The sequence below is a fragment of the Mobula birostris genome, chromosome 5 (assembly GCF_030028105.1).
Source record: "Mobula birostris isolate sMobBir1 chromosome 5, sMobBir1.hap1, whole genome shotgun sequence".
Lineage (NCBI taxonomy): Eukaryota > Metazoa > Chordata > Chondrichthyes > Myliobatiformes > Myliobatidae > Mobula > Mobula birostris.
Window position 1 is genome coordinate 198,874,618 of NC_092374.1, and position 121,896 is coordinate 198,996,513.

At 45.3% G+C, this 121,896-nt stretch overlaps 1 protein-coding gene across 1 annotated transcript; it reads right to left on the reverse strand.

Moving 5' to 3' along the window:
• Positions 1–27,515: 27,515 nt before the first annotated feature.
• Positions 27,516–105,299, reverse strand: LOC140198465 (butyrophilin subfamily 1 member A1-like). Its single transcript, XM_072259549.1, has 7 exons — positions 105,200–105,299; positions 67,175–67,522; positions 33,515–33,613; positions 32,909–33,431; positions 29,269–29,354; positions 28,082–28,182; positions 27,516–27,665 (listed from the first exon to the last, which is right to left on the reverse strand). The coding sequence occupies exons 1-7, from the start codon at positions 105,297–105,299 to the stop codon at positions 27,516–27,518; spliced, it is 1,407 nt and encodes a 468-aa protein (XP_072115650.1).
• Positions 105,300–121,896: the final 16,597 nt, after the last annotated feature.

A 121,896-nucleotide genomic window follows, 5' to 3' on the forward strand; every position in this document is an offset into this window, starting at 1 on the left:
CCTGACTTGTCCAGGATTCCAGCGGAGTACCACGACCTGGGACACATGTTTAGTAAACAACGCGCCCTTTCCCTGCCTCCACACGGACCACACGATTCTGCTATCGACCTTCTCCCAGGAGCTCCTCTGCTCACCAGTCGGCTGTATAACTTATCCCGGCCAGAGAGGGAAGCAATGGAGGGTTACATCAGTGAATCTCTCGCGGCGGACATCATCCGACCCTCATCCTCCCCGGTGGGCGCAGGGTTCTTCTTCGTGGGGAAGAAAGATGGTTCCCTACGTCCCTGCATCGACTACCGAGGCCTAAATCATATAACCATAAAGAACAAGTACCCAATGCCTCTGATAAGTTCTGCGTTCCAACCTCTTCACGGAGCCACCATCTTCTCGAAGCTGGACCTACGAAGCGCCACCATCTGGTCCGAATAAGGGAGGGGGACGAGTGGGAGACGGCGTTCAATACCCCTTTAGGCCACTTCGAGTACTTGGTCATGCCTTTTGGCCTCACCAATGCCCCTGCAGTCTTTCAAGCCTTGATTAACGATGTACTAAGAGACTTTATTAACCGTTTTGTGTTTGTCTATCTGGATGACATCCTAATCTTTTCCAGCAGTCCCCAGCAACACGTTCTTCATGTCCGTCAAGTCCTGCAGAGTCTGGGGGAGAATAAGTTATTCGTAAATGGGGAAAGTGCGAATTCCACGTCCCCTCGGTCCCCTGCCTGGACTGTTGGGCGTTGTTTTTTGGCCGGCTCAGGTTTACCCTTACGTACCGTCCAGGATCCAAGAACGGGACGCCGGACGCGCTGTCCCGCCAGCATGACTCCAGGGATGACACCTCCGGTCCCGAGACTATCCTCCCACCTTCCTGCGTGGTTGCCACCCTCACTTGGGAGATTGAGGCTAAAGTAAAGGAAGCCCAGCGGGACGACCCCGACCCGGGCGATGGACCCGGCGATCACGTGTACGTGTCCGCCTCCGTCAGGTCCCAGGTTCTCCAATGGGGGCACACATCCCGGTTCGCCTGCCACCCCGGGAGTGATCGGACCGTGGTTCTCCTGAGGAAGCACTTTGGTGGCCGTCCATGGAGGGGGACGCCCGTTCTTACGTCTCAACTTGTTCCATCTGTGCCCGAGGAAAAGTCTCTCATCGACCACCTGCGGGGCTACTTCGTCCTCTACCTGTCCCTGGTCGCCCCTGGTCACACATCGCCTTAGACTTCGTCACCGGTCTACCCCCTTCCCGCGGAAACACCACAGTCCTCACTGTGGTAGACCGATTCTCTAAGGCAGTGCACTTTGTGGCCCTCCCTAAACTTCCTTCCTCTCAGGAAACCGCAGATCTTCTCGTCCGCCACGTCTTCCGCCTCCACGGAATCCCCGCGGACATCGTCTCCGATCGAGGTCCCCAGTTTGTCTCGCAAGTATGGAAGGCCTTCTGCCAAGCCTTGGGCGCATCAGTCAGCCTGTCATCCGGCTTCCACCCCCAGACGAACGGGCAGACGCAACGGGCAAACCAAGACCTGGAGGCGACGCTTCGTTGCGTAACGGCAAACAACCCATCGCCCTGGAGCGACCACCTCCCGTGGGTTGAGTACGCCCACAACTCTCTGGTGAGCTCTGCTATTGGGAGGTCTCCGTTCGAGTGCTCCCTTGGGTACCAACCCCCGTTGTTTCCCGCGCAAGAAGAAAAGATTGCAGTACCGTCGGTTCAGGACCATATTAATCGGTGCCATAAGATTTGGGAGGAGACGCGCACGGTTCTACTCAAATCAATAAATCGAAATAAGAAGACAGCCGACCGACACCGCATCCCAGCGCCGGAGTACCAACCTGGGCATATGGTGTGGCTTGCCTCCAAGGACATCCCGCTCAAGAACGAACATAGAAAACTCGCCCCTCGCTTCCTGGGACCATTCAAGGTTGAAAGGGTAATCAGTCCTACAGTTGTCCGCCTAAAGCTGCCTAGATCCATGCGCATCCACCCAAACTTTCATTTGTCTCAGTTAAAACCAGTTTCCATCAGCCCGCTCTGTCCCCCTGCCGAGACTCCCCCACCTGCACGTATCATCGACAACCATCCGGCATACACCGTCCGACGACTACTAGATGTGCGCCGTTGGGGCAGGGGTCTCCAATATCTGGTGGACTGGGAAGGGTACGCTCCAGAACAGCGTTCCTGGGTCCCCCGCTCCTTCATCCTAGACCCTACCCTCATCCAGGATTTTCATTGGGACCATCCGGACTGGCCGGGGGGATCGCCTGGAGGCTCCCATTGGGGGGGGGGGGGTGTACTGCCATGGTCCCGTCTGGCAATCCCCCACCTTGCCATTTGCCTCAAGAATTGGGCCTCAATCACCTCATTTAGATTCCAATCATTCCCAGGTATCACTAACTACACGGATCTGCTTCCCAGCAAACGGCAGGATAAAAACCCTGTGACCACAGCAAGAAGTCTTGTGAGCGTAAATCTTGTTTCCTATTCCTGACAATTGTTAGTTCTAAGCTTCGCATCGTCTCCTGGATATCAGCTCCCCGTTCGCGGAGGTGCTACGCCTAACGACTCTGCCTCAGCATCTGTGTCCTGCACTTGGGTTCGTCCCCAGCCACGTCCTTGCAACATGGTGAGGGATTTCAGTTTGGTTCGGTAAATGTACATTCTCAAAATGATGTATTTTATCTCAATGTGGTATTTACAGATACAGTACTATAGTTGTAAACTGATATGGATCAGTTACAAGCATACGATGGCTTGACTCTTCAGGAGTGTTGTTTTCAACAAACTGGCCTCTCAAAGTATCTGTACATCACAGGATATTCTGCAACCTTCTTGGGAATGAGTTACTCTGATCATAGCACAGAGCTGACGATTGTTTGTGTGATTTCAACGTATAATCTCCCCTGATACTCAGAGTAACACCCAGTTATAGTCATAGGCTGTGAGTATGTTTCTGATATTCTCATCACTACATTTCTTTTGGGATTTATTCACAGCCAACTGATGTTTTATCTTTGACTAGCAGAAATATTTTCTCCACTGCTACCCCAGTAAATCCATTCGGAATCTTAAACTCCTGTATCTGATCCTGCCTGACATCATATCGAGATAACCTGTCCAGTCTCTCCTGTAAGTTCTATCCTCTCAGTTATGGTATAATTTTCATAAACATTCCTTATACTTTCTCCTGTGGTTCTCTGTCCCAGTTTCTCCGTGTGTTCAGTCGGAGCGATTTAAGCAGGAATTTTCAGTAGCTTGCATTAATTTGGCTCAAATTCCTGTTGTTGGGGCTCAGCCAATTAAGATGTGTTCTACTTATTTCAGGAGGAAGCTCTTCGGAAGAGGAGGTAGGACGTTGTCTTTACTGAAACTCTGGCAACACACACAAAGTGCTGAAGGAACTCAGCAGGCCAGTCAGCATCTATGGGAATGAGTACAGTTGATGTTTCAGGCTGAAATTCTTCCTGCCAAAGTGTTTCAGCCCAAAACCTTGACTGTACTCTTTCCAATAGATGCTGCCTGGCCTGCTGAGTTCCTCCAGCATTTTGTGTGTGCTCTTCAGATTTCCAGCATGTGCAGATATTTTTCTTTTTTGTTTACTGAAACTCTGTATGGATTTATAAAATAGTTTGATTATCGCTGACTCTCAGTTTATAACTAGCTGTATAATATTTACAGGATTAGTGATGATGTCCGGACATTGTCAGTGATAGATGGTGCCCTACTGGTTGAAAAATTTTATCATCCCTATGTGTTCGACATCACGTTGGGAAAACCGTTTGATGGCATTAAGCGAGGTAAAACATTCAGATTAGTTTGTCCTTATTTGTGTAACACAATTAAGTTATAATTAGACACAAAATTTGGCTGTAATAATAGGCTGAATGGGAAATTATATTTATTCTGGCATCAACCCCACCTGCTGGAAAGCAGCACTGTCACATGGTCAGCTGGAGTCGTCAGAACCCCGAACACACTCGCACAGGGGCAAAACACAAGCAAGTCACGGGACTGTTAGTTTACTACATCCGGATCCCATTTGCACTGGACAAATACACCAATGCATAAGTTTGAATCCAAAAACAGTATCTCTGAAAGTAATATTCAATTAATGACATTAAAAGGGTATCACTGTGGTGACGGGGATTAGCAGAAAAATACACCAGTCCTTCTTGCCTGTCTGACCTGTCCATGACTGTAGACTCTGACTGACTCAGATCTGCTCCTCGCTGGACTTGCGAGCCTTATTGTTGTTATGAACATTGACATACCAACCACCATTAACCTCCTTCAAGAATTCACCGCGGGAGAATCACACACAGCATTACCGGCCTGGCAAATCTCCCCCACACACATATACAGGAAGGATTGGCAGACTGTAGTCAGAGCCTCAGCACTGCATGTTGTTAGTTCCCTCAGCAACATGGAAACCAATCTCTTGAGCAACTCACACACGTCACACATTGTCAACACACGCTGGGCATGCGAAGACACACTGTAACATACAAATCCTTCAATGCGCACACTCACCTTTAGTAGGTACACACCCTCATTGATATTTTCCCAATCAACACACACACACGGACACACACACGCACACACACACAAAAATACAGTTTCACATACCCAGATGAACCATCCGAGTGGGACTCAGTCACAAATTTCCAGTCAGACATGATTTCTGTCAGCTTTATCCAGTCTGTCTGTTCTGTGCCATGAATGGCCTTTTCACCAGACGTGACGTCAGCAGTTCACAGACAGGCTCCAGGGTGAGATTCCTCAGGAGGACATTCTGAAAAGGGGTTTGGCTGATGTTGAACCCACAGCCCAACTCATCCATCCGGACTGAGATGTCTTCTTGAACAAGTCCCATTTCCATGTGTTTGACCCATATCCATCCTACCATTTCCTATCAATGTACCTAAATTTATTTTTAAAAATATTTTGATATTTTAATTATGCCTGAGTCTACGGCTTCCTCTGGCAGCAAATTCCATATCTACCCATCTTCCTTACAGTGAGAAGTTTGCCTTGCAGATCTCTTATTAGTCATTCCCCACACACCTTCAGTCTATGCCCTCTGGTTTGGACTCCTCTATTCTGGGGAAAAAAGACCCTATGCCCCTCATGATTTTATATTCCTCGATAAGGGGTCACCCTTCAACATCCAGCATTCCAGCTAATAGCCCCAGCTTATTCAGCCCACTTTTTAACCCAAGCCCTCCAGTCCTGGGAACATCCTTCCGAAACTCCTTGTCCATAAGACCATAAAACATAGGAGCAGAAATAGGCCGCTCAGCCCATGGAGTCTTCTTCGAAATTCCAACATGGCTGATCCCAGGTCCCACTCAACCCCATACATCTGCCTTCTCGCCCTATCCATTGATGCCCTGACTGATCAAGAAGTGACCAACCTGTGCTTTAAATACCGCCACAGACTTGGCCTCCACTGCAGTATGCGGCAGAGCATTCCTCAAATTCACTACGCTCTGGCTAAAATAATTCCTCCTTACCTCTGTTTTAAAAGGTCCCCCTTCAATTTTGAGGCTGTGTCCTCTAGTTCTGGATACCCTCAGCACAGGAAGCAACCTCTCCGCACCCGTCTTATCTAGTCCTTTCAACATTTGGTACGTTCCAGCGAGGTCCCTCTCTATTCTTCTGAACCCCAGTGAATACAGGCCCAAAGTTGCCAAAAGCTCCTCCAATGTTAACCCTTTCATTCCCGGAATCATCCTTGTGAAACTCTTCTGGACTCTCTCCAATGACAACGCATCCTTTTTGAGATATGGGGCCCGAAACTGTTGACAATACTCCAAGTGCGGCCTGAATAGTGTCTTTTAAAAGCTCAGCATTATCTCCTTACCTTTATATTCTAGTCCCTGTCCAGTGCAATGACATGCTTGCCTTAGTTGTGGAACCCGAAATGCAAACGATACTCTCAAGTGTGGTCTGCAATCAATGTCAATTGCCGTGCTGAAGGTCATGTGGACAACGTCTACCAACCTGTGTGGTCAATCCTCTCTGTAGCCTCTTCAAAGAACACAAATTTATAAGACGAGCTTTCCCATGCACAGCACTGTTCCAACTGTCCCGAAATCGGTCTTTTGCCATTTGAAATGCTATTTGATCCCGTCTCTCAGAAACTTTCCCACCACTGATGTTAGACTCTGCAGCCTGGAGCTCCCTGGTATGACCTTCTTAACTGAAGGCTCAAACTGAGCTATCCTCCAGACCGCTGAGCCTAATGTCAGCGGTGGGTAGATTAATGGATGGGTTTCTGAGAGACAGGGTCAACATTCATTTGGAAAGGCAAGGGCTTACTAGGGATACGCAAGTTGGCATTTATGTCTCATGAATTTAAGTTTCTTAAAATGACAAATAAGATGGTGAAAATGCAGTAGACATTGACTTTAGTGAGGTATTTGACAAGATACTTCGTGTAAGGTTATTCCAGAGAGTTAGATCACATGGGATGTAGTATGATTTGACAAATTGGATACAAATTGGTCGGGAAAACTCTGCTCTTTATTGTGGAGGAAAATCCATTGGAAGATTCTGGTTGTCCATCCGCTGTAGTCCCCGGGGACTCTCTAGTTCTCTACTCCTCCCCCCAGTCTCTGTCAACCTGGATGTGCAAACGGCGAATGTGTGACTCGAGCTTTCTGAGGATCCGAAGAGTATGAGATGTACCATCTCTGAATTCACCTAGGGTTACCCATAGCCCTCTATTTTTCGAAGTTTCATGTACGTATCCAGGAGTCTCTTAAAAGACCCTTTCATATCTGCCTCCACCACCATCGCTGGCAGCCCATTCCACGCAATCACTACTCTCTGCGGAAAAAGCCTACCCCTGATATTTCCTCTGTACTTACTTCTAAGAACCTTAAAACTATGCCCGCTTGTGCTAGCCATTTCAGCCATGAGAAAAAGCCTTCCACACTATCCACAACACCCACAACCTTTGTGTCATCAGCAAATTTACTAACCCATCCCTCCACTTCCTCATCCAGGTCATTTATAAAAATCACCAAGAGTAGGGGTTCCAGAACAGATCCCTGAGGCAACTATTGGTCACCCACCTCCAGGCAGAATATGACCCATCTACAGCCATTCTTTGCCTTCTGTGGGCAAGCGAGTTCTGGATCCACAAAGCAATGCCCTCTTGGATCCCATGCCTCCTTACTTTCTCAATAAGCTTTGCACGGGGTACCTTATGAAATGCCTTGCTCAAATCCATATACACTACATCTACTGCTCTACCTTCATCAATGTGTTTAGTCACATCCTGAAAAAAAAAAACGATCAGGCTCGTCAGCCATGACCTGTCTTTGACAAAGCCATTCTGACTATTCCTAATCATATTATACCTCTCCAAATGTTCATAAATCCTGCCTCTCAGGGTCTTTTCAGTCAATTTACCAACCACTGAATTAAGACTCACTGATCTATAATTTCCTGGGCTATCTCTATTCCCTTTCTTGAATAAGGGAACAACATCCGCAAACTTCTAATCCTCCAGAACCTCTCCCGTCCCCATTGATGATGCCTAATCCTAATCGTTTCCCTGAGAATATCTGTGTAGCTTCCTGGTTACCCTCAGGCTCGCTCAGCTCGCTTTCGTCTAGGGGAAGCAGCCTTCGGCCCCGCCAGACTGGGTAATCAAGTTTGTGTGGATGCTGTGTAATATACCCATACCACCAATTAATAGACAGTACACCATATGCGATTAAATGATTACACTTTATAAGTATTTCTTGAAGTACGTAATTAATATACAATACAAAAGGAAAGTAAAAGGCGCCAAGCTTATCAGAGTTCAAACACTTTGTGTACAACCGTTGGAGTTCAATTAACGGGGTCACCCTTCCTCCAATCGCTGTCTTCCGAACTCCGCCGACCCTCGAATGGGACCACCCTCGGTGATCGACCAAACGCTCCACATGTCCTCATCTCCTCTCCTCGCCAAAAACCCTGGGCCTCCGACTCCTTCTCCGGGACCTTTCCGTCGCCCAGCTTATAGCATCTCTCGGGTCGCGTCTCCTCTCTCTGTCCCCATCGCACCTTCTGCCCAAAGCCCGCGAAAACAATAACTTACAGACACACAAGAAACAGCTACATCTATCCCAATTGGTTAGCAAATGAATACAATTCCCGTATCACCAATTATAACCCAAACAAGCTGCTATAGAGAACCACTGTCTCAGTAGTTAACAGTACAGAGAAACCTTCTTTATTAGCCTTAGCAAGTAACATAAAAGAAGATACCCCTTACTCTCTCCCTCCACCAAATTTAGTCATATCCTCATGACGTCTATATAACTCGCCAGCCCAAACCAGGTACCAACACAGCAACGTCGCTCCCCCAACAGTAGACCTTACGCCCTTTTCCACAGGCACTACATAGACCAGCCTATCCGGGAGTCTCCTAATCCTCTGAGACCTCTGTACCACCTCATCAACCCATCAGGCTCGAACACTGCTGGGGTATACTTCGGGTCTGCTTGCTGAATCCCCTCTCAATTTATCACTCATGCCCCCTGTCCCGTGTCCAGAGCCCCGCTTCTTTTCATTCAGGGTCGTGTTGTAACCCAATCTGCCCACAGATAGCCCTCCTCACTACCCCTGACTCAGTGGGAGAAGGGCCAAAAGTCTCTTCCTCAATCAAAAGGAAGTTGGCGAAAGGGGGCATGTAACACTCGTCCAGCACATCATCCTTTAAATCCGTATTCTTCCCCACATATTCGATTGGCAGCTGCTGTGTGATTTTCTCCAAACTGAAGCACTCAGCCTGGGCTGTCTCGGCAGCCTCCTGCAATCGAGGCGTCAGCTTCTTCTTGGACTCCTCCTGTTCGATTTCCATTTTTCCCTTTTCATTTAGGCCGTCACTGATCATCTTCAGGTCTCCTTCAAGCTTCAGCTCCCCTCTCTGTGCTCTCAGTTTTCTGCTGGTTTTCGTCAGACAGCTTCCTTAGTCTTCCCCAACGTGCAAGCCTTCCAATCTTTTCGGGATCAATATCTCCAGTTTCTGCTGATCCTTTCGAAGTTTGGTTATTGTTTCATCTCTCTGGATTAATTTATCAGTGAGTGACCGCAGTTTCGGCTCGGAATTCCGGTTCTCCGTGTCCAGGTTGACGAGCGTGGACTCTATGTCCTCAATGGTTGTCCCAAAAGTGCGGCACTTAGTCTCCAGCCTGCATTTCTGAGTGCTCAGTTCAGCGGTTCAAATCCCCTCCCTTCCCAGGGTCTCATTCCGATTGACGACCTGGGTTTCCAGCCCCAGGTCCTCCACCGCTGAACACAGAGCACGCACGAACGGCCTCCTTCTCCAGACCTGGCACTCGTCCAAAGAAAGTTTTAATGATTTAACTCTTTGTCGCCCGGGCCCCGGCACTCGCCTCGCGTCATAGTCCTCCAAGGCGAATCCAAACCCTAGGCGATCATCCACATACGCCAAAACTCCAAACAGCTCCACATCCCCCATGGTCTTCCCCATGCCGCGCTGGAAGGTTGCAGGGGCTCCGGATATGCCCTGTGTCATCTCTTCGGACCGGAAAAATCCTAGGGGACCTATAACGGCCGTCTTCTCCTTGTCGGCCTCACTCCTCGGATCTGGCAACATCCACTCCTCAGATCCAGCACATTAAACCACGTCGCACCACTCAGACAGACCATCGCGTCTTCAGCCCTCGGGACCGTAGACTGTCAATGACAGTGCGCCTGTTCAGAGTCCTATAATCCACACACACGCTGCCTACGTCTTCCACGGCTGCAGGGGCCAGTCGCCGCGACCTGTCTCTCACCGACGTGTCTTCAGCGGTCAACTCCCCTCCCTCGTGGTACTTAGGAGTGTTCACTAAGTGGGTGTCACCCTCCGATACTTACCCCGGCCGTACCAGCATCGGCTCTCTTTTAAATTCGGTACCGGCCCAGTGCTGCTACACACGTCCTCACAAACATCTCGAAATACTGGGTGCACACACAACGCCCCCAAACAGCTCTCACCCGCCTCCTCCTGGCAGGGCCCCATGTGCGTCCTCACCAACGGGGTGTTGGTCCCTCCAGAATCGAAACGCTGCCCGGAGTGTCCGGAGACATCAGCACTAATGATTCACGGCCCTCTGACACCCACATATTGGCCTCCGAGAACTCCAATTTCACCGACCAATAACCGTCGTCTAGATAACCACTAGCATTGGTACCCCAAATATCCAGTGCCCCGAATGTTGTCAAGGGTAAATGCTTCAGAAACCAGTCGTAAAACGAACTGTCCAGCAACTGAACTGTCGAGTATGGCTTTAGCATAGCTTCCGTTCCTCCTGAACGACCAACTAGAGCGCAGTCCCACTACGCCTTCAAGAGTAGGGTCTTTTCCTCTCGGGAGTTCCTTGGTACTTTGCTGGGAAAGTGTTCCCCCAAGAGACACCAGGCAGTTCCCCCACTGGATCTCCTCTAGGTTTCCTGACACCTCTCTAATCAGCTGAATGACTCCCCTGCACTGCAAATAATTTAGCTGTTTCTCTAGCCAAAATAAAAAAAGTACTCTGAAAGCTTTTCCCCATGCTCCCAGCTCACGTTTTGAAACTCCACCCCGAACTGCAGTTTGCCCCCAGTTGAACCAAACGCCTTTTCCCGCGCTTGCAGATAATTGTCAGCTGTCACTATGGCGTCATTGAACCTGACAGTTCTAGCAACGTCAGCAGCCTGCCTATTCAAACCTCCAACCATTCCTTTTCGCTTTCCCTCAGCCTAGCACTGCCAATCACCTAACAACTGAGAGGTCCGCTCCGCCCACGCCTTCGCCCCTCTGGGGTGGAAAATATTCCAAAATCCGGGCACAGCCTGCCATAGCTGGAACATTCTGCCCACTCTTCCCCTTCACTCCTGACAATATGGACAGCCCATGGCCCCACTTCACCTGGGGCCCCACTCGACACTAGCAGTCCCACCACCGTGATGTCAGCGCTACTTCTACCGAGAACAAAGACGGAGCCCGCCATTTTATCAGACCGACGCACCACACTGCCAACATCGCCGCCAGCTTCACCCAAACTCCAAACTCCAATTAACAACTCCTCCGGGGTAGGACTATCCGCCCCATTCAACCTGTTACTCACAGCAGTCCTGCAGCGGCACACAGTACTAACTGCAATCCCACAGCGACGCAGCAGCACTGATTTAAACAGTCCGATCACACAGCATTGAATAGAATCAAATCCAATCTCTGACGATGGCCCCCACAATGTAGCCTCCTGGCTAGCCTCAGGCTCGCTCAGCTCGCTTTCGTCTAGGGGAAGCAGCCTTCGGCCCAGCCAAACTGGGTAATCAAGTTTGTGTGGATGCTGCGTGATGTATCCCACACCACCAATTGCATACACCATATGCGATCAAATGATTACACTTTATAAGTATTTCTTGAACTACGTAAATAATATTCAATACAAAAGGAAAGTAAAAGGCGCCAAACTAATCGGAGTTCAAACACTTTGTGCACAACCGTTGGAACTCAATTAACAGGGTCACCCTTCCTCCAATCGCTGTCCTCCGAACTCCGCCGACCCTCGAATGGGACCACCCTCGGTGATCGACCAAACGCTCCACACGAGTCTGTCCTCATTTCCTCCCCTCGCCGAAAACCCTGAGCGTCCGACTCCCTCTCGGGGTCCGTTCCGTCGCCCCGCTTAGAGCAGCGGTCCCCAACCACCGGGCCGCAGAGCATGCGCTACCGGGCCGCGAGGAAACGATAAGATTTGGCGATATGAGTCAGCTGCACTTTTCCTCATTCCCGGTCACGCGCACTGTTGAGCTTGAACGCACGTGAGGTCATTACCCGCGCGTCATCCGTGTCAGCACGGGGAGGAGATCAACTCCTCGAGCTTGCAAATGACGGCAGGCTGAAAAGTATGTTTGACCTAATATCTCTGTCAGCATTCTGGATCAAAGTCAAGGCTCAATATCCTGAGATAGCCACGGAAGCACCGAAAACGTTGCTTCCATTTCCAACATATCTCTGCGATGAATGTAACAAAAACTAAATTGCGGATTAGTCTGGACATAAGGAACTCCGTTCGAGTATCGCTGTCCCCCATCACCCCTCGATAGGACCGTCTTGTTGCAGGAAAACAAGCCCAGGGCTCCCACTGATTCAGCGATATTGGTGCGTTGCAATGATTTTATAAGTTCATACGGGGAAAATATGCGCTGTGTTTAATATCCAAACGTTACTTAAAATGTTATGATGCTATTGACTTATATAACCATATAACAATTACAGCATGGAAATAGGCCATCTCTGCCCTTCTAGTCCATGCCGAACGCTACTCTCACCTCGTCCCACGGACCTGCACTCAGCCCATAACCCTCCATTTACTTTCCTGTCCATATACCTATTCAATTTTTCTTTAAATGATAATATCGAACCTGCTTCTGACACTTCTACTGGAAGTTTGTTCGACATTTAGCTCCCCTGTCCTCCCCTGATAATTGACTTATCGCTATATTCATGCGAGGAAAATGCGCTGTGTGTTTAATATTGAATTCGTTAGATAAAGCCTTTTAGAAACAAAATTGAGTGTATTAGCCACTTATCACCGATATTCCGGTCGTGATTAACACCCCCCTCCGAACAGAATCGCCAAACACGATTTGTGGAAAAATAATCGGCAGGTGAACGCATGCGCACTGGTGCCCGCGCAAGGCTTCATGGTCATTGTAGTCTTTCTCTGGGTAAACGCAACGTGTTTGACTGCTACTCTTGTCCGTTGGCAACCATCCCGCCCCCCACCCCCAGCCCCCCCGATCGGCCGGTCCGCCGGTCCGCAAGAATACTGTCAACATGAAACCGGTTCGCACTGCAAAAAAGGTTGGGGACCCCTGGCTTGGAGCATCTCTCGGGTCGCGTCTCCTCTCTCTGTCCCCATCGCACCTTCTACACAAAGCCCGCGAAAACAATAGCTTACAGACACAGAAGAAAGAATAACATCTATCCCAATTGGTTAGCAAATGAATACAATTGCCGCATCAGTAATTATAACCCAAACAAGCTGCTATGGGGAACCACTGTCTCAGCAGTTAACAGTACAGAGAGGCAACTTTATTGGCCTTAGCAAGTAACATAAAAGAAGAAACCCCTTACATCTGTTTCAAATTTATGCTTCAAACTTTCAGCTTGATAGCCTCATATTTCCCCTTACTCCAGTTAAACATTTTTATAACTTGTCTCTTCTTATCCCTCTCCAATGCAATGGTAAAGGAGATAGAATTGTGATCACTTTCTCCAAAATGCTCTCGCACTGAGAGATCTGACACCTGACCAGGGTCATTTCCCAAAACCAGATCAAGTACAGCCTTTCTTCTTGTAGGCTTATCTCAATATTGTGTCACGAAACCTTCTTGAACACACCTAACAAGCTCCACCTCATTTAAAGCCCTTGCTCTAGGGACATGCCAATCAATATTTGGGAAATTAAAATCTCCCACCACGAGAGTCCTGTTATTATTGTCCAGAATCTGTCTCACTGTCTACTCCTAGATGTCCCTGTTACTTTTGGGTGGTCTATAAAAAACACCCAGTAGAGTTATTGACCCCTTCCTTTTCCTAACGTCCACCCACAGAGACCCTGTAGACAATCCCTCCATGTCTCCCTCCTTTTCTGAAGCTGTGACAATATCTCTCATTAACAGTGCCACGCCCCCACCTCTTTTGCCTCCGTCCCTGTCCTTTCTGAAACATCTAAAACCTGGCACTCGAAGTAATCATTCTTGCCTCTGAGCTATCCAAGTCTCTGTTATGGCCACAACATTAAAGCTCCAAGTACCGATCCACGGTGTACACTCATCCGCTTTGCTCATAATACTCCTTGCATTGAATTAAACACATCTCAAACCATCGGTCTGAGTGCGTCCATTCTCTACCACCTGCCTATCCTCCCTCTCGCACATTCTCCAGGCTTTCTCTATTTGTGAGCCAACTGTCTCTTCCTCTGTCTCTTCAGTTTGGTTCCTACGCCTCAGCAATCCTAGTTTAAACTTTACCGAATAGCCTTACCAAACCTCCCCTCCAGGATAATGGTCCCCCTGGGATTCAAGTACAACCCATCCTTTTTGTACAGGTCACTCCTGCCCCAACAGAGGCCCCAATGGTCCAGAAATCTGAATCCCTGCCCCCTGCTCAAATCCCTCAGCCTCGCATTTATCCTCCACCTTATTCTATTTCTATACTCACTGTCACGTGGCACAGACAGTAATCCCGAGATTACGACCTTTGTGGTCCTGCTTCTCGACTTCCTTCCAAACTCCCTGTAGTCTGCTGTCAGGACCTCCTCCCTTTTGCTGCCTGTGTCGTTGGTACCTATATGTACCACGACCTCTGGCTGTTCTCCTTCCCACTTCAGGATAACGTGAACACGATCAGAAACATCCCGGACCCTGGCACTTGGGAGGCAAACTACCATCCGTGCTTCTTTCCTGCATCCACATAATTGTCTGTCTGACCCTCTAACTATGGAGGCCCCTTTTACTGCTGCCATTCACTTTCCTTTCCCTACCCTTCTGAGCCATAGGCCTAGACTCTGTGCCAGAGGCGCGGCCACTGTTGCTTCCCCCAGGTAGGCCGTCTCACCCAACAGTAGTCAAACAGGAGTACTTATTGTCAAGGGATACAGCCAAAGGGGTTCTCTCCAGCCCTTCCCTCCTGAATATTACATACTTATCTGTCTCCCCATGCCCCAGCGTGACTACCAACCAATAGCTCCTGCCTATCACCTCCTCACTCTCCCTGACCAGACGAAGGGTCATCGAGCTGCGTCTCCAGTTCCCTAACACGGTCCCTAAAGAGCTGCAGCTTGACGTACCTGGCGCAGATGTGGCCGCCCGGGAGGCTGGGAGTCTACCGGACTTCCCACATCTGATACCGAGCACAGAACACTGGCCTCACGCACATTTTTCCTTTCTGTTTTCTAAGCAGGCAACCTACTTCACCTCGACCCATTATCGCCTAAGCCTCGTTGAGCCAAAGCCTTCCTACTCGGTCTCCCTCTACTCTGACACCTGCTCTATAAGATGTCTGATTTAAAACTCTTCTTGCTGTTCTCACTGGCTGACGTCCACGCGCTTGCGCAGTCATGCCCTGAATAAACCGCTGAAGAAATAATTTTCTGCTTGAATGTGCATAGTATACGGAATAAGGGAGGTGAACCTGTAGTGCAGTTACAGATTGGCATGTATGATATTGTGGGCTTCAGTGAACTTTGGCTGAAAGAAGATTATAGCTGGGAGCTTAACCTCCAAGGATAAACATTGTATCAAACAGGCAGGTAGGCAGAGGGGGTAGGGTGGCTCTGTCGGTAAAAAACAAAATCAAACCATTCGAAAGAGGTGACATAGGATCAGAAGATGTTGAATTGCTAAGGAATTGCAAGGGTAAAAAGACACTGATGGGAGTTATATATAGATTTCCCCAAACAGAAGTAAAGATGTGTTCTACAGAGTACAGCGGAAGATAGAAAATGCATGTCAAAAAGGTAATGTTACGGAAGTCATGGGGGATTTCAATATGCAGATAAGTTGGTAAAATCAGGTTGGTGCCGGATTCCAAGAGGGGGACTTTCTAGCATGCACATGAGATGGCGTTTTAGAGCAGCTCACGGTTGAGCTCATGAAGGCAGTGGATCAGCTATTCTGTATTGGGTGGTGTGCAATGAAGTGGAGTTGATTAGAGAGCTCAATGTAAAGGAACCCTGAGGGGACAGTGCTCATAATATGATAGAATTCACCCTGCAATTTGAGAAAGAGAAGCATCAGATGCATCACTCTTACAGTGTAATAAAGGGAATTAAAGGGGCATGAGAGAGGAGCTGGCCAAAATTGATAGGAAACGAACACTCACATGGTGACAGCAGAACAGCAATGGCTGGAATTTCTTGGAGCAATTCGGAAGATGGAGGATATATACATCCCAAAGAGGAAGCAGTGTTCTAAAGGGAAGATGACAGAACTGTGGCTGACAAGAGAAGTCAAATCCAAAGAGAGAGCATATAATAATAAAAAATTAGAGTCAAATCAGAGGATTGGGAAGCTTTCAAAAACCAACAGAAGACAACTGGAAAAGGTATAAAAAAGGAAATGATGGAATACTAAGGTAAGTTAGCCAACAATATTAAAGAGGATACCAAAAGGTTCTCAGACATATGGTGTAAAAGAGAGGTGAGAGTTGATAGCGGACTGCTAGAATTTAATGCTGGAGAGGCTGTAATGGGGAACAAGGAAATGGCGGATGGACTAAATAAGTATTTTGAATCAATCTTCACTTTGGAAGACTGTAAGATATAGGAGCAGAAGTATTGGGCTCATCGAGTCTACTCTGCCATTCAATCATGGGCTGATCCAATTCTTCCAGTTATCCCCACTCCCCTGCTTTCACCCCATACCCTTTGATGACCTACCTAATCAAGAACCTATCTATCTCTGCCTTAAATACATCCAATGTCTTGTCTTCCACAGCCGTTTGTGGCAACAAATTCCATAGACTTACTAACCTCTTGTCACCCACCTGCAGCAATAGATATGAAATTGAGTAGAGTTTTTACAAAGTATAAATAAACAACAAAATTTATTAACCTCTACTCAAAAACATAGAAAAGCAAACAAACGACTAATTTAAACAGAAGACAGTGTTACGCGTCTTTAGTTATCAACCAGTCGAACTTAATGACAATTCTTAACAGATTTTGCTCAAACACAGTCTTAAAGTGGTCGTTCAAAGTGTCTTAAGTGATTTATGAAATAAGCGAGAGGAGTGACTTCCTGAATCAGCGATGATAAAAAGACAAAACTGTTGACGCAGATTCCAGCGGAGAAATGCCTTGTCTGAAGATGTCACAAAGAATAAGATTTCTCACAGTAACTGACCTTTCACTGGAGTTAGTCACCACACAACACCCAAGACCATGCAGGGGTTAGCCAAAAGTGTGTGCCACAATCACAGAAGGCCATTGATTTCTTGGGTTCTTACGAAGCTGCTAATTTTTCACTCTCACTCTCTCTCCTCTCACGATTACGTAAACACCAACCGTGACTCCAAACAAAAGAACTACGCAACAAACTACGGTCTCCCCTTTTATACCGGTTGGAACATGCCATCGTGTGACATATCATCACCCCACTATCACGACAATTACATCATACCAATATCACAGGACAATTACGTCATGCTTACAAGATACTCACGGAACAGGTAACACTCTGACTAAAGTAATTTCTTCGCATCTCAGTTCTAGAAAGACGTTTTTCAATCCTGAAGTCGTGCCCTCTTGTCCTAGGATCCCCTACCATGAGAATTAGAGAGGTAGTCGAAACCAGGTGAGAATAGCCGATGGGCCTCATACGCCGGTGAAATAGGGACATGGTTGTCAGCATGGAAAGTCAGCTCTGGTGGTCTGGGCATGGATGATCTACAGTGAGATACAACAGCCAGGTAAGTGGTTCTGTTACGCATCATGGAGAGCTGAAGGGCATGACAAGGCATAGTCATCCACTGCAATGAAGGAAGATCTCATTTTGTGATGACTACTTGTACTACTGAACTCAAACTTCCGAGGTCAAGAGGGAGTAACTTCCCCAATGCAATGTCTTTTCCACTTTAAAAGCTCTCCCGCGCAGATCTCCTGACATTTTCAGACACACCAGACAACTAACATTCCATAGGATATCATTTTATTTGATCTGAAGGGTCGAGAATTGATGTTTCCACAACAGCCCTGTCATCCGGTGCCATCCTTGTGACCTAGACTATTTTCCAACAGTTTTGAACATGGGCCAAACATAAACAACCTTAGATGGAAAGATTGGCTGGCATAGGAGCAGAATTAGGCCATTCAGCCCACTGAGCCTGCTCCGCATGCCATCATGACTGATTTATTCAACCTCTCAACATCTTCACCTGCTTCTCCCTTAACATGTCAAATTACTGGTTTCACAGTGGGAAAAGTGACAGTCATTGCATACCAGAGGGATAGGGAGAAGATACAGCCTGTGGCAGCAGCTACGATAACCGGGTCTGGCACCATAACCCTTGCACTCTGTTCAACCATGGGCAACTTGACCGTGAATGCCAGCCACAGCAGCAATTGCCAAATCACAGGATGTATTTAACAAAAAACAAAAACCTGCAGCACTCTAAACCATCCCATTATTACCTGGGAGGGTGTGATACTGAGGGAGGGAAATAATTTCTCCGCATCTCAGTTCTAAAAGGACGTCCTTCAATCTTGAAGTCGTGCCCTCTTGTCATAGAATCACCTACCATGGGAAATAAAGTTGCCATATCTCATCTGTTTAGGCCTTTTAACATTTGGAATGTTTCTGTGAGATCCCCACCGCCCCCCGCCATTCTCCTGAACTCCAGGGAATAAGGTCCAAGATCTGCCAGATGAGCCTCATACGGTAACCCTTTCATCCTGGAATTGTTCTCGTGAATCTTCTCTGAACCCTCCCTGATGTCAGTATATTCTTTCTAAAATAAGGAGCCCAAAACTGCACATAATACTCCAATTGTGGTCTCACGAGTGCCTTATAGAGCCTCAACATCACATCCCTGCTCTTATATCCTATACCTCTAGAAATGAATGCCAACTTTGCATTCGCCTTCTTCACAACTGACTCAACCTGGAGGTTAACCTTCAGTGTATCTTGCACAAGGACTCCTAAGTCCCGTTGCATCTGAGCATTTTGAATTCTCTCCTCATCTACATAATAGTCTGCCCTTTTATTTCTTCCACCAAAGTGCATGACCATACACTTTTCAACATTGTATTTCATTTGCTATTTCTTTGTCCACAACCCTAAACTGTTTGAGTCTCTCTGCAGGTTCCCCCACTCCTCCACCTATATTTGTACCATTGGCAAATTTACCCACAAATCCATTCATACTAAATCATTGACATACATCATAAAAAGCAGCGGTCCCAACACCGACATCTATGGAACTCCACTGGTAACCGGCAGCCAGCTAGAATAGGATCCGTTTATTCCCACTGTCTGTTTTTTTTGCCCACCAGCCAATGCTCCACCCACACTAGTAACTCCTCTGTAATTCCATGGGCACTTATCTTGCTAAGCAGCCTCATGTGCAGCACCTTGTCAAAGACCTGAAAATCCAAGTTCACCATGTCTACTGCATCTCCTTTGGCTACACTGCTTGTAATTTCCTCAAAGAAATGCAGTAGCTTAGTCAGGTAGGATTTTCCTTTCAGGAAACCATGCTGGCTATGGCCTATCTTATCATGTGCTTCCAGGTACTCAGCAATCTCGCTCTAACTATCGATTCCAACAACTTTGCAATCACTGATGTCAGGCTAATAGGTCTATAGTTTCCTTTCTGCTGCCTCCCACCCTTCTTAATAGCGGAGTAACATTTGCAATTTTCCAGTTATCCAGTACAATGCCAGAATCTATCGATTCTTGAAAGATCATCGTTACTGCCACCAGAATCTCCATAGCTACCTCCTTCAGAACCCGAGGGTGCATTCCATCAGGGCCCAGAGATGTATCCATCCTCAGACCTGAGCACCTTCTCAGTCATAATTTTCACTGCAACAAACTTTATTTCCCTGACACTCTTGAATATCTGGTATACTGTACTGTGAATGCTGATGCAAAATTCAGTTCCACTGATGCATTCAGTTCCACTGCCATCTCTGCATCTCTCATTGCAATATCTTCAGCGTCATTTTGCATTGGTCCTATACCTACCCTCGACTCTCTTTTTCCCTTTATATACTTAATAAATCTCTCAGTATCTTCTTTGGTATTAGTCGCCAGTTCCTTATTGTAATTCATCTTTTCCTTCCGAATGACCTTCTTCATTTCCTTCTGCAAGTTTTTAAAAGCTTGCCAATCCTCTATCTTCCCATTAGCTCCGGCTTCCTTGTATGACCTCTCTTTTACATAGAACATAGAATAGTACAGCACAGTACAGGCCCTTCGGCCCACAATGTTGTGCCAATCTTCAAACCCCGCCTCCCATATAAGCCCCCAACTTAAATTCCTCCATATACCTGTCCAGTAGTCTCCTAAACTTCACGAGTGTATCTGCCTCCACCACTGACTCAGGCAGTGCATTCCATGCACCAACCACTCTCTGAGTTAAAAAACCTTCCTCTAATATCCCCCTTGAACTTTCCACCCCTTACCTTAAAGCCATGTCTGCTTGTATTGAGCAATGGTGCCCTGGGGAAGAGGCGCTGGCTATCCACTCTATCTATTCCTCTTATTATCTTGTACACCTCTATCATGTCTCCTCTCACCCTCCTTCTCTCCAAAGAGTAAAGCCCTAGCCCCCTTAATCTCTGATCATAATGCATACTCTCTAAACCAGGCAGCATCCTGGTACATCTCCTCTGTACCCTTTCCAATGCTTCCACATCCTTCCTATAGTGAGGTGACCAGAACTGGATACAGTACTCCAAGTGCGGCCCAACCAGAGTTTTATAGAGCTGCATCATTACATCACGACTCTTAAACTCTGTCCCTCGACTTAGGAAAGCTAACACCCCATAAGCTTTCTTAACTACCCTATCCACCTGTGAGGCAACTTTCAGGGATCTATGGACATGTACCCCAGATCCCTCTGCTCCTCCACACTACCAAGTAGCCATTTACACTGTAATCTGCCTTGGAGTTTGTCCTTCCAAAGCGTACCACGTCACATTTCTCAAGGTTGAACTCCATTTGCCACTTCTCAGTCCACTTCTGCATCCTATCAATATTTCTCTGCAATCTTTGACAATCCTCTACACTCTCTACAACACCACCAACCTTTGTGTCGTCTGCAAGCTTGCCAACCCACCCTTCTACCCCCATATCCAGGTCGTTAATAAAAATCAGGAAAATAAGAGGTCCCAGAACAGATCCTTGTGGGATACCACCAGTCACAATCCTCCAATCTGAATGTACTCCCTCCACCACGACCCTTTGCCTTCTGCAGGCAAACCAATTCTGAATCCACCTGGCCAAACTTCCCTGAATCCCATGCCTTCTAACTTTCTGAATAAGCCTACCATGTGGAACCTTGTCAAATGCCTTACTAAAATCCATATAGATCACATCCAGTGCACTACCCTCATCTATATGCCTGGTCACCTCCTCAAAGAACTCTATCAGGCTTGTTAGACATGATCTTTTGCTTTTACTTTGCCTCTAATTTACTTGTCAGCCACATTAGTGCCCTTATTCCCTTTGAAAATTTCTTCTTATTTGGAATATATCAGTCTTGGACTTCCCTCATATTTTGCAGAAACTCCAGCCATTGCTGCTCTGCTGCCCTACCTGCAAATGTCCTTTTCCAGTCAACTTCGGTCAGTTCCCCTCTCATGCCATTGTAATTTCTTTTATTCCACTGAAATACTGTGTCATGATCCGGTCAGTGAAGTCTGCATTCCGGTTCACGGTCCGGTCCATCAATCCTTCTTCCGGGTTTTCCTGTTTTCTCCCTAGTTCTGTTGGCTGCTTTAATTGAGGAATTTGATTCTCATTTTGGTCTGGCACATCAATACCTCTGCAAACCAGGGATTGTTTGCTAGACGGTTCCCTTCCCTTCCCCTTCCTTCTGAAGCCTTCGCCTGTAACCTCGCCTGTATCGCCATCAGGTTCAACCGCTAAAGCAAGACCGGGGCCTTGCTGTGTATAGATAAGGAACAGTATGTCGTTGTTTGGAATTGTCTCTTCGTATCCTCACCTTCGCTAGGTAGGTCCGGCCGTTTGCTGCTACCTTTGACTTGGGAACTGTCTCTGTGTCCTCGCCTTTGCTAGGTAGGTCCGGCCGTTTGCCGCTAACTTGTGTTGGGAGCCGTTTCTTTGTGTCCTCGCCTCCACTAGGTAGGTCCGGCCGTTTGCCGCCACCTTGAGTTAGGAACTATCTCTGTGTACTCACCTTTGGTAGGTAGGTCCAGCAGTTTGCCGCTACCCTGGGTGGAAGTCTGTCTCTTCGTGTTCAGTGTTCTGTGTATAGAAAGAGCGTCGGCCCTTGGTCCTGTTCCTAAGGAGGGGGTCCTAGCTCTGAGTGTTGTGTATCAATTCTGGCCCTACGTCCTGCTCCCAAGGAGGGGACCTGGCTCTGTGTTCCATGTTCCTGAGTTACAAGTCCAAGGGTCCGAGGTTCCTGAGTTTCCAGTCCAAGGCTCCGAGGTTCCTAAGTTCCCAGTCCAAGGCTCCGAGTTTCCTGAGTTCCCAGTCCAAGGCTCCGAATTCTCAAGACAAAGTCAAGGCTTCGTGTTCTCGTCCTGTCCATGTGTCTCGTCCAGCCCAGGAGTACCTCGTCCAGCCCGGTACCGGAGTTCCCCGTCCTGTCCAGGAGTCCCTCGTCCTGTCCAAGTCGCAGTTTTGTGTTCTCGTCCTGTCCATGTGTCTTGTCCTGTGAAGGAGTTCTACATCCTGTCCTGTAGCCACGTCCCGTCCTTGCCAAGATCCTAGCCCCGAGTCCTAGCCTAGATCTGGGTTCCGAGCCCGAGTCAAGACCATGTTCTTGATACCCGTCCCGTCTCTGGCTCGGAGTCCTAGTCCAGGTTCCTAGTACCTTGTTCCTCGTCTGGCTCTCATGGTTCTTGCCCAAGCACTAGCCCAGGCCCTGCATCGTAGTCTCGTCCAAGGCCCTTTGTCAATATTCAGCGTCCATACTTCCCCACTTTCCTCGCTTTCTTGACACACCTAGTCCTGTTCCTTGCACTTCAGTGTCCGTGCCTTGCATTTGGGTCTGCCTCTCAGAGCCCCCTTATGACATACTGACACATTGGATAGTATTTTTTTCTCTCTTTTTTCAATGTGAACTCAATCATATTGTGATTACTGTTCCCTCAGGGTTCCGTAACCTTAAGCTCTCTTATCATCTCCAAATCATTGCACAACACCAAGTCCAGCACAGTTGATCCCCTAGTGCAGGGGTCCCCAACCTTTTTTGCAGTGCGGACCGGTTTCATCTTGACAGTATTCTTGCGGACCGGCGGACCGGCCGATCGGGGGGGCTGGGGGTGGGGGGCGGGATGGTTGCCAACGGACAAGAGTAGCAGTCAAACACGTTGCGTTTACCCAGAGAAAGACTACAATGACCATGAAGCCTTGCGCGGGCACCAGTGCGCATGCGTTCACCTGCCGATTATTTTTCCACAAATCGCGTTTGGCGATTCTGTTCGGAGGGGGGTGTTAATCACGACCGGAATATCGGTGATAAGTGGCTAATACACTCAATTTCGTTTCTAAAAGGCTTTATCTAACGAATTCAATATTAAACACACAGCGCATTTTCCTCGCATGAATATAGCGATAAGTCAATTATCAGGGGAGGACAGGGGAGCTAAATGTCGAACAAACTTCCAGTAGAAGTGTCAGAAGCAGGTTCGATATTATCATTTAAAGAAAAATTGAATAGGTATATGGACAGGAAGTAAATGGAGGGTTATGGGCTGAGTGCAGGTCGGTGGGACGAGGTGAGAGTAGCGTTCGGCATGGACTAGAAGGGCAGAGATGGCCTATTTCCGTGCTGTAATTGTTATATGGTGATATAATTCAATAGCATCATAACATTTTAAGTAACATTTGGATATTAAACACAGCGCATATTTTCCCCGTATGAACTTATAAAATCATTGCAACGCACCAATATCGCTGAATCAGTGGGAGCCCTGGGCTTGTTTTCCTGCAACAAGACGGTCCTATCGAGGGGCGATGGGGGACAGCGATACTCGAACGGAGTTCCTTATGTCCAGACTAATCCGCAATTTAGTTTTTGTTACATTCATCGCAGAGATATGTTGGAAATGGAAGCAACGTTTTCGGTGCTTCTGTGGCTATCTCAGGATATTGAGACTTGACTTTGATCCAGAATGCCGACAGAGATATTATGTCAAACATACTTTTCAGCCCGTCGTCATTTGCAAGCTCGAGGAGTTGATCTCCTCCCCGTGCTGACACGGATGACGCGCGGGTAATGACCTCACGTGCGTTCAAGCTCAACAGTGCGCGTGACCGGGAATGAGGAAAGGTGCAGCTGACTCATATCGCCAAATCATATCGTTCCCTCGCGGCCCGGTAGCGCATGCTCTGCGGCCCGGTGGTTGGGGACCGCTGCCCTAGTCCGCTCAACAACAAGCTTTTCTAAAAAGCCATCCCTTTGACACTCTACAAATTCTCTCTCTTGAGGTCCAGTACTGCCCTGGTTTTCCCAGGCAGCGTCTCTAGGAAAAGGGACAGTCGACGTTCCAGGCTGAGAGCCTTCCTCAGGACGAAGGGTCTCGGCCCGAAACGTCGACTGTATCTCTTCCTAGAGATGCTGACTGGCCTGCTACGTTCACCAGCAACTTTTATGTGTTTTGCTTGAAATTCCAGCATCTGCAGATTTCCTCGTGTCTGGTTTTCCCAATTCACTTTCATGTTAAAATCCGCAACGATTATCATGACATTGCCTTTCTGACATGCCTTTTCTACCTCCTGCTGTAACTTGTAATCCACATCCTGGATGCTGTTTGGAGGCCTATATACAACTGCCATTAGGGCCCTTTACCCTTGCCATTTCTTAACTCAACCCATAGAGACTCTACACCTTCCAATGCTATGTCATCTTTTTCTACTGATTTGATAGAGGTGCTGAAAGCCGCTTTCCACTCATCCCCTTCTCTTATGTGAATCAGATTGTCAGCTGGTGAGGGAGGGGTAGAGGGTGAAGAAAGACGGTGATCAGACAGCGCGTAGGAAGTTTGAAACATTCTTTCCCTGCACCATTCAGTCACTCGATCGTGAACTAGAATAGCCAGATTAATCAGGTCATCCAGCCTATCCTGCTCGTTTCAGACAGCAATCTGATGCTGGACCCCTGCGTTCAGTCCACGCTCAGAGGCAGTGATGGGAGATCTCTCATTCCACCTCATCTCTACTGCAAGGGTACGGAATTTAACTTTGTAGGCTCTCACTGTTCCTCTGCTTTCGCACATGTCCAAGAGTCGGTGGGCAGCCTCCTGACACCGTACTGGAAGATCAAAATCCCTCCTTAACTCCACCACAAAATATCGGAAAGACTGGCTGCGGGGTATCCTTGCTCCCATAAAGTGTTGAACAGGCTGAGTGGAGGTCCTTCAAGAAGATTGACCATCTACGCATGTTTTCGCGCATCATCACCAAAACGGCCAGGTTGGGCTTGTAATGTCAGCTCGCATTGGGTAATAAAATTCCGGCAACTATCAGGATCACATAATATTTGCCTGGTAGTGCCTATATGGTCGTGGGAGTCGGCCCTGGTCTGGGTGCGGGAGTGGGAACATTAGTAGCGGAGACTGTCGGTGCAACAGGAAAGGAGGACCTGCGAGAAGCTGGGAGTGGGATGAGGCGGTCGAAACTTGCTGTCATCCTGTTCAGATATGGAGCAAGTGCTGAGTGACAGACCCCGAAGTGGGCCGATAGTTCACAGACTTCAATGCGAACGTCTTAAAAGGAAAATAAAACAATAAACGCTCAGCAAAACAGGGGCGTTAACTAAAACTCTCAAATGGTAAATGAAGCCTACACTGCGGCTGAAAGGAACAACTAAATATGAAATGAAATCCGCTAGTCTTCAGTGTCAGTTGACTCGACAGTCCAATTTCTCATGAAAGGCCGAATGCAAACACGCAGCGAGGCGTTGCTGTGCTGTGACCGAGAATGGAGTTAAATACTATTACAATGAAATAATAATTAGCTGACACGCCGTGGATGTGACAGAGGGCGTAGGATACACTTGGTCAGGTCCCAGAGAGTTATTCAGCTTTCTATGTTTAAGCTGCCAGAACCTTGTTTTGTCACAGAAACATAGAAAACCTACAGCACAATACAGGCTCTTCGGCCCACAAAGTTGTGCCAAACATGTCCCCACTTTAGAAATTACTAGGCTTACCCATAGCCCTCTATTTTTCTAAGCTCTATATACCTATCCAAAAGTCGCTTAAAAGTCTCTATCGTATCCGGCCCCACCACCATTGCCGGCAGCCCATTCCATGCACTCACTGCTCTCTGAGTAAAAAACTTACCCCTGACATCTCCTCTGTACCTACTCCCCAGCACCGTAAACCTGTGCCCTCTTGTGGCAACAATTTCAACCCTGGGAATAAAACTCTGACTGTCCACACTATCAATGCCTCTCGTCATCTTATACACTGCCTCTCATCATCTTATAATCAGATTATACTTCTCCAAATGTTCATAAATCCTGCCTCTCAGGATCTTCTCCATCAACTTACCAATCACTGAAGACTCAGTGGTCTGTAATTTCCTGATATCTCTACTTGCTTTCTTGAATAAGGGAAAAACATCCGCAACCCTTCAATCCTCCGGAATCTCTCCCGTCCCCATTGATGATGCAAAGATCATTGTCAGAGGCTGAGCATTCTCCTCCCTCGCTTCCCACAGTAGCCTGGGATAGATCTCATCCGATCCGGGTGACTTATCCAACTTGGTGCTTTCCAAAACCTCCTGCATGTTCTCTGCCCTAATATCTACATGCTGAAGCTTTTCAGTCCACTGTAAGCGAACCCTACAATCGCCAAGATCCTTTTCTGTAGTGAATATTGAAGTAAAGTATTCATGAACTACCTCTGCTATCTCCTACGGTTCTATACACATTTTTTTTTACTGCCACAATTGATTGGTCCTATTCTCTTACGTCTTAGCCTCTTGCTCTTCACATACTTGCAGAATGCCTTGGGGATTTCCTTAAACCTGTCCACCAAGGCCTTCTCATGGTCTCTTCTGGCTCTCCTAATTTCATTCTTAATCTCCTTCCTGCTAGTTTTATAATCTTCTAGATCTCTATCATTACCTAGTTTTTGTAAACCTTTCATAAACTCTTCTTTTCTTCCTGACTAGATTTACAAAAGCGTTTGTGCACCACGGCTCCTGTACCCTACCATCCTTTCCCTGTCTCATTGGAACGGACCTATACAGAACCCCAGGCCAATATCCCCTGCACGTTTGCAACATTTCTTCCGTACGTTTCCCTGACAACATCGGTTTCCAAGTTCCTGCCTGATAGCCTCATATTTTGTATGATTGCCTCATACAGCAATTTTGCTTGTGAATATACATGTGTCATCTAATTATTATTTCATTGTGATAGTATTTAACTCCATTCGTTCGGTCGTACTGCTTGTCGAGATTTGGACACAGCACAGCAATGCTTCGCTGCCCGTCTGCTTTTGGCCTTGTCTGAGAAATTGGACCGTCGTGTTAACTGTCTCTGAAGGCTAGCGGTATTTCTTTTATATTGAGCTGTTCCTTTCAGCCGCAGTTTAGGCTTCGTTTCCCATTTGAGAGTATTAGTTAACGGCCCTGTTTGGCCAAGCGTTTCTTTTCCCTTCAACACTGTTCACATTAAAGTCTGTGAACTATCGACCCGCGTCAGTGTCTGCCACTCGGCACTTGGGCCATACCCAAACCGGGTGACAGCAAGTCTCAACAAGCACTGCGACGGAAGGAATGGAGTTAAATGCTATCACAATGAAATAACAATTAGCTGACACGAGCGTATTCACAAGCGCAATTGCCGCATCTGCTGCTCTGCCGAAACCATGGCTGTGACAGGAGATTGACGTAGGAGCTCCTGCTGCTGAACGGCTGATCCGGCGCTAAAAGCACACCTGGAGACGAGCCAGGGCTTCTCTGCCGTGCGCCCAGAAACAACATTCCCAGCAGACTGATCGGCTCCGTCGACAGGTAAGATCATTTAAGCCAGGGTTGGATGTCTGCTTGGCATCAGGGGATCTTCCCCTGAAAGTCGAGAGCCGGAAACTGGCACCGTGCTACGTGGGACCGTTTGTAGTGGAAAAGGCTGTCAAGAAGGTGTCCTATAGATTGCGTCTACCAGCATCGCTGAAGATCCACCCAGTATTCCATGTTTCCCAGCTCAATCTGGTTACTACCTCTCCCCTGGCCCCAGTCACCCCACCCCCCTCTCCTCCCCGACTGGTAGATGGCTCCTCTGTCTATACGGTGGGGTGCCTCCTGGCATCTTGCCGGGTAGGCGGTAAGGTTCAGTACCTTGTGGACTGGGAAATGCACGATCCAGAAGAACGTACTTGGATCCTGGTGAAGGACATCTTGGACAAGTCGCTGATCCGGGACTTCAACCGGACACAGGACTGCAGTGCCTCAGGGTTTGCGCCTAGCGAGGGGTGCCCTGTCATAACAACGGATTTGGTAGATCAGTAGATACGGCAATTGCACTTGTGAATGTGCACGTGTCAGCTACTCATTTTTTCCATTGTGATAGTATTTAACTCCATTCATTCCTTCGCAGTGCTTGTCGAGACTTGGACACAGCACAGCAATGCTTTGCTGCCTGTCTGCTTTCGGCCTTGGGCCATATCCGAACCAGATGACACTTCACCCAGGTCGTTTATAAAAATGACAAAGAGGAAGGGTCCCAGAACAGATCCCTGCAGGACACCACTGGTCCTCGACCTGCATGCAGAATATGAAACATCTACATCCACCCTTTGCCTTCTGTGGGCAAGCCAATTCTGGATCCACAAAGCAAGGTCTCCTTGAATCCCATGCCTCCTGACTTTCTGAAGGAGCCTCTCATGGGGAATCTTATCAAATGCCTCACTGAAATCCGTATACGCTACAATGCATCTACTGATCTACCTTCATCAATGTGGTTTGGTACATCCGCAAAGAATTCAGTCAGGCTCGTAAGGCACAACCTACCTTTGACAAAGCTATGCTGAATATCCCTAATTAGATTAGATCTCTCCAAGTGCTCATAAATCCTGCCTCTTAGGATCTTCTCTGACAACTTGCCCTTCACTGGTCTATAATTTCCTGGTTATCTCTACTTCCTTTCTTGAACAAAGGAACAACATTTGCAACCCTGCAATCCTGCGGTACTTCTTCCATCCCTATTGATGAGGGCAAAGATCATCCCAAGAGGCTCAGTAATCTCCTCACTAGCTTCCCACAGTAGCCTGGGTATATATCATCCTGTCCCAGTGAATTACTTAAGTTAATACTTTTCAATACTTTACTTAGGGCCTCTGCCCCTTCCCTCTTCAGTCCTGGCGAAGGGCTCCGACCCGAAAAGTTGACTCATCGTTTCCACGGATGCTGCCCGACCTGCTGAGTTCCTCCAGCGTGTTGTGAGTGTTGCTTTGACGCCAGCATCTGCTGATTATTTTGTGTTAATACTTTTCAAAAACTCCAGCACATCCTCTTTCGTAATATCTAGCCGATGCAAATTAGGAAATTTAGTGTATTGCAGTACCGCTCTTGACCAGAGGGCGGAGATGGCGAGCCGCCCAAAGGTTAGTTTCACGGCGAAGGATCGCCGCCTGCTGCTGGTAACCGGTACTGCAGCAGAAGAAGAAACAAAATGTAATTGCTGGGAACAGGCACAAGAATTTTTTGTGTCTGGAATGTGGGCATCGGCAACGGGAATAAAATTTACTGCTCATCGACTGTACTTGAGAAGCTGGAAACGAGCGACTTCAGTTTACAACATTTTGTAGTTTGCAAGCAGTTACAACGTTTTGTTTCTGCCTTACCACCACCCTTACAAAGCGTTCCACGCACATGCCACTCTCTGTGTAAAAATCTACCTCTGACAACCCCTATAATTTCCTCCAATCTCTTAATATTATGCCTCCTCCTTTTAGCTGTTGCTGCCCCAGAAAATACTTCCTATGGCTGACCACCCTCTGTGTGAAAATTCCTGTTAATTCTTTTCCTTCTCAGTTTATACCGATTAGTTCTTGATTTCCCAGATAAGGATAAAAAAAAACGGACTGGCTAATTAAAACTGTCACAAGAGTTCAAACCTTATCACCAACGACTCAGGATGTAACTTGAAATATCAAGTAAATCTAGCCTTAAAGTAAACACATCTCATAAGTGACGGTGACTAATCCATTTTTAGATTTTTTGTCAAAACCCCTCCAATTCCTCTGGCACGGTAGCCCAGCAGTTAGCTTAATGCTATTACAGGTAGCCCCCAGACAGGAAATTACAAGCTATGGGGATGGGAACATCTGCACAGCTGGGGAATAGAGGCTTGGGTCCATTTCTGGGCACCACACTTCAGGAAGACAGGATTTACTAGTGTGGGTCATGAATTAGAATCAGAATCAGGTTTATTATCACTGATTTATGTTGTGAAATTCGTTGCTTTGTGGCTTCAGGACAGTGCAGTAAATAATATTACTACATGATACATGGTGCAATCTAGTGAGGTAGTGTTGTTGGTCCGTTTAGAAATCTGATGGTAGAAAGAACAAGGTGTTCTTGAAACACTCAGTGTGTGGCTTCAGGGTCCTGTACCTCTCTCTGATGGGATCAGTGAGAAGAGGGTAGTCCTGGATGGGGAGGATCAAACAAACCCATTGTGGATTTTCCAGTCCTCTGGGACCAGGCCAGAATCAAGTGACACTTGAAAGATCATGACCAATGCACACACAATTCTTGAGGTAATTCAGCTGGCCAGGCAGAATCTGTGGAGGGAAACAGATTGTTCAGGGGAAGAGTTTCGCGGGGGAAATGTTGATTGTCCATCTCCCTCCATAGATGCTGCCTGAGTCCGCCCACACAATGAGAACCTGGACATCCCCTACCACCCAGCAGCTCATGTGTTACAATGAAAAACTTGCCTGCAGCAGCATCACAGACACAGAGAATGGCTGAAAACTTAAATTCTACATCAATTATACAAGGCAGTGAAGAAAGTGTGCTAGAAAGGATGAGGGGAGAGTGAACGGAGGTGTTTCACATCATGAACGGTTTAACAGGGGATAGTTTCCAGCAGAAGATAAGGAAGTAAGTGGTTTAATGGGAGGAAGATTTTGGAGGAGAAAGAAATGGTTTCTGCATCTACAGATCTCGGTCAGATGGAAATTCATTCAACGTAACTCTGTCGAGGGGATCTGATACAGGAATACTTGTGGAGTTGTGTGGAAAGAAAAAGGTGGTGGGGGAGAGGCTGGGGACCGTAAGTGAGTTACCCGCAACTTCCCGATTGGGTGGGAGATGGTTGTCTCTCACCACACTCCCGGACAGTATTCCTGTCTCAGCTGGAAATCCTCATTGTCACACTGTGATTCGTGGGACCTTCTTCTGAAGCCCATCTCCCCTCCTGGGGCAGAGTCCACCAACAGCAGCTCACCAGTCCTTGGTCCTCGGACAGTCTTTCAAGTTGTTCCTTGACGTAGCCCATCTTCCAAGAACCTTCCTCTCCCAGGGGTGAGGCATTTGGAGCTTCTGTTGGTGTTTCTGTAGCCTGAGAATTTACGAGATGGGGTTTCTTGCCCCCTACCCAACCATCCTCCTTTTGCAGCCGGGCTGGGGACTGTCTATGGTAGCTACCTGGGATCTTTCTGTGCATAAGTTGGCCTCAGGTGTAGGCTGCACTACGAGAGCACTTGGTCGACTGCTAAAGCTACCAGAGAAATGAAAGCCGGGCAGCATCACTAAATATCATCAGCAGCTAAAAACCCAGAAACCTGTAGGGTGGGCCTTAAATGCCAAGACATTGAACCCGAAGACTGCGTGGTACTGCGGATGTTTAAACGAAAGAACTGTTTGGAACCTCGATTTGAAGGGCCATTTCAGATTTTGTTGGGCACTAATGCAGTCATTAAAGTAAGAGACAAACTGTCATGGATTCACACCTCTCATTGTAAGATGGTGCCAAACCATGGCAGTTGGATTAGATCGTGTCCTTTCTCCACCACGAACTCTCAAGCTGCTGGGTGTGTACGGCTGTCCCGGCACATGTAGAAATGGATGTGTCCTTCACTGAAACAGAGATGAACTGTGACTTTAATTGGTCCAAGCCCTCAGCCCAGGGTATTTCTGGTACAATGATGACGGAACTGAGAAACATAGACCTTTCATCCCCTTATCGGATGGCCAGAATGTCACTGGAGATGGGGATGTAAATTTGGAAACAACCAGTTTTCAGACAATAACCCCACGGAAAAAAGGACAGTGTTGTCCCTGGAGAATGTAACACCTGTCTAGGGAGCCGGTAAAGCAGCACAGGAACTGATTAACATGACATCAGCACTGGGAAAAGTTAGTAAATTAAACTGCTTATGTATCGATCCAAGTCAATAAGCAATATCTAACTTGTCGGCAGAATTGGTGCTGGTCCAAACAGTGGCATCGCAAACCCAAACGGCTTTGGATTTTGCTTTATCCGAGAAAGGAACCACGTGTGCCCAGACTGGACAAGAATGTTGCAATGACATACGAGATGAATCAGGAGAACAGAACTCACTTCACAGTACACATCCTAGAGGCCACCAGGAAGATTAAAGAAATAGGAACCCAATTCCACAATTATAATCCCACAGGAAACTTGTGGGCTTTTTCTTTCCCACCCTCTCCACCTTCCCGACACCAACACTCCTCCCCACCTCCCTCCATTTATTCCAGTCTCCACTTTCCTGTCTGACCAGATTCCATCATCTTTGTCTCCACCACCTCTCACCTCCCGGCTTCTGACACATTTCCACACTCCACCCCTCCCTCATCCGGATCAGCTGTCAGCTTTTACTCCCCCTTCCTTCCACCTTTCTGTACCGATTCTTTGGCGCTGTGTGTTACCAATGGTCCCTGTCCCGTCCCCTAAGATTCACCCTGACCTCCCTCTTCCAGTCAGCACCACCACCACTTGTCCCAGTTATCCTGTCAGTCCCGGTGGACTTTAGCACCCGGGAGAGCCGGGGAGCTCAGGACCCGCCGCCCGCGGCTGCTGCTGAATCCGCAGTGTTTCTGTTCCATTGACGGATGCGGTGAACCAGTTAAAATTAATGGATCGATAATTCTCACATCGTGTTTATTTCACTCTCCGCACATTTATATTTACACTGACTTACTCCTGACGCCGGTCCCAGGACCGACCCGTTTACAGACCCGGAGCGGAACCGGAGCAGATTCTCAGCCATTGGTTTTTATATCCAGTCCAGAAGAAAGGATAAAGTTTCTCCGTGAATTTATACCCAGCGAAGGTGTGGAGATGGGACTTGGTCTCCGCGTTGTAAAATGAAACTGTCCCGGACTCGTAACTGAGATAAACACCCACCCTATCGGGGATGGGACCGGCAGGGAGACGGGACGCAGGGGAGGTGAGAACCCACATCTCGTCATCAAACCGCCTGATGATCCAGAATCCGGTCTCCGGTCTCGGTGTGACGCCTCCCTTCCTCTCCACAGACTCTGCGGCGATTCCCAGCCTCCACCACTGATTTCCCGTCACCTCCACCTCCCAGTAATGTCTCCCCGATGTGAATCCCTCCGATCCCAGCACACAAAACCAGTATGTGAACCTCTTCCCGGTGTCAGGGAGATTCCTCCGCGTCCCGGTCCATCTCACACTCTTCCGATCCTCAGATACCTTGAGCCACGGATTCGCCGTTTCCACATCCAGGGTGACAGAGACTGGGGGGAGAAGCAGAGAATTAGAGAGTCCCCGGGGATCGGGGGGAGACTCGGGCAGCGCGGCCCCGGGACCGTACCGGGGGAGAGGCCGCTGGTCCTCAGGCACAGTCGGGTAGCCGACAAAAACTTTCCTGGCATTTTACCAAACCAAAACGTATAGACAACCAGCATCTTCCCTAGATTTTTAACCGGGATAGTGAGCAGAGTTTTCACGATCAACACACCAAAATTCTGCAGGATCTCAGCGGGTCAAGCAGCATGTAGCATGTATGGAAGGAGACAGACAATCGATGTTTGAGTAAGAAAACCAGCATCAAGAATGGAAAGAAAGGGGAGAGAGCCAACGGAAACGGATGTGAGGAAGGGTGCAGCAACAACTGGATGCAGATGAGGACAGGGTGAGTGAAAACTGGAGGCATTTAAAGAGGAGGTCAGGGAGGCTGTTCGGCCGAATTCATTCATCCTGACCAACTTGCTTCAATGAGCTTGTCCCACTTGCCTGTATGTACCCATTATTCCTTTAAACTTCCTCTGGTAGCTTCCTAAGCTCCAGGGAAGGTCCCAGCCTCTCCTTGTAAAGCAAACCCTCCAGTCCTGGTAAAGTCCTTGTAAATATGTTATATTCCCTCTCAGTTCAATGACAGCATTCCTTTTGGAAGGTAACCAGAACTGTACACATTGCTCCAAATGTGGCCTTCCCAATGTCTTGTACACACGTCACGTGACGTCCCAGCTCCAGCACTCAGTATTCTGACTGATGAAGGCAATCACCTCCTAGTCTCTCTGTTCCTCTACACTCTCCAGGGACCCACTGATTCCTGTGTATATCCTGTCTTGGTTTGACTAACCAAAAGCCACATCTCTCTGAATTAAAATTCATCTGCCATTCACCAGCCCAGCTGATGAAGATCCCGTTGTAATATTGAATAAACCCACGGGCATGATGGTGACGTTCAGGGTTGTCATGGTAATGTTGCAGAGAGCGCAACGATTACACCTTGGGGCCTCCCAGAATTTGGGGTTCAGTTCTGGCGCCGTCTGTAAGGAGGGCCTCTGTTCACCCCACGACCGTAGGGGTTTTGTCCGGCTGCTGGTTAGTGGGTTAACTGGCCATTGCAAATTGTTCTGTGATTCAGCTAGTGTTAAATAGCTCGGTTGCTGGGCAATGTGACTTGCTGAGCTGACAGGGCCCATTTCACACTATATTTGAAAATTAATAATTATATAACTTGCTTCACAGTCCACTGCACCACTGATTTTAAACTCCTCCTCAAACATACTAAACATGTCACTTACATTCTCTGCAAATCATTCATATGAATGATGAAAAACAGTGGACCCAGCACCGATCCCTGCAGCACAACCGCTGGTCACAGGACTCCACCTAGCCAATTCTGTATCCAGTTGGCCAGACTGTAGTGTAGCCCATGTGATCCAACTCTCTGGAATAGTCCACCATGAAGTACCTTGTCAAATACCTTGTTAAAGTCCATGTAGACAATGCATACTGCACTTCCATCATCTCCAACCATGCAGACAGCCAAGCTGGGTATCCCCGATTAGTCCTCGCCTTTCCAAATGAATGTAGATCCTGTCTCTCAGAATCCCCTCCATGAGTGCACCCACAAGCAACATTAGGTTCAACGGTTTGTACTTCCCAGGCTTTTCCCGACAGCCTATCTTCAATAGTCACCTCCAGACTTCTGACCTTTTACCTGTAGCTATCAATGATACACGTACCTCCAATGGGCCCCCACAATTTCTTACTGAGCTTCCCGCAAGGTCCTGGGATACACTTGATCAGGACCTGGTGATTTATCGACCTTTCTGCATTTCAGGACCTGCAGCACATTTGCTTCTGTTATGTGGTAGAAAATGAGGTCGATCATCTTCTGTAACACGGGGGAATTGAGGGCCCTGTGGAACTGGCGCAGAAGAGTTGAGGCCTGGGACAGAGAAATGATGACAGGGAAAGTTTGGAAAGATACAGGACAAATGCAGGTAAATGTTGATCAGACAGAAATATACAAGGTTATGAGGAGCATAGATTGAACAGATGGTTAAAGTCTTCATCCCATAGGAGTGGGATCAAATACAATACAAATGCCTCAAGTGAGAGGAAGGAGTTTAAAGCTGAGTTTATTTGAACAGTGAGTGATTGAATTTGGAATCTGCTGCAAGAGGAGGTGATAGAATTAGATACAATCACTGTGTTTAAGAGACACTCAGACAGACACTTCAATAGACAAGGCACAGAAGGAGATTGACCTAATGCCAGCCAATACAATGAGTGTAGATGGATAAATGGGTCAGCAGGGAGGTGATGGCTCGAAGGGCCTGTTTCTGTGCTGTATGACGAAGACTCTGTGACTTTAAATGAACTGAGTGACTGACCCCACAGCCCTCCAGTGCAGAAAATTCCAAAGACAAACGACCTTTGTATCATATAACAATTACAGCACGGAAACAGGCCATCTCAGCCCTTCTAGTCTGTGCCGAACTCCTACTCTCACCTAGTCCCAACGACCTGCACTCGGTCCATAACCCTCCATTCCCTTCCTGTCCATATATCTATCCAATTTAACTTTAAACGTCAACATCAAACCTGCCTCAACCACTTCTGCTGGAAGCTCGTTCCACACAGCTACCACTCTCTGAGTAAAAAAGTTCTCCCTCATGTTACCCCTAAACTTTTGCCCTTCAACTCTCAACTCCTGCCCTATTGTTTGAATCTCCCCCACTCTCAATGGAAAAAAAACTATCCACGTCAACTCTATCAATCCCCCTCATAATTTTAAACACCTCTATCAAGTCCCCTCTCAACCTTCTACTCTCCAAAGAATAAAGACCCAATTTGTTCAACATTTCTCTGTAACTTAGGAGATGAAACCCGGGCAACATTGTAGTAAACCTACTCTGTACTCTCTCAATTTTATTGAAATTTTTCCTATAATTCGGTGACCAGAACTGCATACAATACTCCAAATCTGGCCTTACCAATGCCTTATACAATTTCAACATTACATCCCAACTCCTATACTCAATGCTCTGATTAATAAAGGCCAGCATACCAAAAGCTTTCTTCACCACCCTATCCACATGAGATTCCTCCTTCAAGGAACTATGCACCATTATTCCTAGATCCCTCTGTTCTACAGCATTCTTCAATGCCCTGCCATTTACCATGTATGTCCTATTTTGATTATTCCTACCAAGATGTAGCACCTCACATTTTTCAGCATTAAACTCCATCTGCCATCTTACAGCCTACTCTTCTAACTGGTCTAAATCTCTCTGCAAGCTTTGAAAACCTACTTCATTATCCACAACTCCACCTATCTCAGTACCATCTGCCTACTTACTAATCCAATTTACCACCCCATCATCCAGATCATTAATATATATGACAAACAACATTGGACCCAGTACAGATCCCTGAGGCACACCGCTACACACCGTCCTCCAATCTGACACACAGTTATCCAACACTACTCTCTGGCGTCTCCCATCCAGCCACTATTGAATCCATTTTACTACTTCAATATTAATGCCTAATGATTGAACCTTCCTAACTAACCTGCCACTTGGAACCTTGTCAAAGGCCTTACTGAAGTCCATACAGACAACATCCACTGCTTTACCTTCGTCAACTTTCTCAGTAACCTCATCAAAAAATTCAATAAGATTTGTCAAATATGACCTTCCACGCACAAATCCATGTTGACTGTTCCTAATCAGACCCTGTCTATCCAGATAATTATATATACCATCTCTAAGAATACTTTCCATCAATTTATCCACCACTGACGTCAAACTCACAGGCTGATAATTGCCAGGTTTACTCTTATAAACCTTTTTAAACAATGGAACCACATGAGCAATACGCCAATCCTCCGGCACCATCCCCGTTTCTAATGACATTCGAAATATTTCTGTCAGAGCCCCTGCTATTTCCACTCTAACTTCCCTCAAGGTCCTAGGGAATATTTTGTCCTGACCCGAGACTTATCCACATTTATATTCCTTAAAAGCTCCAGTACTTCCTCTTCTTTAATCGTCATACTTTCCATAACTACACTTCTTGTTTTCTTTACCTTACACAATTCAATATCCTTCTCCTTAGTGAATACCGAAGAAAAGAAATTATTCAAAATCTCCCCCATCTCTTTTGGCTCCGCACATAGCCATCCACTCTGATTCTCCAAGGGACCAATTTTATCCCTCGCTATCCTTTTGCTATTTATATAACTGTAGAAACCCTTTGGATTTATTTTCACCTTACTTGCTAAAGCTGCCTCGTATCTTCTTTTAGCTTTTCTATTTTCTTTCTTAAGATTCATCTTACATTCTTTATATTCCTTGAGCACCTCATTAACTCCAAGCTGCCTATATTTATTATAGATCCCTCTCTTTTTCCGAACCAAGTTTCCTATATCCCTTGAAAACCATGGCTCTCTCAAACTTTTAACCTTTCCTTTCAACCTAACAGGAACATAAAGATCCTGTGCCGTCAGAATTTCATCTTTAAATGACCTCCATTTCTCTATTACATCCTTCCCATAAAACAAATTGTCCCAATCCACTCCTTCTAAATCCCTTCGCATCTCCTCAAAGTTAACCTTTCTCCAATCAAAAATCTGAAACTGGGTCCAGTCATATCCTTCTCCATAATTATATTGAAACTATTGGTATTGTGATCACTGGACCTGAAGTGCTCCCCAACACATACCTCTGTCACCTGTCCTATCTCATTCCCTAACAGGAGATCCAACACTGCCCCTTCTCTAGTTGATACCTCTATGTATTGCTGCAGAAAACTATCTTGCACACATTTGACAAACTCCAAACCATCCAGCCCTTTTAAAGAATGGGCTTCCCAGTCTATGTGTGGAAAATTAAAATCTCCCACAATCACAACCTTGTGCTTACTACAAATATCTGCTATCTCCTTACAAATTTGCTCCTCCAATTCTCAGTCCCCATTAGGTGGTCTATAATACACTCCTATAAGCGTCACTACACCTTTCCTATTCCTCAATTCCACCTAAATAGCCTCCCTGGACGAGTCCACTAATCTATTCTGCCAGAGCACCACTGTTATATTTTTTACTGACAAGCAATGCAACACCTCCCCGTCTTGCCCCTCCTATTCTATCACACCTAAAGCAACGAAATCCTGGAATATTTAGTTGCCAATCACACTCCTCCTGAAACCATGTTTCACTAATAGCTACAACATCATATTTCCAGGTATCAATCCATGCTGTAAGCACATCTCCCTTTCTTACAATGCTCCTAGCATTAAAATAGACGCATTTAAGAAAATCTCCACCTCTTACTCTTTTTATTCTTAATGGAGAAAACAACTTTGTTATCTTTTTCTTCCTTGTCCCCTACATCTTTGGTCTGAGTGCTCCTGATCTCTGTCCCCTGCCTATCCTCCCTCGAACTAACCTCCTCTCTCCTAGTCTCTTTAATTTGATTCCCACCTCCAACCATTCTAGTTTAAAGTCACCTCAGTAGCCCTCGCAAATCTCCCCACCAGGATATTGGTCCCCCTAGGATTCAAGTGTAGCCCGTCCTTTTTGTACAGGTCACACCTGCGCCAAAAGAGGTCCCAATGATCCTAAAACTTGAAACCCTGCCCCCTGTTCCAATCCCTCAGCCACACATTTATCCTCCAGCTGATTGCATTCCTACTCTTACTGTCGCGTAGCACAGGCAGTAATCCCGAAATTCCTACCTTTGCGGTGCTTTTTCTCAACTCCCTTCCTAACTTCGTATATTCTCCTTTTAGGACCTCTCCCCTTTTCCTACCTATGTCATTGGTACCTATATGTACCATGACCTCTGGCTCCTCTCCCTCCCACTTCAGGATATCTTGGACACGATCAGAAACATCCCGGACCCTGGCACCTGGGAGGCAAACTACCATCCGGGTCTGTGGACTGCATTCACAGAATCACCTATCTGACCCCCTTGCTATCGAGTCCCCTGTTACTACTGCCCTCCTCTTCCTTTCCCTACCCTTCTGAGCTACAGGGCCGGACTCTGTGCCGGAGGCACGGCCACTGTTGCTTCCCCCAGGTAAGTTGTCCCCCCCAACAGTACTCAAAGAGGAGTACCTATTGTCGAGGTGCACAGTCACTGGGGTACTCTCTATTACCTGACTCTTCCTCTTCCCCTCCTAGCCGTGACCCACTTGTCTGCCTCCCGTGGCCCCAGTGTGACCACCTGCCTGTAACACCTCTATCAACTCCTCACTCTCCCTGACCAGACGAAGGTCATCGAGCTGCATCTCCAGTTCCCTAACGCAGACCCTTAGGAGCTGCATCTCAGCGCACCTGGCGCAGATGTGGACGTCCGGGAGGCTTGGAGACTCCAGGATCTCCCACGTCCGGCACCGAGAACAACAAGCTGCCCTCACACTCATACAACCCTCTCCTCAAATAACAACAAAAAATGAATACCAAACCCTCTTCGCCTTGACCGTTTCCGCCTAAGCCCGTTCAGCCGAAGCCCTTAAGCCTTCACTGTGCCCCGGCTCACTCTGCAGCCCGCAAACTACGCTGCCCACTATACACGGCTGTGTTCCTTTTAAATCTTCCACACTTCACGCCCCGACATCACACGCCTGCGCAGTGCCGCCTCTCTGAACGCCAATGGAAATAAAACCCGACAAATTTTAAAATGGCTTCCTCCGCACTCCCGCTCCGATTCTCAGACTTCCTTCTCCGAATCCCAGCCATTCCTGCTCTGCTGCCATCCCTGCCAGTGTCCTTTTCCAATGAATTCTGGCCAACTCCTCTCTCATGCCTCTGCAATTCCCTTTATTCCACTGTAATACTGATATATCAGAATTTTGCTTTTCCTTCTCAAATTTCAGTGTGAATTCAAACTTATTATGGTCACTTCCCTTCAAAGGGTTCTTTTACCTTAAGCTTTCTAACCTATTCCATTTCATCTCAGCCAGTCTAGAATAGCTGATCTCAGCCATTAGCTGCTCTGAAAAGCCATCTCTTAGGCATTGTAGAAATTCCCTCTCCTGGAATCCCACACCAACCTGATTTTCCCAATCTACCGGCATATTGAAACCCCCCCTTGTATCATTGCCCTTTTGGCATGCACCTTCTATCTCCTGTTGTAGCTTGCAGACCACTTACTACTGTTTGGGGTTTGTATACAACTCCCATCAAGGTCTTTTTACCCTTGCCATTCCAAAGCTCTGTCCACGATTATTCAACACCTTCTGATCTGATATCCCCTCCTTCTAATGATGTGATTTAATGTTTTTTTTTACCAACAGGGCCACGCTGCCCCTCCTGCCTTCTTGCCTGTCCTTTCCATACAATGTGCATGCTTGAACATTTAAGGTCACAGCCAAATTCTTCTTTCAGCCATGATTCAGTGATGCCTACAACATGATACTTGCCAATCTGTAACTGTACGACAAGTTCATTTACTTTATTCTGTAAACTGTGCACATTCAAATTTAACGCCTTCAGTCCTGTATTCAACCTTTTAGATTTTGCCCACCTTTTAATACACAACTCACCCTGTTAACCGCCATTTTCCCCTATCATCAGCCTCTCCTTGCCAGGAGTCTCACTGCACACTGCCTCTGTTTGTAAACCAACTACCTCATCCTCAGCACGATCACTCTGGTTCCCATTCCCCTGTCAAATTAGTTTAATATGCCACCCTCCAGGCATATGGCACGACTACTGTGACAAATGAGGAGACAAAGATGACCGCCAATGGCACAGAAATCTCTTCTCTCACTTCCCATAGTAACCTGTGGTATAGACTGTGGTCTTATCCATTCTAATACTTTACTAAACAACCAGCACATCCTCTTTCTGAATGTCGACATGTTCTAGCGTATCAGCCTGTTTTGTGCTCTTCTCGGGAAAATCATAGTCTCTCTCTCAGTAGTTAATACTGAAGCAAAGTCTTCATTAAAACATAGAAAACCTACAGCACAATGCAGGCCCTTCAGCCCACAAAGTTGTGCCGAACATATCCCTATCTTAGAAAAATAGAGGGTAATGGGTAAGCCTAGTAATTTCTAAGCTCCATGTACCTATCCAAAACTCTCTTAAAAGACCCTACCATATCCGCCCCCACCACCGTTGGCGACAGCCGATTCTACGCACTCAACACGGAGTAAAAAACTTACCCCTGATATCTCCTCTATACCTACTCCTCAGCACCTTAAACCTGTGTCCTCTTGTGGCAACCATTTCAGCCCTGGGAAAAAAGCCTCTGACTATCCACACGATCAATGCCTCTCATCATCTTATACACCTCTATCAGGTCACCTCTCATCCTCCATTGCTCCAAGGAGAAAAGGCCGAGTTCACTCAACCTATTCTCATAAGGCATGCTCCCCAATACAGGCAACAACCTTGTAAATCTCCTCTGCACCCTTTCTGTGGCTTCCACATCCTTCCTGTAGTGAGGCGACCAGAACTAAGCACAGTGCTCCAAGTGGGGTCTAACTAGGGTCCTATACAGCTGTAAAATCACCTCTCAGCTCCTAAATTCAATTCATGATTGATGAAGGTCAATATACCATCCGCTTTCTTAACCACAAAGTCAACCTGCGCAGCTGCTTTGAGTGTCCTATAGACTCGGACCCAAGATCCTTCTGATCCCCCATACTACCAAGAGTCTTAATATTAATACTATAATCTGCCATTCTATTTGACCTACCAAAATGAATCACTTCACAATTGTCTGTGTTGAACTCCATCTGCCACTTCTCAGCCCAGTTTGGCATCCTATCAATGTCCCGCTGTAACATCTGAGAGGTCCTTTCCAATGTCCTCTGACTCCAGGCGTAGACTTCTATCCTTGATCTGTCCTATCCTCTCTCTAGTTATCCTCCTGTTCTTCACGTATAGAAACATAGAAAATAGGTGCAGGAGTCAGCCATTCAGCCCTTCGAGCCTGCACCGCCATTCAGTATGATCATGGCTGATCATCCACCTCAGAACCCTGTACCTGCCTTCTCTACATACCCACTGATCCCTTTAGCCAGCGGTCCCCAACCACCGGGCCGCAAAGCATGCGCTTCCGCGCCGCGAGGAAACGATATGATTTGGTGATAGGAGTCAGCTGCACCTTTCCTCATTCCCTGTCACGGCCACTGTTAAACTTGAACACACGCGAGGTCGTTACCCACGCGTCGTCCATGTCAGCGCGGGAAGGAGAGCAACTCCTCGAGCTTGCAACTGACGGCGGGCTGAAAGGTATGTTTGACATAACATCTCTGCCGGCATTCTGGATCAAAGTCAAGGCTAAATATCCTGAGATAGCCACGAAAGCACTGAAAACGTTGCTTCCATTTCCAACATATCTCTGCAATGAATGCAGCAACAAAAACTAAATTGCGGAATAGACTAGACATAAGGAACCCCGTTCGAGTATCGCTGTCTCCCATCACCCCTCGATGTTGCAGGAAAACAAGCCCAGGGCTCCCACTGATTCAGCGATATTGGTGTGATGCAATGATTTTATATGTTCATACGGGGAAAATATGTACTGGGTGTTTAATATCCAAACGTTACTTAAAATGTAATGATGCTATTGACTTACTTATATAACCATATAACAATTACAGCATGCAACAGGCCGTCTCAGCCCTTCTAGTCCATGCTGAACGCTACTCTCACCTAGTCCCACCGACCTGCACTCAGCCCATAACCGTCCATTCCTTTCCTGTCCATGTACCTATAAAATTTTACCTTAAATGATAATATCAACCTGCTTCTGCCACTTCTACTGGAAATTCGTTCAACACTTACTTCAAGCTCCCTGATAATTAACTTATCACTATATACATGCGAGGAAAATATACGCTGTGTGTTTAATATTAAATTCGTTAGATAAACCCTTTCAGAAATGAAATTGAGTGTATTAGCCACTTATCACATATATTCCGGTCTTGATTAACACCCCACCACCGAAGAGAATCGCCAAAAAGGATTTGCAGGAGAGAAAAAAAGTCGGCTGGTCACGACGCGCATGCGCACTGGTGCCCGCGCAAGGCTTCATGGTTGTTGTAGTCTTTTTCTGGGTAAACGACGTATTTGACTGCCCGTCCGCAAGAATATTGTCAATATTAAACCGGTCTGCAGTGCAAAAATGTTGGGAACCCCTGCCTTTAGCCACAAGGGCCATATCTAACTCCCTCTTAAATATAGCCAATTCCACAGATTCACCACTCTCTGTGTGAAGAAGTTTTGCCTCATCTCTGTCCTCAAAGGCTTCCCCTTTATTCTTAAACTGTGACTCCTCGTTCTGGACTTCCCCAACATCGGGAACAATCTTCCTGCATCTAGCCTGTCCAATGCCTTTAGAATTGTATACGTTCCAATAAGATCCCCCCTCAATCTTCTAAATTCCAGCGAGTATAGGCCTAGTTGATCCAGTGTTTCATCATATGAAAGCCCTGCCATCCCAGGAATCAATCTAGTGAACCTTCTTTGTACTCCCTCTATGGCAAGGATGTCTTTCCTCAGATTAGGGGACCAAAACTGCACACAATACTCCAGGTGTGGTCTCACCAAGGCCTTGTACAACTGCAGTAGTACCTCCCTGCTCCTGTACTCGAATCCTCTTGCTATGAATGCCAGCATACCATTCGCCTTTTTCACTGCCTGCTGTACCTGCATGCCCACTTTAATAACTGGTTTATAATGACACCCAGGTCTCGTTGCACCTCCCCTTTTCCTAATCGGCTACCATTCAGATAAAAATCTGTTTTCCTGTTCTTGCCACCAAAGTGGATAACCTCACATTTATCCACATTAAATTGCATCTGCCATGAATTTGCCCACTCACCAAACCTATCCACGTCATCCTGCATCCTCTTAGCATTCTCCTCACAGCTAACACTGCGCCCAGCTTCGTGTCATCCGCAAACTTGAAGATGCTGCATTTAATTCCCTCGTCTAAGTCATTAATATATATTGTAAACAACTGGGGTCCCAGCACTGAGCCTTGCGGTACCCCACTAGTCACCGCCTGCCATTCTGAAAAGGTCCCGTCTGTTCCCACTCTTCGCTTCCTGTCTGCCAGTTCTCTTTCCACATCAATACCATACCCTCAATACCATGTGCTTTAAGTCTGCACAGTAATCTCCTGTGTTGGACCTTGTCAAAAGCCTTTTGAAAATCCAAATATACCACAATGCAAGAAGCATCAGGAACAAAGGTGATGAACTGAGAGCTTGGATACAAACATGATGTAGTGGCCATTACAGAGAGACTTGGCTGGCACCAGGGTAGGAATGGATTCTCAATATTCCTGGATTTCTGTGCTTTAAAAGGGATAGGGGGTAGAATGGGAGGAGGGGTGGCATTGCTGCTCAGGGATACAATTACAGCTACAGAAAGGGTGGGTAATGTAGCAGGATCCTCTTTTCAGTCAGTATGGATGGAAGTCAGGAACAGGAAGGGAGCAGTTACTCTATTGGGAGTATTCTATAGGCCCCCTGTTAGCAGCAGAGATACAGAGGAGCAGATTGGGAGGCAGATTTTGGAAAGGTGCAAAAGTAACAGGGTTGTTATCATGGGTGATTTTAACGTCCCTAATATTGATTGGCAACTGATTAGTTCCAAGGATTTAGATGGGGCAGAGTTTGTGAAGTGTCCAGGATGGATTCCCGTCACAGTATGTGGACAGGCTGACAGGGGGGAATGCCATACTAGATCTAGTATTAGGAAACAAACTGGGTCAGATCACAGATCTATCAGTGGGTGAGCATCTGGGGTACAGTGACCACCGCTCCCTGGCCTTTAGCATTAACATGGAAAAGGATAGAATCAGAGAGGACCTGAAAATTTTTAATTAGGTAAGGGCAAATTATGAGGCTATAAGGCTAGAACTTGCGGATGTGAATTGGGATGATATTTTTGCCGGGAAATGTACTATATACATGTGGTTGATGTTTAGAGATCTCGTACAGGAGGTTGAGGATAAATTAGTCCCGGTGAAGAAGATAAACATTGGTAGGGTGAAGGAACCATGGGTGATAAATGAGGTGGAAAATCTAGTCAGGTGGAAGAAGGCAGCATACATGAGATTTAGGAAGCAAGGATAAAGGAAGGTTAAAGGAAAACCCCAAGGCATTCTTCAATTATGTGAAGGAAAAAAGGATGACAGGAGTGAGGGTAGGACCGAATAGCGATAAAGTTCGGAAGATGTGCCTGGAGGCTGTGAGTGAAGTCCTCAGTGAATACTTCTCTTCGGTATTCACCAATGAGAGGGAACTTGATGATGGTGAGGACAATATGAGTGAGGTTGATGTTCTGGAGCATGTTGATATTAAGGGAGAGGAGGTGTTGGAGTTGTTAAAATACATTAAGATGGATAAGTCCCTGGGGCCTGAAGGAATATTCCCCTGGCTGCTCCACGAGGCGAGGGAAGAGATTGCTGAGCCTCTGGCTATGATCTTTATGTCCTCGTTGTCCACGGGAATGGTACCGGAGGATTGGATGGAGGCGAATGTTGTCCCCTTGTTCAAAAAAGGTCGTAGGGATAGTCCGGGTAATTATAGACCAGTGAGCCTTACGTCTGTAGTGGGAAAGCTGTTGGAAAAGATTCTTAGAGATAGGATCTATGGACATTTAGAGAATCATGGTCTGATCAGGGACAGTCAGCATGGCTTTGTGAAGGGCAGATCATGTCTAACAATCCTGATAAAGTTCTTTGCGGAGGTGACCAGGCATATAGATGAGGGTAGTGCAGTGGATGTGATCTATATGGATTTTAGTAAGGCATTTGACAAAGTTCCACATGGTAAGTTTATTCAGAAAGTCAGAAGGCATGGGATCCAAGGAAGTTTGGCCAGGTGGATTCAGAATTGGCTTGCCTGCAGAAGGCAGAGGGTGATGGTGGAGGGAGTACATTCAGATTGGAGGATTGTGACAGGTGGTGTCCCATAAGGATCTGTTCTGGGACACAGTTGAGCAGAAAATCCTGACCAAATTTACACGTCAGTTCATCTCACAGATAAAACTCATCTGCCAGAAGGCTGAAGCTGAGAATGTGGATCACAAAAAGAATTCAGCCTTGAGATCCACTGATGGTAAATGATTGTCACTGCAGAATTCAGCGAAATCCATGTTGAAGTTTGGACCTGCTGTTGGAAACTTGCTGACAGGATTTGGGAGGAAATAGTCACTCACTTATTTACACAACTACCTGAAAATATGGATGGTGAGCATTGGACGTCCTGCTGTTGATCACTGGCAAAGGAGGCTTTGCTGTCTGAGCCAGGATACCTGGGTTTAACCAAATCCACTATCACCTTACAACACACGCAAAATGCTGGTGGAACGCAGCAGGCCAGGCAACATCTATAGGAAGAGGTACAGTCGAGGTTTCGGGCGGAGACACTCCGTCAGCTTCGTGAGGAAGGGTCTCAGCCCGAAAAGTCGACTGTACCCCTTCCTATAGATGCTGCCTGGCCTGCTGCATTTCACCAGCATTTTGTGCATGTTGCTTGAATTTCCAGCATCTGTAGATTTCCTCGTGTTTGCGTTTGCAAAACCGCTATCATCTTCTCTGGGAGTGGACGGGTAGTGCAGAAATTCCTTCTCAGTGCAGGGAAAGATTACCAATCCCACCACCAATGGGAGAATTTCTCAAAGAGAATGAGCTGTAGAATAGGTACGAGCTATTGCTGCCACATGGAGCGTGTATCCAGAATGCTGGTGGAGGGTGCACCGACCACAGTACACCGAACTCTTGAACTAACTCCTATCCCTCGCTTTCTTCGTCAGGAAATGTCTTATGTCTGAGAGGGGAGGGAGAAGGAGGGGTGTAGATGCGGAGTTGTAGGGGGATGTAGACGGGGGTGAAGAGAGGGAGGGGTTATTAGAGAGGGACATGTTATTAGATGGAGGAAGAGATTATTAGAGAGAGGGACAGGTTATTGGAGAAGGGGACGGGTTAGAGAGGGAGTTGGTAGCGGGGTAGAGAGGGGATACGGGGGTAGAGAGGGGTGTGTAGGTGGTGGAGGGAGGTTTGAAGGGGGTTATAGGGGTGTGTAGGGGCGGAGGGGGATTGGATGGGGTGTAGAGGGTGGAGGGGGGTGCAGAGAGAGAGAGAATGGTACATAGGGATAGGGGTTCACAAAGCTGGGTACAGAGAGAGGGCAGCAGAGGAGGTGTGCGGGGGGTTTAGAGAGAGGAGGTTAGACGGGGTTAGTGAGAGGGGATTAGAGAGAGAGAGAGGTCAGAGAGAGAGAGTTAGAGACAGTGGGATTTAGATAGAAAGAAAAATGGTTAGAAAGGTGTTATGGGGGAGAGTGAGAGAGGGGGGAGTGGAGGTAGAAGAGGTGTAGATCTAAAGGGTAGACGGTGGATGGAGTAGTTAGGCGGGTAGAGAAGGAGTGGGTTGAGTATGGTGGGGATAGGGAGAGGTGGTTGAAAGGAAGTTAGAGTTATGGGTTAGAGAGAGGGGTTACAGAGAAGGGAAGTAGAGTAAGAGACATTGATAGCGGTGGGTAGAGGGGTGGAGGGAGCGCAAGGGGGAGGGAGGAAGTGCAGGGATAGAGGGGTGGGGAGAGTGCAGGAAGTAGGCGGATGGGGGAGGGGTTGGAAAGAAGTGTCGGGAAGTGGGGTTGGCAGGCGGAGGGGAGAGGGCGGGGGAAAGGGGAAAGTAAGAGGCGGCAGTGCGGGAGGGGAAGGGTCGTGAGAGGGGGAGGTGCAGGTGAGAGGGGGAATAGGGGAGGGCACAGGAGTAGGGAGGGAGAGAGTGGAAGGGGGAGGGAGAAGGTGAGTGGGGGAGGGAGAAGGTGAGTGGGGGAGGGAGAGAGCAAGAGGGTGGGAGGCCTTTATTCCCACTCTGTTTTATGCCGATCAGCCAATGCTCCACCCATGCTAGTAACTTCCCTGTAATTCCATGGGTTCTTATCTTGCTGAGCAGCCTCATGTGCGGCACCTTGTCAAAGGGCGTCTGACAATCCAAGTACAGCACATCTGCTGCATCTCCTTTGTCTACTGTGTTTGTAATTTTCTCAAAAAATTGCAGCAGGTTTGTCAGGTAGGATTTTCCTTTCAGGAAACCATGATGGATTTGACCTATCTTGTCAAGTGCCTTGAGGTACTCCATATTGTCATCCGTAGCAATCGATTCCAACAACTTCTCAACCATTGATGTCAGGTTATCAGGTCTATAGTTTCCTTTCTGCTGCCTCCCACCCTTCTTAAATAGCAGACTAACATTTGCAATTTTCCAGTCATCCAGTACAATGCCAGAATCTATCGATTCATGAAAGATCATTGTTAATGTCTCCGCAATCTCTCCAGCTGTCATATAGAGGTGGCTGGGAACAGACGCAAGTGTAAGACATAGACACTGAAGTACTAGGGGCAGGACTAGGATGCAGGGTGAGGGCAAAGACATGGACATGATAACAGGGAACCCGGAACAGGACTGGACAAGAGAACTAGGAGCCTGGGCTTGGACTGCGAGCCAGAGAATGGACAAGGACCCAGAACATGGGTCTTGTCTCTGGCTCGGATCCCAGAACTAGGCAAGGACGTGACTTGGCTGGCAGGCAGGGCGAGACTGGGGACCACAGACTTGAGGCGAGGCTGGGGACCACAGACTTGAGGCGAGGCTTCAGGCTAGGGGTCTTGAAGCTTGGTTTGGGGCGAGGCTCGAGGCTTGGGGTCTTGAAGCTCCTCCTGGGCAGGGCACGGATCACCTGGGCAGGGCACGGATCTCCACCCAACGGAGGCAAGGGACAGGAAGGGACAGAACCAACCGTAGGGTAACGGCAATACGGCCTGGCTTACCCGACAGAGGCAAGGGACAGGAAGGGACAGAACCAACCGTAGGGTAACGGCAAGACGGCCTGACTTACCCATCGGAGGCAAGGGACAGGAAGGGAGCCAGGTGCAGGGTGGCTCCAAGACAAGACTTCATGCGAGACAGGCGAGAGTTACCAGCAATACAAGGCAAGGCTTCAGGCAATGCAAGGCGAGACAAGAACTTCAGGCGAGGCGAGAGTACCGGCAAGACAAGGCAAGGCTTCAGGTGAGGGAACAGAATGCAGGGGAAGGGATACAAGGAGGAAGGACAAGAACAATCCAGCAGCCATGCCCTGGTCTCTGGAGCTATTTATGGAGCCAGCCCCAATGAGAATCAGCTGCCTCAATTAGTGTTCAACTGGAACAGAAACACGGTAGACAGGAAAACCTGTAGTAAAGGTCGATGGACCGGACTGTGAACTGGAATGCGGACTTCACGGACCAGACAATGACACCAGCTGCTTCCTCCAAATTTCGAGGGTTCATTTCATCAGGTCCAGGAGATTTATCCACCCTCAGACCATTAAGCTTCCTGAGCACCTACTCAGTCGTAATTTTCACTGCACAAACTTCTCTTCCCTGACACTCTTGAATGTCCGATATACTGCAATTGTCCTCCACTGTGAAGACTCAGAGAAAGGAAGGGGGTGAGAGGGGGGGTTGAGTGAGGGGGGTGGGGGGGTGAGGGGGAGAGAGCGGTATTGATCGGACCTTCAGGGACTGTCGGGCTGCAGAACACGTGTGCCGAAACAAGGTGAGTGTGGGCTGGGATCAGCAACACCTGACCCTGTAATATTACCAGCCCGTGTCAGAGTGGTGATTGATGTTCGGTGCAGAAATACAAACCCACTTCTAGGAATGTGCCACCATGTTCTCGAGGTTGGGGTGAAGCACCCAAAGCACAAGGGCTTGGAAAATTCCACCCAGAGCATTTCATTCACATGACAAGGATTGCTTCACACAGCAATGGCAGGGGGCGGGGGGGAGTGGGGGTGGTAGTGAGGAAATCAGCATCTCGGGGGAGGGTGGAATGCTGTGGGAGTGAAATGAAATTTTGACGTTTTTGGTGAAAATCCTGCATCAGCCTTTATGCAGCTTTTCAACCCAAAACATCCAGTCTCAATGCAGTTTTTGCCCAAAATGTCAAAAATACTTTCCCTCACAAACCGTCCCTCCCCTGACCAATTATGTTTAGCCCACCGTTCCCAGAGAAGTTTGATTGCTCCTATTCTAAAGTCTGTTGTATTTCATCAAGATTATTTCAAGGATCCTTGGTTGTAAAGTAGAAGGAATTAGTTTATTATTCTTAATTTATGAATTTCTAAACAGAGCTATGTCATGAAGGATTTAAATAATTAATCCCAACAGATATAAAGGTTGATTTTATTAAATAAAATGGCTATTTCTTGTAGTTTCTGAATATTTCAGTGTTGAAATCTTACCAGATTCCATGATGGATTTCTGAAGTTCCGGCTCTGAAAAGACAGACCAGTGTTATATTAGAACAACAACAAGTTTCTAGGACAATGATTTTGCTTCAGATGCTGGAGATCTGAAAGAACGGGGAACACTCAGAGGGTCAGGCAGCTGCAGGGAGGATCATCAAACTCATGGTTGACTGTCTCCCATCAGAGACAAAAAAATGTTGAAATGGTGGCAGATGTCAGACAGAAGAGCCAAGTGAGGAAATACACTGTGGGTCCATGTTAGGGTCAAGGTTTAAATGACAACACATAAACCATTACCAACATTTGGTGTCGGAAAACATGAACACAGTGAACATGGTTTTAAGTGGTTACACTGAGTATTGAATTTGAAATGCTGTGAGCTACCAGCTGTATTTAGAGCTCACAGTGACCTCTTCTACATTTGTGACAACTGATGTAGATTGGGGGACTGTCTTATTGAGCACCATTGCTCCATCCACGTCAAGCAGGATTTCCCTGTGCCAAGTCTTTTAATGCCAATCACCATTCCAACATATTGATCCTCTTCTCCTGGCACAAAGAGGCCACTCTCATGTTGGAGGAGCAATACCTGATATTCCATCTGGGTAGCTTCATACCTGATGGCATGAATATCAATTTCTCTTCCCTCCCCCTCTCTTTTTCCATTCCCCATTCTGACTCCCCTTTCACCCCTTCTCTTCTAACCTGCCTTTCACCTCCATGATGCCCTCCCTCTTCCATTTCCATACCCCATTTGGCTTCTCCTACCCTGCTTATCAGCTCACTACCTTCCCGATCTCGCATAGTCCACTCTCCTCCCCTACAAGATTCCTTCTGCTTCAGCCCTTTACCATCTATCACCTCCCACCTTCACACTTCAACTCCCTCCCTCATCCATCAATCTCTTCCCTCACCTGCCTTCACCTACCAACCTCTAATTTGTACTCCTTACCCACCACCCATCTTCTTGCTGGCTTCTTCACCCTTTCCTACGTGAGAATGCTGTTCTTGGACAACAGTTCAGCATTCAAACCATAGTTCCCTCCAGGCTCAAAAAGAAGCTCAGAGACCTTGACCATCAGCCTGCCTTGTGTAGCTGGATCCTGGACTTCCTGTCAGATCACTGGCAGTTGGTAAGAGTGGGCTCCCTCACCTCTGCCGTTCTGGCCCTCAATACAGGTGCCCCTCAGGGCTGTGTACTAAGCCCCCTCCTTTATTCTGTGTACCCATGACTATGTAGCTACCCACAGCTTCAATCTGATAATTAAATTTGCTGACGATAGATTAGCCTAATCTCAAATAATAATGATGCAGCCTACAGAGAGGAAGTTATCACCTTGACACAGTGGTGTCAAAAAAAAAAAAAAAACAACCTGTCCCTCAAAATCGCAAAAAACAGAGGACCTGGTTGTGGACTGCAGGAGGAATGGAGACAGGCTAACCCATATAGACATCAATGGATCTGGGGTTGAGAGGGTGAACAGCTTTAAAATCCTCAGCATAAACATCACCGAGGATCTCACGTGGTCTGTGCATACCGGCTGTGTGGTGACAGAGGCACAACAGCACCTCTGTCACCTCAGACGGTTGAGGAAGCTTGGTATGGCTCCACAGATCCCAAGAACTTTCTATAGGGGCATGATTGAGAGCATCCTGACTGGCTGCATCACTACCTGGTATGGGAACTGTACTTTCCTCAATCACAGTTCTCTGCAGAGGGGTGCAGACAGCCCAGCGCATCTGTAGATGTGAAGTTCCCAACATTCAGGATATTTACAAAGAAAGGTGTGTGAAAAGGGCCCGAAGGATCATTGGATACCCGAGGCACCCCAACCACAAATTATTCCAACTGCAACCAACTGGGAAAAGATACCGCAGCATAATAGCCAGGAACAACAGGCTCCAGGACAGCATTTTGCACTAGGCCATCAGACTGCTTAATTCACCCTGATGCAACTGTATTTTTAGGTTATATTGACTATTCTGTTGTACATAATTTTAATTCTAAATTACTATAATTGCACATTTGGATGGAGATGTAACGTAAAGATTTTTGCTCCTTATGTATATGAAGGTTGTAAGTAATGAAGTCAATTCAATTTCTTTCCAATCAACGGTCTTGGTCTGAAACATTGACTGTTTGTTTTTTTTTTCCACAGATGCTGAGTTCCTCCAGCATTTTTTGTGGTTTACTGCTGACAAGATGAAGTTCTGTTCTTCATCCTCTGGGAAGCCTCCTTAGAACATTTTAGGACACCGTGAGTGCAGAGCTTACAGTGGGATAGGTTACACAATGAAAATGCAGAGTTTTAAAATTTGGTTTGAGCTATTAAACAGAGTTGTCATACATACTGTGCCCAGCCTCATCACTGCAGAGGAGCCGAAATATGGGGAACCAAGATACAGGAAGTATAGGTGAATCAGTGACCAGTTGAACCTCTGACACTTCATCATGCAGACACAGGAGATGGAACATCGGGCAGTTTCCTTCCTTACTTCCCATCTCCATGGCTATAAATATTCTTTCCAGGCACAACGTTCACTGCTAGAATGCCAGAGCCTGCCAGGAAATGTGGATTTTACATAATCTCTCCAGAAAATGCTCTGCCTCTCCACAGAAATTTCAGAGGGAAACTGTGATAGTTTCCACTGGATTTCCAGGTGAATATTTCACAATATTGCAGAACCGTACCTTTTATGCATCTGTTTTGTTTCACATTCCAATAAATCAGGGTGAAGTTAGCAGCAATTACAACGCAAATGGTGATGACCAGAGGCAGGACCCAGCCATGAAGAGCAGGGAAGAGATTGTCTGTAGAATAAAGATCAGTGAATGAGACAATGAAAAAAATTTGCAATGCACCCCAGTGGAATTATTTCAGTAAAATTCCATTAGGCTGGAAATTCCACAACTGCCCAAGCAGCCTCCTCCTGTAACATCAATAGGTGTTTACTGGAAGAACCAGAAATGGCTGCAATGGACCGTTATAATGGAGGCTCTGAGACTTCATCACTGATGTTTAATTGTAGAGATATACAGCACAGAAACAGGCCCATCAGCCCAATTGGTCCATGATGACCAACATGCCCCGTCCAAACTGGTCCCATTTGCCAGTGTTTAGCCCAGATCCTTCTCAACCTTCCTTGTCCGTGTGCCTGACAAATTGTCTCTTCAAATTGTTTATTGTCATATGCACAAGTCCATGAAGCCATCAGCCAAAATAAGAAACACACTTGCAGCAACATCACAGGCTATATAGCGTCACAGAGGTAGCATACACAAGTAAAACATGGATTATACATAATTTTTACAAGAAAGAACGCAATCAGAATGAAGAAAAATGTCTGCTTTAGCGCAAAGTGATCAATGTGGTCATAGTGTTGTTATACTGAGCTACTCGCGGTTAGAGTTTTGCGAGTTAGTTCATGAACTGAACAGGTGAAGGAAAGTAGCTATTCCTGAGCCTGGTTGTGTGGGGACTTCAGGCTTCTTTAGCTTCTGCCTAATGGTCACTGCAAGGAGATGACATGGCTGAATGGTGAAAATCTTTGATGATGGATGTTGCCTTCTTGAGGCAGCACCTCCTGTAGATACTACCAATGATGGGGAGGGATTTGCCCCTGATGTATTGGGCTAAGTCCACTTTTCCCTGCAGCGTCTTACATTCACATGCATTCGGATTGCCAGACCAGATCATGATACAACCAGCCAGGATACTGATTATTGTTATTATTATTGTCAATTTGCTTGCGTCAACCTCCTCCTCTGGCAGCCCATTCCACATGCCAACTTTAGTTGAAAAATGAAGTTGCCGCTCATTTTCCTGTTAAATCTTTTCTTCCTCAACTTAAAACTATGCCCTCTACAACAGAACAGTTAGTGGAGAGCTTGTGGAGGCATGTGCTGATAAGACCTCAGGCAAAGTTCGGAATCAAAAGGTTGAGCATGGTGCGACTGGTGTCCTAAGCTGCATATGTTTCAGTGCAAGACGTATCGTTGAAAGGTGGATAATAGTGCTGAAGATGAGGTAGCTGGTTGACAAACAGAGGCAATGTGAAGTGAACAGAGGCTGTTGATAGGGCAAAATTGCAGTCAGCAAGGAAGTTGCAATGTAAATGTTGGGCAAAATCAAAAAGGGTGAACACAGGACTGAAGGTGTTGTATTTGAATGCGTGCAGTATACAGAATAAGGTAGATGAAATTGTAGCACAGTTACAGATAGGCAGGTATGATGTCTTAGGCATCATTGAATCATGGTTGAAAGAAGATTATAGTTGGGATCATAATGTCCGAGAGTACACATTGTATCGAAAGGACAGGCAGGAAAGCAGAGGGAGCAGCATTGCTCTGTTGGTAAAAAATGATATCAAGTCAGTCGAAAGAGGTGACATAGGGTCAGAAAGTGTTGAATCGTTGTTGATAGAGCTAAGGAAAAGCAAGGGTAAAAAGACCCTGCTGGGAGCTGTATGCAGACCTTCAATCAGTTGTAAGAATGTGTCATACAAATTATAATGGGAGATAGAGAATGCATGCCAAAAGGACAATATTACAATAGCCACAGGGGATTTCAACATGCAAGTAGATTGGGAAAATCAGGCTGGTGTTGGATTCCTGCAGGGGGGAATTTCTAGAATGCCTACAAGGTGGCTTTTCAAAGCAGTTCATTCAGCGCAATAGAGAATCAGGTGACACACACAAAACGCTGGTGAGAGACAGCAGGCCGGGCAGCATCAATAGGAAGAAGTACAGTCAACGTTTCGGGCCGAGACCCTTCGTCAGGACTAACTGAAGGAACAGAGAGTAAGAGATTTGAAAGTGGGAGGGGGAGGGGGAGATCCGAAATGATAGGAGAAGACAGGAGGGGGAGGGCTGAAGCTAAGAGCTGGAAGGTTTATTGGCAAAAGGAATACAGAGATGGAGAAGTAGGAGTGCCATGGGACGGGAGGCCTAGGGAGAAAGAAAGGGGGAGGGCCGAGAGAAAAATGGAGAACAGTCAAGGATGATAGTGAGAGAGACAGAGAGATAGTGAGAGAGAAATAGAGGGAATAGTAAATAAGGGATGGGGTAAGGAGGGGAAAAGAAGCATTAACAGAAGTTAGAGAAATTGATGTTCATACTATCACGTTGGAGGCTACCCAGACGGAATATAAGGTGTTGTTCCTCCAAACTGAGTGTGGCTTCATCTTGACAGTAAAGTAGGCCATGGATTGACATGTCAGAATGGGAATGGGACGTAGAATTAAAATGGGTGGCCGCTGGGAGATCCTGGTTTCTGTGGCGGGCAGAGCATAGGTGTTCAGGGAAACGGTCTCCCAGTCTGCATCGGGTCTCATCGGTATATAGAAGGCCACACTGGTGGATTGGGTGTTGTGTAATGAACCAGAATTGATTAGAGAGCTTAAGGTAAACGCACCATTAGAGGCAAGTGTTCATAATATGATCTAATACACCCAACATTTGAGAAGGAGAAGCTTAAGTCAGATGTGTTGGTACTACCGTAGAGCAAGGGAATTACAGAGGTATGAGAGAGGAGATGGCCAGAATTGATTGGAAGAGAGCACTGGCAGAGGTAACAGCAGTCAGCATTGCCTGGAATTTCTGGAAGCAATTCAGAAGGCACATGATATATACATTCCAAAGAGGAAGAAATTTATGCAGGTAGATTGGGAAAATCAGCCTGGTGCAGGATTCCTACAGGGGGAGTTTCTAGAATGGAAGACATTCTCGATCATGGAGGCATTAATAATCACTATTAATTAATTAATAATCACTAGATTCTGCAATGACTGGAAAATTGCAAATGTTACTCCACTCATTTCGAGAAGGGAGAGAGGCAGAAAAAAGAAAACTGTTGGCCAGTTAGTCTGACCTCAGTGGTTGGGAAGATGTTTGAGTCGATTTGTAAGGATGAGGGACCAATGACGTGAGTAGGAAGGGTGAGGAGGTCCTGAATTTAGGGAGCCAGTGAGTTTAGGGAGTTAGGAGCCAGGTTAAAGGACAGGACCTCCAGGATAGCAATCTCAGGATTGCTACCACTGCCACGTGCAGGCGGGTTTAGAAATAATAAGAAAGTGCAGATCAACACATGGCTGAAGACAGGGTGCAGAGGGAAGGCTTCAGATTTATAGATAATTGGGCAGTTTTCCAGGGAAGGTGGGACCTGTTCCGCCGGGACGGTCTACATCTGAACTTTCAGGTAGATTTGCTAGGGAGGCTCCAGTGGATTTAAACTATATATGGGAGGGAGGGGAGCCAGCGTGTAGGAACAGATATAGGGAGGAAGAAAGAAAAAGAAAATAGTAAAGATGTTTGTACCGTCAGGGATAAACAGAGAGTAAGAGGTGGAACATTTCTTAAATGCATTTATTTTAATGCTAGGAGCATTGTGAGAAAGGTGGAGGAGCTCAGAGCATGGATTTATACCTGGAAGTATGATGTAGTAGCTATTAGTGAAACATGGTTACAGGAGGGGTGTGATTGGCAATTAAAATTTCCTGGATTTAATTGCTTCAGGTGTGATAGAATCAGAGAGACCAGAGGGGGAGGTGTTACATCACTTGTCAGAGAAAATATTATAGCAGTGCTTCTGGCAGGATAGATTAGAGGGCTCCTCTAGGGAAGCTATTTGGGTGGAATTGAGGAATGGGAAAGGTGTAGTAACTCTTATGGGGAGCGTGAATTGGAGAAGCAAAGTTGTAAGGAGATAACAGATATTTGTAGTAAGCACAAGGTTGTGATTGTGGGAGATTTTAATTTTCCACACATAGACTGGGATGTCCATACTGTAAAAGGGCTGGATGGTTTGGAGTTTGTAAAATGTGTGCAGGGTAGTATTTTCCAGCAATACATAGAGGTACCAACTAGAGAACGGGCAATGTTGGATCTCCTGTTAGGGAATGATATAGGTCAGGTGACTGAGGTTTGTGTTGGGAAGCACTTCGGGTCCAGTGATCACAATGCTATTAGTTTGAAAACAATTTTGGAGAAGGATAGGTCTGGACCCAGGGTTGATGTTCTTGATTGGAGAAAGGCTAACACTGAGGGGATGAGAAAGGATTTAGAAGGAGTGGATTGGGACAATTTGTTTTATGGGAAGAACATAATAGATGTAGCCCCCCTGGCCACCCTCAGGGTCGCTCGGCTCGCTGTCGTCTAGGGAAACAGCCTTGGTCCCGCCAAACTGGGTAATTCGTTTGTGTGGATGCTGTGTGAGGTACCCACCCCGCCCAAATAACAGACATTACACCAGATGCAATTAAATGATTTACAGTTTATAGATATTACTGGAACTATATAATTAAAAGAGAATAAAATATAAAAGGAAAATAAAAGGCGCCACACTTATCAAAGTTCAATCTCTTCGTGCACAAAAACCGTTGGAGCTCAAGGACCTTCTTCACCCTACGACCCCCTCGGACCACCTCGACTGGCCGCCTGGGACCAACAACGGTGGTCGACCAGACGCTCCACACGAGCCCGAGTCCGTCTCTGTCTCCTCGTCGAACGTGCCGCTCGGGGTCCGACCCCGTTAGCGGACTCACAGCACCTGGTCCATCCTCTGTCTCGCTCTCCCGCCTTCTGCCCCAAAACCCCGCGCATACAGTATCTTCAAATACACCAAAACCATAACAACTATCCCAATTGGTTAATAGCACCCTCTTATCACCCTCTAAACCACAATAAGCTGCTAGCTCAAACTTCCTCAGCGTTAAAGCACAACAAAGCCGCATTCCCCAGATTAACATAACAAAAACGCCATTTTAATTAGCCTCCGCAGTAACATAAAAATCGAAACCCCCTTACACTCTCCCCCCACCAAATAAAGTCATGTCCTCATGACTTCTAAATAACTCGCCACCCAGTCCTACAGACACACAACACACACATACACAGATACACACAGTGACAGTGCTCCCCAAACAGTAGACCTTACTCCCGTCCCACGGGCGCTAAATAGGCCAACCTATCTGGGAGCTTCTTAACCCTCTGACACCTCCGTACCCCCTCACCTAAACCCACAAGGCTCAGACACTAGGGATACCTCGGGCCTGCTTGCCAACTCCTCTCTCACTCAGGCCACCACTACAGCTCGGAGCCCCCTGTCCCGTGTCCGGGGCCCCACCTCTCCTCCTTCCTGATCCTGCCGTAACTCAGACTGCCCACAGCTAGCCCTCCCCACTACACCTGACTCAGTGGGAGAAGGGCCAAAGGTCTCTTCCTCAATCACGGGGAAGTTAGCGAAAGACAGCATGTTCCACATGTGCAGCACATCATCCTTCGAATCCGTATTCTTCCTCATTCCTTCGATCGGTAGCTGCTGTTTGAGTTTCTCCAAACTGAAACATTTAGCTGGGGCTACCCCTTCAGCCTCCTGCAGTCGAGACGTCAGCTTCTTCGGGGACTCCTTCAACTCTCGCCACAGCCTCAGCAGTTCTGACTCAGGGTTCCTGGCCATCTCAAGCTGGGACGCAGTTACCCCACCAGCTTCTTCCACCCTGACCTGAAAAGCAGCAGTTAAAGGATGTTCAGCCTCCGGTTGTTTCTTCCTGAGGGCGTCTTCCAGGTCAACTTTCAGTTTTTCCACTTCATTTAAACTCGCGATAGTCATCTTCAGGTTCCTTTCAAGTGTCTGCCTCCCTTTTCCGAGATCTGTCCTCCATTTCTTTACCTCCTCGGGAGTGTAGTCAAACTCCCCTCCCTGGGCTCTCGGTTTTCTGTTGACCTTAGTCAGAACACTTCCTTGATCTTCCCCAACTTGTAAATCTTCCAATCTGTTCTGAATGGACGTCTTGAGTTTCTGCTGATCCCTTCGAAGGTGGGTCATTGTTTCTTCTCGCTGGATTAATTCGTCAGTATATGACCGCAGTGCGGTGCAAATCCCCTCTCTTCCCTGTGTCTCATTCAGATTGACGACCTGGGTTTCCACCCCCCGGTCCACCACCGTCTGTCCCAACACCAGGAAGTTCAACTGGCAAGTCGGGTCATTTTCCTCACATTGCACCAAACTCCTCCGGCCAAAAACTCCTCCACTTTTGACACTTCGCTTCGGTCGCCCGGGCTCAGCCATTCGCCTCGCCTCATAGTCCCCCCAGGCGAATCCAAGCTCTAGGCAGTCATCCACATACGTCAAAACTCCACACACCTTCACTTCCCCCATGGTTTTCCTCATCCCCCGTGGGAAGGATGCAAGGGCTCCGGATATGCCCTTGGGCACCTTTTCGGATCGGAAGAATCCTAGGGAACTAGTAAAGGCCATCTTCGGCTCAACAGCCGCACTCCTCAGGATCTGGCAACATCCACCCCTCAGATGCAGCATATTAAACCACGTCGCATCATCCACACACACGCTGCCTTCATCTTCCACGCCGCCAGGGTCCAGTTGCCGCGACCTCTCTCTCACTGAGGTGTCTTCAGCAGTCAACTCCCCTCCCTCGTGGTAGTTCGGAGCATCTACTAAGAGGGTCTCACCCTCAGCTACTTTCCCCAGGCCGTACCACCGCTGGGTCTCGTTTAAATTCAGTACCGGCTCAAGGCTGCTACACACGTCCTCAGAAGCAACTCGACACGCTGGGTGCCCATACAATGCCCCCATGAACTCCAGGGTCAGTAACCAATCATTGTCTTCTGGATAACTACTGCCACTAGTACCCAAAGTCTCCGGTGCCCTTGCAGTTGTCAAGGGTAAATGCTTCAGACACCGGTTGTAAAAGGAACGACAGTTGGACACAACAACTTGACCTGTGCCCCGGGGTGAAGGATGGCTTTAGAATCACTTCCCTCTATCCATAACGTCACCCTGGGGTGTGGTCTCTCTAAGCCTTCAGGAATAGGGTCTTTTCCTTGCGGAAGTTCAGTGGTACATTGCTAGGAACGTGCTTCCCCAGAGACCGCAGGCCATTCCCCCACTAAGTTTCCCGACACCTCTCTGATCAGCTGAACAACTGATCCCCCTGAAATGATCCCTCTGGCACTACAAGCAATTTAGCCGCCCTCCTTGCCAGAGAAGGCACACTGAAAACTTTCCCCCTCTCTTTCAAATAACTGACAGCTGACACTACGGTGTAAGTGAACCTGACAGCTCTAACACAGTCACCAGCCCACCTACTCAAACTTTCAACCAATCCCTGTCGCTCTCCCTCAACCAAGCACTGCCACTCATCTGACAACAGAGATCCGCTCCGCCCACGTCTCGCATGCCTCCGCCCCTCTTGGGGTGGACACTATCCCAAACGCCAGGCGGAGCCTGTCAGAGCTAGAACATTTATTCGCAGACTCTACCTCCAAATCAGACCACTCTTTCCCCTCTCTCCCAACTGCATGGACAGCCCCGAGTGCCACCTCTAACTCATCAATGCTAGTCTGAACTCGAACAAAGACCGCACCCACAACGCATACAGCAATCAACAGCAAATAACCCACAGAGACACACATTACAGATTTAAACAGGGCACCCACACAGCATACCAACAGACTCAATCCCGGACGAGCCCCCACAATGTAGCCCCCCTGGCCACCCTCAGGGTCGCTCGGCTCGCTGTTGTCTAGGGAAACAGCCTCGGCCCTGCCAAACTGGGTAATTCGTTTGTGTGGATGCTGTGTGAGGTACCCCACCCCGCCCAAATAACAGACATTACACCAGATGCAATTAAATGATTTACAGTTTATAGATATTACTGGAACTATATAATTAAAAGAGAATAAAATATAAAAGGAAAATAAAAGGCGCCACACTTATCAAAGTTCAATCTCTTCGTGCACAAAAACTGTTGGAGCTCAAGGACCTTATTTTTCACCCTGCGACCCCCTCGGACCACCTTGACCAGCCGCCTGGGACCAACAACGGTGGTCGACCAGATGCTCCACACGAGTCCGAGTCCATCTCCGTCTCCTCGCCGAACGTCCCGCTTGGGGTCCGACCCCGTTAGTGGACTCACAGCACCTGGTCCATCCTCTGTCTCGCTCTCCCGCCTTCTGCCCCAAAACCCCGCGCATACAGTATCTTCAAATACACCAAAACCATAACAACTATCCCAATTGGTTAATAGCACCCTCTTATCACCCTCTAAACCACAATCTGTTAGCTCAAACTTTCTCAGCGTTAAAGCACAACAAAGCCGCATTCCCCAGATTAACATAAAAAAAGCGCCATTTTAATTAGCCTCCGCAGTAACATAAAAATCGAAACCCCCTTACATAGAGAAATGAGGTCATTTAAAAGTGAAATTTTGAGAGTACAGAATATTTATGTTCCTGTTAGGATGAAAGGAAAGGTTAAAACTTTGAGAGAGCCATGGTTTTCAAGGGATATTGGAAACTTGGTTCGGAAAAAGAAAGATATCTACAATAAATATAGGCAGCATGGAGAATATGAGGTGCTCGACGAATATAAAGAATATAAAAAGAATCATTAGAAAGAAATTAGAAAAGCTAAAAGAAGATATGAGGTTGTTTTGGCAAGTAACGTGAAAATAAATCCCAAGCGTTTCTACAGTTATATTAATAGCAAAAGGATATTTGAGGGATAAAATTGGTACCTTAGAGAATCAGAGTGGACGGCTATGTGTGGAGCCAAAAGAGATGAGGGAGATTCTTAACGATTTCTTTTCTTCGGTATTCACTAAGGAGAACCATATTGAATTGGGTAAGATAAGACAAACAGGTAGAGAAGTTATGGAAACTATGATGATTAAAGAAGAGGAAGTACTGAAGCTTTCAAGGAATATAAAAGTGGATAAGTCTCCAGGTTCTGACAGGATATTCCCGCGGACCCTGATGGAAGTTAGTGTGGAATTAGCAGGGGCGCTGACAGAAATATTTCAAATGTCATTAAAAATGGGCATGGTACTTGAGGATTGGCATATTACTCATGTTGTTCCATTGCTTAAAAAGAGTTCTAAGAGTAAACCTAGCAATGATCGACCTGTGAGTTTGATGTCAGTGTTTGGTAAATTGATGGAAAGTATTCTTAGAGATGGTATGTATAATTATCTGGATCGACAGGGTCTGTTTAGGAACCTTCAACATGGATTTGTGCATGGAAGGTCATGTTTGACAAAACTTACTGAATTTTTTGAAGAGGTTACAAGGAAAGTTGACGAGGGTAAAGCGGTGGATGTTGTCTATATGGACTTCAGTAAGGCCTTTGACAAGGACCCACACGGAAGGTTGGTCAGGAAGGTTCAATTGTTAGGTATTAATATTGAAGTAGTAAAATGGATTCAGCAGTGGCTAGATGGGAGACGCCAGAGAGTGCTGGTGGATAACTGTTTGTCAGATTGGAGGTTGATGACTCAGGGATCTGCGTTGGGTCCAATGTTGTTTGTCATATACATTAAAAACCTGGATGATGGGGAGGTAAATTGGATGACTAAGTATGCAGATGATACTAAGATAGGTGGAGTTGTGGATAATGAAGTAGGTTTTCAAAGCTTGCAGAGAGATTTAGGCCAGTTGGAAGAGTGAGTGGGCTGAAAGATGGCAGATAGAGTTTAATGCTGATAAATGTAAGGTGTTACATTTTGGTAGGGCTAATCAAAATAGGACATACATGGTAAATGGCAGGGCATTGAAGAATGCAGTAGAACTGAGGGATCTAGGAATAATAGTGCATTGTTCTCTGAAGGTGGAATCCCATGTGGATAGGGTGGTGAAGAAAGCTTTTGGTATGCTGGCATTTTAAAATCAAGCATTGAGTATAGAAGTTGGGATGTCATGTTGAAATTGTACAAGGCATTGGTGAGGCCAAATTTGGAGTATTGTATACAGTTTTGGTCACCCAATTATAGGAAAGATGTCAACAACATAGAGAGAGTACAGAGAATATTTATGAGAATGTTACCTGGGTTTCATCACCTAAGTTACAGAGAGAGGTTGAACAAGTTGGGTCTTTAGTCTTTGGAACGTAGAAGGTTGAGGGGGGACTTGATAGAGGTATTTACAACTATGAGGGGGATAGACAGAGTTGACGTGGATAGGCTTTTTCTGTTGAGAGTGGGGTAGTTTCAAACAAGAGGACACGAGTTGAAAGTTAAAGGGCAAAAGTTTAGAGGTAACATGAGGGGGAACTTCTTTACTCAGAGAGTGGTAGCTGTGTGGAACGAGCTTCCAGCGTTATTGGTTGAGGCAGGTTCGATGTTGTCATTTGATGTTAAATTGGATAGATATATGGACAGGAAAGGAATGGAGGGTTATGGGCTGAGTGCAGGTCGGTGGGACTAGGTGAGAGTTCGGCACGGGCTAGAAGGGCCGAGATGGCCTGCTTCCGTGCTGTAATTGTTATGAGGTTTTAGGGTTATATGGTTATATGGAAGTCTTAGGGTGCTTGAAGGCACATGATAAAATAGGCCATAGTCAGCATGGTTTTCTCAAGGGAAAATCTTGCCTGACAAATCTGTTGGAATTCTTTAAAGAAATATCAAGCTGCATAGATAAAGGAGAATCCATTAACACTGTGTACTTGGATTTTCAAAGTAAATATGTAAAATTATAGGTCTCATCCGCAGGATGAGATTCTACATTGGAGAAAGGCCAATTTTCATGCCATCAGAAATGATCTGGCAAGTGTGGATTGGGACTGGCTGTTTACTGGCAAAGGTGTACTTTGTAAGATGAGGCTTTCAAAACCAAAGTTTGACAGTGCAAAGGGTGTACCTGTCTGTAGAATAAAAGGTAAGGATAACAGGTGTAGGGAACCTTAGATTTCAAAAGATACTGAGGCCCTGGTTAAGAAAGAAAATAAGGTGCATAGCAGGTATAGGCTGGTAGAAATAAATGAGATGCTCTTTCAGAACATGAAATGCAAGAGACACTTAAGAAAGAAATCAGGAAGGCTGAAGGAAGGCATAAAGTTGCTTTAGCAGACAAGGTGAAGTAGAATATGTTAAGTGCAACAGGACTACTAGGGTCAAAATTAGTCCTCTGGAAATCAGAATGGTAGGTAAACCATGCGTCAAATCAAAACAGATGGGGGAGATCTTAAATTCTTTGTATCTGTATTTACTCAGGAGACAGATACAGAGCCTACATCAGTGAGGCAATGCAGCTTCAACTTCATGGACCCTGTATAGATTACGGAGGAGGAGGTGTTTGCTAATCTGATGAAAATCAATGTGGATAAATCCCCAGGGCCTGACAAAGTGTTCTCTCAGACCCTACAGGAGGCGTGCAGAAATTGCTGGGACCCCAGCAGAGATATTTAAAATATCCTTCGCAACAGGCCAGGTACCAAGATTGGAGAAGAGACAATGCTGTTCCGTTGTTTAAGACAGGCTCTGAACATAAACCATGAAATTATAGGCCTGCAAGTCTGACATTAGTTGTGGGAAAGTTATTGGAAGGCATTGATAGGAACCAGATATATAAGTACGGTGCCTATATAAAGTATTCACCCCCCCCCCACCCCGCTTGGAAGTTTTCATATTTTGCTGTTTTAGAGTGTCGAATCACAGGTGATCTAATTCGACATTTTTTGACGCTGATTAACAGAAGACTGATTTGTGTCAAAGTGAAAACAAATCTCTACCAAATGATCTGTTTATTACAAATATACTTTACTATACAAATATGTACTTTTCTATGACTCTGTGACTAAGATTTGCGAAGAAACTGAAGAGTTGTGAACAAAGCCTGGTCCTTAATGCAAAGCAAACTCTCTTCTCTGATTCTGTCTACACATCTCACTGGGCTGGGAAAGTGGCCGATATAATCACATACTCCACACCCAGGCCATTCTCTCTTTCCCCCTCTCCCACTGAGTGAAAATACAAAGCTCCAAGAGCACAGAACACCAGACTTGAGGATAGTTTCTATGCCATGGTTATCAAACTCTTGAATGGACCTCTCACACTCCAAGATAAGAATGCTTGCACCACCATAAGACCATAAGATACAGGGGCAGAAGTGGGCTATTTGGCCAATCGAGTCTTCTCCGCCATTCAATCACAGCTGATTTAATTCTTCCAGTCATCCCCACTCCACTGCCTTCTACCCATACCCTTTGATGCCCTGGCTAATCAAGAACTGATCTAACTCTGCCTTAAATGCACCCAATGACATGGCCTCCACGACCACTTGCTGCAACAAATTCCACAGATTTACCACCGTCTGACTAAAGTAATTTCTCAGTTTCTGTTCTAAATGGACATCTTTTAATCGTAAAGTCGTGAACTCTTGTCCTAGGATCCCCTACCATGGGAAATAACTTTGCCATTTCTGATATGTTCAGGCATTTTATCATTGAGAATATTTGTATGAGATGGACCCTCATTCTCCTGAACTCCACGGAAACAGATCGAGAGCTGCCAAATGTTTCTCATACGGTAAACCTTACTTTTCTGGAAACATCCCATGAATCTTCTCTGAACCCTCTCCAAATCCAGTATATCCTTTCTGAAATAAGGAGCCCAAAACTGCACACAATAGTCCAAGTGTGGTCTCACGAGTGCCTTCTGGAGCCTCAATCTCACATCCCTGCTCTTATTTGCTATACATCTAGAAATGAATGCCAACATTGCATTTGCCTTCTTCACCACCGACTCAACCTGGAGGTTAACCGTTAGGGTATCCTGCTCGAGGACTCCCAAGTCCCTTTGCATCTCTGCATTTTGAATTCTCTCCCCATCTAAATAATAGTCCGCCTGTTTATTTTTTCCGCCAAAGTGCATGACTATACTCTTTCCAATATTGTATTTGCCACTTATTTGCCCATTCCCCAAAACTATCTAATTCTCTCTGCAGGCTCTCTGATTCTTCAGCACTACCTGCTCCTCCACCTACCTTTGTATCATTGTCAAATGCAGCTACAAATCCATTAGTCACATGGTCCAAATCATTATCATACATCATACGAAGCAGCGGTCCCAACACCGAGCCCTGTGGAACTCCACTGGTTTTCGGCAGCCAGCCAGGATTGGATCCCTTTATTTCCACTCTACGTTTTATGCCGATCAGCCAATGCTCCACCCATGCTAGTAACTCCCCTGTAATTCCATGGGCTCTTATCTTGCTAAGTAGCCTCATGTGCAGCACCTCCTCAAAGATCTTCTGAAAATCCAAGTACACAACACCTACTGCATCTCCTTTGTCTACCCTGCTTGTAAATCCCTCAAAAAATTGCAGTACCTTAGTCAGGCAAGATTTTCCTTTCAGGAAACCATGCTGGCTCTGGCCGATCTTGTCATGTGCCTCCAAGTATTCGGCAATCTCATCCCTAATAATCGATTCCAACAACTTCCCAACCACCAATGTCAGACTACCCCGTCTAACTCAAAGCAGCCCTGACACCTTAATGTGTAATTGTGTAGTGACTTGCACTGTAATTTCTCTGCAACAACAGCACGATATTCCACATTCTTTTCATTTTACTACCTGAATATACTTGTGTATGAAATGGTCTATCTGGGTGGCATGCAAAACAAAAGCTTCCCACTATACCTTGGTACAAATGGCAATAATACTCACTTCGAACATGCAGTTCAACTGCAGATTGTTTGAAGTCAGTTCTGTCTTCAACTGAACATGTATATTGCCCTTCATCGTCCGGTCTTACGTTCTTTATTCTGAGGGAAACATTTCCTTTGGTAATTTCATCTTTAAACAGTTCTGTCCTTCCTCTGTAATCCTGGTGTTGGGCGAGAAGGTTACCTTGTCCATGTCTGTACACGTGGACGGGTGAGCTGAGACCTGATTTCAGCCACTGCACTGCCATGTTGCTGGCAGAGGTTGGTGGGAGCAGCTCACAATCCAGTACAACATCTTCACCTGCAATTGCTACAACAGGCTCATTGGGTGCAAGTAGGATAAAATCACCTGGAGAGAAATAATTGATAATACAAGGAACCTATAATGAAAATTGATGAGGAACCTGTTACCTAATATACAGTTCAACTACAACACAACCCGGACTGTGAACTCAGAAGAAAATAATCTCAACAAGTATTACGATTTTGATCACATGCCATCAAACTGAAATGGGTAAACTGGTAGCGGGTTTGGAATTGGAATTGGTTTATTATTATCACATGTGCTGAGACACAGTGAGCTTGTCCTGCATACTGTGCATACAAATCATTCTTTCCTTTCTTTTTCAATCTTTTTATTAATATCAAAATGTTAAACATAACAAAATATTAATACAGAGCTATTGGGATTACTTTGTTAATAACTAGCATATGTAAATATAAACTCAGTTAACACAGATATTAAACCTCTCAAAATCTTACAGAATACAAATATAATACGAGTAAAAAAAGATACAAAGGTATAATGAAAAAGAAAAAAAAATACAAAAAATATACCCCAATGAGAAAAAAAACACTAAACAATACTAATCAACAAAACTATAAAAAAAAGACATGGGCTGTTGTGTTATATCAAGTAACACTATTAGTGTCAATAACTCCATTCCTCTCTCCATATATTTAAACATAATAGAATAGGTTTGGAGAGGGTCACCTTACATCATATGGAAGTGTTGAACAAATGGCCTCCAAATCTTTTGAAATTTAATGGAAGGATCATAAATGACACTTCTATTTTTTTTCTAAATTTAAACACCACATAGTTTAAGAGAACCATTGAAATGTAGTGGGAGGATTAATCTCTTTCCAATTCAATAATATAGATCTTCTAGGCACTAATGTAACATGCAACCATCGGACAAGCTGAAGAGGTCAAATGACTTTGTTCTATCATTGATAAACCAAAAATTGCAGTAATAGGGCCAGGTTGTAGATCAATATCCAGAACAGTTGAAATAATATAAAATACATCTTTCCAATATTTTTTCAAAAGAGGACATGATCAAAACATATGAGTTACAGAAGCTATCTCAGAGTGACACCTGTCACACACAGGATTTAAATGAGAATAATAATGAGCTGGTTTATCTTCAGACATATGAACACTCTGTACTGCTTTAAACTGTATCAGCAAATGTTTAGCACGTATAGAGGAAGAATTAACTAATTGAATTTTTTCCCCATTTCTCTGTAGGTAAAGAAAGCCCAAGTTCTCTTTCCCAATCATTCTTAAGGTAGTGGGTTTTAACACAAGTTTGTATATAATTTTACTATGGATTAGTTTGGGCATCCAACAGAGCACAGGGGTGGAACTAATTTCCTGCAACTACTCTACCGCAACCCACCCAACAAGCGTGAAGAAAGGGATGATTTAGGTCTGAGGGAGGATAACTGTGTGGGTGGCACTCAGCACTGAAATCTGTTTGTAAAATCCAGCCAGGCAGAAGCTGGACAGAAAACCGCAAACTATGAACAGCAAATTGACATGTGGAAAGATTTTTGCATTCCAAGTGCTCAAAGACCAACATCTGAGGGTTCAGGTAGCAACTTTATATTGAGGTTGTCCATTCATTAATTATTCTTTAATATAAGCTGTAAAACGCTGAGGATCCATCACTACTCCCAATCACACATCACTACTGCTATCTCGCCAAACAGAAATAAAACTGATGCAAACTGTTTGCCAGGTGATCCAGATCCTTGCATTCTTCCTTCTCCTGCACACACAGGTTGACGTTCCACTGGATACTTCCCATCTCTTCTACAGTCGTATCTTCCTGTCCCTGATCTTTCACCAGTTCAGTGATGGTAATTTAAGGGTGTGACTGCTTCCTGGAATATCATGTCAAACTTCCCCAATGTATTGAAGTGTTTGGAGCTTGTCATGCTGAGCCAAGCACTTCAACCAGAGAACACTTGCTGCAGGAATGCAGAAGGTTACAGTTTGATCAGTTTGGATCAAACTGTAGGCTTGAGGGGTGGGCTGGGAACTGTGGCTCCTAACTCATTTCTCAATAATGATTTCTCATTCGGGGTTCAGCAGATCCTTAGGTTCAGTGAGAGGTCACTAGGGATTCTGTGAGAGGTCATGATTAAAAAAAAACATCGTTTTCTGAACTTCACGTAATGCCCGACACTAGCGCTCACAGTGGTGGACAGTGACCAAGCAGCCCCGTTAGCAATCCAGTGTGGCACTGTGCAGTAAGGCTGTGTTTATCTGGCTGAGTCCATTCTCAGTTTTTGACGTGAGATGGGGAGACCATTGATAATTAGTGAGTGCACAGAGAAGTGGACGGTAGGCGTGATGTGTGTTTTCTAAGCATTGAATGAACTTGCCTAAATTGGGCTGTGATGTCAGTCTCTCCCTTCCTAATTACCTCCTCCGACTTCCCATTATGCACCGCCAACTGACTTATGGGAGCAAACAAGGTACCAGTGTCGTAGAAAATTGGAAGGAAATTTTCATTCTAAAGTCGGTCCGGTGTGGTGATTTTTGAAGAGGTGGTCTGAGATGGAAGAGGATACTTAGCCTAGGCCTATGCCTATGGTCATTTCTGATAAGGTTAATAATGCAGAATTACAATTTTCTGAGTCATTTCACTGCACTAGTGCAAGAATGGACACACGAGAGTCTGCGTTCACAATGAATGCTGCTTATCAATGGGGTTTCCATGGACTGGTGATCCACGTTGTCCGGATCAATTGTGCCTAGTCTGTGGCAAACAACTTACAAATGTAGCAATGGCTTCAGCAAAATTGAAAAGGCACTTATCTACAAATCACAGCCATTTGACATATAATTGTGCTGATTATTTTAAATAACTATTAGAAACGCAGAAAAAAAAACAGGTTAAAGCTTTTGAAAATAAAGTTACTGTCATTTAAAAGGTTCAGGAAGCAAGTTATTAAGTAGCTTTCAGATCAGTTCACTAGAGAATGTTTAAGAAACTGTGAGAAAACCTGAACTAAGAACACACCAATCTCCTGCTACATACAGAAATCTGGTGGGTTAGCTGAGGAAGAGTTCTCAACAGGGTGTTTGACCTGAAAGGTGAATTGCAGGTGTACTTTCCTGAAAATAGTAGGACAGATTTTGCTGAGTGCTTTGAAGCTAAAGAATGGTTGCAGAAACTAGCCTACTTAACAGACATTTTCCATATAACCATATATAACCATATAACAATTCCAGCACGGAAACAGTCCATCTTGGCCCTTCTAGTCTGTGCCGAACTCTTACTCTCACCTAGTCCCACTGACCTGCACTCACCCCATAACCCTCCATTCCCTTCCTGTCCATATATATCCAAATGTGTTGGCGCGTGGTCAAGTAGTTAAGGCGTTTGTCTAGTAATCTGAAGGTCACTAGTTTGAGCCTTGGCTGAGGCAGCGTGATGTGTCCTTGAGCAAGGCACTTAACTGCACATTGCTCTGCGACGACACCGGTGCCAAGCTGTATGGCACCTAATGCCCTTCCCTTGGGCAACATCGGTGGCGTGGAGAGGGGAGACTTGCAGCATGGGCAACTGCTGGTCTTCCATACAACCTTGCCCAGCCCTCACCCTGGAAACCTTCCAAGGCATAAATCCATGGTCTCATGAGTAACAGATGTCTATAAAGAAAGATCTATCCAATGTAACTTTAAATGACAAAATCGAAACTGTCTCAAACACTAATGCTGGAAGCTCGTTCCACACTGCTACCACTCTCTGAGTAAAGAAGTTTCCCCTCATGTTACCCCTAAATTTTTGCCCCTTAACTCTCAACTCATGTCCTCTTGTTTGAACCTCTCCCACTCTCAATGGAAAAAAGCCTATCCATGTCAACTCTATCTATCCCCCTCATAATTTTAAATACCTCTATCAAGTACCCCCTCGACCTTTTACGCTCCAAAGAATAAAGATATAGCTTGTTCAACCGTTCTCTGTAACTTAGGAGATGAAACCCTGGCAATATTCTGGTAAATCTCATCTGTACTCTCTCAATTTTATTGACACCTTTCCTCTAAGTTTGTGACCGGAACTGTACACAATATTCCAAATTTGGCCTTACCAATGCCTAATACAATTTCAACATTACATCCCAACTCCTATACTCAATGCTCTGATTTATAAAGGCCAGCATACCAAAAGCTTTCTTCACCACCCTATCCACATGAGATTCCACCTTCAGGGAACTATGCACCATTATTCCTAGATCCCGCTGTTCTACAGCATTCTCCAATGCCCTACCATTTACCATGTATGTCCTATTTTGATTAGTCCTACCAAGATGTAGCACTTCACATTTATCAGCATTAAAATCCATCTGCCATCTTTCAGCCCACTCTTCTAAGTGGGTTAAATCTCTCTGCAAGATTTTGGAAACCTTCTTCATTATCCGCAACTCCACCTATTATCTGCATACTTACTAATCCAATTTACCACCCCATCATCCAGATCATTAATATATATGACAAACAACATTGGACCCAGTACAGATCCCTGAGTTACACCACTAGACACCGTACTCCAAACTGATACACAGTTATCCACCACTACTCTCTGGCGTCTCCCATCCAGCCACTGCTGAATCCATTTTACTACTTCAATATTAATGCCTAAGGATTGAACCTTCCTAACTAACCTTCTGTGTGAAACCTTGTCAAAGGCCTTACTGAAGTCCATACAGACAACATCCACTGCTTTACCCTCGTGAACTTTCCTAGTAACCTCATCAAAAAATTCAATAAGATTCGTCAAACATGACATTCCACGCACAAATCCATGTTGACTGTCCCTAATCAGACCCTGTCTATTCAGATAATTATATATACCATCTCTAAGTACTTTCCATCAATTTACCCACCACTGACGTCAAACTTGCAGGCTGATAATTGCTAGGTTTACTCTTAGAACCCTTTTAAACAATAGAACAACATGAGCAATACGCCAATCTTCCAGCACCATCCCTGTTTCTAATGACATTTGAAATATTTCTGTCAGAGCCCCTGCTATTTCTACACTAACTTCCCTCAGGGTCCTAGGGAATATCCTGTCCAGACTCGGAGACTTATCCACTTTTATAATCGTTAAAAGCGCCAGTATTTCCTCTTCTTTTATCATCATACTTTCCATAACTACCCTTCTTGCTTCCTTTAGTGAATACCGAAGGAAAGAAGTTATTCAAAGTCTCCCCCCATCTTTTCTGGTTCCGCAAATAGCCGTCTACTCTGATACTCTCTGGGAGCAATTTTATTCCTCACTATCCTTTTGCTAATAATATAACTGTAGAAACCCTTTGGATTTATTTTCACTTTACTTGCCAAAGCAGCCTCATATCTTCATTTAGATTTTCTAATTTCTTTCTTAAGATTCTTTTTTACATTCCTTATGTTCTCCCGGCATCTCATTTACACAAAGCTGCCTATATTTATTATAGATCCCTCTTTTTCTGAACCAAGTTTCAAATATCCCTTGAAAACCATGGCTCTCTCAAACTTTTAACCTTTCCTTTCAACCTAACAGGAACATAAAGATCCTGTATCCTTAAAATTTCACCATTAAATGACCTTCTTTTCTCTGTTACATCCTTCCCATAAAACAAATTGTCCCAATCCAGTCCTTATTAAATCCTTTCGCACATCCTCAAAGTTAGCCTTTCTCCAATCAAAGATCTCAACCCTGGGTGCATTCTTTCTTTCCTATCTTTCTCCATAATTATACTGAAACTAATGGTATTGTGATCACTGGACCCGAAGTGCTCCCCAACACATACCTCCGTCACCTAACCTATCTCATTCCCTAACAGGAGATCCAACACTGCCCCTTCTCTAGTTGGTACCTCTATGTATTGCTGCAAAAAAAAAACTATCCTGCTCACATTTTCAAACTCCAAACCATCCAGCCCTTTTACAGTATGGGCTTCCCAGTCTGTGTGTGGAATATTAAAATCTCCCACAATCACAACCTTGTGCTTACTCCAAATATCTGCCATCTCCTTACAAATTTGCTCCTCCAATTCTCGTTCCCCATTAGGTGGTCTATAATACACCCCTATAAGTGTTACTATACCTTTCCCATTCCTGAATTCCACCCACATAGCCTCCCCAGCCATGTCCACTAATCTATCCTGCCAGAGCACCGCTGTTATATTTTCCCTGACAAGCAATGCGACACCTCCCCCTCTTGAGCCTCTGATTCCGTCACAGCTGAAGCAACGAAATCCAGGAATATTTAGTTGCCAATCACACTCCTCCTGAAATCATGTTTCACTAACAGCTACAACATTATATTTCCAGTATCAATCCATGCTCCAAGCTTATCCACCTTTCTTACAATGCTCCTAGCATTAAAATAGTTGCATTTAAGAAACTCCCCACCTCTTACTCTCTGTTTACCCTTAATGGAGCAAACAACTTTGTTAGCTTTTTCTGCCTTCTCCCCTACATCTTCGGTCTGAGTGCTCCTGACCTCTGTCCCCTGCCTATCCTCCCTCGCACTCTGTCTACTAGCTTTCCCTATTTGTGAACTAAACTCCTCTCTCCTAGTCTCTTCAATTTGAATCCCCCACCCCCAACAATTCCAGTTTAAATTCTCCTCAGTAGCCTTCACAAATCTCCCCAACAGGATACTGGTCCCCCTAGGATTCAAGTGCAACCCGTCCTTTTTGTACAGGTCACGCCTGTGCCAAAAGAGGTCCCAATGATCCAAAAACTTGAATCCCTGCCCCTTGCTCCAATCCCTCAGCCACGCATTTATCCTCCACCTCATTGCATTCCTACTCTCACTGTCGCGTGGCACAGGTAGTAATCCCAAGATTACTACCTTTGTGGTCCTTTTTCTCAACTCCCTTTATTCTCTTTTCAGGACCTCTTCCCTTTTTCTACCTATGTCATTGGTACCTATATGTACCACGACATCTGGCTCCCCTCCCTCCCACTTCAGGATATCTTGGACGCGATCAGAAACATCCTGGACCGTGGCACCAGGGAGGCAAACTACCATCCGGGTCTCCTGACTGCGTCCACAGAATCGCCTATCTGACCCCCTAACTATCGAGTCCCCTGTTAATACTGCCCTTCTCTTCCTTTCCTTACCCTTCTGAGCTAGAGGGCCGGACTCTGCCGGAGGCACGGCCACTGTTGCTTCCCCCATGTAAGGTGCCCTCCCACCAACAGTAATCAAACAAGGGGCACAGCCACAGGCGTAGTCTCTAGTAAGCTAAGCTTAACTATCTGTTTTCTTATTAAGAAAGCTCAGCTGAAAATTCATTCTCTACGCAAAAGAGCATTGACAATTATTTTTGGATTATTATATCCACAACTTACTGATCACACTAAGGTACTGTGAGCTGTAGATATAATGGTTATGCCGGGGGTCACTGAGACCTAAAAATTATTTTGTTGGTTCCTCCAGGGAGAAAGTTTGAGAAAGGCTGCTCTAAATATCTGCATGACAATTTTCCTCTGTGATTAATTGTTTGGAGATATACACCAGAATTAGGCAGATGCAAGTTCCTGATGACAAGTTACCAACACACTCTGGAATTTAGCAGGGATGGTTCCTCGCACCACAGCGCATCCCCACAGTCGAATGGCTTATGTGGGTGGTTTTACCGCTCCTCAAAGGCTGTTCTGAGGGCTTCCCTGACCTATGGGTGTTGGCATGATCATCTCCCATGTGTGCTCCTGTGGCTCAGAACAGCTCTAAAAGAGGACCTGCGGTCATCCATGGCTGTTGGTATAAGGGCATCTGTTATGAGTGCCAGGTAATTTTATTCCTAACACCACGTCTGCCTTGTCGACCATTCAACAGCATTCCACCCTCCTCAGTAAATTCAATTCCTTTCCACATATTCCTACCTCCCATCATGGTGAACTGCACTCTTGGATTCCTGTTGAACTACATTCCGCCTCATTTGTCTTTGTCCGCCATGACACACAGCAACATCCCCTTAGGCCCCCTAATGATGGCCCGTTCCATTTTTTTGGGAAGAGGAGGAGCCGAGCCACCTGCTGTTACTCGTCTCATAGAGCATAGAACCTGAGCTTGTGTCTTGTCCAAACTCCGGAGAGTGTCACAATGCCAGTTTTAATGAACTATTGGGGAGCTGTATGGTAATGTAATTAGTGGAAATATACATAATTCGTAACCACCGACACTGAGTTGGAGCTTCACTTTAAAAGGCTGGTCTGACTTAATTACATTAAGTTTTTCAACTATGCTTTGAGTTCAATATTTGGAGTACAATAAATGAATTGTTATGGCTTTTCTTAAACACAAAATGCCTTCACCATTTTTATTTGCGAAAACCTACAGTGTTCTCTAAAGGGAGAGTGCACTGAGGAAAAACTTTTGGATGGGAGGTCGAGCTCTTGGATGGGAGGTCAACATTCAAGTGCACAGAACCCAAAATGTGCAGATTTTACAGTGAAGGGCGTTTGAACAAGATGTTCCTGACTTGCTGTTCACTGCCTGTTTGTCATTCCTTTACAGATATCATATCATTTATACACCATGAATTTGGCGTGAATGATGACCCGCATCTCATGAAAATTGCTGGATGCAAACCAAATTTTGCTTTCTCAATTTACAAGATTGGTACATCAATTATTCTTGAGGATGTGGTGATGCTTTACTTCTTTGAACTGCCCCGTTACTTCTGGTGAATGTCTCCCACAGTGTTGCTATTCCGGCATTCAGACACTGCTGGGGAAGGGATTCCTATACAGGGTGTGTCAGATCCACCAAATGCAATGCTTGTAAAAGGGGAAAGGCCCAGCAAGGAACATAGGAATCTGGGACCACTGGAGTCATGATGAAAGGTCTCAGCCCGAGAGAGTGACTTATTATTCCTCTCCAAAGATGCTGTCAGAATTCCTCCAGCATTTTCTATGTCACTCTGGATTTCTATGTCTACATGTTCATTGGTTTTCCCGTGTGTTACATGGGAGTTGTAGCAGAAATGATTGTGGGAGTTTGATTAGATACACACCAAAAACTAAACTCAATGCTATTATGAATTTCATCCATCTCACAAACTAATACATATAAAAGTCAGCAGTTTATAGTTTCTAACCACACAAGAGCCACTTGAAAAATTTTTCCAATTACAGACATCTATATTCTCACTTTCAAGGATTGCCATGGGACATTCATTCATTGCAATTAAGTAGTGTGGACAATTTCATAAGTTATTAAATATAAAATGTTTTATCTTCTTATTCCACGTGTCTAAACTGAGATAAAGAAACATAATCAAACAAGATTTTTTGATAATTACCTTGGAGTGAGGTGACAATCCCGTTCAGTAACAGAAGGGTGCAGTGAATCACTCTCATCTCAGCAGAGGAGTTGGGTGGCTGAGAAACTGGGAGAGGCGGAGGGCTTGTGGGAAGACAGGGAGTGGTACTGGGTGGAGTGAAGGAGAGAGAGAGAGAGAGAGAGAGAGATTTGTCTTATCACCAAGTGTTGCAAACTAATCCCTCTAACATGAAGTCTAACAGGAGGCGGATCAAATGGCCTGCAGCTAAGATGACTTCACTGTGGAAGCAGTTTGATGAAGATGTTAACCAAATTCTGGAGGCAACGGCGAAGGGAGGGGTTGATAGGAAGCTGCAAGCCATGACAACAATTATTGTTAGTATCGCAGCTGAGGTTGATTGTAGGGGATTCGTAGCCCATTCTTTAGTTAGAGCCTTCAGCATTTTGGGCATCGAGGGAGAGAGGAAGAGGAGAGCCATCCGCAGCACCACCGTTGCAGCAGAGAGGGCCTCAAGATGGCTGTGGCTCAAAAGAGGGGAGCCATGGAGTCATAAGAATCTAGCCATCTGGACACAAGCTGGGGTCTGATCAGCCACGGCTAGGTCTCCTGGAGGAGGTTGTATGATGTTGAAAGACCCGAAACACCCGATGATTCTAGGAACATCACTGAAGATGTGTCCAGAAGCATCAATAGATGTATGTACACGACAGTGGGAAACGGTGAGCATCCCCTCCCCCACTCTCCTCAGCACCAATGTTCACCAACCGCACTCACAATAACCTGAGAAAAAATGCGCTTGGCCTCTCCATGCAAGGTGGGAACAAGTTACTGAGCAAAGGAGCATCAGGTTCAGCATGGAGGCCCCACCTCACTTTCGAAATGTAGGGAACATTTCTAACCAACAAACTTGTGTTAAGACAGTGAAATTATTGTTGAGACTTTAATAATAAGATCCGTAAAATGTATTTACATACTGCAGAACAGTATAATGTTCAGTAATATAAATATACAATCATCACAGTATCATATTAGTAAAAATATTGTTCCTGTATGGGTTTAACCCAGTTGTTCCAGAAGATTCCCCGGTGAAACTGCTGAGAAACTTCAACAACACTGACCATCGCTGGACAATCCAATGGGAATTGTAGCTGGGAAATGTCGGTGAGGTGCTGTCAGGAAGTTTGTGTTTCCTGTTTCCTCATGTATAAAGAGTTTAATTATCGTATTAGTTGCAAGAGCACAGGGTCATTTTATAACTAGTACATTTTATTTACTTTGATAGAATAACACAATGGAACATGATGAAAACAGGCCAATTGGTGCAAAAAATTTGTGTTAACACCAAACACCCACTGACACTAATCCTACCCTAATTCATTTTATTCTCCTCACATTCACATCAACTCCGTAAATGTTCCTCCAGTCATTACAGTACTTACAGCAAGCTACAAATCTGAGAGTTTATGGGATCTGTGAGGAAAGTAAGCATGCAGGACAATCCTGTACATTGACAGAGAAAATGTGTAACATCCACAAACAAGGCCAGAGGTCAGGATTAAAACTTGGTCATTTAAGCTGTGAACCAATAATACTATATAAGCCACTGTGTTGCTTTTGGTTTTGAGTTACACGAGTAATCTCCCCTGTTGTAACTAATTAAACTCCTGGATTTCCTTTGATCAACTGACAGATCCTATGAAAGCACCTCTGCTTTCTAAGACACCTCAAAATCCACCTCAAGAGGTGTAAGCGGAAGGTTTTGCCATGGCTCTCACAGTCCCCTGACCTAAACATTATCGAAGATCTGTGTATACACCTCAAAAGAGCAGTGCATGCAAGACGGCCCAGGATTCTCACAGGAGTAGAAGCCTTTTGCAAGGAAGACTGGGCGATCATCCCCCAAACAAGAATGGAAAGACTCTTAGCTGGCTACAGAAAGCATTTACAAGCTGTGATATTGCCAAAGGGGGTGTTACTAAGTACTGACCATGCAGGGTGCCTAAACTTTTGCTTGGCCCCTTTACCTTTTTTGTTATTTTGAAACTGTAAAAGATGGAAATAAAAAAAAAATTCTTTTTTAAAATATTAAAGGAATGTGCCATCTTTAACTTTATGCCTTTTGGAAATCAGGTCATCTTTTACTCGTTTAGCTATTCACAGTAACAGAAATTTTGACGTAGGGTGCCCAAACTTTTGCATACCACTGTACACAAGGAGAAATTCTCCCAAATTTTAAACAAATGGATAAAAAATTGGCTTACAGGAAGAAAGCAGAGGGAAGCGGTGGAAGGAAAGTATTCTGCCTGGAGGTCGGTGACCAGTGGAGCGCCGCAAGGATCTGTCCTGGCACCCCTACTCTTTGTGATTTTTATAAATGACCTGGCTGAAGAGGCAGAAGGATGGGTGAGTAAATTTGCCGATGACACGAAGATTGGAGGAGCTTTAGGTTGTCAAGTGTTACAAGAGGATATAGAGAGGATGCAGAGCTGGTCAGAAAAGTGGCAGATGGAGTTCAATCCGGATAAGTGTGAGGTGATGCATTTTGGAAGGACAAACTAGAAGGCTGAGAACAGGGTTAATGGTCAGTTACTTAAGAGTGTGGATGAACAGAGAGACCTTGGGGTTCAAATCCATACATCCCTCAAGGTCGATGCACAGGTTGGTAGGATAATTAAAAAGGCCTATGGGATGCTAGGCTTCATTAATAGGGGTATCAAGAGTAGAGAGTTCATGTTGCAACTCTATAAATCTCTGGTGACACCACACTTAGAGTACTGTGTTCAGTTCTGGTCACCTCATTATAGAAAGGATGTGGAAGCTATGGAGGGGGTGCAGAGGGGATTTACTGGGATGTTACCTGGATTGGAAAACAAGTCTTATGAGGCAAGGTAAGCGGAGCTGGGACTTTTCTCTTTGGAGCGTAAAAGGATGAGGGGGGACCTGATAGAGATCTACAAGATTATGAGAGGCATACATAGGGTGGATAGCCAGTACCTGTTTCCCAGTGTCTGTGGTTACAGGGTTTGTTAGTGAGGCTGGAAAACAGAAGTTTATTTGAAATGGCTCCTCACACAAGTTTGCTAATTACACCACTGGACGAATCACAGCGGGTGATGAGTCAGTGTATACAGGGAATCCGGTTGAGTGGATATATTATTAAAGTATATATATGTCACCAAATGCAAAACTGAGATTCATTTTCTTTCTGGGGCATATTCAATAAATCCGTCAGAGGCACATTAGCACAACGCTTTACAGTACAGTTGACCCACATGCAATGAGTTTGCATGTTCTCCCCATGACCGTGTGGGTTTCCTCTGGCTGCTCCTGTTTCCATCTACCGTCCAAAGATTAACTAGTTGATAGACCAATTGGTCATTGTAAATTGTACCATGATTTGGCTGGGATTAAATTGGGAGATTGCTGGGCAGCGTGGCTCAAAGGGCCAGAAGGGCCAATATAACCATATAACCATTACAGCACAGAAACAGGCGATCTCGGCCCTTCTTGTCCGTGCTGAACGCATTACTCTCACCTAGTCCCACTGACCTGCACTCAGCCCATAACCTCCATTCCTCTCCTGCCCATATACCTATCCATTTTTTCTTTGAATAACAATATCGAACCTGCCTCCACCACTTCTACTGGAAGCTCATTCCACACAGCCATCACTCTCTGAATAAAGAAATTCCCCCTCGTGTTACCCATAATCTTTTGCCCCCCAACCCTCAACTCATGTCCTCTTGTTTGAATTTCCTACACTCTCAATGGAAAAAAGCCTATCCACGTCAACTCTATCTATCCCCCTCATAATTTTAAATACCTCTAACAAATCCCCCCTCAACCTTCTACGTTCCAAAGAATGAAGACCTAACTTGTTCAATCTTTCTTTGCAACTGAGGTGCTGAAAGCCAGGTAACATTCTAGTATATCTTCTCTACACTCTCTCTATTTTGTTGACATCTTTCCTATAATTCGGTGACCAGAACTGTACACAATACTCCTAATTTGGCCTTACCAATGTCTTGTACAAATTCAACATGGCATCCCAACTCCTGTGCTCAATGCTCTGATTTATAAAGGCCGGCATACCAAAAGCTTTCTTCATCACCCTATCCACATGTGATTCCACCTTCAGGGAACTATGCACCATTATTCCTAGGTCTCTCTGTTCTACTGCATTCTTCAATGCCCTACCATTTACCATGTATGTCCTATTTTGATTAGTCCTACCAAAATGTAGCACCTCACACTTATCAGCATTAAATTCCATCTGCCATCTTTCACCCCACTCTTCTAACTGGCCTAAATCTCTCTGCAAGCTTTGAGAACCTTCTTCATTATCCACAACACCACCCATCTTAGTATTATCTGCATACTTACTAATCCAATTTACCACCCATCATCCAGATCATTAATGTATATGACAAACAACAATGGACCCAATACAGACCCCTGAGGCACACCACTAGTCACTGCCCTCCCACCTGACAAACAGTTATCCACCACTACTCTCTGGCATCTCCCATCCAGCCACTATTGAATCTATTTTACTAGTTCAATATGAATACCTAATGATTGAGCCTTCCTAACTAACCTTCCACGTGGAACCTTGTCAAAGTCCTTACTAAAGTACATATAGACAACATCCACTGCTCTACTCTCGTCAACTTTCCTAGTAACTGCTTCAAAAAATTCAGTAAGGTTTGTGAAACATGACCTTCCATGCACATATCCGTGTTGACTATTACTAATCAGACCCTGTCTATCCAGATAATTATATATACCATCTCTAACAATACTTTCCATTAATTTACCCACCACTGATGTCAAACTTACAGGCCGATAATTGCTAGGTTTACTCTTTCTTTACTCAGAGAGTGTTAGCTGTGTGGAACGAGCTTCCAGCAGAAGTGTTTGAGGCAGGTTCGATGTTGTCATTTAAAGATAAATTGGATAAATATATGGACAGGAAGGGAATGGAGGGTTATGGACCGAGTGCAGGTCGGTGGGACTAGGTGAGAGCAAGAGTTCAGCACGGACTAGAAGGGCCGATATGGCCTGTTTCCGTGTTGTAACTGTTATATGGTTATAACCCTTTTTAAACAATGGAACAACGTGAGCAAACCACCAATCGACCGGTACCATCCCCGTTTCTATTGACATTTGAAATATTTCTGTCAAAGCCCCCGCTATTTCTACACTAACTTCCAGCAAGGTCCAAGGGAATATCCTGTCAGAACCCAAAGACTTAACAAACTTTTATATTCCTTAAAAGCACCAGTACTTCCTCTTGTTTAATCATCATAGTTTCCATAAACTCCCTACTTGCTTTCCTTACCTTACACAATTCAATATACTTCTCCATAGTGAATACTGAAGAAAAGAAATTGTTCAAAATCTCTCCCATCTCCTTTGGCTCCACACATAGCTGTCCACTCTGATTCTCTAAGGGACAAATTTTATCCCCCACTATCCTTTTGCTATTAATATACTGTAGAAATCCTTTGGATTTATTTTCACGTTACTTGCCAGAGCAACCTCCTATCTTCTTTTAGCTTTTATAATTTCTGCCTTAATATTCTTTTTACATTCTTTATATTCCTCAAGCACCTCATTTACTCCATGCCACCTTTATTTACTGTAGATATCTCTCTTTTTCAGAACCAATTTTACAATATTCCTTCAAAACAATGGCTCTCTCAATATTTTAACCTTTCTTTTCAACCTAACAGGAACATAACGATTCTGTACCCTCAACATTTCACCTTTAAATGACCTCCATTGCTCTATTACATTTTTCCCCATAAAACAAATTGTCTCAATCCACTCTTTCTAAATCCTGTCACATCTCCTCAAAGTTAGCCTTTCTCCAATCAAAAATCTCAACCCTGGGTGCATTCTTTCTTTCCTATCTTTCTCCATAATTATACTGAAACTAATGGTATTGTGATCACTTGACCCGAAGTGCTCCACAACACGTACATCCGTCACCTAACCTACCTCATTCCCCAACAGGAGATCCAACACTGCCCCTTCTCTAGGTGGTACGTCTATGTGTTGCTACAAAAAACTATCCTGCTCACATTTTCAAACTCCAAACCATCCAGCCCTTTTACAGTATGGGCTTCCCAGTCTGTGTGTGGAATATTGAAATCTCCCACAATCACAATCTTGTGCTTACTACAAATATCTGCCATCTCCTTACAAATTTGCTCCTCCAATTCTCTCTCCCCATTAGGTGGTCTATAATACACCCCTATAAATGTTCCTATACCTTTCACATTCCTCAGTTCCACCCAAATAGCCTCCCTAGACGAGCCCTCTAATCTATGCTGCCAGGGCACCGTTGTAATATTTTCTCTGACAAGCAATGCTACACCTCCCTGTCTTGCTCCTCCGATTCTATCACTCCTGAAGCATTGAAATCCAGGAATATTTAGTTGCCAATCACACCCCTCCTGCAATTTCACTAATAGCTAAAACATGATATTTCCAGGTATCAATCCATGCTCTAAGCTCAGTCACGTTTCTTACAAAGCTCAGAGCATTAAAATAAATGCTTTTAAGAAATTCTCCACCTCTCACTCTGTTTATCACTAACGGTGCAGACAACTTTACTATGTTCTTCTTCCTTCTCCCCTACATCTGTTCCCACAATCTGGTGCCCCTCCTCCTTGTATCTAGTTTAAATGCACTGCAGCCTGTCTAGCAAAACTACCTGCAAGAATATTTGTCCCCCTCCAGTTCAGATGTAAACCATCCGGCCAGAACAGGTCCCATCTTCCCTGGAAAACTGCCCAATTATCTAAAAATCTGAAGCCCTTCCTCCTGCACCATGTCTTCAGCCACGTGTTGATCTTCTCTATCCTACTATTTCTAAACCCGCCTGCACGTAGCAGTGGTAGCAATCCTGAGATTGCTATCCTGGTGGCCCTGTCCTTTAACTTAGCACCTAACTCCATAAATCAGCTTTCAGGACCTCCTCACTCTTCCTACCCACGTCGTTGGTCCCTATATGGACCACGACATCTGGCTGCTCTCCCTCCCTCTTGAGAATACTGAGAACTCGATCCGAGATATTGCTGACCCTGGCACCAGGGAGGCAACAGACCATCCGGGATTCTCGATCCCTTCCACAGAGCCTCTTATCTGTCCCGCTAACTATCAAATCCCTTAGCACTACTGCTCTCCTATTTTCCCTCCTTCCCTGCTGAGCTGAGGGTCCAGTTTCAGTGCTAGAGACGCAAGCACTGCAACTTGTCCCTGGTAGGTCGTCCCCACCAACCGTATCCAGAATGATATACTTATTATTGGTGGGGACAGCCACAGGTGTGCTCTGCTCCTTCTGTCTATTTCCCTTCCCTCTCCTGACAGTCACCCAGCAACCTGTCTCTTGACTCTTAGGGGTGACTACCTCCTTGTAACTGCTGTCTCTTTCTGCCTCTGCCTCACGAATGATCCGAAGTTCATCCAGCTCCAGCTCCCTAACTCGGTTTGTCAGGTGCTACAGCTGGATGCACCTTTCAAAGGTGCAGTCATCAGGGACAATTGTGGTCGCCCTGACTTCCCACATACTGAAAACGGAGCATTCGACTGCACTAACTGCTGCGTCCATTACTTACTCCTAAGGTAGTTGAATTAAAAGAACTTAATCGGCCTTACCTCACTTGGAGTGAAGCTCGTCTTCAGCCTCAGCCTGCCGAAGCCTCTCCAGCCAAAGCCGTCCCACTCTGACTCAGTCCACCCCGACGATGTCCGCTTCGCTGGGCGAAACCGCTCTTATAGTGCGCTAGCTGACCGGCTGTCTTCTGCTCCTCCGCTCCCAATTGGTTGGCTGTTTTTAAAAAAACGAAAAAGCCCGCGAATCCTCTCCTGCTCAGCTCTGACAACGGCCGCTCCGCTAGACGAAGCATCTTTTGTAGTGCGCTAACTCCCCGGTTGTCTTCTGCTCCTCCGCTCCCAATTGGTTGGCCGTTTCAAAAAAAAAACGAAAAAGCCTGCGAATCCTCTCCTTCTCAGCTCTGACAACGGCCGCTTCTCTCTCTCTCTCCCCGTCTTGTGTTACGGCGGCTGGCACCCGGCTTAACGGTGCATTACCGTCACCTTCAGCTCCGGAGTGTGCAATAGACTTACATTCTAACTCCCTTCACCCAATATCTATCTGTCTCTCTCTCACTCACTCACACACACACACACACACACACACACACACACACACACCCTAAACTGAACTTTATCTTCCCATCTTTGGCCATCCTAGTATCCTATTCCTGCTTATCTATCATATCCTATAAAAAAAACTCTGTAGCCCTTAAGAAAGCTAAAAATACCCTGACCTGTGTTCTCTCACCCATGCCCAGCAACTCTTTTACTGTGAATTCCTGCACCCCCAATTCCCTGAGATGAATTCTCATCATCTCGCTCTGTATCCCATACTTCCTGCAACTCAGAACTACATGTTCTACTGACTCCTCTTCCTGATATTCCTCACACAATCCGGTCTGGTGTTTCCCTATCATTTTCAATGTTTTGTTTAGTGCACAGTGCCCCAACCTTAATCTAGTCCACACAGTTTCCTCCCTTCTGCATCCACTACCTACCCTAGTACCTGCAACACTTTTTTGAATTTGATATAAATGCCTCCCTTTCCCCTCCCTGTTCCATCTTTCTTGCCACATTTGGTTGATTTTTTCCCGGATTGCACACTTAACCTCTGCTTTACTGATACTAATGTGCATTTCTATATTTTCCTTCTTTAACGCCCTCTTTGCCAACTCATCCACCCTCTCATTCCCCTTCATCCCAACATGTGCCAGAACCCTTACAATTTTTACCTGACCTCACTGATTTGCAATTCTTGTGACTGACAGAAGGACTTCATAAAGTACATCTTGTCGACTGTTTGAGTGAGAAGACCTTAAACTTGCTAGAACTCAGGATGAATCTGAGCATATCAACGTTTTGATTTGTCTAGCTTTTTCCCAACAGGCGCTTCGCTAGACGAAACCTCTATTATAGTGCACTTAGCTGACCGGCTGTCTTATGCTCCTCCGCTCCCAATAGGTTGGCCATTTAAAAAGACTGAAAAAGCCCGCCAATCCTCTCTTTTTCAGCTCTGACAATTCCACTCCACTCAATAAAATTAAAATAATAATAATAATAATAGCCATGAAGAATCAACGAAAGACTGCACCAACTTGGGCGTTCAACCGGTGTGCAAAAGACAACAATTTGTGCAAGTTTTAAAAAAAAAATAGATAAGCGACCAATACTGAGAACTTGAGATGAAGATTCCTTGAAGGTGATCCCATTGGTTGTGGGGAACATTGAAAAGATGGGGCAAGTGAAGTTATCCACATTGGTTCAAGAACCCGATGGTTGCGTGGTAATAATTTACCCTGGACCTGGTGGTGTGAGTCCGGAGGCTTCTGTACCTTCTTCGCTGTGGAAGCAGCTAGAAGAGAGCAGGACCTGGGTGGTGGGGGTCCCTGATAATGGATGTTGCTTTCCTGCGACAATGCTTCATGTATATGTGCTCAATAGTAGGGAGGACTTATTGGGCTGTACCCACTGCTTTTTGAAGGATTTTCTACTTAAAGGCATTGGTGATTTCATACCAGGCTCTGATGCAGTCAGTCAATACCTACAGAAGTTTGTCGAAGTTTTAGATGTCATACAAATCTTTGCAAACTCCTGAGGAAGTAGAGACGCTGCCGTGCTTTCTTCATAATTGCACTTGCATGTTGTGCCCAGAACAGGTCCTTCAAAATAATAACACAGGAATTTAAAATTGCTGACCCTTTCCATTTCCTAGCTTCTGATGAGGACTGGCTCATGGACATCTGGTTTACTCCTCCTAAAGTCAAGAATCAGCTCTTTGGTCTGGCTGATATTGTGTGAGAGGTTTTTGTTCTGGTGCCACTCAGTCAGCTTGTTAATGTCCCTCTTATAGGCTGATACGTCATCACTTTTCATTCAACCTGTGACAGTGATGTCATCAGCAAACTTGAATGTGATATTGGAGCTGAACTTAGCCACGTAATTTATAGTGAGTAGAGTAGAGAGTTGAACACTCAGCATTGTGGTGCATCTGTGCTGATGGAGGTCACAAAGGAGATGTTGTTGCCAATCCAAACTGGCTGGTGTGTAATTGAGGATCCAATTGCACAAGGAGGATTGAGTCCAAGGTTTTAAAGTTTGTTTAGTTTTTAGGGGATGATTATGTTAAATGCTCAGCTGTAGTCAATAAAGAACATCCAGGTGTATGCTTCTTTGCTGTCCAGATATTCCACGGTTAAGCAGAAAGCCAATGAGATGGAATCTACTGTGGACCTGTTGGTCTGGTAGGCAAACTGGAGTGGATACAATTCACTTCTCAGGCAGGAGTTGATACGTTTCATCACCAACTTCCCAAAACACCTCTCCACTGTGGATGTAAGTGCAACTGCATGATAGACTTTGAGGCAAATTACTACGTTCTTCTTAGACTCTGGTCTAATTGAAGCCTACTTGAAGCAGACTGCCAAAATGAGAGGGTAAAGATCCCAGTGATTACTCCATCCAGTTTATCAGCACAGATCTTTAGCACTTGGCCAGGTAACCATCTGGGCGAAATGTTTTACATGGGTTCACCCTCCTGAAGGCTGTTTGCACGTTGGCCGCAGAGACTGGAATCACAGGATCATCGGGGGCTGTGGGAGTCTGTAGTGGTTCCTCCATGTTTTGATGGTCAAATCAAGCATAGAAGGCATTGAGCTCATTTGGAAGTGAATCCCTGTTGCCACCTATGTCACTTAATTTAACTTTATAAGAGGTGACAGTATTCAAGCCCTGCCACAACTGTCGAGCATCCTTCACTGATTGAAGTTTTGTCTGGAATTGCAACTTTGCTGGTGAGATGGCTTTCCAGACATTGTACTATACTTGGATCTCTTGCAGCTTTCTTGGTCACCAGACTTGAATGCCTCTGATTTGGTCCTTAGCAGATTGTGGATCTTATGGATCATCCAGGGCTTCTGGTTGGGAATACTTGAATCATTTTGTGGGGAGACCCTCGTCTACAACTGTTTTAAAGTCCATGACAACCATTGTGTATTCATTCAGATCCATAGGTGTGTCCACAAACACTGCCCAGTCCATCAATTCAAAGCAATCCTGTATCTGCTCCTTTACCTCCAATGGCCACCGCTTTGTTGTCCCAATGTCTGGAATTTTGCTCTTTACTCTCTCCCTGTATGTAGGTAGGAGAGGGACAGCCAAGTGATCAGATTTACCAGAATACGGTCTGGGCATGGAGTGGCTGGCACTCCTCATCTTAGTATAGCTGTGGTCTAGTCTGTTGGGGCCTCTGGTGCTACAGGTTATATGCTGATGATAATCAGGCAGGGTTTTCTTCAAACACGCCTGGATGAAGTCCCTGACTATGATTTGAAATTCATCGGGATAGGCTGTTTCTTGTTTGGAGACAGCATCATGCATTATCTCAAGTGATCACAGGATCACAGCGGGGGAGCAGTGAGAGAGAGTTTCACTGAACTCCCGTCGAAGGGAAGATTTAAACATCTTCAGGATAGGCATCTCTGGAAGAGACTTCGCAGAGTAGTAATCCAATCACAAACAAGAGACAATCTGGAGATGCTGGAAATACGAGAACCACATACCAGGCAGCATCTATGGGAAAGAGTACAGTGAACGTTTCGCGCCGAAACCCTTCGGCAGGATTTTGTGCATTTTTTTTAGCCACACAGCCAGTGTGTATATTCCAGGTGAGATCTTCAGTGATGTGTATACTGAGGAACTTGAAACTACTCTCCCTCTCAACTGCAGTCCCATTGATGTTGATCGGGGCGAGCCTGTCTCTGTTCCTCCTGTAATCCACAATCAGCTCTTTTGTTTCTTTGGACATCGAGGGAGAGTGGTGCTCTTCAGAATCAGGTTTATTATCACTGTCTGATATGGTAGGAAACTTGTTGATTTGCAGTACAGTGCAAAGACGTAAAATACCACGTAATAATACAAAATGTGTAAAAAAGGAATAACTAGGCAGTGGTCATGCACCGTTCAGAAATATGATGATGGGATGGGGGAGTGGGGTGGTGGTCATGTCTGAGATGAAACTGTTCCTGAATCCAGTTGGGGTTGGTTTATTCATAGCGACAGCTGGCTGCAAGGCCGAGGGTTAGAAGGAGACGAAACATGGTGGCACTGAACTTTAGGATAAAGTTTATTGGAGATATTTCATTGCACCTCCTGCCTCTGCACTCTTTATTTATTTGTTTGACAGAATCGCGTATTGTTGCACAGTTCGTGTTTCAGTCGCTTGTTGAGTCGCAGCTCTGATATTAACAGAGAAGATGGTGATGGGTCTCTTCAGAAGCTTTAAAATTAGACAGGGGATTGTTGGTTAGAGATGGGCAGGATAAAGTGGGAATTCCAAAACTAAACTGTGGAAGGAGAAGGTCCATAAAAAAAACTGTTTGTGAAATCGTTTTGAATTTTCTGAACTTCATTTTTCCATATGACATGTGAGAGGTAATCTGGCCCATGGAGTCTGTGTGGGACCCACATCAAAGACGTTGGATCGATCTCCTTGGTTATTTTCACAGGAAACTTATTCCTCTTGTGTGCCAATAAAGTCTCACCTGATTCACCAACAACCCACTACCTAGGGTAACTTACAGCAGCCAGTTAACCTACCAAGCAACCCATTTTTGAGATGTGGGAGGACTGATGGGTTTCACCAGGGGAAACCCATCAGACTGAGACTGTGCAATTCCCAACAGCCCCAGACTGAGATCAGGATGAAACCAGCATCATTGATTGAAGTGGAGAAGCAGCACCATCACTCTTGGTAATCTAGAAGTTGCAAGTAGTTGTCTCCCAGGAGTCACAATCCTGTTAGTCACAATCACTCAGTGGGAAACATTTCCAGACATTTTGAGTAGACACAATTGTGACCAGCAGACATTGTTTGTCCACTTCAGCAGAGTCCACAGGCAGTTCCACACATGGAGTGACTTTGGAGAGGAGGAATTTCAGCAGCTTGACAAAACACTGACTCTCAGATACTTTGCTTGATCTAGTCACAGCCAAGAGACATAGCTCTGGGACAAGGCCCTTGAATCAGCAACACTGGGGTGATACTCAGTAACAGTATGCTCAACCTTCGAACCCCACTGAATGCAGTCATGATCTGCACATTGCTGATCCTTCTTCTCAAAAAGCTACACCCCTCAGAACATTGGGCTTCCCTGTTGCAGTTAAATCTGATCATTTTGAAAGGACATGGTTCCATGTTGTTTCTTTCGAAAAGTTGTTTGATGCATTTTGTTCCCAAATGTACGAGGGTGACTGTCTGCGAGGGTAAGGGGAACGTATATACACGAATAGGCGAGGGGGAGGAAAGGGTCGGGTCTTGTTTTGCCGTTGTTGAATTTTTACTGCTGTTCTGTTGTTGTTAAGCACAAGAGATTCTGCAGATGATTGAAATCCTGTACAACACACAAAATGCTGGAGGAAAAAAAGTGAATTTCACTGGATGATTTGATGGTGTAACAAAATCGCAAACAAAGGACGAAGTGAACACATGCTAAAGGTTAAAGGAATTTGCTGGGTATCAGGGTTATTTAAAGAATAAAACACAGAAAGATGAAAACCATCGATGCAGTAGTAAATGAGGAAAAAAAAACAACCAATCACTAAGCCACGTGACATGATACACTGAACTGAGGTGCATTTTCAGTAATAGACTAAGATAACTGCACTGCTCCAAAGAGTGCTAAATCAGGGCATTCTTACCCTCGACCATTAGGCTCTATAATGAGACAACCTCCAGCTGGGAGAGTAATGACCCCTCCTGTTAAACTTTTTGAAGTAACTTATTTTTTATTACTTCTCTTCTAATATTTGTATATCTGTGCACTTTTAATGCTACCGTGACACTGTAATTTCCATTGCAATCGATAATGTACAGATCTATCGAAGAAGGAAACCGCTATTCTTATACCATCCCTCTTGCCCCCATCTATCTCACCCTCCATTCCTCTCTCCCCACTCTCTCCCCACATTCTTCCCACTCTCCTTCCCCCTTCCTCCCCTCCCATTTCCCCTCCCTCTACCCCGTCTCCTTTCTCCCTCTACCCCCACACCTCCTCCTCCTCCCTGTCTTCCCCCTCCCCCTCTCTCAACCCCTCTCTCCTCCCCTCCTCGCTTCCCACCACTCTTCGCCCCTCCACACCCTTTCCCCTCCACTTCTCACCCCCAGAATACAAAGGAGATGGGAGGGGAAGGCGGCTTGTTGGAAGATGAATACTGTGACAGGAATCCGTCCTGAACACACTTAACAAACTCTGCCCCGTCTAAACCCTCGGAACTAATCAGGTGCAAATCAATATTAGGGAAGTTAAAGTCACCTATGATAACAACCCTGTTATTTTTGCACCTTTCCAAAATCTGCCTCCCAATCTGCTCCTCTGTATCTCTGCTGCTACCTGGGGGCCTATAGAATACCCCCAATAGAGTAACTGCTCCCTTCCCGTTCCTGACTTCCACCCATACCTACTCAAAAGAGGATCTTGCTACACTACCCATCCTTTCTGTAGCTGTAATTGTATCCCTGACCAGTAATGCCACCCTCCTCCCCTTTTTCCGCCCTCTCTACCTCTTTTAAAGCACTGAAATCCAGGAATATTGAGAATCCATTCCTGTCCTGGTGCCAGCCAAGTCTCTGTAATGGCCACTACATCATAATTCCATGTATGTATCCAAGCTCTCAGTTCATCACCTTTGTTCCTGATGCTTCTTTCATTGAGGTACACACATTTCAGCCCTTCTACCTTACTGTCTTTACACCATTTATTCTGCTTCTCTTTCCTCAAAGCCTCTCAATATGTTAGATCTGGCTTTACTCCATGCACTTCTTTCACTGCTCTATCACTCTGGGTCCCATCTCCCTTGCAAATTAGTTTCAACCCTCCTGAACCATGCTAGCAAACCTACCTGCAAGGATATTGCTCCCCCCCGAGTTCAGGTGCAACCCATCCAATCTGTACAGGTCCCACCTTCCCCAGAACAGATCCCAATGATCCAAAAATCTAAAACCCTGCCCCCTGCACCAACTCCTCAGCCACGCATTCAACTGCCATCTCCTCCAATTCTTACCATCACTGTCACGTAGCACTGGCAGCAATCCTGAGAACGCCATCCTTGAGGTCCTGTTCTTCAGCCTTCTGCCTAATTCCTGAAACTCACACTTCAGGACCTTATCCCTCTTCCTGCCTATGTCGTTGGTCCCAACATGTATCACGACTTCTGGTTGCTTTCCCTCTCGTACCAGGTTGTCGTGCACCCGGTCAGAGACATCCCGGACAATGGCACCCGGGAGGCAACAAACCATGCGGGTGTCCTTCTCATGTCCACAAAATCTCCTGTCTGCTCCCCTGACTATAGAGTCTCCAATGACGACAGCTCTCCTCTTCTCCATCCCACCCTTCTGCACCACAGGGTCAGACTCAGTGCCAGAGGCCCTGCCACCGTGGCCCACACCTGGTTGGTCGTCCCCGCCAACAGTATCCAGGACGGTAAACTTATTATTCAGGGGAATGTCTACAGGGGTGCTCTGCACTGCCTGTCTGCTCTCCTTCGCTTTCCCCTCTCTGACTGTCACCCAACGACCTGCTTCCGACAGCCTAGGTGTGACTACCTCCCTGTAGCTCTCATCTATGACTGCCTCATTCTCCCTTATGAGTAGATCATCTAGCTGCTGCTCCAGGTTCCTTACATGGGTCTTCCAGATCGCCCAGCCGCATGCACTTCTGGCAGATGTGACTCTGCGGGAGAGGGTCGTTCCCCCAACACTGCCGCATCTCACATGAGAGGCACATCACCATCTCAGGAGGCATTGGAAAGACTAACTGCGAGCTAGCTTGTCCTCCGCCTGAGTGGAAAGATGAATGGACCATGAGAGAAAAAGGAGGAGGAGGTGACACAGGGGGATGTAATAGGCAGAGGTAAAAGGTTGTGGGGAAATAGAGGAAGGCCTGGGGTGGAGGGGGGGTTCGTACATGGGAAGGAGAAATCCATATTCATGCCAAAACGTTGGAGGCTACCCAGTTAGAATATAGGTGTTGCTCCTCCACCCTGAAGGTGACCTCATCATTGCACAAGAGGAGGCCATTGACTGACACGTCGGATTGGGAATGGGAATCAGAATTGAAATGCTTCGCCACAGGGAAGTTCCGTGTGTGGTGTATGGAGCGGAGGTGTACAGTGAAACAGTCCCAATTTGTAACAGGTCTCCTAATTTTTTAAAGCAGAAGTTGATAGGTTCTTGATTCGTAAAGGATGTCAAAAGTTACAGGGAGAAAGCTGGAGAATGGTGTTGAGAAGGATAATAAATCAGCCATGATGGAATGATGGTGGTGACCCGATGGGCCAAATGCCTTTTTGTTTATCATCTCCTACTGTAATTTATATCCCACATCCTGGTTGCCCTCTCCTCCTTCTCTTCCTCCCATGGTCCACTCTCCTCTCCTGGCAGTATTTTTCCCAACAAAATAAACTTTATTCATAATAAAAATTATTTACAACAATAAGCCATTCAATGCCCTTCCATTTTTTTTTACATTCATGGTCAGTGCTTTCTATGCTGTTTTATTACATTCATGCACATTAATAACACTGTTGCCACTCATGTGGCTCTCTGGGATGGTATACTAAGTACTACAATAATTGAGGAGGCTCTTCACCCCACCCGGCCCCTCCCTCCTAATTTGGAGAAGAACCCTACACCCTTGTCCTCCCCACCGAGCCCTTGCAGCGGTTGCATAAATCTTCAGTGCGTCTCTCGGCATGTTCTCCTGCAGCCTGCTATATATCTTTTGGCAGCATTCCATCATAACATCTAGATGTGATGGTAGAGCAACAAGTTTCAGGCAGAACAAAGAGTGTCTTTCACCGAGTTAATGATTAACCAGCAGCATTTGATGTTTGTCTCCCGTACGTCTCTAGGATCTCTTCTCCAGCACTTTACCTTTCTCACCTACCAGCCTTCACCTTCTACTTAATCCTCCTTCCCCACCCATCACACCCCTCCAGCTTTTATTCTGGTGTCTTTCCCATTCCTTTCAAGTTGTGCTGAAGGGCCCAGACCTGAAACTTCAACATTTCTGCAAACATTTTCTGATCTGCTGAGCTCCTCCAGAATTTCGTGTGTGTGTTTTGCCCTGGCTACTCTTCAGAGGTCGTCTATAACTCCCAACCAGGTCTTTTTACCCTTGCAGTTTCTCAATTCTGTCTAGGCGGATTCTACATCTTTGGTCCTTTGTTACCTCTTTCTAAGGATTTGAATGATATTTTTTTCATAAACAGAGCCACCCCACCGTCTCTGCCTACCTGACTGTCATTGTGATATGATGCCCAGCTATGATCTTCTTTCAGCCACGACTCAGTGATCTCCACAACAATATACCTTCCAATATCTAACCAATTCATTTATTTTTCTCTTTACTTATCTATTTAATTTATTTACACAATTTATATATATATATATATATATATTTGCACATTGGTTGTTTGTAAGTTTTTCATAAGTTCGGAGGACCATCACCACACGGAGTCTCAGTATCTGATGAAATATCAAGTTTCGGGCTGCCAATCCTTAGCCATCAGCTCCCTTACTCAGACACCATCCAGATCCTGATCCCTCCATCTTACCAAATCCTCCAGATACGCTGGAATGGTTTGCTGGGTTTCAGATTTGTCAGCCTCTTCACAGGCTGGCTTGGTCAGTTCAGCCATGGTCACGTTCTGCTGTTTCAGAGTTACCACTTTCTCAGTTAGGGTGGCCACTCGTTCTGCTGCCCAATCCCATATGTCTTTTTCCATAGCATGGCCTTTAAGGTCGTACCCTTACTCTCCTCCGGATTGGGAAGCTTTAAGTTATTTAACAGAGTGGCTCCATAGCCTAGACGCAACTACTCCTGCTCTACATCTCGATTCTCTGGCACGTGGAGGGCAACGCATGGATGGTACTTTGCCACTGCTCTGAAACCACGGGTGTTGTCCATACACCCCATACCCCAGACTGCACCCCACCTGTGGTACGTCTTGTGGTTTGTGAAACATAGCCCCCATTATGCTGACTCCTGCTGGTGATGTCAATTGTGCAATGAAAATGTTTTAATATTTGTTTGTTGCTCTTTTCTGATTCAGCAGTGAGAGGTATCCTAAAACAGAAGAGGTACTGTACACATGTTAAAGGTGGGAGAAAATTACTTTATTTGAGATATAAAGACTAAAATACAGAAAGGAATAATGATTAATAAAGCAGTACAAGGGACAAAGTAATACTTATCAACCAATCACTAAACCATGCTGCACAACACACTGTCAGAGGGAACCAAAGATGCTCGACAGCTTTCCCTCAGTCTCCGCCTCTCTTTCTTTCTTTCTTTCTTTCTCTCTATCTCTGTCCTTGTTTCTATCCCCAATTCTTAGCTCTAGTGATGTCCCAGGATGAGAGAAAATTCCCCCTTTCCCCTTTTTATATCCTTTCAGATCCCTTCAAGCACCTATCACAACATTTTCCCTCGTACTTTCCCAAACGAATGTGCTTTTCACCATTTTCTGCTCTCAAGGCACTGGTACTCACACAAAGTTCTTGGAACATGGCTGTGAACTCACAACCCAGGCTAACACCATTTTGTCTTATTTGTGATGCAGATATTAACATATATTCAAGGAAGGAATCACATTTAAATCTCTCATTACAGATGTACAGGTGATAAATAGGTGAATCTGAATCCGAATCTTCCTGGTTGACTTTGCACAGCAGTTGAGCAATCTGCATTTATATGATAAATAGGCTTCCCTACTGAGGTTAAATCTAAGCTTTTTGAAAGTACATGATTCCAAATTGTTTCTCTGGAAAATTTGTTTGCTGATGCATTTTTCTCCCAATGCACACTGTTTGAATATGCTGCTCTATTGTATTGGTCCTGGTTGACTTTGCACAGCAGTTGGGGAATCTGCACTTATATGGCCTTAACAACGCATACATTGGACTTCGCAGTCAGAGAACAACATAGGCAAGGCTCAGGACTGTGTTCTCACTACTGCAGGGCTGGTGCTGCTAAACGTGCCAAATAGATTGTGAGGTGTGTGACCTATTACAAATAATTGTGCTATTTCTTGTCTGCAATGAATGCTCTATTTTATTTCAGAGGAAGCAGGATTCCAGAGACAAATGGAATCAGATATCCTACACAAACATGAGAAAATCTGCAGATGCTGGAAATTCAATCAAGATACACAAAATGCTGCTGGAACGCAGCAGTCCAGGCAGCATCTATAAGAAGAAACACAAGTGACGTTTCGTGCCGAGACCCTTCCTCAGGACTCACTGAAAGGGCAGAGAACAAGAAATTTGAAAGTGGGAAGGGGAGGGGGAGATCCTAAATGATAGGAGAAGACAGGAAGAGGCAGGATGAAGCTAAAAGCTTGAAAGTTGATTGGCAAAAGGTATGCAGAGATGGAGAAGGGGCGAGGGTCATGGGACGGGAGGCCTCGGGAGAAAGAAAGGGGGAGGGCCCAGAGGAAAATGGAGAGTAGGCAAGAAGTGATAGTAAGGGGGACAGAGAGAGAGAGAAAAAAGTGGGGAAATAATAGATGGGGTGAGAAGTGGAGGAGGGGCATTAATGGAATTTAGAGAAGTCAGTATTCATGCCATCAGGTTGGAGGCCACCCAGACGGAATATGAGGTGTTGTTCCTCCAACCTGATCGTGGCCTCATCCTGACAGTAGAGGAGGCCTTACACTTTCACCCTCGTCACCATTCAGAGCCCCAGACACTCTTTCCAGGTGAGGCGACACTTCACCTGTGAGTCAGCTGGGGTGATATACTGCGTCCGGTGCTCCCGGTGTGGCCTTCTATATATTGGTGAGACCCGACGCAGACTGGGAGACCGTTTCGCTGAAAACCTACACTCTGTCCGCCAGAGAAAGCAGGATCTCCCAGTGGCCACCCATTTTGAATTCTAAGTCCCATTCCCGTTCTGACGTGCTTAAGGTCTGAAGCTTATCAAGCCAGTTATCTCTGATATATATGTGTGTGTGTGTGTGTGTGTGTGTGTGTGTGTGTGTGTGTGTGTGTGTGTGTGTGTGTGTGTGTGTGGTCAAAGACCTTCCTTCCTTTCTGAGTTTAATTTGAACTTTTGAAGCCCATTTTGCCCTGTGATACAAGTCTGCCCCTCAACTGCAACCAGGTGCAGCATCCATGGCAGTAAGTGGACTTCATTTCACTGGAAACGCTTCCACAGCAGGAAGTCTGGGTCCATAAGTGACAAGCAGTGAATGTGTCTTGGCTACAAGAGACAAGTAGCCAGCCTCTCCTCGTGTATGTGCTCTTGCCTGAGTGACCTAGATGGTCCAGTGTTCAGCGTCGTACTAACTTTCATGCCAGGAAAAATGCAGAAGCAAGTTCTATTACTGTTGTGCAGACAGTTAATCGTTAATTGTTAACAGTTCATTGTTGGGTTTGTTGTCAATGACATAGTTTGCAGAAACACAACTTTGTGCAGTTTTGCACACTTTGAGTGAACATTTGTCCATAACTCCCATCATAGTTGCTGGGGAAAGCAGCAGGCCAGGCAGCATCTCTAGGAAGAGGTACAGTCGACGTTTTGGCTGAGCTCCTTCGTCAGGACAGGCACACTTTGATGTGTGTTGCTTGAATTTCCAGCATCTGCAGAATTCCTCATGTCCATAACCCCATTGCCTTTACTGATGAAACCTACAGACTTTTGCTGGTGGTTTCCAGCACAGCATGAATATGCCTGTGTCACATGGCCTTCATTTTCATTTCATGTTTCTGAGAACCTGGAGTTGCTGGTAAAGTGCAGGAGGTCCGTTTCAATGTTTAGCACATGTTGCATCAGGGTGCTGTGTGGATTTTTTGAACAGCACCTCCTGGTTTAGAGTGGCATACCTGGTCCTTGATACCCTTGCAGGCAAATATCAAAGCTGACTAAAAAGTCAAATCCTCTTGTGAGAAGCTTCAGCAATTTGTGCTAAGCTTTGGCCACCAGAGGACACATGTATTGTGCTCAGTGCTGACAGTGTGCGGCTCTCTTCGCTGGAAAAAAAAACAAAATGTGTAGCATCCTCTGCAGGACTGCAAAAGGATCAGAAGATGTTGAATCCTTGTGGGTTGAGTTAAGAAACTGCAAGGGTGAAAGGACCCTGGTGACAGTTATATACAGGCCTCCAAACTGTAGCTGGGAGGTGGTCTACGGATTACAACAGGAAATAGAAAAGGCATGTCAAAAAGGCAATGTCATGATAGTCATGGGAGATTTTAACATTCGTTGGAAATATGAGGAAGGGGCAGGACATATATATCCCAAAATTGAAGAAATATTCATATCGCAAAACAGTACAACCGTGGTTGACAAGGGAAGTCAAAGCTAATGTAAAATCAAAAGAGAGGGCATACACCAAAGCAAAAATTAGTGGGAAGATAGAGGATTGGGAAGTTTTAAAAATCTACAGACAGCAACTAAAAGAATCATTGGAAGGGAAATGATGAAATATGCAAGTAATCTAGCAAACATCAAAGTGGATAGTAAAAGCTTTTCCAAGTATGTACAAAATAAAAGAGAGATGAGAGTGGATGTAGGACCAGTAGAAAATGAGGCAGGAGAAATAATAACATGGGAAAAGGAAATGGCTGATGAGCAAAATGAGTATTTTGCTTCAGTCTTCACTGTGGAAAAAAAACCAGCAGTGTGCCAGATGTTGTAGTGTTTGAAGGAAGAGAAGTGGGTGCAATTACTATTAGAAGGGATAAGGTGCTCAAAAAGCTGAAAGAACTAGGGGTACCTAAGTCACCTGGACCAGATGAACTGAACAATGGGGTTCTGAAAGAGATATCATTAGAGATTGTGGCAGCACTAACAATGATCTTTCAAAAATCATTGAACTCTGGCATGGTGCCAGAGGACTGGAAAATTGCAAGTGTCATTCAACTCCTTAAGAAAGGAAGCAGGAAGGAAATTATAGTCCAGTTAGCCTGACCTCAGTGGTTGGGAAGATGTTAGAGTCAATTGTTAAGGATGTGGTGATGATGTACTTGCTGACACAGGTCACAATAGGACAAAGTCAGCATGGTTTCCTTAAGGGAAAATCCTGTCTGCCAAACCTGTAGGAATTCATTGAGGAAATTACAAGTAGGAGATAAAGGCGATGCAGTGGATTTTGTATAATTGCACTTTCAGAAGGCCTTTGACAAGGTGACACATGTGAGGCTGCTTAGAAAGTTAAGAGCCTGTGGTATTACAGGCAAGTTGCTAACATGGTTGGACCATTGGCTCATTGGAAGAAGGCAGCCAGTGGGAATAAAATGATTCTTCTCTGATTGGCTGCCAGTGGCTGGTGGTGTTCCACATGGGTCAGTTTTGGGACCACTACTTATTATGCTGTATATAGATGATTTGGATTATGGAATAGATGGCATTTTTGCCATGTTTGCAGATGATACAAAGATTGGTGGAGGGGCAGGCGGTATTGAGGAAACAGGTAGAATGCAGAAGGACTTAGACACATTAGGAGAATAGGGAAGAAAGCGGCAAATGAATTATAATGTTGGAAAATGCATGGTTATGAACTTCGCTAGCAGAAATAAATGCGCGGACTATTTTCTAAACTGGGAGAAAATAGAAAAATCTGAGATGCAAAAGGGCTTGGCGGTACTTGTGTAAAGCATCCTAAAGGTTAACTTACAGGTTGAATCAGTGGTGAGGAAGGCAAATGCAATGTTAGTATTCATTTCAAGACGTCTATAACACAAGAGCAGGAATGTGATGCCGAAACGTCGACTAATTTTTTCAACTGATGCAGACTGACCTGCTGAGTTCCCCCAGCGCATTGTGAGTGTTCCTTTGACAACAGCATCTGCAGATTATTTTGTGTTTATAAAAAGGGTCAGCCATGATTGAATGGCGGAGCAGACTCGATGGGCCAAATGGCCTATGTCTGCTCCGATGTCTTCTGGTCTTATTGTTCCTTTTTCCAAAATGCATTATTGTACATTTCCCAACATCTGCTATCTATTTGCCTATTTTTGCAATTTGTCTAACTCCTGCTGCAACCTCTTTGCTTCCTCAGCACTACTTACCCCTCAGACCATCTTCATATCAACCACAAACTTTGCCTCAAAACCATCAATTCCATTCTATATCATGGACAAACAACGTGAAAGGCAACAGACCCAATACTGATTCCTGAGGAACATCACCAGACACCGATAGTCAACCAGAAAAGGCCCCTTTTATTACCGCTTGCTTCTTCCTGCCTGTCAGCCATTCCTCTATCCATCTTAACAGATTTGTCAGGCAAGACTTCCCTTCACCGAAGCCATGCTGATTTTAAGTTACGTATTTTATCATTAGACTCCAACACTTTACCTACCATTGAGGTTAGGCTTACTGGACTATAATTTCCTTTCATTTGCCTTCCTCCATTCTAACTGGTGATGGAGGAGCGGGTAGTGTTGAGGAAACAGAGAGCCTGCAGAGAGACTTAGATAGTTTAGGGGAATGGGCAAAGAAGTGGAAAATGAAATACAATGTTGGAAAGTGTATGGTCATGCACTTTGGTGGAAGAAATAAATGAGCAGACTATTAGTTAGATGGGGAGAGAATTCAAAAATGCAGAGATGCAAAGGGACTCGGGAGTCCTTGTGCAGGTAACCCTAAAGGTTAACCTCCAGGTTGAGTCGGAGATGAAGAAGGCGAATGCAATGTTCGTATTAATTTCAAGAGGTATAGAATATAAGAGCAGGGATGTGCTATTGAGGTTCTATAAGGCATTCGTGAGACCACACTTAATTGGGATTTCAATAGCTTCCCAACTTCCCACTACCGTTTGCTACTTTATATGCCCTTTCCTTGGCATTTAGGCAGCCCTTAACTTCCTTTGTCAGCCACAATTGTCTACCCCTGCTATTTGAGAACTTCTTCCTCTGTGGGACATATCTATCCTGTGCCTTGTGAACTATTCCCAGAAACATCAGCCATCTCTGCTCTGCTGTTATCCCTGCCAGTATCCTCCTCCAATCCACCTGGGCAAGCTCCTCTCTCGTACCTCTGTAATTCCCTTTATTCCATTGTGATACTGATAGATGTGAGTTATGCTTCTCCCTCTCAAACTGCTCTATTAGCTGTTTTTTTAGTAATAGTTCTGATAGCGACCTTGGTCTGCACCCAATCACAGTCATTATACCTTCGCTCCACTGTACAGAACTTTGCAACTTAAGACTTCCTGTTTTTCCAATTCTGATGGAAGGTCCTTGGTCCAAAAGACTGACTCTTTTGCTTTGCAAATGTTTCCTGGCCTGCTGAATTCTTCAGAAATTTGGAATACACCACAATGTATTTTACTAAAATATAATTTTCCATTATTGAACAAATAAACTCTCAGATTGTGAAGCTAATTAGTTGCTGTAAATACAGTAATGACTGCAGGAACGTTTGGGGAGTTGATGTGAATGTGAGGAGAATAAAATGAATTAGGCAGGATTAATGTCAGTGGGTGTTTAGTGTTAACACAAATTTTGTGGACCAACTGGCATGTTTCCATACTGTTTCATTTTGTAAATCAATCAAAGTAAATAAAATATGCTAGTTATAAGAGGATCTAGTGCTTTCCCAGCAAATATGATGAATAAACTCTTCTCGGATTTCCAGCCGTGTACAGGTATCAATTTTAACCACAGTTTCGATGATAAACTCCGTCATACCACCGACTAGACATTCCCTGGCATCATCCCTGATGAAGATGGCAGAGTTTGTCATCTAAAAGTTGGTTAAAGCCGATACCTGGACCCAGTTGGAAGAGTTCATTCGTTATGCTATTTATGTTTTTATTCCATCTTTTGACTTTTAGACCTCACTCCATATCTGCATTAGATTCCAGAATTGAGTAACTAACACTCCAGTCATTCCCAACCTGTTTTACAAAATACCAGTTCATGTTCTTCACTAGTTTTTTTTTATTTTCAAAACGTGGGAATCCCATATCTGACACCAGTAAGCCCAGTATGACTTGTAACATTAATTGCAATTACATGTGGCTGTTATGGAATAGCGTTTTTTTTATTTCATTCAGTGTAAGATTAGATCAATACCTCTTGATGAATAAATCAAGGCATGAGAGAATCGAAGATATAGATAGAGAGAGAGAAAGAAAGAAGATATGTTTCCAAACAAACCTGTTAAATCACATCACCGTTTTCCTCTTTCTTTGGGCACCTTTTTTATTCACAGATTGAAAACCTAAAATCTGGGAAAAAGTGAATGCCTCATTAACAAAAGTTTCAATTTCTTGCACAGTATCTTAACACAGTTTAATAGGAAAAGAGTATCTGGGGCAAGAGCAGGTCCCCTTTAGGATCAATATGGTGTCTGTTTGGAGCGATGGGAAATGGGCAAAGACTCGAGTAAGGACAAGGACATGAAAGCTGGTGAAGTCAGGGAAGAAAATAATGAAATCCAGGAGCACCTCAACATTATGAAGTTTTGGAGTTCCTGAAATGCATAAGGGTGGATTAATCCTTGAACTGTATTTTAGGATGTTATGTGAAGCAAGGGAGAAGATGGTAAGGAGCTTTGTAGAGAATTTTGCATCGTCCTGCGCTGTGAGGATAACTGATTCTGTGTCTCTATTTAAGAAGGACAGTAGGAATAAAAGTGAAAAGAGGGCATATAATGTAGCAAACAATGGAGGGAATTAGAGGATTGGGAAGCTTTCAAAAACCGAAAGAAGGCAACTAAAAAAAGCAGTAAGGAGTGAAAAGATGAAATATGAAGTTATGCTAGCTAGTAAGATTAAAGAAGAGACTAGAAGATTATTCAGATATATAATGAGTAACAGAGAGCATAGAGTGGATATTGGACTGCTGGAAAATGAAGCTGGAGAGTTAGTAATGGTGGGGGGAGGGGAGTCAAAGAAGTAGCAGACAAGCTCGGTAAGTATTTTTCGTCTGTCTTCATTGTGGAAGGCACTAAGTTTCAGATTCAGATTCAAGATGTAATTTCCTGTACACAAGTGCAAACTAGTACAAAATAACTTGTCACACCTTGCTATCAGGTGTGGGTTTGCTGCCCAACGAGGGTCACCGGTTGGGAAAAAAACAGATGTTAAGCAGCAACAGCACATTAGTGCAGGGGGTTTTATTTGGTGAAAAAAAGAACTAAAGCTGCCCAAAAGTTGTGAAGAGAAAAAGTATTTACAAATAGACAAACAAAAACAAATGCACAAAAATTTACAAATATATGTAGCCTTTCACCATGATACATTGTGTCATTAGCTTTCCAATATAACTATTCACCTACCGTCAATTCCAACCTCCACACTTCTCGGAAAGCCAAACTGAGGGTTTAAAATCTACCTGTGTAGGGTGTAGTGAGTCTGCTCCCACTAACACAGGCATTGTTTTTGGACGCCCAAAACTGTCCCTACGGTCTTCTGGGACTGTTCTGCTGTCTACAAATCGATGTGACAGAGTGAGTGAAAATGAATGAAACTGTTTAGAATGCCTGCATCTAGAATCCTTACTTTTATGAGTTATAAACCAGTAGAGCACGTTAACTAAAGGGATTGTTTTGATTAGCTAAGCTGACGATTGTTTTACTGTTGGGGTGAGTAAATGGTGAACTCCCAAGAACTGCAGAATGAGAGGGCAAAGTGTGTGAGCTGCCGGGGAAACTAGACCAGGGACAGAATGAGGAGGAGTTATTAACCGGGCAAAGGGAGGAGGTTAGGAGGAGAATTAGCATTGCTAACCTGTTCAGTCACATGATTGTTACACCAGATCTGAGAAACACAAAAAAACACAATAAAATAAGAATGCCATAAATGTAAATAATAAGATTGCTTATATACAAAGATTGATTGTGTGTCCATGAGATAACGCTAGGCAAAGGAGTGTCTGTGCAAAGACTGCCCGATAGGAAATAATAAGATTGGTGGTCGAGGGCGTGGAGTGGTGGGTTAGTATGTGGATGTTGTTGTGTATTTCAGTAATATTTGAAAAATATTGTAAATATTCTGTTTGAGCATACTTTGTTGTTTACACAATGTACTCAAAGATCCAAGGTACATTTGTTATCAGAGGATCAAAGGTTCATTTTATTGTCAAATTATGCATTTACAATACAGCGCTGATATTTGCCGACTCCAGATAGCCGTGAAATATAGAGAGACCATGGGTGTTGGTGGAAAACAAAGATATCAACCGCCACCGACTGGCACAAGAAAGAAAAGACGCAAAACTCGCAGACCCCAAAAATATCCCCCTCCCCACAGCAAAAGAACTGCGACAATAACGGTCCCCATTTAATGACCCCATCACTCGCGAAAAAGAACAACAATAGCAGCACCAAATCTCCAATCCCCCCTGTTACACACACAAAAAAATTACAGATCATCCACCTGTCAATCAGTCACAAGAAAAAAAACACTGAAAAACTGAAGAAAATCAATTTAAGGCACAGTCCAATAATCACATAAATATCAGAATATTAGAAACGTTTCCGTCTGCAAAGTGTGTATGCGCTATACGACCCTGTGATTCCTCTTCCCACAGACAACCACTGAACAAAGAAAACCATGGAACCTGTTCAAAGGTAAAGATCAACCGCCCCCCTCTCCCACGCAAAAAAAAAACAATTTCAGCAAATGAAAAAGAAAAGTGCAAGAAATGAGGAATATAAAACACCAACCCACTAAATCATCGAAAGAGTCCAGGCATGTTCAGTTCAATCTGTACCGTGCCGCTTGTTATTTGCAGGCTGCCCTGATCAAAGTTGCATAAAGTAGCAACAAAAAGGAGCAGAAACCGGAAACACATCATAACTAAACTACAGAGTCCATTCCACAAACTATATCGATTAAATGTTGCCCAGGACCTAGGACTTCGGCACCATCCCCAAGCAGCATCAAGTAGGAAAGAAAAATCATTTGAATGCAGGAAAATTCCTCCCGGAGAAGTGAGCGAAGGACAGAGAGAAATTGTCACACACAAACATCTTCCTCTGGCAGCAATGAGCAAGTGACTGGTAGATGATACTGAACACCCCCTCAGCTTCCAATCTTGCCTCGATGATTTCAATCTTCCTCGATGCTTTAATCGGCAAGAAATAGCCCAGCCTAGGCTTTAGAGAAACACTCCAAGACAGCATGTCTTCATTCATCTCTCCTCTGCATTCCTCCACCTGTTGGACCATCAAGGAAAGCTTTGGGCCCTCCCATTCCTTCCACTCCCTTAGCAGGTTGACATGTAATGTCTGAGAAGCCTTTCCTTTCCCCAGATGGGGCCTTGACCTTGCTGCTTGAGGACTCCAAAGGCCCCTGCCAAGAGTTTGTTGGAGGAGGTGGGGGAACTCACATTGCAGTGCCTTACGGTCATACTGATTCCTCTGGTTCTTCTTGACCCTCTCCAGAAAGCACTGAGCCTCCTCTCTGTAGGTCTTCAGGCGATCCCTCATTTGTAAGAGATAACAGAAAATGCCTCAGCTGTGTTGCCTTGGGGCTGGTCCTCCCACTGGTGGTGGAGCAAATTGAGGGGTAATTTGGCATCCCACCCATATAGGAGCTCAAAAGGGGACAATCCAGATGATGCCTAGGGAGATTCCCACTATGCAAATAACGGAGGAATGGCAGCCACTTATGCCAGTCTTTTCCCGTGTCAGACACAAACTTCCTCAGCATGTTCTTGAGGGTTTGATTAAACCTTCTGACAAAGCCAGCAGTTTAAAGGTGGTAGGTTGTGGTGTGGATACCTGGAATACCCAGCTGATGAAGTATTTGAGACATAAGGCGTGAATTGGAACTGGTGCCCTGGCCAGTTAAAATTTCTTCGGAGAAACACACGCAGGAGAAGGGTTGTACTGGGGCAGCAATGATCTTAGGGTTGGCGATAGAACACAGAGGGTAGGTCTCAGGGAACCGGGTAGCATAGTCACAAAGGAACAAAATATAATGTAACCCACAGCTGCTTTTCTCTAGAGGGCCTACAATGTCCATAGCAATACGTTTGAATGGGGTGAATGGGCAAAGTCTGTAGTGGGGTTCTGTCTGTGTGTCGGATATGGCGGGTTCTTTGGCACTCAGGATAGAAAGTACAATATTGCTGAGCATCAGCATACATAGATGGCCAATAGAATCTGTGGCTTACTCTCAGGTAGGTTTTCATGCAAATGACCAGCTCAGGGGATGGTATGTTCAAGATGTAAAATAAAAAAGGGATATCCGCCAGATATCATGTCATTTTCCAGCATGTAGCTATCTTTACAGCTAAAGGAAGCCTTGTCATTCTCCGGATTCACCTGAGTATACAGAGGAGCCAGAACTGGATCTGCTCACTGTATGTTTGTGGAGACCTGCCATTGATCTGTGGTGAGGTTTGTGGTGTTCCGTGGTGGTCAGATGTATCTAATGCTTTGTCCAGTCATGTGTTCCTGATGTTATTTACCCCCCTCAAATAGACTCCACATAAACGGTTTTAGACCGTGTGAACACAGGACAAGACAAGACCGAATTAACATTACCCAATATATCTCTACAATTACCACATCATTAGGCAAATCTTCAACCATGCCCACCGATGGTAGGTATACATTGTCCAGCACACCAAGAGTAACATCAGCAGAAGGATACTTTTTAACATCCCCATGTACACATTCAATCAAAGGATGTCTTTAATAATCAATAACATTAGGTGGTACAAAGCCTTTTCTGACCAGAGCTAACCATACTTCCTGTATCCAAGAGAGCATGCAACCTTTGTCCATTCATCGTCTGATATTTCAGCAGAACATTTTACCTGGTTCTCCCCGCTTGCAAGTTTAACAGCCACCCCTGCCTCTAGCAATGAGAGATCCCCTCCCTTGAGACATAACAATAGCTTGACAAGTTATGTTTTTCTGAAGGACAAACAGAAGCTTTGTGACCAACTTGTTGACAGTAATAGCAAGTTAGGGGAATTTCAGGCTTTACATTGTCTCTTGTGTCTCTGATTTGTGGACCAGGGTTTCCCCCAAGTGGTCGCCACTCCCTTGACTGAGCAGAAGATGACAGGTGTGCTCTGTTCAGGGCGTGGATGTCCTGCTGGGATAGCTGCGCTGCGAAGGCTCATATTCTTGGACCCAGGAACGAACATACTCCGGCAAGACTTGCAGCAGCTGCTCGATGTTGATGAATTCCCAGATTTCCTTCTTGCTGTGGACCTCTGGCCTTATCCTGCGTTGGTAGAACCCTTTCAGACTGTGGTAAATCTCTTCTAGCGACTCTCCAGCTGGTACATAACCTCCCCCTTAAGCTCTGTCAATAGGTCTCCAGCGATATGTCGAATTTTGCCAGGAGAGCCTCCTTCAGGTCAAGATAACAGCTTAACCCTTCCTCGCCCTTGGCTAAGTAGACTTCCAACGCTCTACCAGTCAGGAGAGAAATGGGTCCACTGCTCCATGTGCTACCCGGACGTCTTAGCCAGCCGTTTGAAATGCAGGAGATAATTCTCGATATCCTCTCCACCTTGGATGTCTGGCATCTTGGGTTCTGAATGGTTGGCAAAGTCTCCAAGTCTTGGCTCAGATGCAGGCACCCGTTCCTGGGAAGACACCTGTGGTGGCTTCAGGACTGGTCCTGCGTACCTGCAGGTCCAAATAACAGGGAGTACTGATGTGCTGGAGGTGAAAGGAGCATTTTTGGGCTTCTGCTGTCCATGGAGTCTGGAGATAGTATGAAACTTGGAGTCCCCGATGTGGTGGCTGCACCCAGGTCAACACTTGTCTCTGGTGATGCAGCTCTGATAAATCTGGTTCACAGCTCTCAGAACTCCAACAGAAGTATTTCTTCCTGGGCCTGCTGCGTGGAGAGTAACTGGCCAAGAAGAGCTGCCAGCTCGGACATCCCCACAGGCTTTCCCGGCTCCTCAGGAGGACCACAACATGTCTTGGGTCGTGCACCTTGGGCCTCGTACTGTTCCTTGGACCCCATCATGTCCCAGGGTCCTTCCTTATAGGACTACACCCTGGAGCATCTGGTTTATATCCGGCTTTCCGTGATCGCAGCCCTGCTCTTTTCAACATCTACACCCCCTTTCGGCTTTCCATCCCACCGCTGCTACCATCTGTCACACCTCACTGTCAGGCGTGGGTAAGCTGCCCGTCGAGGGCCACCAGTTGGAAAAAAAAACAGATGGTAAGCTGCAACACCATGTTAGTGCCAGGGGTTTTACTCGGTGCCAGGTGAAAAAAAGCAAATGTTGCTCAACTGTTGTGAAGAAAAATTATTTACAAATAGACAAACGCAAACAAGTACCATAATTTACAAATATATAGGGGCTTTCTCCATGACACACTTTGTCAATAACTCTCCAAAATAACTATTCACCGACCGTGAAATCCAACCTCCACACCTCTCAGCAATGCCAAAATGAGGGATTAAATCTTCTTGTGTAGGGTACAGCGTGTCTGCTGCCACTGATCCAGGCATTATTTTAGGATGTCCCAAACTGTCCCTCGGGTCTTCTGATAGAACATAGAACATAGAATAGTACAGCACAGTACAGGCCATTCTGCCCACAACGTTGTGCCGACCATCAAACCCTGCCTCCCATATAAACACCCACCTTAAAATCCTCCATATACCTTGTTACGGCATCAGCAACAGCGAATATATAATTGAGTCAAGTTTTTAAAAAAACAAACAAACATTTATTAAACTCTGCTCAATAGTGTAAAGTATTAAAACGATTAACTTAACTGGAAGTTAACGGCTATACGGCAAATCTGGAACCATTCTTAAGGTGGTAAATTTGAACACAGTTCTTAAAGTCCAAGTGATTTACACAGTCAATAAGGACAGACTTCTTCGCAGACTTGAAATTACTGCTGATTCTGTCCAAAGGATTCATGACAAAGGAAATAAAATGGCTTAAAGGAACTGACCTTTTTCTGGCGAGTGAACACTGCACAAACCTTCCTGTTCTTATAGGGGCTATCTCAGATGCGGGTCACCATTTCTGAATGAAGATTTCAATAAGATCAATCCTTTATGAAACAGCAGAAGGACACCAACTTTACTCGATCCTTCAGCATTCCCGTACTTCAGAAAGGTCTTCACTCTCCAATACTATTGTAAAGGTAAATCAAAGATACACCAAACAAAGCTGGCAGCAATCGGTGAAACTGCCGGCGCAGAGATTTTACCTGACAATAGAAAGTAGAACTCCACTTTAAAATGAAGCTGCATCATGAGACGAATACACAACATAATGGAGTAACTGACCAACTAAACTAAAACTGAACTAAAGACTAAACTGCGTAACAACAGGTTTTCCAGTTATATATACCTGTTGAGAACATATCATCATGTGACCTCATACTGGCTGGAAAATTACATCACTCCACCATCACAAAACCATTACATCATGGTAATAAGACAGTCACAAAATACCCACTGGGCATATAACACCTCCCTCCAAAAAAAGAGGAAAATTTTGGTCTGTTATGAGCAAAATTCTAACAATTGTTTACAAAAAAAATACAGATGTATAAAATCTACAACATACACAATATACACAGTATTATGATACAGAACCTTGGAAACTAATATACATTAGGAGTGTTACAAATGTTAGAATACCACTCCATGAAAAAAATTGCATTCGACATCTAGTTAGACATTCAGCAATCACATTGTCTTTACCTTTAATATGAGTTATCAAAATATTATACTCCTGTAACATTAATTTCCAATTTATTAACCTTCTATTGTTGTTTTTCATCTTACTCAAAAACACTAACGGATTATAATCAGTGTAAACTACGAGTGGTTTCTGAGTAGTACCAACATATACTTCAAAATGTTATAAAGCCAAAAGAAAAGATAGTAATTCCTTTTCTATGGTTGAATAATTTCTTTGATGCAAGTTAAATTTCTGAGAAAAGTAAGCCACTGGACGATTAACCTCATCACCCTCATCCCTCTGAAGTAATACTGCTCCTGCAGCCTCATCACTCGCATCTATAGATAATGAAATTGGTTTTTCAAAGTCAGGTGACCTGAGCACAGGCTGATGAGATAGCATAGTTTTCAATTTATCAAATGCCTCCTGACAAGGCTCTGTCCAAACAAACTTTTCACTTTTCGTCAAGAGATTAGTTAATGGAATGGCAAATTCAGCAAAATTTTTACAAAATTTGCGGTAATATCCTACCATTCCCAAAAAACTTCTTAGAGTCTTTTTACCAGTTGGAGTGGGTACGTCTAAAATTAACTGAACAGGAGCTAACTTACCTTGACCCACAGCATAACCAAGGTAAGTCTCAGTGGCATGTCCAAGTCCATTTTTAGCTAAGTTAATAGTCAAGTTAGCTTTTGAAAGTCTTTCAAATAGTTTCTCCACTGCAGTAATATGTGCTTTCCAAGTGTCATTTCTTGTAACTAAATCATCAATATAGGCATCCGCATCTTTGAACCCATGATTCACAGAATTAATCATCCGTTGGAAAGTACCTGGAGCATACTTCATCCCAAATGGAAGAAAATTATATTCATATAACCCAGATGGGGTTACAAATGCAGAAATCTCTCTACCTCAATTCGTCAATGGAACACACAATTGTAAGGAACTTTGCTTTTCCAACCTTTTCCACACAATTATCTACCTTAGGGATTGGATAAGCATCAGTTTTTGTCACAGCATTCACCTTCCTGTAATAAGTACAATATCGAATACTACTGTCTGGTTTTGGCACCATAACACACGGTGAACTCCAATTCAAATTAGAAGATCTAATAATATTATTCTCCAACGTATACTTAATTTTGTGTTCAGAAAGTTCACATTTTCCCTATTCATTCAATATGCATGCTGCTTTATGGTTTTAGCATCTCCCACATCTACATCATGTGAAGCTACTGTGGTTCTTTTAGGAACGTCTGGAAATAAATCCCGATATTTAAAAATTAACTTCTTCATCTGCTCTCTCTGCTCTGATTGTAAATGAGCTAATTTTTCATCAATATTTTCCAGAAATGTTGAGTGAGGTAACCTGGCAGAAATAATGTTGGGTTTAAAATGAGACTCAGCTGGATCCAGGAAATTCCCAGAGGGATCAGACGCATCATTATTGACCACAACAGTCAATAGTAGCAGACTGTTTCTCATAATATGGTTTTATCACATTTATATGATAAAGCTGTGCTAGCTTGCTTCGATCCGGTGTTTTTATCACATAATCCAAATCATTAACTTTAGATATAATTTCATAAGGACCATGAAATTTAGCTTGTAATGGGTTCGTTTGCACTGCAAAAAGAACTAACACCTTATCTCCAGGCTTAAATGACCTCATTCTAGCTTCCTTATCATACCAAGTTTTCATTTTCTCCTGAGCCGATTTTAAATTTTCTTTAGCTAAGCTACAAGCTTTATGCAATCTTTCGTTAAATTTTAAAACATAATTCAGCAAATTATTGTGTACCTCTTTATTAATGCACTGTTCTTTTAACAAGGCCAAAGGTCCTCTAACTCTATACCCAAACACAAGCTCAAATGGACTAAAACCTAATGATTCCTGCACTGACTCCCATACTGCAAAAAGAATTAAATGTGCGCCGTCATCCCAATCCTTTTCATTTTCCACACTATACGTCCTAATCATGGTTTTGAGGGTAGAATGGAACCTCTGCAAGGCTCCTTGCGATTCTGGATGGTATGCAGACGAGGTAATCTGTTTTGCTCCCAGTTTATAAACTATCTGCTAAAACAATCCAGACATAAAATTACTACCTTGATCAGATTGTATTTCCTTAGGCAACCCAAAATAAGTAAAGAATCTTGTAAGAGCCCTTATTACAGATTTAGCCGTTATATTCCTAAGTGGTATTGCCTCTGGAAACCTAGACGCTGTGACCATGATGGTCAGCAAATATTGATGGCCGGCTTTAGTTTTTGGTAATGGGCCTACACAATCTATAATTATTTTGGAAAACGGTTCACTGAATGCGAGAATAGTTTGCAGTGGGGCCACTGGAGTAACTTGATTCGGTTTTCTCACAATCTGACAAGTATGACACGTTCTGCAAAATGTTGCCACATCTTTTCTTAAACTGGGCAAGTAAAAATGTTTAAAAACCTTGTTCATAGTTTTCTTCACAACTTGATGGCCACCCAAAAGCATACTATGAGCCACAGTTAAAATCTCATTCCGATAAACTTTAGGAACTACTACCTGGTGATTAACTTCCCATTCTCCACTTGTAGGAATTGTAGGTGATCTCCACTTCCTCATTAATACTCCCTTTTCAAAATAATATTCTACTGGCACCTTCTCAATTTAACTCTCTGGAAGAGCTTGTTCCTTTAATTTGATAATCTCAGGGTCTCTACTCTGCTCTGTTTTCATCTCCTTCCGAGATAAAGACAAATCTCCACGGTCAGACTTACTACTATAATCTTGATTAAATAATGAAGGTAAGAAAGTTTCTGATACATCCTCAAAATTCGAATCCTGAGTTGAGCAGTCATTGGTAACAGACCCATCCTGCATCACCCTTTTTCGCCTTCGCTAATACCTTCGATTCTGGTGATTCCATAAACTCGTCAATATTCATTGCTACCGAATACCACCCACAGACCAATCAAACAAAATAATCGGGTACTTCCCTTTTCCAAAACAAATAATTAAACAAGAACTTAAACTCAAAACGGAACAATCCCACAAGCCCCCAATTTTTCTGTTACGGCATCAGCAACAATGAATGCATAATTGATTCAGGTTTAAAAAACAAACAAACATTTATTAACCTCTGCTCAATAGCGTACAGTATTCAAACGATTAGCTTAACGGGAAGTTAACGGCTATACGGCAAATCTGGAACAGTTCTTAAGGTGGTAAATTCGAACACAGCTCTTAAAATCCAAGTGATTTGCACAGTCAATAAGGAGAGAGTTCTCTGGAAATGGATTTCTTCGAAGACGTTACATTACTGCTGATTCTGTCCAAAGGTTTCACGACGAAGGAAGTAAAACAGCTTAAAGGAACTGAACTTTTTCTGGAGAGTGAACACTGCACAAACTTTCCTGTTCTCACATTGGCTATCTCAGATGCAGGTCACTATTTCTGAATGAAGATTTCCATAAGCTCAATACTTCATGAAACCGCCGAATGACACCAACTTTACTCGATCCTTCAGGTTTGCCGTACTTCACTATCCAATACTACTGTAAAGGTAAATCAAAGGTACACCAAACAAAGCTGGCAGCAATCGGTGAAACTACCGGCATAGCGATTTTACCTGACAATAGAAAATAGAACTCCACTTTAAAACTAAACTGCGTCATGAGACGAATACGCAGCATATGGGAGTAACTGACGAACTAAAGTAAAACTAAACTAAAAACTAAATTGCGAAACAACAGGGTTTTCAGTTATGTATACCTGTTCAGAACATGTTATCGCGTGACCTCATACTGGCAGGAAAATTGCATCACTCCACCATCACAAGGCCATTATATCGTTGTCATAGGACAGTCACAAAATACCCACGGGATATGTAACAATCTGTCCTAGTAGTTTTCTTAAATTTCACTAGTGTATCTGCCTCCACCACTGTCTCAGGCAGTGCATTCCATGCACCAACTACTCTCGGAGTAAAACACCTTCCTCTAATATCCCACTTGAACTTCGCACCTCTTACCTTAAAGCCATGTCCTCTTGTATTGAGCCGTGGTGCTGTGGGGAAGAGGCGCTGGCTGTCCACTCTATCTATTGTTCTTAATATCTTGTATACCTCTATCATGTCTTCTCTCATCCTTCTTCTCTCCAAAGAGTAAAGCCCTATCTACCTTAATCTCTGATCAAAATCCATACTCTCTAAACCAGGTAGCATCCTGGTACATCTCCTCTGTACCCTTGCCAATGGTTCCACATCTGTCCTATAGTGAGGCGACCAGAACTGGACACAGTACTGCAAGTGTGGCCTAACCAGAGTTTTATAGAGCTGCATCATTACCTCGCGACTCTTAAACTCTATTCCTCGACTTATGAAAGCTAACACTCCATAAGCTTTCTTAACTACCCTATCTACTTATGAGGCAGCTTTCAGGGATCTGTGGACATATATCCCCAGATCCCTCTGCTCCTCCACATTTCCAAGTATCCTGCCATTTACTTTGTACTCTGCCTTGGAGTTTGTCCTTCCAAAGTGTACCATCTCACACTTCTCCGAGTTAAATTCCATTTGCCAGTTCTCAGCCCACTTCTGCGTCCTATCAATGTCTCTTTCCAATCTTCGACAATCCTCTACATTATCTACAACACCACCAACATTTGTGTCATCTGCAAATTTGCCAACCCATCCTTCTACCCTCACATCCAGGCAGTTAATTAAAATCACGAAAAGTAGAGGTCCCAGAACTGATCCTTGTGGGACACCACTGGTCAGAACCCTCCAATCCGAATGTACTCCCTCCACCACGACCCTCTGCCTTCTGCAGGTAAGCCAATTCTGCATCCACCTGGCCAAACTTCCCTGGATCTCATGCCCTCTGGCTTTCTGAATAAGCCTACCGTGTGGAACCTTGTCAAATGCCTTACTGTAGATCACATCCGCTGAACTACCCTCATCTATATGCCTGGTCACTTCCTCAAAGAACTCTAACAGTCTTGTTAGACAAGATCTGCCCTACACAAAGCCATGCTGACTGTCCCTGATCAGACCATGATTCTCTAAATGCCCATAGATCCTGTCTCTAAGAATCTTTTCCAACAACCTTCTCACCACAGACGTAAGGCTATAATTACCCGGACTATCCATACTACCTTTTTTGAACAATGTGACAACATTCGCCTCCCTCCAATCCTCTGGATGGACCCCTTCGTCAGAACTGCAGAGGGAAAGGGGACAGACCCTATAAAGAAGGTGGGGGGAGGGTGGGAAGGAGAAGACTGGTAGGTTCCAGGTGAAAAACCAGTAAGGGGAAAGATAAAGGGGCAGGGGAGTGGAAGCAGGGAGGGGATAGGCAGGAAAGGTGAAGAAGGAATAGGGGAAAGCACAATAGGTAGTAGAAGTAGGCGGAACCATGAGGGAGGTGATGGGCAGCTGGGGGAGAGGGCAGTGAAACTGGAATAGGGGAAGGAAGTGGGAGGGAATTACCGGAAGTGGGAGAATTCAATGTTCATGCCAAGGGGCTGGAGACTACCTAGACGGTATATGAGGTGTTGCTCCTCCAACCTGAGTTTAGCCTCATCATGGCAGTAGAGGAGGCCACGTATGGACATATCCGAATGAGAATGTGAAGCAGAGTTGAAGTGAGTGGCTACCGGGAGATCCTGTCTGTTGTGGCAGACGGAGCGGAGGTGCTCGACGAAAGCGGTCCCCCAATCTGCGTCGTGTTTCACCGATGTAGAGGAGGCCGCACCTGGAGCACCGGATGCCATAGATCTACAACAGACTCACAAGTGATGTGTTGCCTCACCCAGAAGTACTGTTTGGGGCCCTGATTGGTGACAATAGAGGAGTTGTAGAGACATGTGTAGCACATAGGCTTACAGGGATAAGTGCCGGGTGGGAGATCCATGTGGAGGGACGTGTGGACCAGGGAGTCACGGAGAGAACGATTCCTGAGGAAAGCGGAGAGGGGTGGAGAGGGAAAGATGTGCTTAGTTGTGGGGTCCTGTAGAAGGTGGCGGAAGTTGCGGAGGATAATGTGCTGGATCCGGAAGCTAGTAGGGTGATAGGTGAGGACAAGGAGAACTCTCTGTCCCTGTTGTGGTGGTGGGAGGATGGGTGAGGGCCGAAGTGCGGGAAATGGAGGAGATGAGGGTGAGGACGTCATTAATGATTTTGCTCAAGACCTAGGACTCTGTCAGAATCGAGAGAGAGAGAGAGAGAGAGAGAGTGAGTGAGTGTGTGGTGGGAGAGAGAGAGAGACAGAGAGAGAAACTGTCACACGCAGACACCTTCCTCAGGCAGCAACGACCGAGAGGCTGGTAGATGGCACTCAACACCCCCTCGCTTTCCGCTCTCGCCAGGATGTTTTAAATCTTCCTTGATGCTTCAATCTCCAAGAAATGGAATCAATCATGGGCTCACGCTCCGTCTCCAGGTTCCTAGACCTCAAGGCTGCACACTTTAATTGAAACCTCATTGAAAGTTTCTATCTCTGTATTTTCGCTAAAGTAAATTCTGTTGACGGACGCAGTCGATGTATAATTAACGCGTCGATAGTCTGAGTATTAATTCGGATTAATTGAACTGTCCCCATATTTACATTTCGACCGGATTTATGCTCAGAATCATCGGGGTTTTACAGTATGGAACTTGAGGATTCAATGGAACCTTTTGCGCGTCAACCGGATATTTATGTCACAGCCTCTGCAGCCGCGCTCCGACGCCTATCCCGCGACCTGACCGTTCATATATCCAGAGCGGCACCGGATGGTGTCCGCGTTGTAAAATTAAGCTGTTCCGAACTGGTAACTGAAATAAACTCCCAGCCTCCCAGGAATGCGACGGGCTTTAAGAGCTCCGGCTGGAAAGAGTGGAGACGGAGGCAGAGTGAGGCATGCGTGGTGGTGGAGTGGCAGGTCACTGGAGATTTTAAGTAGGGAAGTGATCAAATTGAATGGAAGCAGGGGTGTGGGGCCAGTTGACCTGATCCTGCCCCTATATTCAAGGTCTCAAATGGAAGTGTGAGGAACTGAATGACGTGGTGCATTGTTCAGTCAATGACATAGGTGGAAAGTAGGATGAGGCCATTTGCCGTGAGTATAGGGAGGTATGAAAGAGGCTGAAAGCAGGACCTCCAATGCAATTGATGCAGCTCTATAAAACTCTGGTTAGGCCACACTTGGAGTACTGTGTCCAGTTCTGGTCACCTCACTATAGGAAGGATGTGGAAGCATTGGAAAGGGTACAGAGGAGATTTACCAGGATGCTGCCTGGTTTAGAAAGTATGCATTATGATCAGAGATTAAGGGAGCTGGGGCTTTACTCTTTGGAGAGAAGGAGGATGAGAGGAGACATGATAGAGGTGTACAAGATAATAAGAGGAATAGATAGAGTGGATAGCCAGTGCCTCTTCCCCAGGGCACCACTGCTCAATACAAGAGGACATGGCTTTAAGGTAAGGGGTGGGAAGTTCAAGGGGGATATTAGAGGAAGGTTTTTTACTCAGAGAGTGGTTGGTGCGTGGAATGCACTGCCTGAGTCAGTGGTGGAGACAGATACACTAGTGAAGTTTAAGAGACTACTAGACAGGTATATGGAGGAATCTAAGGTGGGGGCTTATATGGGAGGCAGGGTTTGAGGGTCGGCACAACATTGTGGGCCGAAGGGCCTGTACTGCACTGTACTATTCTATGTTCTATGTTCATTCCCATTCAGATATGTCCATACATGGCCTCCTCTACTTCCATGATGAGGCTAAACTCAGGTTGGAGGAGCAACACCCCATATACCGTCTAGGTAGTCTCCAGCCCCTTTGATATGAACATATAATTCTCCAACTTCCCGTAATTCCCTCCCCCTCCCTTCCTCTATCCCTATTTCACTCTACCCCCTCCCCCAGCTCCCTCATGGTTCCGCCTCCTTCTTCTACCACCCATTGTTTTCAGGGCTATGACGTCAATGCTTCCCCTCCCCCACCTCTTTGTCTTTCAAATTACTGGTCTTTCAACTGACGCTACAAGCATTCTTCAAATCCTTCCCCATCTTTCATTCTTCAGTCCTGACGAAGAGTTCCAGCCCGAAACGTCGACTCATCGTTTCTGACTGATGCTGCCTGATCTGCTGAGTTCATCCAGCGTACTGAAATTGTTACTTTGATCTTTGTTCAATCACCGACTGATATTTCAGCAGAACATTTTACCTGGTTCACCCCCCTTGCAAGGTTAACAGCCACCCCTGCCTCGGGCAATGAGAGATCCCCTCCCTTGAGACATAACAATAACTGGACAGGCTAGGTTTTTCTGAAGGACAAACAGAAGCTTTGTGATCAACTTGTTGACAGTAATAGCAAGTTAGAGGAGTTTTAGGTTTTACATTGTCTCTTGTGTCTCTGATTTGTGGACCAGGGATCTCCCCCAAGTGGTTGCCACTCCCTTGACTGAGCAGAAGATGACAGGGGTGCTCCGATCAGGGCGTGGATGTACTGCTGGGCCAACTGCACTGCGAAGGATTGTATTCTTGGACCCAGGTATGAACATACCCCGGCAAGACTTGCAGCAGCTGCTCGACGTTAATTAATTCCCGCTATCTCCTCCTTGATGTGGACCTCCCCCGGAATCTCAGTCAATAGGTCTCCAGCGATATATCGAATTTTGCAAGGAGCGCCTCCTTCAGGTCAGGGTAACAGCTGAACCCTTCCTCGCCCTTGGCTAAGTAGGCTTCCAACGCTCTACCAGTCAGGAGAGAAATGGGTCCACTGCTCCATGTGCTACCCGGATGTCTTGGCCAGTTACAGGCACCCATTACTGGGAAGGCATCTGTGGTGGCTGTGAGGTCTGGTCCTGCACACCTGGAGGCCCAGATAACAGGGAGAGCTGGGGTGCTGGTGGTGGAAGCAGCATTTTTGGGGCTTCTGCTGTCCGAAGAGTCTGGAGACGGTGTGAAATTTGGAGTCCCTGAAGCGGTGGGTGCTCCAGGTCAACACTTATCTCTGGTGATGGAGCTCTGATCAGGCTGGTTCACAGCTCTCAGAACTCCGATAGAACTATTTCTTCCTGGGCCTGCTGCGTGGTGAGTAACTGGCCAAGAAGAGCTGCCAGCTCCGACATCCCCACAGATTTTCCCAGCTCCTCAGAAGGACCACAACATGTCTTGGGCCATGCAACTTGGGCCTCATACTGTTCCTTGGACTCCATCATGTCCCACTGTCTATCCTCATGAGACTCCAGCCTGGAGCATCTAGTTTAACTCTGGCCTTCTGTTTTCACAGCCCCACTCTTTTCGACATCTACACCCCTTTTCGGCTTTCTGTCACACCTTGCTCTCAGGCGTGTGTAAGCTGCCCGACGAGGGCCACCAGTTGGGAAAAAATCAGATGGTAAACTGCAACAGCATGTTAGTGCCAGGGGTTTTACTTAGAGCCAGGAGAAAAAACAAAGCAAAAGTTGTGACGAAAACTTACTTAGAAATAGACAAATGAAAACAAGTACAAAACTTTACAAACATACAGGGGCTTTCTCCGTGATACACTTTGTCAATAACTCTCCAAAATAACTATTCACCAACCGTGAAATCCAACCTCCACACCTCCCAGCAATGCCAAAATGAGGGATTAAATCTGCCTGTGTAGGTGTAGTGTGCCTGCTGCCACTGATCCGGGCATTATTTTAGGACGCCCAAACTGTCCATCGGGTCTTTTGGGACTGTTCTGCTGTCTACAAACTGATGGAACAGTGAGAGTGAAAATAAATGAAACTGTTTGGAATGCCTGTGTCTAGAATCCTTATCTTTGTGAGTTATAAACCAGTAGAGCTCACTAACTGAAGGGATTGTTTTGATTAGCCAAGCTAGCGATTGTTTTACTGTTGGGGTGAGTAAATGGTGAACTCCCAGGAACTGCAGAACGGGAGGGCAAAATGTGTGAGCTGCTGGGGGAACTAGACCAGGGACAGAACGAGGGGAGTGACTAACCAGGCAAAGGGGGAAGGGGTTAGCAGGAGAATTAGCTTTGCCAACCTGTTCAGTTTCTTATACCAGATCTGAGAAACACAAAAAAAAATATAATAACAGAAGAATGCCAGAAATGTAAATATCAAGATTGCTTTTGACAAAGATTGATTGTGTGTCCATAAACTAATTCTACGCACAGGAGTGTCTGTGCAAAGACTGACTGACAGGTAATATTAAAATTGGTGGCTGAGGATGTGAAGTGGTGGGTTAATGTGTGGAGGTTGTTGTATATTTAATATTTCAGTAATATTTGAAAAATTTTGTAAATATGCTGTTTAAGCATACTTTGTTGTTTACATAATGGTAGAACTCTTGGCAGTGTGGAGGATCAGAGGGATCCCGGGGTCCATTGGAGTCCATAGGACGCTCAAAGCTGCTGCGCAGGTTGACTCTGTGGTTAAGAAGGCATACGGTGCATTGGCCTTCATCAACTGTGGGATTGAGTTTAGGAGCCAAGAGGTGATGTTACAGCTATTAGAACCCTGGTCAGACTGCACTTGCAGTACTGTGCTCAATTCTGGTCACCTCACTACAGGAAGGATGTGGAAACTATAGAAAGGGTGCAGAGGAGATTTATCAATACGTTGCCTGGATTGGGGAGCATGCCTTATGAGAATAGGTTGAGTGAACTCGACCTTTTCTCCTTGGAGCCATGGAGGATGAGAGGTGACCTGATAGAGGTGTATAGGATGATGAGAGGCATTGATTGTGTGGATAGTCAGAGGCTTTTCCCCAGGGCTGAAATGGCTAACTCCGAAATGCCACAGTTTTACAGTGCTTGGAAGTAGGTACAGAGGAGATGTCAAAGGTAAGTTTTTTTACCCAGAGAGCGGTCAGTGCCTGGAATGGGCTGCCTGCAATGGTGATGGAGGCAGAAACGATTGGGTTTTTTAAGAGACTCTTGGATAGGTACATGGAGCACAGTAAAATAGAGGGCTATGGGTAACCCGAGAAAATTTCTCAAGAAAGTAGTTACATGTTCGGCACAGCATCATGGGCCGAATGGCCTGTATTGTGTTGTAGATTTTCTATGCTTCTAGAATGTATTCAAAGATTCAAGATAAATTTATCATCAGAGGATCAAAGGTTAATTTTATTGTTAAATTATGCATGTACAAATCAGCTCTGATATTTAGCGACTCCGGATAGCCATTAAATATAGACAGACCACGGATGTTAATGGAAGAAAATTCATCAACTTCCTCCCGACCAGCACAAGAAAGAAAAGACGCAGAACTCGCAGACCCCAAAAATATCCCCTTCCAGCAGCAAAAAAAACTGCGACAATAACAGTCCCTGACCCTGTCACTCGCAAAAAATACCCCCTCCCCGCAGCAAAAAAACTGCCATCAGAATAGTCCCTGACCCCGTCACTCGCAAAAAATACCCCCTCCCCGCAGCAAAAAAACTGACATCAGAATAGTCCCTGACCCCGTCACTCGCAAAAAATACCCCCTCCCCGCAGCAAAAAAACTGACATCAGAATAGTCCCTGACCCCGTCACTCGCAAAAAATACCCCCTCCCCGCAGCAAAAAAACTGCCATCAGAATAGTCCCTGACCCCGTCACTCGCAAAAAATACCCCCTCCCCGCAGCAAAAAAACTGACATCAGAATAGTCCCTGACCCCGTCACTCGCAAAAAATACCCCCTCCCCGCAGCAAAAAAACTGACATCAGAATAGTCCCTGACCCCGTCACTCGCAAAAAATACCCCCTCCCCGCAGCAAAAAAACTGACATCAGAATAGTCCCTGACCCCGTCACTCGCAAAAAATACCCCCCCGCAGCAAAAAAACTGCCATCAGAATAGTCCCTGACCCCGTCACTCGCAAAAAATACCCCCTCCCCGCAGCAAAAAAACTGACATCAGAATAGTCCCTGACCCCGTCACTCGCAAAAAATACCCCCTCCCCGCAGCAAAAAAACTGACATCAGAATAGTCCCTGACCCCGTCACTCGCAAAAAATACCCCCTCCCCGCAGCAAAAAAACTGACATCAGAATAGTCCCTGACCCCGTCACTCGCAAAAAATACCCCCTCCCCGCAGCAAAAAAACTGACATCAGAATAGTCCCTGACCCCGTCACTCGCAAAAAATAACCCCTCCCCGCAGCAAAAAAACTCCCATCAGAATAGTCCCTGACCCCGTCACTCGCAAAAAATACCCCCTCCCCGCAGCAAAAAAACTGACATCAGAATAGTCCCTGACCCCGTCACTCGCAAAAAATACCCCCTCCCCGCAGCAAAAAAACTGACATCAGAATAGTCCCTGACCCCGTCACTCGCAAAAAATAACCCCACCCCGCAGCAAAAAAACTGACATCAGAATAGTCCCTGACCCCGTCACTCGCAAAAAATACCCCCTCCCCGCAGCAAAAAAACTGACATCAGAATA

What these genes read in the sequence shown, in the direction of transcription:
- LOC140198465 (XM_072259549.1), bottom strand. Translation starts at nt 105,299, where the DNA reads ATGAGGGATCGCCTGAAGACCTACAGAGAGGAGGCTCAGTGCTTTCTG. An exon ending in GACCAGCGGCCTCTCCCCCG is followed by an intron (nt 33,432 to 33,514) that starts GTACGGTCCCGG and finishes CCCCAGTCTCTG; the next exon opens with TCACCCTGGATGTGGAAACG. An exon ending in CCGCCCTCTGGTCAAGAGCG is followed by an intron (nt 28,183 to 29,268) that starts GTACTGCAATAC and finishes TTGTTATGACAG; the next exon opens with GGCACCCCTCGCTAGGCGCA.